At 36.3% G+C, this 116303-nt stretch overlaps 5 protein-coding genes and 1 non-coding gene across 8 annotated transcripts; 4 read left to right on the forward strand and 2 right to left on the reverse strand.

Annotated features, from left to right (window-relative positions):
* The first annotated feature begins 2124 nt into the window (after positions 1-2124).
* Positions 2125-8828, forward strand: LOC114352820 (peptidoglycan recognition protein-like). 2 transcript variants are annotated; one of them, XM_028304562.1, is made up of 5 exons: positions 2125-2769; positions 4551-4749; positions 5489-5607; positions 6062-6288; positions 8146-8828. In XM_028304562.1, exons 1-4 carry the CDS (start codon positions 2709-2711, stop codon positions 6259-6261), a joined length of 579 nt encoding a protein of 192 aa, XP_028160363.1. In that variant the 5' UTR covers positions 2125-2708; the 3' UTR covers positions 6262-6288; positions 8146-8828. The 2 variants fall into 2 exon arrangements, with proteins under 2 accessions (XP_028160363.1, XP_028160364.1); XM_028304563.1 differs by having other exon boundaries at positions 6062-6280; positions 8138-8828.
* On the reverse strand, positions 8232-17552 carry LOC114352817 (uncharacterized). The gene is made up of 4 exons (XM_028304560.1): positions 17381-17552; positions 15977-16763; positions 11200-11355; positions 8232-9134 (listed from the first exon to the last, which is right to left on the reverse strand). Exons 1-4 carry the CDS (start codon positions 17467-17469, stop codon positions 9021-9023), a joined length of 1146 nt encoding a protein of 381 aa, XP_028160361.1. The 5' UTR covers positions 17470-17552; the 3' UTR covers positions 8232-9020.
* Positions 17553-20690: 3138 nt separating this feature from the next.
* Positions 20691-20762, forward strand: TRNAL-CAA (transfer RNA leucine (anticodon CAA)). Its single transcript has one exon. It is a non-coding gene; the product is annotated as a tRNA-Leu (tRNA).
* A 21424-nt stretch (positions 20763-42186) lies between these two features.
* LOC114352842 (tachykinin-like peptides receptor 86C) lies at positions 42187-92008 on the forward strand. The gene is made up of 7 exons (XM_028304582.1): positions 42187-42426; positions 51396-51591; positions 63657-63768; positions 79093-79194; positions 87705-87839; positions 90782-90859; positions 91780-92008. Exons 1-7 carry the CDS (start codon positions 42337-42339, stop codon positions 92006-92008), a joined length of 942 nt encoding a protein of 313 aa, XP_028160383.1. The 5' UTR covers positions 42187-42336.
* Positions 92009-104025: 12017 nt separating this feature from the next.
* Positions 104026-106567, forward strand: LOC114352843 (glucose dehydrogenase [FAD, quinone]-like). Its single transcript, XM_028304583.1, has 4 exons — positions 104026-104134; positions 105194-105339; positions 106108-106380; positions 106427-106567. The coding sequence occupies exons 1-4, from the start codon at positions 104026-104028 to the stop codon at positions 106565-106567; spliced, it is 669 nt and encodes a 222-aa protein (XP_028160384.1).
* Positions 106568-106914: 347 nt separating this feature from the next.
* Cdk8 (cyclin-dependent kinase 8) lies at positions 106915-115674 on the reverse strand. Of its 2 annotated transcripts, none has more exons than XM_028304566.1 (8): positions 115277-115674; positions 114783-115034; positions 113550-113739; positions 112429-112642; positions 111447-111615; positions 110627-110743; positions 107666-107738; positions 106915-107177 (listed from the first exon to the last, which is right to left on the reverse strand). In XM_028304566.1, exons 1-8 carry the CDS (start codon positions 115667-115669, stop codon positions 107047-107049), a joined length of 1539 nt encoding a protein of 512 aa, XP_028160367.1. In that variant the 5' UTR covers positions 115670-115674; the 3' UTR covers positions 106915-107046. The 2 variants fall into 2 exon arrangements, with proteins under 2 accessions (XP_028160367.1, XP_028160366.1); XM_028304565.1 differs by having other exon boundaries at positions 106917-107177; positions 115274-115673.
* Between the last annotated feature and the right edge of the window lie 629 nt (positions 115675-116303).

The following is a 116303-nucleotide window of genomic DNA, read 5'->3' on the forward strand; positions in this document are numbered from 1 at the left end:
AGGAAAAACTAAAATATTTGGGGGCACGGTAGTGCAACCGCCAAGTCGAGTAAAATTTTTCAATTTCGGTCCAGTTTTATAAATATTTAACTACTTACCTAAATAAGTTTGTAATATCATATAAAATTAAATATAAAGGCACACGGTAGTGTCCCCGCCAAGTCGAGTAACATTTTTCAATTTCGGTCCAGTTTTCAGCTCAAGAAGTAGAACCGGAAAAGAGAAAACGGAAGGCTACCTACAAAAATAAGAAAATTTCATAGGTCAGAGAGAGGACTTTAAGAAAATTCGTTGCTGGTTAGATATACATACAATAAGTAGAAGGTACCGAAAAGGAAAAAAGTAGAACTGTTTACAAAATACAAAAAATAAATATATTGACTTGGCCATCGCATGAAAACACGTGTAAATTAAATTATTTAGTGCGATGGCCAAGTCAATAATTTATGTAAAACGTTAAAGATTTCCTGGCCTGGACTTGGTATTACATGGATCTCACAACTTTTTACCGTAGAACAACTGAGTTGCGAGACTTGGTTTTTTTGACAAGTATTGTTTTTGATGGGATTTAGTTTTATCAATGTAATATTGCAAATAGGGAACTTTTAAGATTTCAAGCTAGTTTTAGATTTGTTAAAACTCTCATTACGAATTATTGTAGCCTTTATACTTACTCCGAAACACACGAAAGATTTTGAGTATTAAAGTGAGATCGTTAAGATGCCGAAGTCGGTAAAATTACTCTGTACTAGTTAATTAATAAGATTATTTTACTAAACACCTTCTCTCTGTGTTAAAAGGAAAACGTTATATGGCGTTTAGGTGTGTAAACTGAAAGATAATGACTCATGGGATGTTTTTTTTTGTAATAAATAGGTACATAGTAAGCACGGGTCGTTGGCATTAGGTTTCAAACTGGATTATCTTCTATACTTATAATAAATCTGTAGAAGAGGTCAATTCTGTACATGAAATATATTTTCAAAATAACTATCAGGGGGTGATTAGTGATCGATACTGATGCCATAAATGCAATCAGTAAATTTTTTGTCTGTCTGTCTGTCTGTCTATCCGTCTGTATGTCCTTATAGAAACAAAAACTACTCGACGGATTTTAACGAAATTTGGCACAATTATTCTTCGTACTCCAGGGCAGGTTATAGGATACTTAGGAATTCCCACGAGAACGGGAATTAGCGGGAAAATCCTTTTGTATGAAAAATCTAAATCGCTTAAGTTAGATACTTGAAATTTAGCATGCAGGTACCTTAGTAAACTTAAAGCTTAGTTACAACAGGATATTGCATAATTCCTACGGGATCGGGAGTTAGCGGGAAAAAACATTTGTATGGAAAAATCTAAACTGCTTAAGTTAGACGCTTGAAATTTGGCATGCAGGTATCTTAGTAAACCTAAAGCTTAGTTACAACTGGATATTGCAAAATTCCCACGGGAACGAGAGTTAGCGGGAAAAAACATTTGTATGAAAAAATCTAAACCGCGTAAGATAGATGAAGGGGGTAAAACGGGATCCACGCGTACGAAGTCGCGGGCGGCCGCTAGTCTATACTAATATTATAAATGCGAAAGTAACTCTGTCTGTCTGTCTCGCTTTTACGAGTAAACCACTGAACCGATTTTGATGAAATTTAGTATAGAGATAGTTTAAGTCCCGGGAAAGGACATAGGATAGTTTTTATCCCGGTTTTTAAAACAGGGACGCGCGTGATAAAGTTTTTCTGTGACAAACAAAATTACACGCGGGCGAAGCCGCGGGCGGAAAGCTAAATATACGTAGTATTAGAACAGGGGATCTTTTAGAGCTAACGAGTCGTGTTGTTATGAGTCATCGCATGGAGTCATCTAATGGACACAAGTAACTAGTTTACTAAAATAACTATGATGACGCTTATTACTCGACATTTTGTATTAATTTCTTATTACAATAATATTATGATTTATGAGTATGAAGTGCGAAAATATCGCTGTCTGAATAAAATTGAATATCAGTGACTAAGCATAATCTAATTCAACTTTACTTAGCAGAACAGAGTTAACTCATCGTTCTATAAAACATATTATGTAGCACTATGCTATTTCGGAGAGGCTTATGTTCAGCAGTGGACGTCCTGTGGGTGAAATGACGATGACGATGATGATGAGTAATATGTTAATATACAGACAACACATCAAGCTTGACACTGATGCATTTTATTGCAAGAAAGTCTGATGTGCCGTTGACTCTACCTTTACTAGGTTTCAAGCTGTAACTCCTGACTACAAAGGAGTTCTGGCTCCGGGGCATAAGGCAACACTGTATCAATATCCTGATTAAGGGGGTGGCATGAGCAAGATGTAACAGTACTATCAGAAGCACAAAATTGTAACGATTATAGCTTCAAGGCGACTGTACACAGTTTGGTTTCTTAATTTGGTTTAGTTTGTATCAGGAAAATAATTATTTTTCTTTCCGGGCCTTTCTTGTTGTGACGTGATACGTAACCGTTTTATTGTTTCGCCGTATAAAGCATAAGGTTTGCAAACTTACATCTGTCTTTGTTCCGCCGTAGGTGAGTGAGTAAGACAGGCGACTGGGCCCAGATTATTCCCGCTCGGTGCAGTCTTATCTTTAACTTGTAAACTTGTAAGCGTCATCGTCAGTGTTGGGATAACTTTGCATACAAGTTGTCGTTTAGTGTAAGCTAACAATGTTCCGAAAGTTGAATATTTTTGCCGTTTTTATCTGCTTCTGCGAGCTAGTGAGAGGAGGTAAGTTCTTTTGTTAGTTTTTAAATTAAATTTACGCACATTTGAAATAATACAAATCTTATTAATAGAAATTATCTCCATTAATGCAAGCACTAAAACTTTGCATATATTAGTCTAATTGGTATTAATTTGATAAATCAATCATTTATTATTATTACGCTTGTTAGTGAGAAAATAATATTATAGATTTTACTTTAGACAATATCAGCCAATATGATTTTAATTTAATTAGTAATTTGCGTAGATTCAGATCAGATATTAAATTTTAGGCATGAGCATAACGTAGTTGTATTACTTTCATCACATATTACTTATGTGATGAATTCCAATTTATTGAACGAATGCTAGTACCTAGTCAGTCATGGAAGTTAAATTATATGTATTGCCTGATATACATACTCAATGATGTAACATAATTAAGACACATACCTACATTGTAACAATTGAGGTGAAGGTTAAGCTTGTTAAACTTTAAGGTAAATATTTTATNGGGCTATTGAGTTTTGCAAATTATGAGTGTTAGGTATTGCTATGTCTATTATGTATGCGGTGTGTTTATCTTTATCATGGACGGTGATATCTGGCCTGTTAAAATGTGTTGTCTTGTCTGTAAGTATTGCACGGTCAGAATAGATTCTGTATTTGTTATTTTCAAGAACTGGTTCAGGTGTATATTTATATGGAGTGAGTTTCTGAGGTATGAGCTTAAACTGCTGAGCTAATTTTTGGTGGATAATATTTGCAACTTGGTCATGACGGTGTTTGTAGTCTGTCTGCACAATTGATTTGCATGCGCCTGTTATGTGCTGTATGGTTTCAGAGTTGCTATTACATTTTCTGCAGCGGTCTGTTGGTAGGTTACGGATCTTCATAATGTATTTCTGGTAATTGCGAGTTTCAATTACTTGGTCTTGTATGGCAATCATGAACCCTTCGGTTTCAGGGAAGAGTTCGCCACGACTCAGCCACGCGTTCGACGCCTCTTTGTCGACATTTGGTTGGCATAAGTCATGGCGATGTCTTCCATGTAGAGACTTCCGGGACCAATCTTGTATCTTAGTTCGCATATCATTTAGGGTTTCTTATTATTATTATTATTACTTATGTGATGAATTCCAATTTATTGAACGAATGCTAGTACCTAGTCAGTTATGGAAGTTAAATTATGTGTATTGCCTGATATACTCAATGATGTAACATAATTAAGACACATATACCTACATTGTAACAATTGAGGTGAAGGTTAAGCTAGTTAAACTTTAAGGTAACTATTTTATCAGGTAGTTCTGGAACTCTAGGGGACTAGGCTAATTGCAAGTTATCGTACTCAGTATGTAATAAGTTTCAGTCAGCCAACTCTTATCCATTTAATCATAAAATATAGGTATCATCATCATCATCATCACAATCCACTTCAGGAACACTTCCCTCTCTAATTTATCAGAAGAAAATGGAGAGTTTTCACGGTGGTCAGACAGGTTAGGAAGGCTATGGCTTGCTCGCATAATATGTCTCCTAACCAGTAGGGCTTATGCCATCTATGAGCAAGAGAAGGGGGTGATTCCGGCAGAGTAGACAGGACCATTGTTCTATATTCATAAAGCTTCAACCAACCAACGCGTGTAGATCTCCACCGCTGGCACGACTAGGCCAATGACTGGTCGCACGACCCATGACAGTCCGCGCGATCTGTCATTGACCTATTATGGCGATTTGCACGCGTCGGTGTGGTTGAAGCTTTAGCAATATGATAACACGAAAAACGATATTTTACGATTCAGAATGCGACGTTGTAACCAAGAAGCAATGGGGGGGCCTGGAACCGACCCATGTTCAGTACCTGCCGAGGCCAGTCGACCTGGTCATTATCCAGCACACAGCGACTCCCATGTGCACCACCGATACAGCCTGTAAGAATGAGGTGAAGAGCATACAGGATTATCTCATGGACTTCATGGATTGGTGGGACATTGGTTCTTCGTGAGTATTTCTTTTAATTCATAATTTATTGGTCTATTCCACTATCACCCAGGTGATCAAAGTGAACTCCAGGCGACACTTTGGAGTTCTTTAATCACTCATGGATAAGAAGTCCACTTTGATCACCTAGGTGATCTTATCCATAGGTGATCAAAAAACACCGAAGTGTCGCCTGGAATCTAGGAATAGACCAATTTATGTCTGTCATTAGCTGTTTATGTATTTTTATCGGGGGAAATTATAGATTTTGTAATGTTGCATTGTGTAAACCATTTATTATGTTGTTAATAGAATCTGTTTGTTTCCTTATAATATTATTAAGGCGATAATGCAAAGTGTAGTTCATTTCCAAGGTTATCTCTAGAGTCAATATTAATAGGGTCAACACTGACAAGAATGCACTTCTGGTGATCGAAAAGTAATAAATAGATAAATTATTTAAACAAGAAATAGTAGGGATTTTCTAAAAATCCATCTAATAATCTCCAACATTTTGTCACAAACTGTTTAATCTGTGGTTATTTTTTATGGACAGTTAAGTTATTTCGTCAATGTTAATGAAACCGTTGTGGCTAAACGCAAACCGCGAAAGCCAAGAAAAAAAAAAGTTAATGAAACAAAACAATAGAACAACGCCAATTGGAAAAGCATGATGATGTGTTTGAATTTAAAATTTAAATTCTTTTTTTTCTTTTATGGCTTTTTCAAATAAGGAGGTTGCATACTTTGTGACTTTCAGCTTCTACGTCGGCGGCAACGGCAAGGTCTACGAAGGGGCCGGCTGGCTGCACGTGGGGGCGCACACTTACGGCTACAACAAACGCTCTATTGGCATCTCCTTCATCGGGAACTATGAAAGTAAAGATTGTTTTACCTAATACGATAATAGACCTAGTGTGCCCGCGGCTTGAAAAACCCTCATCACTTAGGGGTATGAATAAACTTCCTATTCTCAGACCTGAATAAAGGAACAAGAATCGGTCAAGTCGTTTCGGGCGTCTTTGATACAAACATTGTGGAACGAGAATTTTATGTATTAGATGTTTCTTTCAATTAGGTACACATTGAATTTAGAGATGTAGAATATGGCTGTGGTGTGATAATTACATAATTACAGCTTCGCCGTTTGAAACTAAATACAGGACCACTACAAGCGAGCTAGTAATTAGTCTTTCCTGCTAAAAAAAACAAAGGAAAACTGGTTCATAAAACTTTAGCGCAAACCCATAAGATTCACTTTCATTTTACTTGCAGACTTTCGTAACCTACGGTTACAGTAGCATTATTAAATTTTTCCAATTTTCATTTCCAGCTGACGTGCCAACGGCTCAGCAATTGAACGCAGTGAAGGCCCTTCTTAGGTGTGGAGTGGAGAACGGTCACCTAACCTCAAACTATCACGTGATCGGTGCCAAGCAAGTACTCGCCACTTTGAGTCCTGGCAGGAACTTGTGGGCAGAAATCAGGACTTGGCCCGAATGGATGGACGACGTCAGCTCTATCAAAAATTAAAAGAGATCCGTGCTAATATTATTGTCTAATGTCTGTCTGTTACCTATTCACGCTTAAAACTGAACCGAAGTGAAATTTGGAATAGAGATAGTTTTAGACCCTGGAAAAAATAGTTACAGTTTTTGTGCCAGTTTTTGAAACACGTACAGTACAAGGTAAATTGTCTTGCTTTGTAACAATACGAGGGCGGCACTGAAAATTTCGGGATCAAGGAAGTGCAACAACATTACTATTTAAAAATGTATTTATTGCTTTTTAAAGTATTCTCCGCGAAATTTGACACATTTTTTCCATACACGAAACCAATTATTGAAGCAACCATTGCATTCGGAAGTTTGGGTCTCCAAAATGACCGTTTTGTAGGCGTCCACAGCTTCTTCAGGTGATGAAAATCTCTGACCACGCAATTTATTCTTTATTTTAGGGAAAGTATAGAAATCATTAGGGCTTAGGTCGGGGCTGTACGGCGGATGGACTAATAATTCTATGTTTTCTTGCTCTAAAAACTCTTTTGTTCAGTGCGCGGTGTGAGAACTCGCATTGTCGTGATGGAGGATGATGCGGCGGTTGCAGTTCTCTTTACGGAGTTCAGAAACGACCTGTGGCAAACAAATGCTAGCATACTAATCTGCATTAACCGTTCTTTGTCGGCGCGTGCGCTTCGGAACCTGTTCTGACCGCGTCATCAGAGTGAGCGACGTATGGATGGTTTTATTCAATACGTTGCGTATGAGCAGGCAGGTATAATACATAAATAATTTTTTAATGTTCATAATTTGTGTTTCGCTATAAATCTTGGAAGTGGATGTGAGGTACGGATAATGAAATAATAATTTAATGATTTTATTTTGTAAGACTTGGAGTTCGGATATTTTTGTTTTTGAAGCACTACCCCAGATTTCAACAAGGTATATTAGGTGGGATTTTACAAGTGAGTTGTATATATTGTATCTTGATTTGCGGGGTATGCATCGTACTATGGGGCGTAAAGAAGCCATTAATGCGGAAATTTTTTTCTTAATATGGTCAATATGAACGTTCCATGTTAAGTGGCTATCTAAATAAAGACCTAAATATTTTTCGTGTTTTTTTTCTTGTAATGATGTAGTGAAGATTGTCAATGGGTTGAATGGAGGTATGTGCTTATTCTTCGCTTTAAAAATAATGTATGAAGTTTTAGATGCATTAATTGTTAATAGATTTTGTTGCAACCAGGTTGTGAGAGTGTCAAGATCATGTTGGGCATGTGAGATTAGATTATTCATGGATGGCCCAAAATAGAACAAACAGGTGTCATCAGCGTATAAGGTAATATGACCGTGTAGTCCAATTTTATCTATACTATTTATGTAGATTAAAAATAGCAGGGGGCCTAGTACGGATCCCTGTGGAACCCCGTAATGAATTGGAAGAGTTCTGCTCTGGCTATCGCCGATTTTAACAATTTGTAGCCGGTCATTCAGGTAGGAGGTGAACATTTTGAGTGCGTTGCCACCGATCCCTATCACTGCAAGCTTTCTAAGTAGAAGTTCATGGCTCACGGTATCGAACGCCTTTTGAAGATCTATAAATATACCCAGAACGATATTCTTACGATCAATATTTTGCCTGATTTTAGTAATAAGATCAAGTGTTGCAGCCAAGGTGTTACTTTTAGGTCGAAAGCCAAATTGGCGATCACTAATGAATTCTATGGACTGTAGATATGACTCTAAGCGTTCGTATAAAATCTTTTCTAGAATNACATGATGCTAACTTTCAGAAAGTGTTTTTATTGCACTGTGGTAATAATATAACTTAAACTAAGTAGGTATGATAAATAGTTCCTTACAATAGAATCAGATAAAGTGAATGATATAAATAAATAAATAAAAAATATTGTCTGTCTGTTACCTATTCATGCTTAAAACTGAACCGATGTAGATAAGTGAAATTTGGAATAGAGATAGTTTTAGACCCTGGAAAAAATAGTTACAGTTTTTGAAAAAAGTCCCTCACACGTACAAGGTAAATTGTCTTGCTTTGTAACCGTATAGCAATACATGATGCTAACTTTCAGAAAGTGTTTTTATTGCACTGTGGTAATAATATATCTTAAACTAAGTAGGTATGATAAATAGTTCCTTACAATAGAATCAGATAAAGTGAATGATATAAATAAATAAATAAAAAATATTGGCTATCTTTTCGGAACAGAAGAACAGTCTTTGAAAATCACGAAAACAAGAAATTCAAATGGCCTACCTTAAGTTCAGTGTTTATCTTGGAATTCCTTCAATACAAAACTTAGTTTCGAGTCTTTTGGCGCAGCGCGACTTTAAATTACGCCTCAACTAAAAGAAGGAAGAAAAGAATTTAATATTGCCTTCTGAAAATTTTCTTGCTCAGAGACTTTATAGCAGTAAAAACATATCGAATAAACTAGCACTAATTAAATAAAACAAATATTTTTTAAAACGAGGCGTTTATTGTGGAGATCTTAGCACAAGTTCTACATTTTGTTGAAAACAAACTCAGAATGTAACCACCAGTTACTAATTTGAAATTAATAAAATATTTTACCGTTGTTTTTGACTTTTGACACCGTATTAAAAAATCCTTTCAATATTATGTTTACAATCGTCCTGCAATCAAATGTACTTATAAATAAATAAATTAGAAATCTTAAAACTTAAAAAAGCTTTATGTTTACTAAAATGTCCGTTATAAAAAGTTGATTAAAATATTTCTTTCTGGTTCAGGATTTCGTGATTTTAATTTTACTCTTCGCTCTCTTGGAACTGCAATCTGACTTCATATTGTGATCGATACCAGATCCACCAGCCGAGGGCGTGTCGCGTCGCTGCTGATACGATCCAGCAGTAGTAGCACACCTGGAAAGGTACAACTTGAAGGCTCAAGGCTTGAAGGATCCGTGAAGTAAAGCTTCAACCACACCAACGCGTGCAGATCGCCATCGCCGGCGCGATCAAAGGCCAATGACATTTCACACGACCTGTCATTTCCCAATGATCGCGTCGTGATCGCACCGGGCGATAGCGGTCTGCACGCATTGGTGTGGTTGAAGCATAACTAAAGTCGCTGACATAGCCTAACGGATTGTTTTTAATTGCTCAATTACAACGGTCGGAATACCGTGCCAGTTACTGTTTCTGTCACGAAATCGAGTATTTTTAAATCGGATCCGCATTGAATTTGTCGGAATTCCCCGAGGCGGAGGAATCGGAGCGGGATGCCGATCGCTCTGCGGTGCCGCTGCGGTGTTTGATGGCGAAATCGGTCACGGATAAACCCTTTTTGGCAATCGCCGGTTGAAACGTTTCTTTTTTTTTTTATTCAATTAATGGCTTCGTGCGGTTTGCACATAGCCAGTTCGTTCGTTCATTCGTTCGTTTCAGCCGAAAGACGTCCACTGCTGGACAAAGGCCTCCCCCAAGGTTTTCCACAAAGACGGTCCTGCGCCGCCCGCCACATAGCTAGTGTCAAGTATATAAACTTTTCAAGTTTCTATTGATAAAATAATGAATGGTAATGATAGATGTTAATAGATAGTTGGGGCAGAAAAGTTCGCGTGGGCAGGCCTCTACTAGATGGACCGGCGATCTGGTAAAGGTCGCGGGAAGAGCCTGGATGCGGGCAGCGCAGGACCTTGCATTATGGAAAACCTTGGAGGAGGCCTTTGTCCAGCAGTGGACGTAATTTGGCTGAAACGAACGAACGAATGATAGATGAGATGATATTCCCCTTTCCCTTGAGTTTCAGTAAAGACGTAAAGATGTAGCACTGTTTCGTTTCATTTGCCTACTATTATCCACGTTTACGAACTTAAAGGTTAATAATCCTCCCTTATCACATTTAATTTTATAGTCGGCTAAACAAGCACTTTAGAAAAAAAAAACAATGACGCTTCACTTTCCTGCCGAGAAGTCTGGATGAAACATTCAATTATAGGTTTTACCGAACCGGAATAAGGCAAAGGTTTTTGTTATTGCACAAATGAGTACAATTTAGTGTATTGTTATCTGAACATCAGGCAATTTCCACCTATCCGTCATCCGCGAAACACAGCACGACAATATTTTTGTGACAGGTTACTTTATGTAAGATGTTTGTTTTCTTTCGTCTATCGGTACATAACCGTGTTTACATCTTGTCATTCGAATATGACACATGTCTTTTTCAGTTACAACGACGTAAATTCATACGTAATTATTTACAACGGGACTATTTTTAACTCTCGTTATTCTGACATCTCGTTCTTACCGTTGCAACTCCTGTGTAGCCAGGATCTACAGCTTGACCGCCAATAAAAATCCAACCAGTGAAGGTCAAGTTTCTCCCTAAGAAAAGAACACAACCGCAACGAAACCACTTCAATAAGTAATTACTTACAAGTAGGGATGTTCCGATACCACCTAAGTATCGATACCTACTCATTTCGATAATACTCAAATCTTTTTTCGATACTACTTAAATAAGTACTCCTAAAGTATCGATAGTTACTGATATCGATACTTTTTGGAACTTTTATTTTGTTTTATTATTTTGAGGGTGCTATCAATGAACGTTGAAGGACAATAATATAAACAAAATTGAGAAAAAAACATCTCTTTCATCTCAATCAGCTTTCGGCTCGGGCTCGGCTGAAGCCAGCGCGAGACAACGCGTCACTCACGCCGCCACGCGACGAATACCGGTAACTCGGTAACCGATTAAAGCTGATTAGCTGACTGTTTTTGCTCTCTCAGTTCTGTATGATGCGTTCTCGGTTTTTTTATTGTTTTCGGTTGTTTTGCTGATTCGATTCGATACCAAGTATTTTTGTTTCGATACCGATTATGTATCGCAAAATTGATTCGATACAATAAATACTTGGTATCGAATCAATAGTATCGAGTACCTACTCGTATTTATTAGTATCGGAATATCCGTACTTACAAGGGTCATACAAGCCAGTACGAAGGTGGATGCGAGTGGCCAGGGCGTGGCGTGGCTATCCTGGGTCATCAGGCCAGCGAGCGTCCGACCAGACAACCAGGCGGCCAGGACTGCCAGCGGAGACATCAGCATGATGCCCAAGCTGTCAACCATCAACTGAAAAAAAAAATCGTTCGTTCTTTACAGCCAAATGACGTCCACTGCTGGACAAAGGCCTCCTCCAAGGATTTCCATAACGACCGGTCCTGCGATGCCCGGATCCAGTTTCTTCCAGTGAAATCACCTTCACAAGACTAAAATTGAAATGATGCCTATCCTTGTTATCAAAATTTAATAAAAAAAGTGGATGTGAGCAACGAAAATGCCGTCGGTACTTTTCTATTACTAAGGAAAAAAGGTTAATGGGGCAAAGCACATCGTAATGAAAAGATAAGAGACCTAATAACAAAATAAAGTAAGGAGCTGGCTCTGATAAATATTGAATTAAACTGGGTATAACTTGATAATAATTCTTATTTAATTTTGGTCTATCTACAGTTAATAAATTTTATTACTTTTTGCGAATACCTGTTAATAGCTCAACAAAAATGTTACTATTTGTGCCAAAAGTATCCACTACGATCTACGATAATAAATAGGTTAGTAAGCAAAAATATGTAAACATAGAACGATACGTCTTTGTTTAGCAGCTAAAGAGTTTCAAATAGTTTGTATGTATTCTCCTAAAAGCTATCAAATTGGCAAAAGCAAAGGAGCCTTTCCTTTGTAAAATGGACTATTCGCCCTGAAAACTTCGACAACAAATAGGAGATAATCTGTAGAATGGGAAATAGTTTCCCACCGTCCCGTGTCAATTTACCCTCACGTCAAGTTATGAGCTAGTTTTCAGCTCTGTGAATACTTGAGTAGTTGAAGTTATTGTTATGTGAAGTTATCTATTAGCTTCCGTGTTCAGGCCGTAAGTTACGATGGTTTGCCTCACTTTGAAACAGATATTGTATATTTTTACACATCGTTGCCCTCAAGTAAAATAATGACCGAACCTAAAGCGTATACAATAATTCACTAGAGATAAGGAAAGCTCTACGAAGAATTTTACTTTGTGCTCTTATTTCATGGACGACATATTAATAAAATCGTTTCAGTTGAGCTGACTTATCGATTTTTTCATTAATTAAGTGATAAGTACTTGATTTAAAAATAAACCCAAAATAATTATTTGCTGAATTAGGTAATGAAATTTGAATAATTTCAATAGTTATGCGTATACAATTTCATTATAAACTTTACTATTACTAAAGTGTCAAGTTAGTCGGTCTATCTGTAACAAACTGAATTGCACGCGGGCGACGCCGCGGGCAAAAGCTGTTTAAAATAAATGAGCAAACCATTAACAAGGAGAATATCTCAAGGCACAGCGTAACAATTTCCAATGGGTGGAAAAACTTTGTGTGCCGCGATAGTGTCGTGGGCGGTAGTTTGTAAAACTTCCCCGTCCTATTTCGTGCCGTCTCCAATACCAGTTTTCCTTTTTGTTCAGCAACAAATACTTCGGATTCTACTGAAAAAATCCCGGAGAATCTTCAGGCATGAATTTTATTAAGGTTGCTTCGTATTTAACTTAAACAGCTTTGAGAAGAAACTAATGAAATTTGCGGATTTTCCTTGGAAACCGTTGGGAGTAAGTGTTTGTTTATTTACTTTAGAAATTTTAAGAACACTGCTTAGGGCAAGTGACCCGGTTGTGGCCACCGACCCCTTTGTGGCCATTTAGAACTTCAAATCGTTATAACTAAGGCAAAGACTAATATATTACTCTATGGTTTACGGGAATAAAAATATCTAATATTAGCAACACTGATAGCGTTAACAGCTTTGATGTGTCAAGCTTCACTTCAATCCAACAAGTCATTATTTTTTGAGAAGCGTTAATTGTTTCAAGTCTTAGCAAAAAGGCTAAGGCGAGCGGGTGAGTAAACAATCATTATTTTCTAAATCCTTCTTATTTTTTTAAATGTTTATGTTAAACCTTAATAAAGAATACACTGTCTAAGTGGTACTAATGATATTTTATCGCTATTTGTTTATTAAGGGGTTTATGAGAGGTGGCCACTAATGGAGCCAGAATGAATGAATTTTCCCATCTTTGGCCACATGAATGGCCAAAAGTGGTGCACGAAGAACCCCACTTTTGGCCATTTAGTTTTTATCGTGATTTTTCAATTTAATTACTTAGCTATTTTGATATAAGTAATCGATTCATTTTCAGAGTTACGATTATAATGCCTCCATCGAAACCAAATTAATACTAAAAAAATCGGTGTTGTGAAAAGAAAATTGTTCCAGTATTAGTACTGTTAGTATTAGTTCCCGTTCCCGTGGGAATTTCGGGAATTCCCGTTCCCGTGGGAATTTCGGGAATTCCTTGTTGTAACTAAGCTTTAAGTTTACTAAGGTACCTACATACCAAATTTCAAGCGTCTAACTTAAGCAGTTTAGATTTTTCATACAAAAGGTTTTTCCCGCTAATTCCCGTTCCCGTGGGAATTTCGGGAATTCCCGTACCCGTGGGAAATTCGGGAATTCCTTGTTGTAACTAAGCTTTAAGTTTACTAAGGTACCTACATACCAAATTTCAAGCGTCTAACTTAAGCAGTTTAGATTTTTCATACAAAAGGATTTTCCCGTTAATTCCCGTTCCTGTGGGAATTTCGGGAATTCCTTGTTGTAACTAAGCTTTAAGTTTACTAAGGTACCTACATGCCAAATTTCAAGCGTCTAACTTAAGCAGTTTAGATTTTTCATACAAAAGGATTTTCCCGCTAATTCCTGTTCCCGTGGGAATCCCTAAGTATACTATAACCTGCCCAGGAGTATGAAAAATAATTGTACCAAGTTTCGTTAAAATCCGTCGAGTAGTTTTTGTTTTTTTTTTGATGAATTTTGATGGCCAAAACTGGCACATGACTGTGGCCAGAAATGGGGTAAAGCTGGCCAAAAATGGCACAAATTCCCATTTCTTTTTCTTTTCTACAGGATTATTTTTCCATTGAATCATTATGAAAAAAAATGTATCCTTAGGCTAGATCTAAATATATTTAATCACTCTTTACAAGAAATAAGTCCGTGATAACAAAAACTGTAAAATGATATAGCCTCAAAGTCTAAAAAATTCTTAAAATGGCCAAAACCGGGTCACCTGCCCTAAGTTGGATGATAGATAATGCAGCACATTACGGGTTTAGTGTATTAATTACGTTCAACATTATTTTTATTATTTGATTGTACCTACTTATGAATTGCATTTAGGTAGTTCATGAGATAAAAAGTTTTGTCTCAATCAACGCTCTATTCTCTCTATTTTTTTTCTCTTAAAAAATCAACCAATTGAATCTTTAGTTTGAATTGAGTTTAGATTATAACTTCGTAGCAGACCTAAATATTTATTAAAGGGACCCGAATTACAACCCGCACGGAGCACCATTCAGTACACCCTTTAATTGAATGATATTGTATGACAAATTGACAATATCTCCAAGCATTCCTAAAGTCACAAATCACAATTAGTAACCTTGACTAAGGTAAAGTTTACTGGTTAAACAGGTCTTATTTAATCCTAAAGACATATTTACTCAATCTATTCGACGTATGTAATTAATTTAGCTCTTATTTTCACGCTCGTTAGCAAAACAATTTATACAAACAGAATACAATTAATTACTCGCGTTTTCTCTTTAAAGTTCTTTGATTTTCAGCGAGATCACTTAGTTTTGTGATTGAAATAGAAATGAAGTGTTTTCACAAAGACGTCTCTATAGGATATTACCATTCCTCGTGCTTGGAAACCTTTGTTTTGGGTAATTAATAATTATAATTACCTTTTACACTTTTTCAAGTTGTTTCTTAAGTTTCAAATAATATAACTAAGTAAGAAGAAAATGTACAAGCTGTTCGCGATCGCGAGTGATATAAAACCTATTTGGATATTGTGACAGTGAAAAATCATACGGCATTCTTTTGTTTTACGCTCGGTCGGTTGGATTCGATCAGTACACACGTCTGTTGAAATTATTTCGCATTTTTACTTTAAAATATACCTGATCCCTTCATGGTCCTGGATCGAGCCGGATAACTATTGTAATCGAGGAAGTTACGGAAAGCGCAGTTATTGGCACTGGGGATTGCGCGTCGTCAAAGAGTGGTCGAGGTTCAAAGTTCAAGTTCAACGGTTTGAATGTGTGAGCGAAATGGTATAAAAAGTGATTAATTTTAGGACCCAGCACTCTACTAAGGTATATTTTATGTGTAATTGTAAGGATATATAAGGTTAGTAAGCATTAATGTTTATTTTATGCAAAATTTGTGAAATAATGACTGTGTAACTGTTTTACCTACCCGTTGCAATTTAGCAGTGTAGATACATTTGGCATTCTGTTNGGCGGTTTCTGACAATGTCCTTTAATACTTTAATATTATTGTGTTGTTTATGGAACGCAATTATTTTAGCGAGCCGTCGCCTCAACTTTTAGTTCTTTGAAAAATTGGAAACCACTTTTGCTTTGATGGGAGCACGTAGGTATTATGTTAATATCTCAATCTCAATCGTCTACACATTTATCTTGCCTCGTTTTTGATTAACGAAAATTATAGTAACCCAAAATGTATTTGATACCTGATATAATAAACATATTTTTGAGAAACATTAAATTTCGCTTATGACGTTAGTGTCTCGCAGTTTGAGACGTGAGTGCTGTAAATCAAACATAGGGTATCGTACCTGTTTAGCATTCTGGCTGAGCACCCACATGAGTAACGCTCGAGGCACGCCGTAGCGATGCACTCTTCTTGTCGCATACCTCGTCCCGCACAGCTCGCATCTCGACTTGCCCGACTCCGTCAACCATCGCTCCAAGCACTTCACGTGAACTCTCCCCACTGTCCCGCGGCAGGAACAAGCAGAAATCAATTGCCCCAGTTCACTCGACAACGATTCCCCTCCGTGGCAAATACGGCACATATCATCCAGAGAATGATTGCTCACTCTCTGTTGCTCTTCGATTGTCTCCGACAAGTTGGTGGCCGGCTCCATACACACTTCCACCTCTTGCTCCCAGTCTATTGCCCCGGTCGCGATAGATCTGTGGAAGCTGTCATTGGCTTTCTGATCCATAACCGGCAGTCGACGCCTCGGACTCCGAACCTTGATTCGATGCTGCCGGGGATATTTTTCACGTCTCAGAGGAGTTTTATCTCTGTTTACAGATCTCGCATCTCTCTCTTTAACTTGAGATGCTTTTTGACTTATAGTTTCCACTGGTTGGTCTGTTGGTGCATCATCCACGTTTAGAATATTAAATAGATCAATACTACTGGAGCTTGCTGTGACATCTTTGTCTACGGTTGACTTAATCTTGCCAGCTGATGTACAACTTTCACATTCAGCAACTATTTCGAGACTGCTCGTGTTCTTTGAGGAATTCGGGAACATTTTGTTTTTGGATTTTGATGACCTCATAGAAACCAGATTATTTACTATAGTTTTTGTATCATCTGTTTCTTGATGGCTACAGACAAAAAATGAATAAAATATACATTACAATTTAGTTACTACAAAGGATGAAAAGATTTCAGGGCAATGCATTTGAAAACTTGTTTGTCTAGACCACAAGCAGATTTAAATAAAAATGACATATCCAGTTAACAAACAGGCTCTCTGTCTGGTGGTCTTGCCCTCTCTTATTAAAGTGAGCAAATTAGCAACATTGGTACATCTATTTGCTTGGACAAAAACTTCACGCGCAATTTGCTGTGTTCTAAGCTGGCTAATTAATATCTACACAAGTTCTAGAAACAAAATTAATTTTCCAGAGCTAAACTATCCAGTCTAGCTCACTATAAAGCTAGCCACATTAAGTCTTGATGAGGGCAATATTTCCACGAGCAATTTGTTAAATCTAATACATGTTTTTGATTAAGCCCAGAAAGATGCTATCCTGATGAGCTGCCGTTTATTCAATCCACTACAATAAAATTAACTGGTCCAAGAAAAAAGCGCTCAGTGGGAGCCTAATTTTCGAATAACTTCAGAACGTTATCTGATAATAATTTATGATAAATATACAAATTAGTATTCATAGCTGGGACCTGGGACTTAGCTGGAATCACTTATTCGCTCGCTTACCTGGCTTGGAGCCCATTTTGCATTTTAGACGAGTCTCGACCGCCGATGTCATTTTGTACTGAAAATCTCCGACGCCTCGTATTGGGCATTTCACAAGAATTTAAACGATTTTTGTGGGATTTCTAAATTTTTTATACAAAATAAATTCATTTAAAAAAATCACTTGGTCATGTTTGTGTCATTTACAGATCTGTCAAACATATTTTTTACTTTCAAAGGAGGTTTGTGTTAATTTTTTAATGATAAAACTTTTTAATGTTCTATGGGTTTCATCCTTAGGTTTCATCAATATTTTAGGCCCAGAACAGACGGTGAAACGCAACTGCAACGAAACTGCAACTGCTAGTTACTTTTGAGTTGCATCTAAGTTTCTGCCATAGCGTCCGTTGTGTGGTCTACACATGACGCGACCTGTTTGAAACTTTCAGTTTCAGTTTCATTTATAAGAATCGTCAGAAAGTTGCAATTTCGTTGCAGTTGCGTTTTATCGTCTGTTCTGGGCCTTAATGCTAATCCTTTGCTAACTTTCTCTATGCTAACTTTTGCTAATCTCATCATGATGAAGCTAAAAAGTATGCTTTGGAAATTAGTTAATAAATTAAATGACTAGACAAAATGAGTACTTTAGGGCTTCTTCCGTTCTAAAAAGCGACAAAATTGATTCGTATATTCTGAAGGACTGAACTAGAATAAAAATAATACTGACTTATTTTATTGAAAATAATAAATATTATGTTATGAGATCCAGATTGTCTATCAGATTGGGATCAGTCTACCATGTTATTACAAATCTTGACGAGTGCTTTAGTGCGAGTATTCCACTTTTTGTATTAAAAAATATTAATAAAAAAAGGTTTCGCTTCGCTGTAATATCTATTGATGGAGTTAAGTTTAGTAGCACTATCACATACACTAATAAATATTCTGATCACGAAGTGGTAAATAGAATAGCAGTCGGCTGCCCTTAATATTTGCCCCATAACGATGGCTCCTACGTACACTGGCGTAAGTGAAAAAAATAGATTTTACAGGAGAGCCATTTAAGTGGCCATATTTTTGGGTCATATCTTCTGACCTACTGAAACAAATTTAATGAAATTTAACATTTAGCCTTAACATGTAATGCTTTTGCTACTGCTGTTATCAGTTTTTATATTTTTCTTATATATTTTGAGATTTTACGCATTGCCCTTTTACGTCGTCATATTTATATAATTTCATGTATATTGTTCAACGTAAAGAGACTTAAATGACAACGTAAATATAATATTTTAAGCGATTACTCTCTTAATTTATGCATGTAATTATTTTAATTGTTATCATTTGCTATATCAATAATAAATCAGTTAGAAAAAGTTGTTTAATGTATCGTTATTACGTTTAACGCAAATACGCCCATATACTGTGCTCAAGATTTAGTTAGGCCTTTTAACATAATGTGTCATATTTTTAAAAATTATAAATAACTTGAAAAAATCGAACTGCCTAAGGCGGGAATTGAACCCACGATGCTTTAGGCAGTTCGACTTTTTCAAGTTATTTATAATTTTCAAATTAGTTTGAGATGCGACTCTTAACGCTAAAAATTAAATAACTATATAATGTGTCATAATTTATAAATAAAACAATTTGCTAAATATTTTGATTATAAAATATATATATTTATGTAAGCAACTACTCGTATAGATTGACGAATCGTATGATTGGGCTTTATACGTGGCGTAGTTTTGCATATACGCCTATTTGCCTAAAATTTTATTTTGTATCTAATGGAAAAAATTTTTTTTTTCTTACTGACGTTATAGATTAGAGCAAAATGAAATCATTGCTTAAATAATTGGAAAAAAGCGTAAGCGGCAGTTTCGCCTTTATACGTAGGAGCCATCGATAATGCCCTTGGATAAAGGTCTTCCTTTCAAAGCCAGCACGATGGTATTTCATCTATACTCCGCGGCAATAGTAACTTGCAATTTTTGTAACATAAGACTAAATAATACTGTCTATGTAACAGTGATTTGAATAAAGTTACCTTTGATTACTAAGGCCTAATTTCACCAGCACACGAATTCAATAAACATAGGTTCAGAGCTGCAATTGACATAGCAACGGATTGTTTATGGTGAAATCAGGCCCAAAAGATAGTAACACCGTCAGGTTTTAGTGAGTAGGCCTTGTCCATCCGGCAGGGAGAGCCTCACATAATCCACTGGTTCCCCGGGCGGGTCAGTGGGTATGCAATTTCATGCATTTCCTGACGAAAAAAAAGGCCCAAGGGAAGTAATGTTAATGGTAGAGTTGGAGGATACGGGACTATTCCCACCTCTCGTTCCCACCACTGCAACTCCTGTGTAGCCAGGATCTACAGCTTGATCGCTCCAAAAACCCAACCAATGAAGGTCAAGTTTGTCCCGGCGGAAAGTTAAACAACAGAATAATAATAAGTACTGTTAAACTGTCATTGGACCCGCAACGAAATTAATCAGAAGAAATGGTAGAGGATAGCAAAATCTCTGGTAGAGTCAATATTTGTCAATAATATAAGTAGGTATTAACAAAATTGGCAGATTATATTAACGCTGACTATATCTGACTGGATAAAATAGTTTCCTTATTGCTCAATCGGGTAAAAAGCAACTGTGGTGTGTGACTCTTATATACAGGGTGTATTCCACATACTTAATCCCTTCAGCTTTACTAAATTAGTTAGATTGCTTGTGTTAGCAGTGGTTAAAATATAGTAAGGATAAGTTATCTGAAAACCAAAATACTTTTCGTAAATAAAGGATAACTTTTCGACTTTGCGATGATACAATTTTATCTCAAAAACAGAAAGTTAAAAAGATACTTAAATGGAATTTGATAAAGTAATCTGTGATTATTCTTGTAAGATACCAGGAAAGTTGGCAAGTCAAAAGTTTGATAAAATAAAAAGAACCGGGTAAAAAAACTGAAGTTTGAAGATATTTGAATAATCCCGAATTGTAAATACTTAAAAATGATTCAGAACCTTGTGGATTTTATCTTAAGGGATAATTAAACATTTTTTGCCTGATTTGCTATGAAATTGTAGCGACAACACATGACAATAGCACATAATACAACTACATCACTAAAGTATTTAGCTTGTCATGATGACATTCGTAGGCCTATTTATCAAACCATTGCTTTGCGTAAAAAAACGCCGTCTGCCAAGTAGGCTAAGGCAATTATTTCTCAATTGCCTAATTATACAAAACACCTTTAACTATAAAAAAGTAGAGTATTCATAATTTGTGGTAGGTACGTCATATAAGGTAAAATAGTTTTAACCGCCTCTGTGGTCTAGTGGTAAGATCACCTGCTTCAAACGCAGAGGTCCCGGGTTCGATTCCCAGTGGGGGCAGATTTTTCTGTTCAGTTTGGTTGGTGGTAGGGCTTGTTCTAAGTCCGCCTGGCTAGCTACCACCATCTACCTAAGTCTGTCGCCATAATAAAAATGTTAACAGTATTGTTGTGTTCCGGCAGTTTAGATACATATAAGATAGCCAGGTCCTGTGTGGTTGAGGATTCCGGGTGAAGTTCGCTTCCACCTTCGGCCTGTAGGCCTAAGATGCGCGCCGCGATAAGCGGTTATCACGCCATTTTATCGATATTGCCCATACATTTTGACGTCGATAAAAGTTATCAGGGCGCGCATCTTAGGCCTACTGATCATCACTTACCATCAGGTGAGATATAGGCCAAGAGATTTCTCGTTGTGGATAAAAAAAAATAGTACATAATTCCGCTAACTCCACCTGCTATGCCAAATAAATACCTACCCACGCACGAGTATGTGCTTGTGTTAAGAATAAGTTCAACACAGTCTAGCAAAGTTGGAACCGGTGACTTTTCAAATCAGTTCTTCGATGCCTAAAATATTTGAGCTATGTCTAAAGACACACCAAACACCGGTAATTCAAGTCAAAATACGTGTAAGTACATAAGGTAAGGCAAAAGTTTCTCTCACAGAACGGCAGTAGGTACCTACTTCAGACTAAACATGTTTGTTGAAAATTCGCCTGTATACGCCTTCGTCTGTAAATATCATCCTACCTTTACCTTTCTAGTGCTTGGAGCCGTGTAAATAAACACGTGGAAATAACTATTCAAATGTTACCCTATTTTAGGGAGAGAATAAAAGCCAACTTTAAACCAACAAAGTTGGTGTAAAATTTATAATGAACACGAAATTTTGGATCAAAAGCATATACCTACCTACCTACCTACCTATTTTGAAATAAATTTTAGTTATAACTTAGTTGTAATTTTCAGTACTTTATAAAATAATGTTCTCGATATACAGGAGTGAGATAAATAGTGAGAAAAATCGATACATTGACTTCTTTATCCACACGATGGCCCAAATATCCTGCAATATTTATTCATTTATTTGGTCAATTTGAAATAACATTTTAATCTTGTATTGAGCTTACTTGCGGTACTATATAGTCTCAACAGAGGTTTTGTAAACATCGGAACTTCAGACGAAACTTCCAAGAATTACTACTAAAAAAACAACTGAAAAACTTTTTGTTCTTCTAACGAGCGCTCTTAACTGCCCATGAGTTTATTTCGTCAGTCCTTACTTCGTAGAAAATGACATCCGTTTTCTAGGATATTTCAGTCTACTTAATCAGGTTTATATTAAGAAGCCACTTACCTCGCAATCGTCTATTTGCCTCTGGTAAATTAGAGACGGTCGTACTCTTGCAGTAGAGTGGCTCAAATTGTTAAAATGTATCAAAGCCGTACTTATATGAAGTAAAAATTAGTACCTACGTAAAAGTCAGAATTGTTCGGTATTCTCTAAACTTTAGTAAGATTCAGATACGAGTATATATGAAATTGATTTCAACGTCAATATTCGCCCTATCAACATGGGTACTTTGTTGAAATGAAAAATTGATCGCACAAACTAATTACTGAACTAAATGTCACTTGTTCACGGAGTGGGTATTTAAAAAGGTCGATGAAATTAATTAATTTCTAGAACTGTAAGTTAAAGAACTGTAATTATGTTCGTTCGTCCAATGACGTCCACTGCTAGACAAAGGCCTTTCGGCCTTTCCTAAGGATTTCCATAACTACCGGTTCTGCGTATCCAGGTGCTTCCCACGACCTTCACCAGATTATTAGTACATTTATCGGGAGAGCTGTTAGCTTATTTATCATAAATAAATTTTGGTGTACTACCTTCATACAGATAATTATGTATAATAATGCTTAAGTACCTACTTCTATACTCAAATGTTACCTTCTTTGCGCAGAATTTCGCGAAGGTAATTACTTTTTGAAGCGCTTTCAATATCAATGCCATAAATTATCCAAAATGTACTGGAATTTTAACACGCAGGTCTAAAGTGAGCTTTAAATATTGTAGGACTTTCGCGAATAACTTGGCATTTGTGGGGTCGAGACTTTAATTAGGTTCGCCGCGTAGAATTTAGTAATTGCGCACTCGAAGTATGTTGCGGTGCAAGATCGGTTTTTGATATAAAATTCAATACTTAATATAAAATACTTCACTAGATGTGACCGTGACTTCGTACGCGTGAAAATAGTTTCAATAATATTTCCCGTTTTTTCATACTTTTCCTTCACCGCTCCGCCCCTATTGGCTGTATGGTGATGTTAGCTTAAAATTTTCCTCGATAAATGAGCTATCCAAGACAGTAAGAATTTTTCAAATCGGACCAGTAGTTCCGGAGATTAACGCATTCAAACAAACTCTTCAGCTTTATAATATTAGTATAGATTTATCCCATATCTAAAATGTAAATTGTATCTCATTGTAAAGCAACAGCACACCAGATAATATATATTTGTTTCAAAATATCCTGTATTACATTTGTCACTGTTTTTAGCTTGATGTGCTAAAATAAAAATGTATCCGTGCTTCGAAGGATATGTCAGACTTTTCCGTCCAATTGAGCCATGTCAGACACATATGGCAGCTTATTAGGTCTGACATTAGGTTCGATCTTGTTGCGTTCACACTATCGAATAACATTTTCCTTGATTGGCAGATTTACTGTCATGTAGCAGTCTCAGCAAGTCGTCAAAATCGCTTCTTTCCTTGGAAAATCCTACTAATATTATAAATGCGAATGTTTGTATGGATGTTGCGATGTTAACATGTTTGTTACTCCTTCACGCAAAAACTACTGAACGGATTTTGATGAAACTATACAGTATTATTGATAGCCCAGAATAACATTATAGGTTATAATTTATGACGATCTGTGACAAACTTCATGCGGGTAAAGCCGCGGGCAAAAGCTATTGGTTCCATAAAGTGAATTGTCAGTCCTCCTCAGACAGGGTAAACAACTTATCAATTTCTAGCACTCCCGGACCCAGGGTAGATCGATTGCTTACTGGACCCCATTGAAACTGAAACTGGACCCCATCGATACCTCTGTCGTCCATTTAATACTTACTTATATTCTGTATTCAAGACAGACAGAAACAGGATTTCAAGAAATCACAATGTTACTGTAACAGAAAAAACCCACTATTTATTTATTTAAAAACTTTATTGCTCAAATTAATAACGTACAAAAGTTGGACTTAATGCCAAAATCATTCTCCGGCTGTCAACCTTTAGATCATGCAGAGAGCTGGGAGTGCGGTTCATGTTAAGTACAAAATGTCTCAAAAGAAATCAATAGGAGAAAGAGAAAAAAAAAACACTATATCTTGAAAAATAAAAAGTTATCAGAAAAATTAAGGGCATTAAAAGATACTTTAATGGAAAATTTGGTTGCACTAATATTTATAACTTGTAACGAGTTAAAGCCTACGCTCTCAGAGAATCAGTAGTTGAATAAGCTTATGAAACTTTCCCATTTAATTATTTTGTAAACTGAAAATAATTATTAGTTATTACTCTATTAATTTCTGCAATAAACTAACTTCAGTTTATTCAGAACTCTGTAATTAAATTAGCAAAACATTTTGTATAAAGTTTGATTGTAACAAGGTAATCTCACTACTAACACGGTTATACTATCTATACAGTATTCCAACTCGGCCATATTTTTTAAATAAATGTCAACAGCCGCGCGGTACGTCACCGTATGACAATATGTGATAGGGCTGCCCACCTGCAGACCCTATTTTCATTACATCTGCCTACTTAGAATTTCTATCTAGTTTTGTGAATGTATTTTGTGATGGTAATTTTTTACAAAATACTATGTGAATGAAATAGGATAAAAATGCATGTTGTCTTGTCATTAGTACATTTAATTAAAACAATATATTTGTGTTAAGATTTAGTAAAAAAGTAGCGACTGTAAAATGTATGCGCCTCGACTGAGGCGTACAATATGCTTGATTATTATACAGGGTGTTAGGTAAATGGGTTTATGAGCGGACACTAGCCCATATTAACATGTGCATATAAATGGTATGGTGAAGTCAGAAAATTGTTATCATCATTTTAATAATTTTAATTTTCGTACAAATCAGATTTTATAAATTTTATTTTGTATGAAAATTAAAAATAAATAAAATGATATCACTGACTAATTCAGCATACCATTTACATGCATAAATGTTAACATGGGCTAGTGTTGGCTTATAAACCCATTTACCTAACACCCTGTATAAATAGGTACTTATAATTATTTTTATAAAAAAACACTTACTGTTTAAAAAACAACACATCGTCCGTTTATTACTGTGGCACAATCGCGACACCCCCGACTTTTGCATGTCGAGCGCATACCGAGATTTGAATTTCGAAGGAAAGCTCGCGTTTCGTCCGTTTATATGAAGTTACAATACTGTATGATATTATTACCGTGCTACTAAAGTTCATGGAGCAAAATTGTACCTTTATGTAAATGAAGAGTTATAAACGTTTATAGAACTACTTCTTTGATTAGGTTGTGTAATGGAAAACATGTAAGTTTTTGATGCGGATTATAATCTTATATTGCATTCATCAAGTAGATAATATTGGCTTCTATACAGGGTGGACTTTTGTAATGCCACCTGGAGGGAAAGTACTCTTAATACTGCAGATAGAAAATTTTACTAAAAGAAAACATTCCTTTATTTTTGAAAAGAAAGAAAACTGCAATTATAGATTTTCGAATTTTTATCGAAAATTCACTACCATACCATACAGTTTTCTGTCCATGATTAAAATAATTTAAGATTTTATGGATTTCCTTTCATTTGATGAATCAAGTTTGTTAAAGAGATTTTATCCTTATACTTGACCCTAACGATCGATGCAATAAAAATACAGAGTGTAACTTTTAGTTGGTTCAATTCCCGGGTGTGGCAAGCAAATTTTCGGAAATCTTTGAATGCAGTTCTATTTCTTATCAAAAATAAAGGAATGTTTTCTCTGAGAAAATTTTTCTATCTACAATATTAAGAGTACTTTCCTTCCAGGTGGCATTACAAAATTCCATCCTGTATTTTGTCGATGTCAAAATGTAGGTACCTTTTTACATAGAGGTTTAATTCTCCAAGCCTAATTACTTATAGGTACACAAAAGTCAAAGTGAAAGTCAAAATTTCACCTAAAAACCTTTTTCTAGTAATAAGAAAGTCGATTTATAAAATCCAATATTTGGGTTATTGTTTACTGGAACAAATATTAAAATTGTTGGATGTGTTTATAAAATTAATGTTTCAATCATATTCAAATAAATTCGGCAGGTTAATAATATTTCTGTCTGTAAAGTTCTGTGTAAATAGTTTTTGGAGGTTTGTACTGTTTCTACGCACAATAATTTTCTACAGATATTCTCAGTATTTAATGTATGGTCGTAGTAAGCAATTAAAGTGATCTCTTTCAAAATGACTATAGCTGTCTGTGGTACAATATTTAGAACGTGGCCAGTAATTCCAGTAAAAGAAATATCTTCACAGAGAACAGATAAAACGTACTTACTTATTTAAATTGATAATTTGAAAATATAATACTAACTGCATTACTAGCAACTGCCCACGGCTTCACTGGTGTGAATTCTAGTCTGTCCAGATTAGATCAAAATAAATAGGTACATTATAATTAAAATCTTCGAAATTAAGTCACTTTTGCATTTATAATTATTAGTATAAAGGGTGACGTTATTAAACTAACGTTTAATACAATATACAATTTCGTAATCTGAATTTAAGCCACGCTCCAATTTGCGCGACAGATATCAAGTTTCCATTCAAATTGCTTTCAATGTGTCTAGTTAGTTTGATTGGACCGAATATTATAATCAGACCTTATCAGTCCGTACCCATTCATATAGACAAGACTGCTAATCTGAACATAGCGCTGAGCCTAATCGCAATAATTCATACCAATCAAGAAGGGATAGATAGATAGATATTATTCTTTATTGTCTAAGAACTAACGAATGAAAAAAATCCATTGCCAAATTCATTTTGCCTTCGAAATTAACTGAGGGATTAAGTTCATAGTGATGATAAAAACATATAACAGTTATTTTGAGATAGTACCACAGAATAATAATAATTACTCGTAATACATTTATCTAATGGCCAGTGCGCAAGACAGTGTATTTGACCTGTGTCGTACCAAAGACGTGGAACATGACATTAAAGGTGATCCACTGACGTCATTCAGCGAGCTTTGAGATGGTTGAAGTTAGAAATACCTTTGGACAAGGAAGAAAATTTGGAACAAGATATTTGTTTGTTGTACTTGGAAGATGTGTGTACAAAGTTTATATTTACACATGATGAACAATAATTGCAAAGCCAAGATACTCGTATGTTTGTAGTATAAAGTTATCATGAAAATTGAAACATGATCATTGAAACTTAGTTCAATCTCTGTTAAAGAGATTATAATCAATTATGTTATTGCAAGATTGCTAGACTCTATCATAGAGTCACCTAACCCAAAACTTATCAGCGTTTGCACTAAGTAAACACTAGAAAACTGGTGAATATACAGTTACCCAGCTTGAAAAATTCCAAGCGCTTTATTTATTTATCTGTGAGTTGCGGACTAAGGGTCGCTCGGGGCTGTCAGCTGAAGAATGACAGATGTTGATCCTTGACGAGGCGTCAGATACAGCCGCGCCCACGCCGTTTCCGTAATACTGCTGTGATTGTACATACAAAAAATAAAATGTTGTTCACTAACGAACTCATTTTTTAAATTGCGTTCGATTGAGTTAGAAGAGAGCACATTTTTGGAGATGTTTCCTGGGTAAAAAAGCAAGAGTTTTAATTAGTCCGTCAGTTAGCCTATCAAAAACTACTCGACACATATTTTTCACTTTTTAATACTAATGAAAATGTAAAGAGATAAAGCGTGCCAAAGTTCTAAAGAAAAGGCCCGTGACGTCAGTGAGTGCGTAAAAGTGCTGCACTTTGTGACGTCGCGTGGAACTTCAACGCACTAAACTTTGTAATTATTTGTTTGATTGACAATTCAAAATATGCGTATCCAATATTTTTTTATATGAAAATTGACGGACTAAAAAAATTTTTTTAGGAAACTAGCCTAAGCTTTTTTATACCACCTGAGTCAAAATCTCAGAAAAGATTTATATTTAGATTTATATACAGTTATTATTAGTATTTTGTCATTCGAAACTTTGAATTTGAATCCCTAAATAAAAAAGCAAGTTATTGGGGGAAAAAATATATTCAAACACTTTTTAAGGAAGCGTAACACTGTACTCGCTTCACACTGCCTTTCCCCTTTCGCATTAAGGTTTGACTGGAAATTAATGATTTATGGCATTCACATCACTTTCCACTAATTTATTATGCAAGGGAAAAAATAAATTTTGCTGCCAAATACCCGACGTTATCCTCGTGTTCACAGCTAATGTGGTTGGATATTTTATTTATGATAAAAATAATTATGTTTGCATTACAAAAGCCGCATTTTGTTGCCACGGTAACAGAAATATACGCTTGCACATCCCTTGAGAGAGCCAGGTAGAGTCGACTCCTATATAATATCCAGGAAATATGTTTAGATCAATAATCTGTAAAATATCTGGAAAATGTATTGAAATGTTGATTTTAAAATTATTTAACGTTTAGTTTTGTTACCTGTAGATGTGATGTAGACGAGCAAATTGTAGATGCACTAAGCCACAGAGAACGGAATTGCCGCGCGCCGCCCCAGCGCGGCGATTCCATGCTTTGTGCACTAAGCATATTTTATGTACTTATATAATAGAGGTTATTTGACGTTCTTCAGTACTAAGAAGAACTACGCAGTGATTATTTGCTAAGTGTCTAGCTCTAGAACTAATAAGACCACCAATCCGCTTGTGTGGTAACATTTGATAACGTTCTAGAACTTAAACGCAATTATTATTTGCTAAAGTGTCTAGAACTATATGAGACCGCCAATCGCGCTTGTGTGGTATAACGTGTAACATTCCGTGACGTTTTGTAGCTCCCATGAGGGCAGTGGGCTTTACCAAACGTAGATCGAAATAGCAACACTACAACCATCGTACAAACAAATGTTATGAATTATAGCGTCTTAAAATAACATTACACTAGGTATTGAATTATCGATCCAAGTAGCTTTAGGTAGTAGCTTCTTCGTGAATGTTTAATGCAGCTAATGTAGCAGTACTAGGTAACACCTACCGCCGAATGACACAACTAAGGTAATGCAGGCCACAACTGAAGGCAGAGAATACTGCCATAGAGCTTGAGGAGTGTCCAACTTGAATCCAGCAATGCTGTGTTTTGACCTCATGGTTGCGGACTCTAGCTTGAGACACTGATAACTACACCCCTTGCGGAATGAGCAGGCTGGGTCCAATATAACATTCGCATCTCGTTGGCAGGTCCCAAATTATCCCTATACTAATATTGTGTCTGTTACGCTTTCAGGCCTAAGCCACCGAACCGATTTTGATGAACTTTGGTATAGATATACTTAATTTGCGTCTCGAAAAAGAACGTTAATAGTTTATATCCTGGCTTTTGAAAGACGGATGCGAGTGATACATTTTTTCTGTGACTAACAAAATTTCATGCGGGTGAAGCCGCGGTTATAAGCTAGTATTAAATAAAAAAGAATGAAAGTATCGTTTGCACGGAGAACTCGATAAATCAAAACAAATATGGTATCTGATAGCTTCTGAATTGCTGGAATTATGAAAGAAAACGTCAACGATTTCTTAGGTAAGCACTTACATAATCCATCTTTAGCCGTGATTGATGGTAAACGTTCGTAATAACCCTCATAAATAATGAAAAGGTTTGGTTTCACTTTCTAGGGACAGAATTTTACTTCATTTGACCATATTTTTAAAGTTCAAAGCATTGTTTTTAAATTCCATCAATTGAATTTTTTTTTCGAAATAGGTACAACCTCATCGTTAAGTTAATTGAAATAAGTGAATTTAACAACAAAAAAAGCAAAAACAAATTTTCATTCCGCTGAGTGCGGCTTAATTATTTTCGTCCGCTAAGTAGCGATATTTTTATGAATTTTGCGTGCATACCAGCTAGGCTTTTTGCGTGGCACTAGCCGTGTAAATTGATATGATATTAGCAGTGTAAATTGCCCGGGCTTGAATCTGGCCATGAAAAATCCGGTCTCAAATAAAATCCGGCTCTTAGAATCCGGTCAAGAACTGTATTAAGCCACCTAGCTCGCAGCCCAACTTAACTGCCAAGTAAAGCTCCAGATTAAATGGCTAGAGCGAGAGGAAAATTTACGAAAATTGTCAAATAAACTCTACACGAATTTTGGTGAGTGCTCGTTTTTGTCTATTTCTTTTGGCAATTGATTAGGCGAAATAATCCATCAATTGGTCGTCCGTACACAGGATAATCGTAAATGTTTTATAAAGAGTATCTTTTAAGTCGATCACCATTTTAAGTAAAAGCAAATACGTGTTTGAAAATCATGTAAATGGAGCTTTTATACCACCTTGAACGGATAATCTGCAAACAGTTCGGAATAAGTAATTTAAGTGACACATGTAAGCGATAAAGAGATCAGGACGAACTCAGAAAAAAGAGATAAAATGATAGTGAATAAACTTTTAATTTCATACTTGCAGCAAGATTTGATGAGTCCAGCAAGAACTTTATGGTGCTATCAAACAAATTAATAAAATCGTATTGTTTATTTTGTAAGAACACGATGTGAATTTCCATCCTCGGTTTTAAGGGTCACCTGTAAAAGTAACCACAAAAGCGTAAGTACAATTGAAACAGCCAAGGAGAGCTCCCTATGGTCCCCATGGAAAACTTTTCTAATTAGCTCGAGTTTGAGTTTTCATGTTTACAACCCGGAAAATGGCGTCGTTTGGAACCATAAGAATTTAATTTCACTTATTTACCACGAGAGTAACTAACAAGGTGCATGTGTGTGTATACACGCATTTTCCTAATATTTTCTTTTCAAAGCCGTTATCTTTCAAAATCATCATGATGTGACTTAACTGTATTTGCCTTGAGGTAAAGATAGTTAGAATCATAGTTTGACTTGAGATTAACTTAGCCTCTACAGGTTAAGTTTCTACAGCATGACCGCCTATGAAACTTAACCTGTGAAACCCAAGTTAGTCAAAGTTTCATTCTCACTGAGCCAAATTGGTAACGAGGTCCATCAGAAGAAAAACAAAAAAGAATTTTAATAAAACATTCGAACCTGAAACTTAAGCACAATACGTCTTGATATAGAAGAACAGTTGAACGACGCGGGAAGGCGCAAATCCTGTCAAAGTCACCCAACACTTCGCAGCACCAGTCCCATTATCACGTCAGTTCGGTTCATGACATCGGGTCGCGCAGACGTGGCCGGCTCTCGGCAAGTTGCTCGCGCACTCGAAAACTCTTTGTGCTTCGAACTTAAAAAACAAGTTTGTAAGTTGCCAGTGATTTTGATTCTTTTTTGTGAATTTGTTGATTGTGAATGTGTTTTTGAAAGATATTTGTGTTTTTGAAACTTTAAGAGTTGTGTGAAAGTTTGAAAAGTTTTTTAATATGTGAAGGTGAGTTAAAGAAGTTTTTATTAATTATTTGCTGAGATAAATGGGTTTATTGTTTTATTATAATACCGTTATTATTGAATTATGTCTCAAAATTGGCTTCACAGTTTAAAAAAACTACTAATTACTATAAGCACCAGCTTGAACCTACATTTTATATTCTGACAGTATTTTTAGAATTGTTTGATGATTTTTTGTTAATATTGATTGATGAATTTATAAATGTTTGTAACTTTTTAAATCTTGGTAACAGAAAAGGTCATGAAAAAATATGTTTATGATTCCTTCTTTTTAAATTCAAGGAAACTTTAAAACAAGTATTTTGCTACAAAAAAAGTACTTCATAATATTTTAAAATCATGGAAGAAAGTTAATTAATAAATAATTAGATTGTCATCCTAGTGTTACTCAATGAACACCTAAAAGTAAAAGTTTCAGAATAGTTTTCCTCCACATTTCAATGTTACGCATAAAAATGTTGGGCTAAAAGACCAACACTAGATCCTGGGACTGGTCAAGGAGTGTTTTTTTTGGTCGAAAATTTACTTTTATCTCGCCAAGGGTGGGTTCTATCTTTGCTGAGATATGGGTGTTAAATTGTAATTTATATGCGGGTGAGGTCGAAAGATTCATTCATGAAAGAAAGTAATTTGAAGTACTAAAAAATACTTCGCGACCTTGTTCAGGATTGCTACGCAAGATGCCCGCAAAAGATGGGCGTTTCTGTTTCCGTAAATTGATATTAATCTTGCTGTGTCAGCGATGTTCTATTGTTTCTATATCCATTGAATCATTGTTGTCTCTGTGGTAGGCTTAATTAGCAAAGAAATGAGTTTGTTGTTTTCTCAGACAAAAATGACTCACTGCTTTCTCAGATCAAAAGCAAGTACAAGTAGGTATTACGAAACTTTGGTCAAAATTAGATTCAATCTCAAGAATGGAAAGTCCTTATAACTACAACATTAAAGCAAAGTCGCTTTCCGCTGTATGTCCCTATGTACGCATAGATCTTTAAAACTACGCAATGAAGTTCGATGCGGTTTTTTTTAATAGGTAGAGTAATTCAAGAGGAAGGTTTATATGTATGCCTACTTAGCACCCGTGCGAAGCCGGGGCGGGTCACTAGTATTTATATAATTAGGCCAAAGACTTGAATCTAAGCTTGAGGCTGTACCGAGTATTGTGGGGTTTTCGTAACAGTTCGGACAAGAACGATATTGTATTCATTGATTAAGATAGTAATTTATTGTCTCGTATAATACTTAGATGATTTTATTATTCAACGACAAGTTAAAGGTTGCGTACTTATTCTTTATTGAATGATCAAACGANTACTACATGGTAAAATAAATCTCGGAGGCGAAAGCAGGATAATTAAAGATAAAGATACATTTATTTGTTCAAACATGTGTACATAAGGTGTTAAGTTAGCATTTAAAATGGTATCAACATGTCGTACCTTTGCGGTGTACAAATTAAATTAAAAAAAAAAATGTTATGTTAGCTAGATTTTTATTTTTTTAACTGTTGTGACCTGTCTTTGTTTTTACAAATTGATAATTTGTTATATCAGTGAATTAATTAGAAGTCGCGAAGCCTTATGTGGTAAATTACGCTTTAGTTACTTTCGGTAACTTGATTGAAATATTCTAGTGGGTCTTCAAAAATACGTGACTATTTATTAACTATAAAAATATGAACACCATTAGGTCCCTTAGGGGACCCGACGATCTGGTGAAGGTCGCGGGAAGAACCTGGATGCGGGCAGCGTAGGACCGGTCGTTATGGAAAGCCTTGGGGGAGGTCTTTGTCCAGCAGTGGACGTCATTTGGCTGAAGGAACGAATGTCATTAGGAAATCTTTGTCTTTGCTCTCTAGTATAGTCTTCTGGAATTGGGAGCCTGTGGACTGTGTGTCCAGCAGTGGGCGTTCTGTAAATGAAATGATGATGTTGATGTTGATGATAATGATAGTCTTCAATCCCCTCATATGAATAATTAAATCGCCTTAACATAGAAGTTAAGTACATATTTTTGCCATCGGTTCATATTTTAATAAGTCAACAACTTTTCATCAAAATTGGCTAAACCATTTCAGGCGGGTTTAAACTTTCCCAATCAATTTAGTTAATTTTTCTTAAACTTTTTAATACCAGTACTTATTCGTTAAATGTTCCTTGATGTAATATTTTGAAAGCTTTTGGGAAGTTTTCCGTCATTTTATTTCGGATATTGCAGCCATTTTGGATTTCTTAATTATAATTGCCAAAAGTGCTTTTTGAACGAATGTGATACGTTTAAAATCTGAAAGGTATATTATATTCGGGGATGCCTTTATTTTATATGGATACATAACAGATACATGTTATAAGAAGGTACCTACAGTTTGGCAGAGACTAAAAGGTTGCTAAATCCTTTTCTTCTGGGTTTTTAGTAGAGGTTAGGGTTTGGTAGACATCACTTCCTAGTAAAGGGTAATTGATCGGGCATTCTTTATGCTAATGAAAACAACGAAAATGTTAAGTAAACTCTGATTGTTCGACATTTAGGCTCCAATAGGGATTGATCCCCGAAGAGTAAGTTACATGCATTCCCCCGGAAAAAACTTGACTTTCATTGGTTGGGTTTTTATAGCGGTCAAGCTGTAGATCCTGGCTACACAGGAGTTGCAGCGGTGAGAACGAGAGGTGGGAATAGTCCCGTTAACAGTAAGTTAGTTGCTATCCGCCTCATGTATCTGATGTTCTTATGTAAACTGTTTGTTTTGGACCCATGTTAACAGTCAACACGATTTAAACTTTAATCCGTGTCCTGAGTAATCAAATCAGATTGTGTTTGTCTTTGATTTCAACATTCTCATTCTACACTAATATTATTATACACGCGAAAGTAACTTTTGCGATTCCTTGTTTATTACGTTATCACACCTAAAACGTTAAACTAATTTTGATAGGGATATCACTTTACTATGCAAATACAGTCGTACAGTCAGCGTCAAATAGTTCGTGACACCCAAAGTTTTTATTCTTCTCTTATATCCGTGGTCCCAGCGGCAATCTGTAGGGAACTACAATAATCCACTCTTGTGTCCGTTTGCACTGTTCTTTGTCATGGGCAGGGTGGAGTCCAGTGACTCAGTTGCCCTCAGTGGTGATGGTTTCTCAACAGTTCTGGAATCTACTAAGGAGACCCCTGACAGTAGCTCTTTGCAGTCTGTTGAATAGGAAGCCTTCAATGGTCATGAGTTGTTGGACTGATGTGTTTGGATGATTTGAAAGTCTATCCTTGTAGCGGAGTATGTGGTTTTTTATTTCTTCTCTAACTGTGGGCGCGTGTGTGCCCATGTCGTGCGGTTGGTAGCGTTCTGCATCCAGCGCCTTCCTGCTACCTTTATTTGTTTGCACTGATTTATCGTAACGGATCTATCGTATTCCTGAGACCAACACAACTATAAAATTGGTATAATGGGTTTTATTTTTAGTAGAGGCCTGAGTAGGTTGCGTAACAAATTCATCTGATGCAGTGTACCAAAAGAACTACGCAACTCTTACCTACTTTAAATTTTAATCCGAATTTCAGATTTATTCAGAAAGTTTTCAAGTAAAAAGCTTTTAGTGCGGTTCCACATTATTTACTTTTTATGTTATCTACCTTCAAGTAGTACTATGTCTGTATATCTACTTCTATTACAAGCGATGTAAGTTCTTTCTAACATCTTTTTGCTGAGTTGTAAACCCTTTTGTCTGGAAAACATGATATGTTCAAGTTTTTTCGTTTCTCCGAGTATGTGGGTATTGTGTCTATAGGGCAAATAAAGGTTTTTTAATATGCTGGATTCACAAAATATGAAAGACGGCTATTATACGGTCCGTTTTATTTGACTGATCCTATTATGTTCTACTATTATAATATGGAGAGTATTTTTTATAATCTAAGAGCGCTTTCACATAATATAGGCGTTTTTGTCGCGCGACTGTAGCGCTTCTTGTGAAAGTCATACTATACATTATATTCATTACAAGATGATCCATAGCGCAAAATAGCACAAATAATGTACCCACCCACCTACTTATTCTCCTTTCTTTATTTTTAATATGTTGTGAGTTGTAACATTCGCTGTGGGCCAAGTGCCCCTCTCTCATGGTTTCTGCAGAATACCAGTGGCCGTAACGTGCTCCCGAGTACGTTATGGCCTCATACTGAGCAGAGACCAATTTGGTATAACAATTGTATTATTTTTACTTTGTAATGTCAATGTGTATCATTTAGTACCAAATAAATATTTTTTCTTTCTTTTTTTTTTCTTTCTTTCTTGAAAGCGCTCTTAGCCTAGGCGCAGACCACCGACTTTTAGTTGGCCGATAGTTGGGTCAGGCTGATAATCAGTAAGGAGATGTATGAATGTGCGCACAATAAGTACAGCGATTTGGTATCGGTCGATTCATCATACAAATTAAAATCGGGTTCAATTATCGGCCAACTAAAAGTCGGTGGTCGCGCCTAGGCTTAATCATACGATTATGTATAGTTAAACTAGGTTTTCGAAGTTTACGGCCTACGTACGTCGTACTACATTATTGCTTTAAGAAGTATCAAACAACATAGGTACACTCTTGTATCGTCCGTTTTCTGTAAGCCATATTTTATTATAAAACTTTTGAGCCTAATATTGACCTAACTTAAAGTTCTGAATTTCTTTCAAAAGGACGGGGACATTTTCGCCTTAAAATTTCAGAACCTGGCCTATTTATGAGCATAAAAAATTAGTTCGTAAATCATAAATTCCGAAGGTACATTAAAAAGGTCACTGAGAAATTCTGTAGAAGAAAAATTTGAAAACTACGTTTCAGGTCAATTGTCGGACTCAATTGCCAATTCATTGTTCATCATAATTATCGCCAATTTTCTTCTGACTCTTATAATAAACGATGTCCCTTTAATTATTGTCCTTGACTTTATTTCGGTGCTAAATAAAGCCTAGCCATTAAAGAAATTAGGTCGAATGTGCTATAAAAACCCTAATGCAACGCCCACATAAAAAGCTGTAATCCGGGTTTCAATAACAACGTCTGGTTAATGGGTTATGCAAATGCTTCCGTTATTGAATTCGGGGTTGACTGCTTCTTATAGGCAATCTTACCTTAGTCACATCTGTGGGCCCTTTATACACCGGCCAAGGGCGAGCCCTTTTTGTTTATCAAGGTCGCCCAGAAATCAGACCCTAGTCGTGGTATTAGTTAGACAAATAACACGACAGGCTAACCTAGTTTGATTTATTTGCACTTCAAACGGATTAGTAAAGGAGGTCCGAAATACTTTAGATAGTCTGTTTAAAATTAGATTGTTGTGCCAGATTATTGTTTAGCTTAGTCAGCGTTGAGGGGCATTAATCTGACAGTAGAGCGGGTCGTTTACTTAGCATTCCTTAAATAGAATGAAATCGCCATTGGTACAGTTTTGCATTTTTGAGATAAGCATTGGTTCTTGAAGGCGGCCAATTTAAGTGAAAGAAAAGCAATAAGCCATATAATCGTCATGTGAGTGAATTTATGAAGTAAACATCTTAATTATGTATGTAATTAAAAATTATACATACATTTCGTCGTTCAACCTGTGATCAATTAGCTTGGGATAGGGAAGAATGTTTTATTAAAAAAATAATGTATGTAACTAGAACTGCCTAAATATTAACCAGAACTAGGAAGATACATACGAATAAGATTTTTTTTTAGAATCAGTTTTGTACAAACCTCTTGGACAGAGAAATAGATTAACTTTCTATTTGGAGATGTCAGATCAGAGTTGATGCCAAATTAGGTTACTGGTGAGGCGCCCGCGGCTTGCGCGGTGCAATTCGCTCCCAAAATGGGAAAGCATTTTCAGTTTTAAACCAATAAGCAATTTGCCGACAAAATTTGAAGATTCTTAAGGCTTAAAACTTATAACTTTATAACAGCAACTGACAAAACAATATTTTTATGACAAGATTTTAACGCCTCGGTTTGCTTCGAGTAACTTTTATTGTTATACATACATATACATACACTTAATTATATGAAGAAATAAATAATTGAGTATTGAGTTTAATAGCCAAGCCAGCCATGGCATTGCTAGGTGATGCATTTTTTAAAGCAGAAGTTTTTTAGTTTTCCGCTCAAACGTGTCCAAATCACATAACTGCTGAATGTCTAATGCCTTATGAACCTTTGATTAGTTTAATTAGTTTTACAGCTGGTGGTACACGTACCGGAAGCGTATTAATTAACTTGCCAACATCCGTTCTGTTTGACACGTACTTTAGTGTAATAAAAAGTCTAGTTTCGGCTCTTTTTATGTTTCAAACTCCCCTCAATCCATTTATAATAAAACGTACGTTTTCCCGTAGCGATACGTTATTTAACCCTCAAAGTTAGTATCAACTTTGATTGAACAAAAGTAAATGGGTCGGCTCTCTAACTAGCTCAAGCTAATTGACGAAGTTAGTGAGCATAAAAACAACACATTGGCTGAACAACGGTGGTCGCGGTTGTATAGTCGACGGCACATCTAACTGTACATTTTTGTTACACAATATTATAGCACCTATTTCAATCTATACTATTACTATCGGCCGCCCGCGACTTTGTATGCGTGGATCCCGCTTAACCCCCTTAGGGGTGGAGTTTTGGAAAATCAGTCTTTGTGTGCACTTACGTTCTAAAAGGAAAATTTGAGCACTTGTAGTTTCTGAGATTTCGTGATGAGTGAGTGACTCAGTCAGTCAGTCAGTGACTTTGCTTGAGTGAGTTTACTTGAACGCGCTAATCTCAGGAACTACTGATCCGATTTGAAAAATTCGTTTTGTATTGGATAGTTCAATTATGGAGGTAGGCTTCAGGCTTTAATATCACCCTACAGCTAATAGGGGCGGAGCAGAAAAGAAAAATGTTTCAAAAATGGGAAATAGTATTTAATATTATGCTACAGTCTTTAGCTTGATATGCTGTTTTCTGTAGATGGAGTCTGTCGTAGTCACTGTATAGCTTGTTGTCTATACAAATTGAGCTAAGTAAAAGCTCTGCGTGCTATGTCTTTGGGAGTTTTGCCTTTATTAAAAGCCGTTATTGAAAACGGTTACTTAAGCTCAAGTAATAGGTTTCAAGATATTTCTCTCCGACTATACATTCCAAAAGCACTCAGAAATGTAATGTGTTGACAGCTTTTCTACACAATAATTTATGCATAAAGATTCCCCTGTATACAAACAACATGAGTGGTATACAGTCATATATTGATTTGATTCATCGCAGTAACTTGTCCCGCTCCTAAGTTTTTTCAATATTCGTAAGTGATGCAAGTTTGCAAAAAGTTTCTGAACTCGATGATCAGAGGCAAAAGTATTTATTTATTGAAAAACTTCATTTATTTTCTGCACGTAGCCTTCTAAAAGGCACACCAATAAAATAACTGAGCCGGCCACTGATCCGGGGCAATATTTGGGCTGGTTTTCAGAAGCTGACCGAATAATCGAGATAGCACAATATTAGCCTTTTTACAAAGCTCATTGGCCGCTTCTTATTGAAATCCGCTCAATCCGCCGGACTGCTTTGAATAAAAATATTTGTGTGCTAAAGAGATCTTGATCCGAGCGTAGGCGTCGGATAAGGCTATTTTAAGGACTCTACACACTAAAGATGGCGACAGCCCGGCGCCTTGGTGTCGGCAGCTTAATATCAAAAGAACGACTTGAACGACTGCTCATTTGCCCGCCAACACCCGAGAAATTCAACACTGACAATACACGTCACTTTTCTAAACGTGGTTGTCACAGTAACAGTCGCGTTGTGAGTATAATACCTCATCATTATCATCATCATCATCATCATCATCATCATCATCATCATCATCATCATCACACCAAGCCCGCTGACAGTTTATTTCAAAAGAATCATATCGACGACTTGAACTTTCTATTACTTTTGCAAACATGTCAAAAGTCGACGTCTTATGTCGGCGGGTTTGGTGTGTAGACTACCTACATCACGTTTACAGTAAGCACCCTTTAGTAAATTGCGGAGCCGTTTGAAGATTCTTGAATCCATTGATCGTTATAAGACCTCCGTTATGTTAAGTTGAGGTTAATGTTTATTGTTGCGTGGTATGCTATGCAAATTTTGGTTTACAGTTGCGGATGGCACGCAGACAGAATTTGGTTCTGTTTAATGTCTATCGTATACTTAATCTAAATATGTATTACTCAAAGGTGACTGACTGACTGACAGTGATCTATCAACGCACAGCCAAAACCACTGGACGGATCGGGCTGAAATTTGGCATGCAGGTAGAGGTTATGACGTCGGCATCCGGATTTTACGAAACTCCACTCCTAAGGGGGTAAAACGGGATCCACGCGTTCGAAGTCGCGGGCGGCCGTTAGTTAATTATAATGTAATTTCTGTTTTGCACACGGCAGCACTTAATATGGACTGAATAAATATTCCTTTCACGACTTTACTGTTTTTGGATTTTTTTATGCAGAATCTGTCTGAAGGTAAGAAAGAATCAATAATGTCAGACTTTGAAGATCTAGGCCTGCCATCTCTAGAAACTTCAAAGTAAGTTATTTGTTGACTCCTGTAACTTTTATCTCTACGAAATGGGCAAAACTCTGCCGAAAAGGAGTTTTCGTCTTAAAATATACCCACCTATTTTTGGTAGTTTTTGTCTTGAGCGCCGGCGAACTTTCAGATATTGGTATTACCTAATCCTGTCCTGTCTTTAAGAGTTGATTTTAGTTTTAAAACTCAACTTTTTTAGTGAGAAAGCTGATTAAAAGTATTATTATTTCTGTACTAAGTGCTGTATAGTGGTTGGATATACGTGATCGGGTAGGTATAGTTTCATTGATTTTTAAATGAAATCAAAGTTAAATTCTAAGGCTGAGTTGCACCACTTTTACCGTAACTTTGACGATGACCGGTGTTTTTTGTATGGAGTTTGACAGATTTTTGACGTTTGTCAAAGTTAAAGTAAGATGGTGCAACTCGGCCTAATTCTTTATTAGTACACCTTTTTCATGGCACTTATATACGTCCCAAAAATCTCTTGCCTTGCCACCTCTTCAGGACAGAATATTGCGTAGATATCTATTTGCTAACCTCGATCGTTAGGCTCAGAAATTGAGTTGTAGTACCTGATCATTACGTTAGCTCCGAGGGTAATATAGTTAACTTGGATTTAGGAAAATGTCGCGTAAAAGCTGTTTTAAGAACTTTATAGCAGTTTTTATAAGTTATATACTTTTATAGTAGTTTTTAGCAAATTTGTGCATGAATTCGTCGATATTAATAAGTATAAAACAAATCCTACTAACATACATTATTTAAAGCTATGTAGTACATACCTATATGTACATAAATATACTTACCCAAACTTTAAAACCTACTTAACGGTATGTCTGTTAACTCAATAACTCAATGAAGAATCTGGTAAATTAGTAAATACTTCAATATTTAAGCTATTTCTATTTCCCTACCTTCTTCTTCTTCTGCCTCGCCTTATCCCGTTACGAAGGGTCGGCTTTCCCAATCATGCGCTGCCATTTGATTCCATCTTGAACGTCTTGTATTACCCTTATAATACCTACCTTACCCCTAACTAAAGTTAATTTCATAAAATTATGTGAGGAAATATTAGGTAAAATGAATAGGCCTTTAAAGTGCGGATTTCAGATTACAAAGGAACTTAATTTAGTATTTATGGATAATAAAGCCTCTAAAATTGCAATTCTTTCAAAGATTAACTGCGCGAAATATTTTGGCAGATGAACTCTTAAAATTAAGGAGCAGAGTTGAAATTCGTTTGGCAAGAACTTTTAGGGTTTAACAGAGGAAAAAGTCATTTAACACCTGCCGGAATGTTTAATTTTCATGGTGAAAATCACACGTATTTACGTTGGTAGCTTGGGATTGTAAAATGCTATAAAGAACTGAAAAATGTTACGAAAATATAAATAATGAATACCTAACTACTTCTGTGCATAGTTGTGTAAATAATTAACGCATGCAAATAGATTAATAGAGTCGCGGGAGAAGATAATTTATTTTGAAGTTACTAGGGTAGTTACCATCAGTAAACATGGGCATGGGCATTGGTAGATAAAATTTAGAACGGTTACAAATAAAATGATAAGCTTAGCATAATCAATTCAAATTATATCCCAATACTGAAGATGCCAACTCTTCAAGACCAGAATGGATAAGATCGCTGAAATTGGGCTTAAACTTATTGTAACATATTTCTTGTAATTGTCAAGTGTGGCCTACAATAAAGTCGATTACTGTCAGATATCCTATCTTAAATCTGTACCGTCATCTGTTTTATATCTGCCTACTTGATCATATTGGTTCCTCCCCATTATTTCTTAAGTGAAAAGGCGATATCGTAATTCTCAACCTGTAGCGGGGTCTAGCCAGATTAAAATTGACAAACTAAGACAAAAAACATGCAATGCAATGTTTGAGACTAGAGGCGCAGTGTAAAAAATGTCCAAAGAATTAAAAGTTCCCGAAATAAGTTTGAATTAATAGGTAAACTTGAACGAATCATATTGTTAGATAAAAGTTCAAGTAGTTACTATAGTTACAGTTATTTATTTCAAGAATAACAAAACCATTAATCCAAGTATTAAAAAGGTCTACAAAGACACTTCCGTACCCCATGCTTAACTTTACGGTAACAAAAATTACTGAAGCATTTACAGGTTAAAAGCGAGCCAAATCCCTTAAAGCACTTCTTATTGTTTCAGATTAGGCGAGAATTCACGAGTTGGCATCTCATTAATACTAAATGAACGCCCTCATCTTCCAAGTGTCAAACCCACGGCGTAAAGTTATTGCGTTAAAAACATTACACACAGAAATGGGGTTGGGAACTGACTGCTGGGATTGAGTTGGACTCGTCATTATGGGAGCGCACAGTCGCGCGCAAAATGGATATCATGCATAACATCACGCTGGAGCGAGAGAAGTTCTACGCGTCGCAAAATTTCAAGAACCCGTCGAACTCTAATGACGTTGAGGTGAGTACAGTCGTGTTCGTTCGTTCGTTCGTTTCAGCCAAATGACGTCCACTGCTGGACAAAGGACAGTCGTGTACAGTGATTTATTATTGATAGCTTCGCATGAAATTCAGTTTGTAACGGAAAGATCAACTTACATGACACAGATGTCGCTATAATTTGGCCAATTAACTCAATATTGTTTATTTATAATACATAATTAGTTCTATTTCGTACATAAATTATATCAGCGACAAATTCAAGTAATCGTGAGGAATCGACATCACATATTACCTTCATTATTAACGGCAGCCACGAAAACCATCAGTAGTGATTAAAGTAACATATATTTCAAATTACGGTTTATTTATATATGGCACACTTATGGATAGAGTTCAATGACTGTTCCCTTATTCTGTAAAGGTATTGCTGACGCGTTTTCCTTGCGAGTCTTCAACCGCGAAGTAAAGGGAGACTATGCAATCTTAATCTTACGGTGTTAAGTGATATGCAGTCTGGGATGACTAGGTTTTTACGACTTTTAACAGTCTCAACCATGTAGTTTATAGATCAAGATTGAAAAGTGTTATTCCTACCTATACGGAGATAAACTAGATGACAATTTATGCAGTTGTACTAATTGCTATTTTGCAGCAACAAAATTAGTCACACTATTATTATGTACTCAGAATAGTGAAAACATCAAAATATAAGCAACATCGAGAAGTGAATACTTAACAGAAATGAATAAAAACGCGCGGATTTGATTTCCGGGAAAAGGGTACTGATATTGAATTCAGGGTAGTGATTTGGGTTCACCATTATCGTTTTTGTTAACATGTCCCTAAAACTCCTTATTTTTTATAAAAACTGTACAAATACATGTACTTAATAATAAAAGGATAGATAACATGATTTATGTCAGACTTTATTGAGGAACACCATAACCTATATAGAAATATAGGCTTCCATCGTTATTATTTTATGGTAATTTCATACATAAACATTATTTAATCTAGTCAGTTCTACGTAGAAAAAAAGCGATTACCTATAATAAAACCGAACTATATCATCTGAATATTTAAATATACTTTTGCTGGCACGCTGTGTTATTACAACTGAAACTTGGATTATAATATTAAAGGAATGGCATCAGTAAAGGACTTATTTTATTATACCTACGAGAAGTTATGCCTCGCATCACGCACCCTGTATTTACCTACAGTGGCATCAAAGACTGTAATATTATTGTTAGCTTTTATGGCTTTTGTAAATTATACGGTGGAATAAGTCTCATTTTAAATGCAATATAAGCCTCATTCTGGATTTGAAAGCTTTTTATTGCTAATGCGAGTATTACGGCGTAGAAAATTATCCTTTCGCAAGTCTTTTATTATTTTTCTATGACATATTCTTACGAAAATATAATTATAATAATGACTGCTGAATTTAAAAAAAAGTAGCTATGATTAAAGTTCTTTGGTTATAAATTTTTGCATCACCTGACATTTTGTGTTGTTAGTTAGTTATATTTTTCAAAAGTTTTATTGTGAGAATTATCGCAGTTTTCCCAATATGGTCCATTACGATATTATTATTAAGCTGAAACGCGGCCCCGTTACGAGAAAATGTAATGTTCTACTGTAAATTTTATACAGTTTTCCTGTGAATTTTTTACTGTTCCGCTTAAAGGATCACTAAGTAATAGTACCGCTTATGAGATAGAAGAACTTTTTCTTGAACCACCACTTTCAGATATTAGAGACAGAGTAAAAATGTAAAAGCCAGAAAATACTTATTTAATTTGACAGAAACAAGGATGGTTTGAATTTTTGCCAAAATATGAGACAGTTTCAGATTTTTTAAATATTTACGATCTCGTAAAGGTCGCTGAAGCAACTGGATGCGGGTTGTAAAAATCCTTGGGAGTTTCTGAAACGAATAAACGATGTGATGTAAAATTTGGCGAAGACAAAAAATAAATGTTCTTTTTCACAATAAATAATGTGAAAACTAACTTTTTTTTTACAATAAACTGCGGTATTAACTATAAGACCGAGTAGAACTTCAGTAGAGTAAAGTAAAAATAAACATCACTGAATAATATTTAACACCATTGTTTGTGGGTCAAGTTGCAGAGTAAGCAATTCCTACAAAATGGTCTGACCTTTCATACTCGGCTATCAGCAAAGGTCGTGTCAATGCCCTTATTTGTTTTGGACTGTTGGGTCCTGTGATGGATCCAGTACTTAATGGTAATACTTTCGTCGTCTCATGAGTTATGTGCACGTGACGGGAATCGAATTCCGTTTGATGACATGTTTTTCTTTTAGGTTATTGATGTAAGCACATATTGTTTGTTTTGTTGTTTTGTGCCCTAAAATAGCTTGGCTGTACCAGAAAAAGAAATACATTTGTATCATCAAGACAGATGTTGAACAAATTGACAACAATAACGACACTTGTTTTCAAAGATTACTTGAAACTTACTATTTTTATTCTTGGATTAGATAAGTTACATTGAGTAAGTTGTACACGCTTGTAATTGTACATGCGAACAGCTAGGGACTGGTATTCGCTGCTTGCTGCTGTATTTCCCGAACACTTTAATCCGGGCCTTTCAAAACGAGAGTTAACACCTTTGCTGCGGCAGTAACTTTCTAATACTTTCCATTCCTTCCGTACAAGGTCAGTAAACCTGGTATTAAAACTTACATTGTGGCGGCACAAGGCTTAAAGACCTTGTAATATTTAAGATATATTAATTTTATTTTTGGCTTCATGTTAATAGATATTGACATACACCTGAAGGCGTTCGTGAATAACTTGTTTAGTATAAAAATTATAGCTATATTCAAAATACAAGGCTTATGCACCCTGTGCCGCACTGAATTAGGGAAGTCTGGTGGGTATTCTAGGGATGTGAAATACAAATATCGATAGTTTAAATTAAGTTTTAATAAAAATTTAAAAAAGTAACAAACAAAGATGTTTTAATAATTTAGTCTAAATATTTTACAAATAAGACATACGTGCATAAATACTTAAATAAGCTATATTTAAAGAAAACATATTATTTAATAACATTTAGTTACAACTTCAAATGTTTGTCACGAAAAACATTATTTAAATTAGCAATAAATCGTGTAGCAAATTAAATTATAATCAATTTGCAGTTTTGATTTTGTTTGTTTCTCTTGACGCCATGTCGACATGTGCGTTTCTTACGAATGCGAGGCAACACTGGCTGCACGAAGCTAGCGTGGGGTGCGGTACCAGGTGCGCAGGGTACAAGGTGCTTCGACCTGGTTTCGCATTGTGAAGACATTTTATTACTTCCGTGCGGTACCAGGTCTAAAAACCTGGTATTAAGGTAGGTACATCATTGGATTCTATTTTAAGAATACATCATAGATATATATTCATCACTTTCCTACACCGGACCCAATTGAAGTTATGCCTTTCGCACGACAAGGAAGACTATAATTTTCTTAGCCGCACGGTAAGCGAGACGTACACAAGGTCTATAGACCTGGTTTCGCACTCAACGTGTTAATAGGCACTTTCAGGGCAGATTGTAAACCATCCTAGACTGCATTTTACTTAAAACCAAGCGAGATTGCGGTTAAATACCTGCCTTGTTATGTATAAAATAAACCACACTTAATAATAAGTGTCGCAGCAACGCAAAACGGAATCAGCTCAGTAATTGGTTTACTTAAAAAAGCAAACCACCGATTTTCAGCTATAGCCCATAGATACATAAAAACAAGTTTTTCAAAGGTAGGCAAGCTTTCAAGAAGAGATCGTATCTTCACCTTAAAGGCCGGCAACGCACCTGTAACGCCCCTGGGACTGCGGGTGTCTATGGGCGACGGTAATCACTTACCATCAGGTGATCCTTATGCTCGTTTGCCTCCTGTCACATATAAAAAAAAAGGTTAAGTCAACTGACCTTTAAAAAGAGGATAATCGCAAGATCGTCGCTAACGACGTACTAATGACTAAAAGTGCCCTCAGCGTAAGCTGCAATAGCTTACATAATAAGCTGTTACCGGCCTTGTTATGCCACAGATTGCCTGTGGGACCCTAAAGGTTTGTTAAGCAACTTCTGTCATGTAGTATCCGACCTGGATAATTAACTTTGTTATGAAACTAGCTACCAAGCTGAATTGTACCATTCCAACTTGTTAAGTTTCGCAATTCGCAATTTTTAGTTTTGTGTGCTTTGCAATTACGTTTACCCCAATAAATGAAAAGGACTCTACATCCGTATTCATTTTTTATGCATAACAAGGCAGGTATTTGACTGCAATCGCACCTGGCATTAAATGAGATGCAGTCTAGGATGGTACATAAATCTACATCTTATTTATTACATTAACTTACTCTCTTTTAGGCCCGATTCGACCAAACTTTTATCCGAGAATAGCTCATGGTATACTTGCACATTGACAGTTTTAGGTTGAGTTGCACTACCTAACTTTAACGGAAACTATGACGATAACCGGTGCTTTTTGTATGTAGTTTGACAGATTTTTGACGTTTGTCAAAGTTAAAGTAAGATGGTGCAACCCAGCCTTAGTATGGGAAATATGTCAAAATGTCGAATAACTGACGATTTATTCTGAGATTAATATTTACTCTTGTTTGGTCGAATCCACCCTTAGTAGTTTGGATAAAAAACTATGAAGCATTTCAAATGTAAAAATATAGATGACTAGGGAGCTATAAAACAGGTTTATATCTGTAAAAATATTCCACAATCTGACCCATGAGATTACCCCGTACGAAAACACGAACTTTTTGCCTCTTCTCAAAATAGAAACATCCCAATAAAGTTGTTAAGAACCCTACACATTATTGGGATGTGGGTTGTGCAATAAAATTGACAAGTCCTAACGTAATGACGTCACGAAATCCAAAGTAAATTGACTAGAATTTGTTAGAGTCCATCAGTGTCGCGAAAATAAACTCCGGTGAAGTTTGTAAGATGTAAATGGAATATTACGCAGTTAGTTGTTTTTCAGAAGACAGGTGTTTTGTACGACGTAAATGAATTACCTACTTGCTTTTAGGATTCACATGTTTATCTCTTGTTGAGGAGTTAACCTGAGTAAGTGATATTAATATGACCAGTTCAATCATAACTCATGTGATCATAGTGACTTACTTAAACGACGATAGGTCCTCAATTCGTTGAATTGTAAAAATTGTAATATAATATTTTTTGTAAGCATTTACTCCCATATGATAAAAACTTACACCTAGAATGAATACTAGATTAAAATGACATTTCCATACTAAATGAAAATTTAAGCCAGAGTTCAGTTTCAGACTGTCTCTCTCAACAGTTTATTACACTACAGATAAAAGAAAAATTCAAGTCTCATTTCCACGAGGAAATTGATACGGAGCTGAAAAATGGCTGAAGTGGCAATCGGCAGGCTAACGGCCTAGAGTAGTCGCCCTTAGAAGTGGTGACTGCTAATTGGCTAGACTTTGCTGAAGGGTCACCAAGAGTTCAGACTTGGGGAAGGCTTTATGCATAGTAATGTTGGCGTATAAAATTGATGAAAATTTTCTCTCGTATATTTAATCAGTCTATTGGGATACGATCTCTTCACAATTCACTTGCCTACATAATTTTCTCTGCTACATGTGAGAAACTGACATTTTTTGTAGGTCTATATTTTTTGAGGTTCATAATAAGACTTCTGAATTTTGGAGTTAATTGAAGTTCCTTATTCTGCTACAGACTAATTACCTTTGTACTGTGGTAAACCAAACCCAATGTATAATTTTAAATCGACCAATTTGTTCTAGCATATAAAGTGTATTCTAGAACAATTTGGTCGATTATGATTCAGAAACTAGAAACTTTCAATAGTAGCATAAAGAAATGTATAGAATTTATTGATTGCAAGTCGATTCTAAAGTTCAATACCCGAAGCTCGCATTTGTACCTCCGCCTGCAATCTATTGAAGTAGTTGTTTTATTCTGTTTGGTGTTGGGATTTATTTGCAAACGACTGCTTGATTTCCCAGATCAAAGCCTACCTAACCTATTAGAGTCTACTGAATGCGTCAGTTTACTCGTACAAAGGTGTCGTTGAGTTTGCTAAAGATAAATTCCTTTTGACCTTTGAATTCCTGCCAAAATTACGGGTTGATTAAGGATTTGAACCGGGAATATACCCATTAGATACTGTTTATCAGGAAATGTTGGGAAAGGTCCCTTTTACGTACAAGCATTTGGTAGTAAAATCGCGCCTATTACAACTAGGTACCTATATAGATGCTAGACGTGCCACAGGTCTGAACATGAATTATTTCATACGACTGGAAGAATGGTTGTTATAGACCCATATTAAAAAGAGGGCTGCCAAATGACCTTTAGTGTCAGAGAATGTTTAAATGAGAAAGAAAAGATAAATTATTTGTCTTTCATTTTTATAAGCTCGAGAAACCTTAAGACTAATTTACAAAGGGGCGGCATAAACCCAGTGTTTATTATCACAGCAGTTAGAAATAAGCACCTAATCTGCTAACAACACAATTTTCTTACAAATAATTTTTTTTTGTATTACAAATAACATCTCAGCAGTCTTTTGAGATTTTTTGTTTGTTTTTTAAGGTGAAAGTTTGGTTCTAATTTGAATTTTGCTGCAAACTAATTTGAGGGAATGTATGTACGAGTAAATTATTTAAAATTGGTCACTAAGTTCCTTTTAAGTGGACTTTAGGTACCTACTCGTTATTAGTAGTTAAGGTAAGAAAACTTTATAGCAAACATAATAAGAACTCCCCCAATAAAGTTTCTCTTAACTTTTAAAGACCAGGTTTTAGGTTTTAATTTATAGAACACGAATAAGAAGAGCTCAAGTATTTGTATGGATTTAGTGGCGGCTTCATTGAATGGTAGACATTAAATACTCCGTGATAATAATTAAAGTTACAATGTAATTTATAACAGTGGTCTCAATCAATAAGGTTCTTCCCTATGAAGTGTGCATTCATCACCTAATAATCTTACATTATACTCGTAATCTCATTTTAAACATTTCTACGAAAGAAAAAAAGGTAGGTACATACATTACTCGCTTATCGGATTACTAAACTAGAATTTAGACTATAGAAACACAGATAAAGGCTAGAGCTATTTTATGTATTGAATGTTTAAGGCGAGAGTGATAGCAGAGTAAATACAAATGAGTAGGTCATCTTCATAGAAACGTACCGAGCGCGGTTTGTACAATTCGGCGCAACACTAATCACTAATCACTTCAGCGCTAATCCACGCTAAATTTTGTCAATGAGTGCGTGCGCGCCGCATACGTATTGGCGCTCTCACATACAAACCGCGCTCGGTGCGTTTCTATGAAGATCACCTACTTATTTGTATTTACTCTGGTGATAGGCATTTATGTACAGTCAGCGTCAAATAGTTCTTGACACCAAAAGTGGTCAAAAAATTGTGTACACAAACATATTCCAATATTATAACAACGACGTGTTGCGAACTTTTTGGCTACTTTCCGTGTCACGAACTATTTGACGTTGCCTGTAGCACCCTAGACTGCATCTCACTTAACATTAGTGTGCTTACCATGAGTTTACGTTAGGTGTGTTCGCTAGCGAGTACTACGTCTAAAAAATTCTATGAAGATTCTATTTATTGAAAGTAGCCGCCCAGAGGCGCTGCACAATATGTCATACATTTAAATGTCATTTTACGCAGTCGCTAGCGAGCACACGTAACGTAAACTCATGGTAAGCACACAGGTGCGAATGAAAAACAGAAATTACGAAAAGTGCACCTACTTTTGTTACTTTTATTGTGTCATAAAGGTTATTTTGTGACCTAGTGTAATTAATTTCGGCAGTGGCAGTAACATTTAACTTAATTGCGACGTAAAGGGAATAGTAACAATCCCAAGCTATTAACGTCTAGTTTATTTCATCTCACACATAAATCAAAGTTATTTAACCATGTTTTATTTATAGGCTCAATTGCTGTACTTACTTCTATAATTTATAACGTGATTGTTTTGCAGAAGTAGAAGTAATTGATGTTATCAACAAACAAAATACTTTTCTCAGGACAGATATTTCATAGCATGTAGTAATAGGCCTGCTTATTAAATCATATTCTTTCCGTTTATTACGTCTATTTTTAATTATAGTGTCACTAATAATTGCTTATTGTTCCTAACAACGACTAGGAAGGGTTTACCTAACAGTTCACGAAACCAACACATTAGTAAAACAATGTTAGTCACTAATAAGTATTATGTTTTGTATAAAAGCTGGAATATTTACCTAGTATAGTACGTACATGGAAAATTAACACGTATACAAATATTATACCTAATTGTGATAACAGATATCGTTGAATTCATTTTGTACACGTGCTACGATGTTTACGCTACGAGTTTGCTACGAAGAAATAAATACACAATTTCAATTTTCCATGTTAACTGACATGCTTTTAGAGCTTTTCTGTGTCAACAAATATTTTATGAAATGAAGGAAATTCCAAGTAGGTATAACAATTTCCTTAGGTTTAATTCAGAAGTTACATTCTCTTACCCTCCACAAAAAGACAAACATTTCTGAATCTGTTAGTGCTTTATGTTTTGTTATCTATTTAGTAACAATATTAAAACTCATCAAATCCTATATTTATAGTTATTAAATTTTTAGCGTTTAGAGTCGCATCTCAAACTTCCCGCCTTAGGCAGTTCGATTTTTTCAAGTTATTTATAATTTCCTATATTTATTTTTGAAAGTAGGCTTTAAGAATCACTTTTACACGTCCCAGTATTAACCCTACCACTGCTTCGGGAAAATAAATGGGCCAGTGCTGAGGAAAAAGCACCGCAAGAAACTCAGTCAGTATTGTCAGCCTCCTTTTCAAGGGTTTACAGTCTTTAAATTATACAAATGTTATAAATATTGATGCGATATTTATCGTGTTTCCTCTCCAGGTGGTGTACACATGGAAGATGGACTTCAACCGCAGTCTCCTCAGCGCTGCCACGCTTCTCGTGCCAAAGAGTCCCACTTCTGCGCCCGCGTCGATGACCATGCCGCTTTGGGCGCACAACTCCTGGGTGTGCCTTTTTGCTGCCATGTTGGCTGTTGCTATTGGCGGGAACGCGATCGTCATTTGGATTGTCACAGGTGTGTATACCTCCTTGTCAGGCGATTGAAGGACATAGGCACTTTTGTCACAAAAAGAAAAGACCTTTTTGCCCGTAACTTAGCGTTTCTTCTAAAGATAACTAAGTGTATTTTTTAGTCGTTAGGTGAGACAGGAGTTAAGAGTGTTGCTTAAACTTTCAGTAGTGGCGAGTATGCAGAATCTTGTTCTGGCTCACTTAACAATATGTCCTCACAACTTCAGCTTTTCTTTAGGATACCATAGCTTTGATACTTTTCTTTATAAAATACAAAACCCCGGTTTTTAGCTTTAGCGTGCTTATTTTCTACGTAAGACCGTAACGTGAACTACATATTAATATTATGTTTAGTATCCTAATAAATCTCATATAACTTATTCACACTCAAGCTTAAAATCTCAATTCAGAAATAGAGGGAAAAGAACAAAAATTGTTTATCGTAATCAGTAGGCAACTAAGTCCTTAATAGTCAGTTTACCACGCTTTTTCTCTTGATCCATAATTTATCTGAAATAAAAGTTACGGGATTTATTCAGCGTTATAAAACAGGTACTGGGTCGGCCATGAATTAAATAAAATGAATTACTAACGTATCGGATGAGGACCAGACTGGATTAACCCTGACTGAACCGCCACTCTTACTTCAATTATTTAGTGGGTTTTTGCGTCAATCCAAATCGATTTCTTTATCCAAACACGAAACGAAAGGGTATAGTTGGTATTAAACGAAAGATCGTAACAACGTTTGTCACTGTCCTATAGGCTCATGATCTAGAAATCAAACCTAGGATCAAGAACGTATTCTTTTTATGTCACCGCACGTGCTCACTCACAATGTATCTCCAAATAAAAATAACTCATTCCTCGAAAACTAGGCCACAGCAATCAAATTATCGACCCTGCAGTGCTAGGTTGGTGTGTTATTATGTCAGTCACATGATTTATTTACCTTTATTCCCAGTATTTCGTTAAAGGAAATGCCATCGGAATATTAACTACTCGTGCTACAGTTACAGTGACTTTTATAGTCTATATTGGTTGAGTAATTCATAAATTATACCGAAAATTGGAACCAGAGAATGGATTAGCAGACTAAAATGGATACGCATTTTTTTGAAAAAATACCTAGGTATTAGGGTGGTCCTTATTTTTCGACTTTTGAATTATCCCCGGGGCACTTTCTCATTCGATTATATACCTCTAAATATGAAATTAGCTTTTTTTGTTTTTTTTTTTGGTTAAGATTTAGAGGTCGCTACCAGCTGTCAAAATATTTACAAAAGCTTTGAAGATCTTAAATCATGGTTTCATAAATGTTTTATTTAAGTGTTTATATCACATTTTACGTGCAAATAAACATCGCATAGATAGAATAGACAATCGCTTCTTGTCCCCTTCTCCCCTCAACCCCTATTCTATACCGAGTTACCGACCATGGTACCGACGCGTCGAGATACTAACAAGTAAACTCTTATATCTTAAAAAATAATTGATTCAAATATGTACATTGTACATAATATCTTAGTTCATAGCAACAACAATAATTTTGTAATATTTTAATTTGGCTTTGGCTTTAAAAATAAACGAATCTAACAAATACAGATTTTGTTTTTACTTAAAATTCAAACCTTGGTAGCGACCCCTAAATGTCTTTTAAAAATTAAAAAAAAAATAATGAAAGACTTTCATATGGTATATATTCAAATTACGTGGTGCCCCGCAAAATATAAGAAAAAAATTTTTTTTTCGTAGGAATAAGGACCACCCTACTAGGTATGCTATAAATTATTAAAATGTGACACCAGCGGAATACTAACCGGGATGCTAGATAATTTTGGAAGTTTGGGATGATTTAATACATTCAAAATGTTGTTATAAAAACAATATAATGTTATTGGCAACTAGCGGCCGCCCGCGACTTCATACGCGTGGATCCCGTTTTACCCCCTTCATGTTCTTATCTTACACGGTTAAGATTTTTTCATACAAATGTTTTTTCCCGCTAACTCCCGTTCCCGTGGGAATTTTGCAATATCTTGTTGTAACTAAGCTTTAAGTTTACTAAGGTACCTGCATGCCAAATTTCAAGCGTCTAACTTAAGCAGTTTAGATTTTTCATACAAAAATGTGGGAATTCCTAAGTATCCTATAACCTGCCTAGGAGTATGAAGAATAATTGTACCAAGTTTCGTTAAAATCCGTCGAGTAGTTTTTGTTTCTATAAGGAACATACAGACAGACAGACAGACAGACAAAAATTTTACTGATTGCATTTTTGGCATCAGTATCGATTACTAATCACCTCCTGATAGTTATTTTGAAAATATATTTCATGTACAGAATTGACCTCTCTACAGATTTATTATAAGTATAGATTATAAATTGAAGGATATATTTTCATTTAGAATTAAATATCCATTCATTCATGGAAAAAAATAGCTGATAATAATTTCATAAGTTTAAATAATAATCTTAAATCTAAAATGGAAGTATCATGCATTTTATATCAAACAAAAAGCTTAGCACAAGAAATCATCCGTGCGTCGATTAAACTGCTTAGGTTGTATGGTTTTGGAATATTAAGAGAAAGAGAAAATTCCATTTCTTGACTGCATGTACTAAGTGGGAATAAAAAAGTTAGCTGTAAGTGGTTCCAACAATTTGCATTTAACTTTGTTTTCTAGTTTTATTTTCAGTTTAACTTTTAACCCAATGAAGCATTATAAGAAAATGCAGCAGTACACTTGCAATATTAGAGCTAAAACTATAAAAATATTTTACTTAAGTGAAAATATTTTATCATAATTAATTTGGGTTAAATAGAGAAAATAAAGCAGCATATGCGCAAATTTCCAATGCAGCTCTAAATGTCTAAACTCTATAATGCAGTCTCATACAACTCTATTCATACTAAAATGAATTGTAGGAATTCGTTGCATTTTCTCTCTTCACGCCTGCACCTGAAAACATTTCACCGCGAATGTAGATTCGTATTTGCCGTTTTCTCTTTATGAAGCACTTCTGTCTCAATTTGGAGAGGACTCTTTGGAAAATCATTTTGAATCATATTGTTATTTCGGCTGAATTTAATTAAATGATGTATTTAAGCCCCTCACAACAACAAAAGAGAGGTGTTATTAAATTTTGGATTAGGCCATTAATTGAAGCGAAGTTATTAAATTAAATCTGTAAAATTATTAATTTTATAGAACGTATTCATTTTATAGTACACTAGCGGCCGCCCGCGACTTCGTACGCGTGGATCCTGTTTTACCCCCTTTTCCCGAATTTTCTTTGCTATAAACCTCACGGAGCCCGAGACCTTTCCAACGAATGCAAAACCGTGGAAATCGGTTGGTGCGTTCTGGAGTTATAGCGTCAGGGAGGAAAACCCGACTTATTTTTATATAGTAGATAAATTATTATTACAATTATTAATTAAGAAACGAAATACACACATACATTTCCCTCTATGTGCGTGACGTACTCGTATTTGATGTGGAGGAAATGATTGCCAAAATAAAGGGTAATAATTCACACAACAATATTATTTTCTTACCTACATGTAATTTTCGATTTTGCGGTGAACTGAACTGTGATCATTTTCAATTGACTGGAGATGTTATTGCGCGTTGGCCCTGAAGGTTGCATACCTATGGATAAATGTTATGGTATTTTGTTAATACTTGCACATGAATAAGCAATTTTAATTCGTGTTTATTTGGTCTAAATTGTATTTGTGAGTAACTTAATTTTACTGAATGATATAATTTGATCGATGTAGATACTTATTTCGATTGAAAATTGATCACAATAGTGATTTAATGCCCGTTTTCACCATCAATCCGTAATTTTTAAGTGACCCCTATGAAAACAAAATTCCTGTTATTTGTTACTATAGGGATCACTTAAAAATTAGGGATTGATGGTGAAAACAGGCATAAGTCTAAGAAAAGTTTTTGCTTTAGACTTTAGATATTATTGAGTAGGTATAAACGTCTATTTGGATAATATTATAATTATGTAAGACTTTTCATACTCACCTTTGCTCCCACTGGCATTCGAACTACCGATTGTTACTGCAGCTGGCATGTAGCCGATCCACAAGACCTTTGCAAGCATTTGTTTAGATCAAATGTATTTCAGTTTAGTTCAGTTGTTCAAAATTTTAAACAAGGTCACCTGGGTTCATTATTCGATGTTTTTAAACGAGAAAATTGTTTGCATTGTTGTTTCCCATGAATTCGAAAATAATTCCCTATTACACTAAATTGGCAAAAATAATGATGGATATGCGGAAAGGGTTATTAATCACCGGGGAAGCCGGTTCGTGGCACCAGATAATGAAGCTGAGGATATATTACATAATCAATCAAGTAATATAACAGCTTACATGAATATTAAGGTTATTATGAACATAAACAAGTGGTGAGAAATAAAAAAAACGGCCAAGTGCGAGTCGGGCTCGCACACCGAGGGTTCCGCCGTACAAACGTAGCGGTTTACAATTTATGACGTATTAAATCAAATTACTTACTTGATTCCGTTGCGAGTAGTGGCGAATTTCAAAATATGCGGTATGATTATTTTTTATTTATTTATTTTTCCTATATTTGCATTATAGGTAGGTACCTACCTCAGCGTTTTGAATTTTTGCGTTGATTTAGAATTTCTCACAGTTTAGAGGCAATTAGATTTAAGAAGTGTTTGATATGAATTTCAACTTTAATATCTCTACGCGTTCATGTGAAAAAGGGTAGGTAGTAAGTTTATAATTATTAAAAAAATATTTTATGTCATGTAAGCAAAAATAATATTTTAAATTTTATATAACTTCAAGTTTATCATTTTCGCAATTTTTCCTTTATCTGTACTATATAACGTTGCTTCGTGCCGAATTTCAAGATTCTGAGTTCACAGGAAGTACCTTGTAGGTTTTGATTCCCTAGCGTGTGACGGAAATTCGTCTAAGGTGTCGGTATAAACTGCTGTATCTTTTGATCGCGTTAACTTAGAAGTTTNAATAGATCTAGGTATTTGGTATAAATTTCAATTTGATACCTTTATTCGTTCGTGAGAAATAAGGTAGTAAGTTTCATTTTATTAAAATATTTTTATTATATTATATAACTAAAAAAATGAAATTTTCGCAATTTTTCCTATATTTGCATTATATGACAATGCTTTATGCCAAATTTCAAGATTCTGAGTTTACGGGAAGTATCCTGTAGGTTTTGATTCCTTTGCGAGTGTCGAAAATTTGTTGAAAATATCGACATAATCGGCTGTATCTTTTGATTGGCTTGGCTTAGAAGTTTGATATTTTCACAGCTTAAAGGGACAATAGACCTGAGTATTTCATGTGAATTTCAGCTTGATACGTTCACGCGTTCTTGAGATAAAGGGTCTTGACAGAAGGACGGACGGACAACAAAGTGATCCTATAAGGGTTCCGTTTTTTCCTTATGAGGTACGGAACCCTAAAAACGTGGGGTTAACTCATTACAGCATCAAGGTAATGATTGACAATATTTTGGCATATTTTTTAGTTTTAGTCACCGGCCTGTGGTACAGCATATGTTTGTATTGTCTACACACCAAGCCCGCCGATCAGCCAGGCGGCTTGGTGTCGGTGGCTTTATTTCAAAAGAATCATGTCCACAACTTGTAATTTAGACAACGTGTAGACTTGTAATTTGACTATAGACAACGTGTCAAAAGTCCATGACGTTGGGTCAGCGGGTTCGGTGTGTAAACTGCATTAGGTTATTAATTATATTAATACTATGGAATTAAAAAAATCTGGAAAATTAAATCCTCATAATGACACTCTTGACATCGGAACCTTGACCCCGCAACAGATGCCTCAAATCCGCACTATGATTGACGCCATTAGGAAGAACATCAGTCAATTATCCTCATCGAATCGTGTTACCGTACCTTCGTTACTTTCCTTTTTACAGAATAGATCAGATTAGGACATCCTCGTGTCAGTTTTAATTGAGAAAGAACCGGCATCATTCTAATTTAAAAATGGCTGAGATAGAACAAAAGGTAGGCAATAACTACGAGTACTAATTGATTAAAACTCTGAAATTGCTGAAACTTGTGATTTGTTGAAAATTGTGCCTGAGTAACATTATTAACAATACACACCTATTAATTGATTTTAACTAGACGTAAATTAATCAAAGCAAGTACTCGGCATAATAAAAGTAGCTGTCTATTATCTCTACTTCATACTCGGAATTCAGGACTGTTTACCAGTCAGAACAAAACAACTTCCAATTTGTAACTACTAAAGTACTTTCATTGGAAACTTCAAGGTATTTAATCGAACCGTATAATTGGCTTCCAACTTCGAAAGTCCAGTAGCTGGACTCCTGTTCAGCAATAATTGTTGCGTGCAAAATCTTTGTAATCTCGCTTCAGCAAATTATCCGGCGAAGGTTTTCTGTGTTCTGGAATTTATGTACGATTACTATTAAAGAAATGTTAGTAATAACTTATTATTCCTTACCTAACCAAGGCGTTAATTCGTGCTTTTTATCATATTTCAATTCGTTCTTACTATAACATCGTAGGACCTCGAAACTGATCCAAGGCTATTCTTTTCATATGTTCCGCTATATAGTAAAGTTATAGTGGTAAAATGGTTAACCACTGTGCTTGTCAACGCGCTGCTCTATTACAAATTAAATTAGAGGACCATGCGAACTCTACCAATTTATAGAGTAGTTAGTCCTGACGTTGCAAATTAACTGCATACGATGGTATATTCGGATGGGTATTGGGCATTGCGCCGCGCAATTAGCACTAACTGTCTACCTACATAATTACAACTATTATTCCAATTAACTATGGGGCTAGTTAATTGGAATAATATTGAATATAACACTTCGAGCTTGTACTTGCGGACTAGATATTGGACCAACAGTAAATAAACCGAGATGCACTGAGAATACATCTAAATACCTATTATTATAACCTCCTCCATTTAATAGATTTCGGATCCATCACACTTCATTTGCCTTCTATAGGATCTCGAATAGGGTTTACAGTATGGGAAAAGTAACTAAGTATCTCGGTTATGAAAAGAGTAACTTTTGCCCTCGTCTGTTACAGAAAGATACCTAAATCTTCCTTACTAACCGGTCTATCTGGAAACCTACCTAAAGTAACCGGCCAATCCAGATTGTGATGCAGATGATGCAGATCCAGATGATATCCAGATATCATTGAGGGAGGCCACAGCTCAATGAGGGCTATCGTTTTAGCGCTCACCAGTTAGCGCCACTGTAGAGTAAGGTCCTGTCACTTGCTAGTAGCGAAGACAGTGGCACCAACTGGTGAGCGCTAAAGTGGTAGGAGGACTATCACATTTGCACTCATCAAGATGGCGCCACTGTAGAGTAAGGTCCTGTCAATCGCCAGGGGTGCCAACTGTTAAGTATAAAAACGATAGCCCTCATTCAGCAGTGGACGTCCTGTGGCAATAGATTTGCATAGCATTAGAAAATTGTAGGCACCCGCAGAAAATTATATCATTCATTTCCACGCACGATCGCTTTCACATACGCTAATTTGTCACAAGCGCCGCACGCGCATGAATGCGCGCAAGTTGTCAACATGTTCCGCTGCCTGTTTGTATATTTTATGACTATGAGAGTATTGAAAAAGTAGAAAGCTAAACGGATTAGCAATCAAAAGACGTAGCAATGGAGTAGGGTAAAGAACGTAGAATTGACGGCCGATGGGGCAGCAAGGTTCTGGAGAGGAGGCCACTTACTAGCAAGCGTACTTAGCGTAGGGCGTCCACCCGCAAGGTGAACACAGTCCACCTTCTCTGTAAATCATTGACGGAGGCCTATTTTCAGTAGTGGACCTCTTGTGGCTGAAATTATAATGAGAGCTAATTCTCTCTCCAATAATCTCGTTATTCGGATTTTCATTTCAATACGAAGCCGTAAACACCCGTGGAAAATTATCTCAAACATTTCCACGCACGTTTGATGGAGTCCGCTTCCCTAATTTGCGGCCACAAGCGCCGCGTGCTCATGAACGCGCGCAACTTGTCAACACGTTCAGCTGCCTGTTTGTTCGGGTATGAGAGTAATTGTGTATTCCGCGCGTGGAGACGATCCAGCCGCTATTTGTGGAACTGAGCCGTGATCTAGGTTTATTAACGCGCAATAGAGGCGTAACTCAGAAGACTTAGATATTATTGCTTTAAAATTATTCTTTGAGTCACGATAGCCGGTCAAAGGTGTCAGATTGATCGACTCTACATTCGAAGAACGCGAGTTCAAACGCCGCCGCTCGATTATTGTGGTGAGCCCACCCGAAACAAAAGCATATTTAGCTTAGTACGAGGGCTAACGGAACTATGGGTATTACAAATTAGTATATTAGTAATATTAGTACAAATTATTAATATTCTCTTAAAAAAAGTTGCCATACAATGAAGTGCAAAATATCTTCGATACAATGCAGATTTGATCCAAGAAACAGATAAATAGAGCTGCTTTCGAGGAATTTGAACTAAGATATTGAACGTGCTTGTAGTATTTGCCTATAATAATACTGTTTTGCATCCTAGCTCAGTGACAAAGGCCTGCATTGCAATTATTCAGTGTTTGCATTTGAGTTGGCTTTTGAACTGGCCTATAATAATGCCACATTGCACGATCCTCCCTCCGAGCTATGCCTTTAATTATTAAGGACCCTGTAGTATAATAACCGTGTAACGTCTTTGTTACCAAATTTGCTTAATTAGGTATTCATAACGACAGTAATTACTAGACATTTACCAATTAATAATTGAATTAAGCCGTAAAGTTTAATAATACTGATACACGTGTCATACCAATTTGAGTATATTTTGAGAGCAACAAACGTGTCTATTAACTTTTTAAGTGCATATCTTTACTGGTGGGCGCTTGAAATGATGTGATATTCTAAAAAGTCTGTGACATTTACAATGACCGTTCAGTGACTACGTAAACTTCTATCGAGTCACACTGGTCTTTTGAATGCGCTTATAAGTATTAAGACTACTAACTCCATTTGTGTTCGGTATATCCCACGGGTTTGTTAGCTCAGCCGATGACCGCAGCTGATTGCAACAAATGTCACGAGAGATTGCTTATATTGCATGATGTTTGATTCGATAAACAAACAAGTGCGAGTCGGGCTCGCGCACAAAGGGTTCCGTAGCAGCAACAGTTAAATCAACCTATCTCAAAAACTATAAGAGATACTTTGATCAAACCAAAAATCGTTGAAAGAGTTAATTAGCATGCATCACCTCTATTTTTTTTAGAATTTTATACCCCGTAGTTATAAAAATAGAGGGGGGGGGACATACTTTTTACGACTTTGAGAGCTGATATCTCAAAAACCGTTCACTTTAAGAAAAATGTTTTTTAGAAAACTTTATATCATTTTAAAAGACCTTTCCATTGATACCCCACACGGGTATGTACATCGAAAAAAAAATTTTCATCCCTCAGTTACATGTATGGGGGGCCCCACCCCCAATTCTTTTTTTTACTATTTAGTGTCATAATTTTGTAGCGGTTCATACAACACATATTCCCATCAAATTTCATCACTGTAGTACTTATAGTTTCCGAGTAAATCGGCTGTGACAGACGGACAGACGGACAGACGGACAGACGGACAGACGGACAGACGGACAGACGGACAGACGGACAGACGGACAGACGGACAGACGGACAGACGGACAGACGGACAGACGGACAGACGGACAGACGGACAGACGGACAGACGGACAGACGGACAGACGGACAGACGGACAGACGGACAGACGGACAGACGGACAGACGGACAGACGGACAGACGGACAGACGGACAGACGGACAGACGGACAGACGGACAGACGGACAGACGGACAGACGGACAGACGGACAGACGGACAGACGGACAGACGGACAGACGGACAGACGGACAGACGGACAGACGGACAGACGGACAGACGGACAGACGGACAGACGGACAGACGGACAGACGGACAGACGGACAGACGGACAGACGGACAGACGGACAGACGGACAGACGGACAGACGGACAGACGGACAGACGGACAGACGGACAGACGGACAGACGGACAGACGGACAGACGGACAGACGGACAGACGGACAGACGGACAGACGGACAGACGGACAGACGGACAGACGGACAGACGGACAGACGGACAGACGGACAGACGGACAGACGGACAGACGGACAGACGGACAGACGGACAGACGGACAGACGGACAGACGGACAGACGGACAGACGGACAGACGGACAGACGGACAGACGGACAGACGGACAGACGGACAGACGGACAGACGGACAGACGGACAGACGGACAGACGGACAGACGGACAGACGGACAGACGGACAGACGGACAGACGGACAGACGGACAGACGGACAGACGGACAGACGGACAGACGGACAGACGGACAGACGGACAGACGGACAGACGGACAGACGGACAGACGGACATGACGAAACTATAAGGGTTCCGTTTTTGCCATTTTGGCTACGGAACCCTAAAAATCACTGAAGTGTAAATAAAACGAAACACTTCACAAAAAAAAAACAACCGTTCGCGGCAGGGTATTTACCCGTCGCGACGGATTGAATACAAATTTCGGGGAACAGTATATAAAGTTCGCTTTTGTCGCGTAAAACCGCGGACCAGGGGAATAATTTTCAGCAGCTCATTGAGTGACAAATTCGATAATCATTTCGTTCATTAACACTTTTCAGGTAGACTGCCATTCAAAAGGACTTCCAGAAATACACTGGGAGTTAATAATTTTAACTGAAATTGATAAAACTTTAGATTCTATTTTTATTCTTTCTTTTAAGCCACGATAAATGGGTTTGAACACGAATAATTAATCGTATTTTAATTAAAAACTACGACTTACAGTTTTGACATTCTCTGAGAATAGGTATTGTTTTAACTTTAATGAAACTTCGAATTTAATCAAGAAGAAATCACATTGTTTGTAGGTACCTACAAAACGTATCATAAATTCAAAAGTTCTTTTCCAAGAACTTTTTGTAACTAGCATTTACATTCTTGTGGTTTTGGTGGCAATTTAATTAACAGAAACTGGCATTCCAGATCAAAATCTGATCTAATTAGTAACGGTCAGAATGTGATAGAGGTCGCATAGTTTGGGTTGGAGTCCACAAACTGATGGGCAGTGGCAGTATAAGTTTCTTAACTAAAAATACTTTAATTTTATCAGTAGTCAGTAAAACAATCTATATATACTTATAATAAATCTGTAGAGAGGTCAATTCTGTACATGAAATATATTTTCAAAATAACTATCAGGGGGTGATTAGTGATCGATACTGATGCCAAAAATGCAATCAGTAAAATTTTTGTCTGTCTGTCTGTCTGTCTGTCTGTCTGTCTGTCTGTCTGTCTGTATGTTCCTTATAGAAACAAAAACTGCTTGACGGATTTTAACGAAACTTGGTACAATTATTCTTCGTACTCCTGGGCAGGTTATAGGATACTTAGGAATTCCCACGGGCACGGGAATTAGCGGGAAAATCCTTTTGTATGAAAAATCTAAACTGCTTAAGTTAGACGCTTTAAATTTGGCATGCAGGTACCTTAGTAAACTTAAAGCTTAGTTACAACAGGATATTGCAAAATTCCCACGGGAACGGGAGTTAGCGGGAAAAAACAATTGCATGAAAAATCTAAACCGCTTAAGTTAGACGCTTGAAATTTGGCATGCAGGTACCTTAGTAATCTCTAAGCTTAGTTACAACAGGATATTGCAAAATTCCCACGGGAACGGGAGTTAGCGGGAAAAAACTTTTGTATGAAAAAAACTATACCGCGTAAGATAGATGAAGGGGTAAAACGGGATCCACGCGTACGAAGTCGCGGGCGGCCGCTAGTAAAAAAATAAAGTTTCAACATGGTTATCCACCTTTATCAACAAAGTAGCATAGGGTTCTATCATAATTTATCCTAAAGTATGACGATGACAGTAGATTTGTAATTTATTTTTTGTTCACAGCTCACAGAAGAATGCGGACCGTTACAAATTACTTCTTGGTGAACCTGTCGTTTGCAGACCTCATGATGGCTTCCCTCAACTGCCTTTTCAACTTCATTTACATGTTACACAGGTAAGACACTCATTTATGATGATTAAAATTATCGTTATCTAATTAATAATTTTATTTTATGAACATCTATTAAATGATAAGTCCAACTCAGACTATTGTATAACATTATCACTCTAAAGTGGATAACCGCTTATAATAGAATAGAATCAGTTTTCTTGGCACCCACAATATTTTGAATAAAGAGTGTTTCATACAAAAAATTCCCAAACTCAGCATTAGTTGTGACAAAGTGTGCCACGATAAGTAGATGACCTTTGAGGAACATGAGGCATCAACATTCAAAAAATATCTACAACAAAAGAAAATGATAACACCTAATATTCATCTGACATCATCCTATTATAACAAATGGCTTCGTTGCTATTTATTAACTGTCTTGATTGTATATTATTATGCTCTATTGATTGAGGTATTTCAATGTTGCATTTTTTATGAGATTCTCCGTTCAATATTGTAGAATCTACAATGTAGATGACTATTTATAATGCTCAAACTACTTGAGGGTTTGAGTTGTTAAGCCGCAAGTCTTTGGTATTTACTATTCAGTAACTGTAAACATATTATAACTTCAGAAGGTTTATCAAGTCAGAGTGTTCAATGGTTTTGTATAAATACCAAAATAAATGAATCTTTGATTGTCAAAAAAGTTTTATTGGTCTTATTCATTGAAACTTTTGCTTAATGTTACTAATTGGTACTACTTGTAATATTGAAATTCAGCCTTTTTTGACGACCGATATCGTTATTCTTTTGTTAATTTTTTATCTACTCGACTCTCGAATTTTGATTCATCATTATTAGCGGTGTGTGCTTGATAAAATATTTTATTCAGGCTTCGTAAGATAATTATTACCTAATTGATCTGCCCAACTTATTTAATTCCAGTAAAAGTAATAGTAACTAGATAAAATTACTATCCGCCATTTTTGAAAGACGTCGGAGATAAGAGATATTGGAATGTCTAAGATTTTAACTTTTTAACATTTTGTGGCCTAAAATTTCGGTGAACTCCAGATTCTAGAATGAAGATTAAGATCTTAATCATCAGAATTTCGTAGGCAATTACAATCACTGTCTTCAAATTCGTTGTCACTAAACCGTAAAATTGGCAAATTTTCATCTAGATTTTCTTGGAAGTATTAAATTTTCTTCGCTTATTAAATATTGTTCGGATTTCAGAATTTTATTAGATCTTTTTCGGTCAAAAATAGTAGCTTCGACAAAAAGACATAGATACTTTCACTCATGTCTACGGTGCCTGTTTAGTTCGTTGGTTTCAGTCAAAGATGTCCACTGCTGGACAAAGGCCTCCCTCAAGGATTTACATAATGACCGGTCCTGGTCTGCCCGCATCCAGGCTCTTCCTGCGACCTTCACCAGTGCCAGTGACGGTGCATGTAAACATTGTGAAATTCGTTTCCAAAATCGATCCTAATAAACCGTTCTATTTTGTACTTGAGATAAAACGAGAATCAATCGTTTGCCTAATGCGATACCTTTAATTTAGTCATAGGCCGGTACTTTGTTAGGGTAGAGAAAGGTATCCGTTTTTATTTTTAATAATTTCTGTGAATATAAATTGTAAACGGCGTCAGAGGCAAAGAACAGTTTTTTTGTTTCAATTTCACTCTAGCATCCTTTTGGGGAAAGTACTCTAATCTTGCGAAGCTTGATTCATATTGTACCCAGAGGGCTATTGGAGTGATTCAGAGCCTAAATCCTTGCTGCTGACTCAGCACATTTTTTGTCACACACGTCAGATAGAAATAGACTAGATTTTTTTTATCCACAACGAGAAAGTCTAGGCTTGTATCTCACCTGATGGTAAGTGATGATCAGGCCGAAGGTGGAAGTGAACTTCATCCGAAATCTTCAACCACAGAGATTGAAATATAGAGCTGAAAGGTTGTAATTTAGTTCAAAGGCCTTAAATTGTATAGAAACTTTTCGGAGCTCTAACATGTTACATGTCCAAAATATGTTTAAGCTATGCTTACCCTACCACCAAAACCAACTCGGGACAACATAATAGGCTTTAGTTATTGTCTTACAAGATTATTCACTTCTGAGAACCAAAACTACAAGTTGTTATCAGACTATTTCACTCAGACCGAAGGTGTAAAGTGATATATGCGCAATATCCTACACCTGAACGAGATCCCGCTAACTTTACGTGTTACGTCATAGGAAATTAGGCCTACTTGTCCATGCTTACCTTATCTATAGCGTATTATTATTATTAATGAATATAAAATACACTGTATAGACTGTATACGCCCTCAATGACTTAAACGCTCACAGAGTAACCGCTAATCGCAAGCATTTATCACTGTCACAGCTGTCTGAATAAATTATTTAAAAGTAAAGCTGTAGCGACGACCCGACGTAGACAATATTTTTTGTCTACGACTTTCCGTATTCTGGGACCTGTTGCTAGGTTGCTTCATTTTACGTAGTATAAATACAATGCTTTTTACAACCTTAGTACCAATATAACTAATACTTGTCTCAATCAGAGTAACTTCAGAAACGTCTACCGTCCTGAATAAATAATTATAGATTCAGACGAACGTAGATAATACATACTCGCATGTATATTTGAGTTCGTCATGGTAAAATTCCATTCCACGAAGATCGACGTGTAAAGAGATTTCAGTTTAATTACCTGCTATTACATTACAATGAAAATGGAGAACCAAAGCGCTTAAAATTATTTTTCACATTTTCGGTTCGTGAAAGTTTCACATAGGTATATTTTTCCTTTCAACAAAGATCAAAAGAATCACCGTGTAGAAGTTTTGGGGTCATTATTAAAGTCAAACATTTTAAACTCTCTAACGTAACTTGGCGTAAATCGTTCAAACATGACCCACTGTTTAGGCTTACAAAGAGCACCCTGCCGTTTGAACAAATACCCTTTTTATCCGTCGAAAGTGTCTGTTTGATCAATGAATAGTTTTAAAACAATGAAAGATCTAAAAGAACTCATAATTTTCATTCAAATAAACTTTGTAAATACTTCAATAAAACAATTTTAAGCAAAGTATTACTTCTGCCAAAAACAGATTATTTATTTAACTCTGATTCCAATTTAGTTACGAACTCGTGCTTCGATTATACTCGTGTCATACAATAAACTCGTGTCTTCTATAATACTCGTGTCACATACTGGGAATTTTGATTAATAGATTCTTGATTGGCCGCAAGGTGAATTGTAATTAAAGTAGATTGAACTATTAGAAACTAAGATTCTCTCCCAAAGACAAACATAATATTATTTAGGTTAAATCAATGGAAACTTAATTAAACAGCACTTGGAGTTGATATTTCATTTTCCTTTATGTCATGTTTCACTTGAATGGAAGTCCTTGAAATCTCTAGAGTCAGGCAATTCTTTTAATTTCACCACCCTAGTATTAAAACCACAATGTAAAACATATGGAAGCTTTGTAACTTAAGTTCTTAGTTTTATCCTTTGTTCATCATCATCATTATCATCATTTCAGCCATAGGACGTCCACTGCTGAACATAGGCCTCCCCTAATGCTTTCCACGTTGATCGATTGGTAGCGGCCTGCATCCAGCGCTTCCCTGCTACCCTTACGATGTCGTCGATCCACCTTGTAGGTGGACGTCCCACGCTTTGTTCATTACACAAAAAAATTATTGCATAAAATAAGAATAAAAATGTGTTCCAAATACCTACTAAGTAAGCAGCTGAAGTTTAATAATCATACGATTGATGGAGTGCTATATTATATTTTATAGGAAGGTATTTAAAATCGAGTAAAAGTATTTTCAACACGAAATGTGAATATATCGCAAGCAATTTCTCGCCTTTCTGAGCACCACACACGACCCATGTTAGTGTAGACGATATTTTGCTAAAAAGAAATTAAAGAACGACGTTTCGTTCCGCGTTGAAATGGAAAATGTTTCATAAAGATATAGGTAATACTATAAAAAGTGTTACTAATTAATTAATTTACACTTTTAATTTTCTGTAAACAATTTCCAAATATCAAAATCAGTTTCAGTAAATAAACATCGATAAATCTGTTCCAGTTTCAATACTATGAAAGTCAATAGTCCACTATTTAACGTCCATTTGCCTCCAGGCTATCAATTCGTGTAGGTACTAACATTATTATACTTCAAACAATGCACTCGTGTTCAAAACGAGATCTATTAAAACGATTAAATTTCGTAATAGACAAGTTAATTTTAATTTGCGTATGATTTCGTGAGCGCAGTCATATTTTCGTTAAATTTAATTCATTGTAGAGTTTCAAGATTTATTATCAAGATGTAATTCTATTAGATGTAGTGCTATTGATCTACAGTAAGAACGGTCCACGACGGTCTTAAATCTATTAAGTCCTTGGGCCCTTGCTTAATGTCCTCCAATGGTTTTCTATTGGACAAGAGAATTTACTGTTCAGTGTTACAGCCTTCACTAAAGAAATAAATATTTTTTTATGTTTTTGTTAGAACAAAAAATAGACTCGACCAACGACCGCATTAAAATTAATAAAACTTTGGTTTTACAAGAAGAGTCTAACCTTGAGAATAACAATTTGTTATTTGATAAACAAAGTTTCATTATAGAACTAGAGTGGTTACATTTTGTTTTTGACAAGCTTTGACATTTTCAACCGACTTCAAAAAAAGAGGAGGTTCTCAATTCGACCCGTATGTTTTTTTTTTTTCTATGTTTGTTACGCGATAACTCCGCCAATTATGAACCGATTTGAACAAATCTTTTTTCGGCGTATAGGTAATACCTCAAGGGTGGTCCCATTTAAATTTAATAATAGAAAAAACAACCCCCAAGGGTGGAAAATTGGGGATGAACTTTTTTATACGCAATATCTCCGCCGATTATAAATCAATTTGAACGATTATTTTTTTGTTGAATAGGTATTATCAAAAGGGTGGTTTCATGCGAATTTGAAGAAAATATTTCACCCCCAAGGGTGGAAAATTGGGGATGAACTTTTTTATACGCAATATTTTTAATTTTTTTTTTTTTTGTGTTCACGCTATTGAAGTCGGTTTTATTTTTTTTAAAAGTTAATCATTAATAGAAACAGAGAGTAACTTTTAATAAGCTGTGAGGTTTTTTATAGAAATAATAAAACAATGTATCGTTTAGGTTCGTAAATAAATCCTGTATTTACTTTGGAAAACGCTGCATTGTCATTTTCAACTAAAAAGTACTCAAAAAGTTGAGATACACGCGTAGGAGTTCATACAGCACTAAAGCATTAGAAATTGAAAGTTTGTATAGACGTCTTGATTTATTTAAGGTTGCCTTGCTTTGAGAGTAAAATGTCTTTCTCTCTATGTCACTTTAGCTCTAATACGTGCTAATTAACAAACAAATGTGGTGTCCACGTGTAATCGGATCATTTATCTTATAGAAAAACTAGTAAATTCAAGCCTGCCAAGTCTAAAAATAAACTGGAATTATTCTGGGTTACCCTTACCTAAAAGTCTACTCAAAGTTAAATATATTCGCAGAATAAGCGCATTTCTTTGTGCCAAAACCTTTTGGGACATAAAAACCTGGGACCCTTAGGAATCACACGGAATTTTCACGTTTGATTGGCCATTAAGGTCATTATGGGAAATGCGGGTCGTTTTGGAAGTTTTCTTTGGTTGCTATTTCCTAATGGAAGTGCTAGTGATACGACTAAATTATCATTTTATCGATATAAAATATCCAAAATTTTACCTATACGTCAAAGCTAATTCCGCACACAATCGATGGAAAAACATTTATCTTGTGTCTGGTTTTCTATGAGTTATGGTCGACATTCCTATTGACAATGTCGAATAGCAGTAAATCAAGCTGGAAATGGCAGGCAATAATATAAATCGAGGTTACCCACTTGCGATTCGTGGAGGACATCGTTATTCTAACGGAGATTGAAGAGCAACTCTCGACAGATGACGTCACTGTGTCTTTTTCACATCTCAGTCACCCTAAAACGAAGAGTAGAACTTAATAAGTGCTATAGTATCTTTATATGCTTTTTTTTTCTAAAATTGAGTAGAAAAACCCGTGGGATTCTTTTATAACCCTGACGTCAATGAATGCTACAGATGCCTGCTGATTAATTTGTAGCAACGAAATGTACCTCAATTTAAATTTGCCAACAAACGTTAATTTCCAATATTATATTTTAAAGAAATTTGATAAAGACTAAGTGGAAAAAGAAAAATATTTATTACTTGCCGTAAACACTGCAGTTAAATTTTATCGATAGCCATAAAGGTACGTCACTAAATAAAAACATTTACACAGAAAAGTGTGGATTTAACTACAGTAAAATATTGCCATAGCTCCCATGGGACTGTGAATGGGTTTTAACGACCGTTAAATCTCTTACGTACGATTTTATGGCGACAATCACGGGAGATAAATACTTCAAAGTCAAATTTAACAAAGAACTGTCATATTCAAAGTGACATTAGTATTATTATTATCATATTTAGGGCATTATAAAAGTCACACCTTTGACGATAAACTTGTAACATGATTGACGCTTTTAGTAATTTATATTTAAAGCTGCAATAAATTAAATAATCATAAAGGGTTCTCTAATAACTTGTTTTAATTTCGGTTTCTCATTAATTATTCAATACGTACACCCACATATTAATTATTTCGAGTTAAGAGCTTGTACAACATTCAAAATTATTTCGTTTTCATGTCTAACATCAATATAGTAATGATTCCATGTCTCAGGTGAATAATGTATCATGCTTAATAGTGATTAAAATCCAAGCTTTATTTTAATATTCATAACGAAAAACACTAAAGTTACTTGACATACGAAATGGATGTGTGACAGGATAGCTTACCTGAATAGTTTTTGCACTAAACTCACGTGTACACACGATATGAAGCGTATTAAAGTCACTTATTAGAGTTTTGCCGTAGGCATTGTTAATTTTGCCTTCATCATCATCATCATTTCAACCACAGGACGTCCACTGCTGAACATAGACCTCCCCCAATGACTTCCACGTTACAATCTTGCTTTAGCCAGATTTTGAAAACTATGACAAACTTGTATAAAAACACAACAGTTTCATTTCTATTTCAAGCTCCGCTCCAAGCGCCATCTGCGAATGTAATAAAACGATATGAAAGTCACAATGTGTGCTTTATTTTATGACTTTCATATCTTTTAAATTATTATTACAACCCTGATTGATGGTAAAGATATTGCACTTGTACTAAAGCCTTCTATGGCACAAGAAAATTCCCTAGCTAGGTCATTGTCCATTAAAACACATTTTCTTTATAAAGGCTAATAAATTGATTCTTTTTAATTAAAAATACGGCAATACGAGTATAACTTCTGAATAAAGTAATTGCACGAGTTGCTCTTGCCTTCACTACGGGTAAAATTAAAGCCACATTCAGTGAGAAATTTCTCAAGGAAAGAATTCAATACCTTTTCTTCCCTTTGACCGATTGTATATTTTTTCCTGGTGGATTATATTGAAACCGGATAACGGACCTTTATTGGATTAGACAGAGGCATGTTTTGCGTCCACACCTCCTGTTCTTATGTGTGTCTACTTACCCGGAAACCGAGGAATAATATTGAGGAATATTAGGTACTTACTACTTTTGTATTAGGGTATTTCTTCGGAGGCAAAATTTTCGATGTCTTTGGGTATAGTTCTGTAACCAACTAGCAAAATGGCATGCAATATTTTTTTTCGTATAGCTTAACTATAGCCCTATCTGGCGCAAATTACATTTTTGGCATAATTGCTGTCTTTATACAAAATAAAAATATTTGAAGTGTGATTCTCTGATTCATATGGTGTGTCCGTTAGCCATTTTCCGGAACAAAATGGTTGATGTAGCATTTTCCTTTTGATATATCAATATAAATTAAAATTATTTCGAAAGCCAATGAGTTGTCCTTCTCCAAAAAAAATGCGTCATAATTTTAATTAAGTTAGTTTGTTTGCAAAAAATAAATAAGCAGTGTCCGGCATAAAATACTGATTCATATGGCGTGAGCTGTTCTTGACCATAACTGGTCAGGTTTTAATCATGAGAGTCTGGTTACTGGCGTGGAGGCAAGCCCATCTTGCAACGGATGAGCTAGAACGCAGACGTGGAGCTAGTTGGCTTAGAACCCGGTGTAACGAAGGCAAATACTTGATTCATCTGTGCTTGGTTCAGGTGGCATGCTGATTACAATGCCTACTTTATAAAATTATATTATTGCATTAAAAATCTAATCTGTCTTTCATGTGATGCTTTTGGGTTATAGATTCATGTAGAAAAATGACAACACTGTAGTCTGTATGTATGACGAGTTTTGATCGATTTTAGGCAAAAGACTGATTCATCTATGCGTGATTCATATGGTCAGGGCCCAATATGAATCATAAAATAAATTAGTTTTTGATCTATCAAGCACCAAAAAAGTGTTTATTAGCTAAAAATGATATCCCAGACTGCATCTCACTTAAGACCAGGTGAGATTGCGGTCTTGTTATGAATAAAAAAAACATCATCATTTTTATGCTATGAATAATGTATGTGTTTAAACAGTAAATAAGTAGTATATCCGTTTAGCTAGCAACCATAACACAAGTGTTACTTCGATAGTGAGTGTAGTGGAAGTTAATTAAATGAAAGAGTGGACTGTATACAATTAATTGTCTATTCGGTATAAATTTACAATGATATTGAGACCGTTTAGTGCAAAGTCGTTGAAGAGAGTGCGTCAGGATCGTCTTCTTCGATGTTCGCTCGCGAACCGAACATTGCTCGTTCGTTCGCCGAACGCTCGCCGCTCCCTCCGGTCACGCCGCCCGCGGGCAATGTCCGTGAGTAGACACAAGCATATTTGTTGCTTATTTTGTGGCTAAATGGCGCTGTATGAAATTGCCCAACGATTATTTATTTTTATTATAATTTCAGCTACACTTATGGAGTCCATAGCACATAAGAATATACTGCTGAGCATAGGCCTCCAATGATTTCGAGATTAACTGATTGCCATTGCCACAACCTCTATAAGCTTATGTCACCTTCTTCACCTTGTGGGTGGACATCTTAACAACGATGGCTTGGATAAGTGATACAGCTGAGTAGAGTCATCTAAAATACTTTAGTGCCATAAGATGAAAGTCTACATCCAGTGTGTGTTATTAGTGATGACATATTGTACTGAAAAGCGGCCTCTCACTGCTATGCAGTGGACTATGCTTGGTTTTTTTTATGCAATCGAATCTGAAATGAGAAGATCCATAAACTATCTAAAGTCGCATGGTGGCATAGCCCGATGTTTTAGCAAGCTGAAGTGTTAATGGGCAGGACACAGTATGCAGAAGTTCTGCAGCAGAACTGATGGCCGATGGGATAGCAAGTTTCTGGAGTGGAAGCCACGTGCCGGAAAGCTCAGTGCAGAACGTTCATTCACAGGAAGGCGCTGGATGCAGGCCGCTACCAACCGGTCATTATGGAAATTATTGCGGGAGGCTTATGTTCAGTAGTGGATCCTATGGTTGAAATGATTATGATGATGACAAAATATTATGGATGTATACTANCTTCGTGAGAGGACTCAGTGTGTCTGCATTGATGGTGTGCGGAGTGATAATTTGACTGTTGACTATGGCGTACCTCAAGGTTCAGTACTTGGTCCTACGCTATTTTTGATATATTTGAATGATCTTAGTCAAACAGTCCTAAAAAACTCGAACATAGTATCTTTTGCTGATGACACTGTGCTTCTGTTCCACGGATCAACGTGGGATGAGGTTAGGGAATCGAGTGAGAGCGGCTTTGAGATGGTCTTGAAATGGCTTGAAAACAATATTCTAACTTTGAATTTAGACAAGACAAAATATATGACTTTTAGTATCTATGCCAATACTCAACCAACGAATCTCTCTATAACTGCACATAGTTGTACCGACCGCACTTCATGTCACTGTGGGAAACTTTCTCCGGTGTCATCAATAAAATACCTGGGCATAACTATAGACAGTAATCTCAATTGGAAAAGCCATATTGACACGCTCGGGAAAAGAATTCGAAAATTAATCTGTATCTTTAAAAAAATTAGACATATAAAAGACCCAAACACTATCAAAACCGTATATTACTCATTGTGCCAATCACTGTTAACCTATGGTATAGTGGCATGGGGCGGAGCCAAAAAATCTAATCTCATCAACATAGAGCGTGCACAGAGGGCCGTTATTAAAGTTCTACATTTTAAACCTTTCCGTTATCCTACGGCTAAACTTTATCAGGAATTCGAGGTACTTACGGTAAGGCAGTTGTTCATAAAGGCTGCGATCCTACACCAACATCGTTTACCACAACCTACAATTATATCAAGGAGACGTGTGCCTCCTGTTTTTAAGGTACCGGAATTCAAAACTTTGTTCGCACGCGATTTTTTACCCTATAGGGTATTTCTTCGGAGGCAAAATTTTCGATGTCTTTGGGTATAGTTCTGTAACCAACTAGCAAAATGGCATGCAATATTTTTTTTCGTATAGCTTAACTATAGCCCTATCTGGCGCAAATTACATTTTTGGCATAATTGCTGTCTTTATACAAAATAAAAATATTTGAAGTGTGATTCTCTGATTCATATGGTGTGTCCGTTAGCCATTTTCCGGAACAAAATGGTTGATGTAGCATTTTCCTTTTGATATATCAATATAAATTAAAATTATTTCGAAAGCCAATGAGTTGTCCTTCTCCAAAAAAAATGCGTCATAATTTTAATTAAGTTAGTTTGTTTGCAAAAAATAAATAAGCAGTGTCCGGCATAAAATACTGATTCATATGGCGTGAGCTGTTCTTGACCATAACTGGTCAGGTTTTAATCATGAGAGTCTGGTTACTGGCGTGGAGGCAAGCCCATCTTGCAACGGATGAGCTAGAACGCAGACGTGGAGCTAGTTGGCTTAGAACCCGGTGTAACGAAGGCAAATACTTGATTCATCTGTGCTTGGTTCAGGTGGCATGCTGATTACAATGCCTACTTTATAAAATTATATTATTGCATTAAAAATCTAATCTGTCTTTCATGTGATGCTTTTGGGTTATAGATTCATGTAGAAAAATGACAACACTGTAGTCTGTATGTATGACGAGTTTTGATCGATTTTAGGCAAAAGACTGATTCATCTATGCGTGATTCATATGGTCAGGGCCCAATATGAATCATAAAATAAATTAGTTTTTGATCTATCAAGCACCAAAAAAGTGTTTATTAGCTAAAAATGATATCCCAGACTGCATCTCACTTAAGACCAGGTGAGATTGCGGTCTTGTTATGAATAAAAAAAACATCATCATTTTTATGCTATGAATAATGTATGTGTTTAAACAGTAAATAAGTAGTATATCCGTTTAGCTAGCAACCATAACACAAGTGTTACTTCGATAGTGAGTGTAGTGGAAGTTAATTAAATGAAAGAGTGGACTGTATACAATTAATTGTCTATTCGGTATAAATTTACAATGATATTGAGACCGTTTAGTGCAAAGTCGTTGAAGAGAGTGCGTCAGGATCGTCTTCTTCGATGTTCGCTCGCGAACCGAACATTGCTCGTTCGTTCGCCGAACGCTCGCCGCTCCCTCCGGTCACGCCGCCCGCGGGCAATGTCCGTGAGTAGACACAAGCATATTTGTTGCTTATTTTGTGGCTAAATGGCGCTGTATGAAATTGCCCAACGATTATTTATTTTTATTATAATTTCAGCTACACTTATGGAGTCCATAGCACATAAGAATATACTGCTGAGCATAGGCCTCCAATGATTTCGAGATTAACTGATTGCCATTGCCACAACCTCTATAAGCTTATGTCACCTTCTTCACCTTGTGGGTGGACATCTTAACAACGATGGCTTGGATAAGTGATACAGCTGAGTAGAGTCATCTAAAATACTTTAGTGCCATAAGATGAAAGTCTACATCCAGTGTGTGTTATTAGTGATGACATATTGTACTGAAAAGCGGCCTCTCACTGCTATGCAGTGGACTATGCTTGGTTTTTTTTATGCAATCGAATCTGAAATGAGAAGATCCATAAACTATCTAAAGTCGCATGGTGGCATAGCCCGATGTTTTAGCAAGCTGAAGTGTTAATGGGCAGGACACAGTATGCAGAAGTTCTGCAGCAGAACTGATGGCCGATGGGATAGCAAGTTTCTGGAGTGGAAGCCACGTGCCGGAAAGCTCAGTGCAGAACGTTCATTCACAGGAAGGCGCTGGATGCAGGCCGCTACCAACCGGTCATTATGGAAATTATTGCGGGAGGCTTATGTTCAGTAGTGGATCCTATGGTTGAAATGATTATGATGATGACAAAATATTATGGATGTATACTAGTTTCAAAAAATGTTTTTCATGAATTTTGTGGAATTCGTTGCATTTTTTTCTCGTAATATTTTGATAACTGATATTTTTTTCATAACAACAGATCATTGTTTTTGTTATAATATGATTATTTTCTTAATATAGAGCCAATTGTACATAAAGATTTTAAATTTTATTTCTATTTTTGATTAATATGTAACAAATTCTGATTCATATGGGCACAAAATATTTGAACGTCGATATCTTGAAAACTACTTTACAAAAACGAGTCCCTCATCCAAATATATGTTATTGGGTGTATCTATTTTCATACGAGTCTATGTTACAGACCCAAAATTTAATTTGAAATTTGTCCATATGAATCAGCCGAAGAATGCAATTTCGAAGAAGTGCCCATTAATGGCTGGAAATAATAAAGGATTAGGTATCCAAACTAGTTTCTTATTTCTTCTACCCCAAACAACGAATTAAGCTACATATTTATCGTTTCGGACTAAACAGTTTAGAACTTTGAGTTTAAATAACGCTTAGTTTGGATGAGGCAATAAATAACAGAGCTTAAATCGTCTACGACGAACAAGTTTGAAATAGCTTACATAGGTAAATTAAGTATACGCTTTACTATTTTTATTTGAAGAGGTGATTAACTACACTCGCGAGCAAAAGTATGGAATCACTTACATGAAGTTGTTTCCACGCGATCTTGTGTACTAACGAATTTGTTAGTAAAAAAAAAGTAGCACCATTTTAAAGATTAAACTTTTAACTTTAAATTGATACCAAATTCATTTAAATCACACCAGTATTTAAAAAGATATCCCGGCTGATGAGAAGAAGTAAGAAAAAAGACATGTACCAACTGTTTGATACGTCGCGAGTTGCGGCCTATTTACCCCCTATAAAAGCACGTGTATTTGGATTTTTGCGTTCACCCGTTGATCCATACACATCTCGGCTTCTTTTGACACTTTACCTGGGATTCTACACCTACAGAAGCAGCACAAATCGTTACACTGTTGCAAGAAGGGCTCAGCCACCGGGCTGTCGCACGTCAGCTCCACATAAGCCAGTCCTGGGTTTCGAAAGTTTTAAGACGCTTTTGGGAGACTGGTGGCTTTATCCCAAGACCAAGTTCTCAACAGCGCCGGTGCACATCGCAGAGGGATGACCGTTTTTTCATGTCAACCTCTCTATCGTCATTTGACTGGTATCGACGTCCAGCAAGAGCTCAGAATTGTTCGTAGGATAGCTGTTAGCGAGTGGACAGTTCGTCTAAGATATGAGCAATAAAATTTGACTCCGAAAAGGCCTGTCACAGGCTGGAAACTGACGGCAGGTCACCGACAAGCACGCTTTCAATTAGGTCGCACTCGGAAGGCGAGTAATGGAGGCGAGTTTTGTTCTCCGATGAATGCAGACTGTTTTTGCAGTGCAGCAGTCGAAGAGGTCGGGTCTATAGACGGCCTGGGGAGCGATTTGTGCAGTGCTGGTTCGCTAAAACATTGGCTTATGGGGGTGGCTTGCTCGACTTCCCATCGAGATGTGTAGGAGCAAATTGAAAGCTTGCTTATCGGTGACCTGCCGTCAGTTTCAAGCCTGTGGCAGGCCTTTTTGGAGTCAAATTCTTTTGTTTATATCTTAGACAAACTGTCCACTTGCTAACAGCTATCCTACGAACATTTCTGAGCTCTTGCTGGACGTCGATACCAGTCAAATGACGATTTCGTAGAGAAGTTGACATGAAAAAACGGTTTTCCCTCTGCGATGTGCACCGGCAATGTTCAGAACTTGGTCTCGGGATAAAGCCACCAGTCTCCCGAAAGCGTCTTAAAACTTTCGAAACCCAGGACTGGCTTATGTGGAGCTGACGTGCGACAGCCCGCTGGCTGAGCCCTTCTTGCAATAGTGCAACGATTTGTGCTGCTTCTGAAGGTGTAGAATCCCAGGTAAAGTGTCAAAAGAAGCGGAGATGTGTATGGATCAACGTGTGAAAGCAAAAATCCGAAAACACTTACTTTTATGGGGGGTAAATAGGCCGCAACTCGCGACGTATCAAACAGTTGATACATGTCCTTTTCCTTACTTCATCACATCAGCCGGGATATCTTTTTAAATACTGGTGTGATTTAAATGAATTTGGTATCAATTTAAAGTTAAAAGTTTAATCTTTAAAATGGTGCTACTTTTTTTGTTACTAACAAATTGGTTAGTAGTAAGTGATTCCATACTTTTGCTCGCAAGTGTATAATAGTGTTGTCATTACTTTTACAGAACAGTATGAAAATGTAATCACAACTTCAACATATTGATTGATAGAGAGAGAGAGAGACAACTAGATTGACAATTACATTGGTAATCAGTTTTTAGAATGTAAAATTTTAATATGGGTAGTTCATGAATTTAAAATTAATTACTAAAGCGAATTATCAGATTATTCGAACTTCTGAACAATTTTCAGTGTTGTTGTGCGGTTGTTATTCCGTGATAATTCACAAGCTTAAATTCAGATCTTAAGTCTAAAGAAACCCTTGAATTACAACATCAGAGTTCAAGTTCGAAACTTTGGTTAACGCTCGCAAAGAGGCAACGAAAGTAACGAGAACTTTAACAATCAATTTGATTTTAACGCCGTTGAAAGTTTTGTAGAGTGGCATTCCTGGTGTAATAAAGCGCTATAATAAATGTGTCTAGCAATAACGAGTGTTTCGCCATTAGCGCCACCGCAAACATGGGAGAAAAATGTATGAAATATGATCATCTTCGCGGCTATATTGTCGTCTAGCTTCTGATATATCGCGCACGTTGAACTCGACAAGGTATTCACAACACAATTTTAAAATGAAAATAAAGATTAATATTAGATTGTCGACTATAACATTAAGGCTTTATTTTCCAGTGTTTTTTGCGGCAATATTAATGGATTTTCTTTGTTCTAGCGACTGGGTGTTCGGCGTCCGGTACTGCCAGCTCAGCAATTTTATCGCCAACGTGACGGTGGCAGCGAGCGTGTTTACACTCACCGGCATCTCTTTTGACAGGTAACATTAGAGTCTGCATAAAATATAGTCTGTGTTAAGTGCGGGTAGGCCAGGGCAGCACTGAATTCTAGTTATATCAAGCGGACAAGGTTCGTCGATAAACTACCTACATGAAGTGGTAATTTATGTCAGCTGGGTTGACTTTCGCTATTCTACATAGAGTCGTCTGCCTGGTTTGGTTTGACTATCTATACTTCTATACTAATATTTATAAATGCTAAAGTAACTCTGTCTGTCTTACTTTCATGCTTAAACCACTGAACTGATTTTGATGAAATTTGAAAGTTTTTCTGTGACAGACAAAATTCCACGCGGGCGAAGCCGCGGGCGAAAAGCTAGTATTTAATTAATAAGGTATACATGCTCATTTCATTAAATCATGCCAATATTGAGGAATTGCTACTTAGTAACATGTGTGTCGAAACATATCTAATAATGAGCATGCTCATTTTTAATTGTTCGAGCACGCTTGTTTTAAGCATGATATTATAAGAGCATGTAACTGTACCTTTAGAAGTAAGCAAAACAAACAGAAAATACTGATCGCACATTTCTAAATGGTTATTGACGTTGATATCTCTTGAGAACACGTTAAAATACCCCAAATGGTTGGACAAAGGAAATAAGAATTCGCTTATTGGAATATACTGAAATGACAGATATTGATACACAAAAGTTTTCTGGAAAAGCGTTATACGTTTCTAGACGAAAACAAGTTATCAAGGAACCGGCACGTTCCTTTAGACTTTAAGATAAGGTTTTACATAATTTACTTGAGTAAACTGGTAAATTTTCACCAGCCAACTTAGTAAATAGAGTAATTTTGGCAAGATTGTTAGGTAGGAAGCATGAAAAGTTGTATTGGATTCCATTTTTATGTTCCGTCAGACCTACATAAAATATCTGTAGGCTAGATATATGGAAACAAAATTCAAAGACTGGCGCAGCTCTCAATAAATTGCGTAGGTAAGCAGGAAAAATCCTATTTCCCGTTCACACTGGTGCAACTTATTTTACGAATAATATTTTATTGGCGCTCCAAAGTAAATAAGGGGATTGCAATCCAATAGGAATATGTATTTTATTTTTAGTAGGTATGTACTTTATGTTTGTTTTGAAAATTGATTTCCGGCTGTATTTATTTTCTATTAATAAGTGTGATGTTCTACACACTGTGACTGTACCTGAAATAAATAAATAATTTACATGCCATAATACGTAAAAACCACTATGATTTATGGAAAAGCGTGTTAATTGTGGATAAACTATTAAATTTTCTACTCAGTAACTACATATAATTATACTATGCGGTCAACATTTCAGTCCTTTCCTTTTCTGAACGCCAGTCTTTGGTTAATCCCTTATTGCAGGGTCTTGACCACTTGACCCTCCTGACAAATTAGCCTCCATTTGTTACGCTCCATAGTTCATACCCATATTCTGGGTAGAGACACTTTTATGGGGTTACCGAAGTGAGTTGTTACAAAGGATAGTTGTGACAAGTCTCGAGCTAACAAATGCGCACTGTTACGAGCTCGCTAATAGTTAATAGGTTTCCAAAAATCGACAATGTCACAACTTTCCTCTGTTACTACTCACCTTGGTCTCCCCTACTGATTTTCTGAAATGCTTATAATGGATTCTTAGTATGTACTTTACATATCCAAGTCTTATGAAGACGTCACGAAGAAAGTAAAGTGAAATTGTAGGAGACAAAGTTTAGGCACACGTTCTAATTCTCAGTTTAATGAGTAATTTGACTAATTAACTAAATGTTAAAGACTTACAAATTACACGTAACACCGTAAAATTATTCTTAAATGTAATTCAACTTAATTCAATGGATTAAGCCATTATAAAACTTCTTAGAAATAGACCACGTACATTTCCATGAGTTCATTTGTTTGCACATACTTACTGTTAAATGACACAACAAATTGGTATTTGCTGGTGGTGCTATGATAAAATGGTTTACTGGCTCTTACTGACACACTGTCATCTATATCTATACTTATAATAAATCTGTAGAGAGGTCAATTCTGTACATGAAATATATTTTCAAAATAACTATCAGGTGGTGATTAGTGATCGATACTGATGCCAAAAATGCAATTAGTAAAATTTTTGTCTGTCTGTCTTTCTGTCTGTCTGTCTGTCTGTCTGTATGTTCCTTATAGAAACAAAAACTACTCGACGGATTTTGACGAAACTTGGTACAATTATTTTTCATACTCCTGGGCAGGTTATAGGATACTTAAGAATTCCCACGGGAACGGGAATTAGCGGGAAAATCCTTTTGTATGAAAAATCTAAACCGCTTAAGTTAGACGCTTGAAATTTGGCATGCAGGTACCTTAGTAAGCTTAGAGCTTAGTTACAACAGGATATTGCTAAATTCCCACGGGAACGAAAGTTAGCGGGAAAAAACATTTGTATGAAAAATCTAAACCGCTTAAGTTAGACGCTTGAAATTTGGCATGCAGGTACCTTAGTAAACTTAAAGCTTAGATACAACAGGATATTGCAATATTCCCACGGGAACGGGAGTTAGTGGGAAAAAATATTTGAATGAAAAAATCTAAACAGCGTAAGATAGATGAAGGGGGTAAAACGGGATCCACGCGTACGAAGTCGCGGGCGGCCGCTAGTAGAGCATAAATATTGCCATTGACGGATATAGTTCTTAAATTCCTTAGCACGCACAGCATCACGGAGCAGTCAAAATGTTTTAAGGCACACGCGTTGTCCCGAGAGCACATAAACCTTGTTATGGCGAAACAAGTGTCGGTTGTCAACTCGTAAACTGTATCTGGCACAAAATATTATTATTTATTATTACTTGACTTGAATGACAGCCGAGATCTGGGTCCCTTTCTTGTACTTTTTACGGCGTTACTTTGAGAGCCTGTATTCATTAAAGTACGTGAGCGTACGTGCGAACAGTTTACTGTCTTTTTATCACACTCTGCTAAAATTGAACAAAGACTAGCCAAGACACGGTTACGGTAACACTTTGTGTTACTTAATAGTCATAAAACAATACTCAAAGACACCCTTTCTAAGAGAGATTAATGCCCGTTTTCACCATCAATCCCTAATTTTTAAGTGACCCCTATGGTAACACATAACAGGAATTTTGTTTTCAAGGGGGTCACTTAAAATCAGGGATTGATGGTGAAAACGGGTATAAGCCTCCTCTAAACCGTCACACACTAATTAATTACCTAGTATAACATTACACGAATCCTTGTCTTAAGGCACAATTAAGGTTTCTTACATAGTGCTTATACCTAACAAGTGGTATTTTTCCATTCAGCTAGTTTTTCTCTACTCAATCGAAAACAATAGACAACCTACGATCTTCTAATAAACAACTACTACAATCAATCATAACAGCAATCAGTTTAAGTGAGTATGTTTCATTATCAAAGGGTGTTGTTTATTTCCATGTTTTGCTAGTAAATAAAACTAATGATAGCTACAGGCATTATAACAAAGGCAATTACGAGCGAATACCACATACAGGCCAATTGAAACTCGATAAAATGAACACATTCTCAGGATCTCTACAGTCCGTATTCGGCCTCGTCCACTGTTCTGGGCAAATGCTCTGAGATTTTCAAATTCATTTGCTCATGGAATTTTACAAACGAATTCAAATTCTCATCTGTTTCGTTTATTTGAGATTTCTTTGTAATATGTATTAACTGGTATAACCAAAACGCTTTGTGAAGCTTAGTACATAAAATCGCGTAGCGTAAGCGTAAACAAAATTTCAACGAATAAAATAAATAAATATCACACAATACATAGGTGTTAGGCATATCACCTAAGTAAATGCCAGTCTTAATATTGATAGGTATCAGGAATTTTCTATCCAAGCACTGCAAAACATAAACCTCACTACACAGAGTGGAAACGATAAGTGATCTCACTCGATTATTTCTAAACTATACAAGATATCGTAAAACTGGTAAGTATGAAGGAAATATTGAATTTTTGGATAGATCCAGTTTCTTCAATAACCCAAGTATTACACCATTTGATAGAGCTCATGAAGCACTTTCAGGATACTTATATATGTCACCGTAATATTGTGAATTCCGTCAGATTATAATCTGACGTAGTTACATTACAATCTAACCTAACCTAACCCACTGTTAGTTTACAATATCACGCGTTATTAAACTGACGGAGTTCACAATTTCGCGTTGACATATAGTACACTCTCTTGTATAGTTTAGAAATAATCGAGTGAGATCACTTATCGTTTCCACCCTGTATACATGCCGCTAAACTCAATCCTCCGCTATTATTTTTCAACCGCTGCCTGACACGTTTGATATATTGTTATCGTGGCACCATGATTTATCAGAAAATTTACTTCTTTATGAAAAGGTCTTACAAAACCAAACTCAATTTAAATTTTCACCAAAATATAAACCGGTATTTAAAAAAAACATTAACGAAACTCGTAATCCTGATATCAAAGCAATCCTTTTAACAGTGTGTCTAACTTTTCCCATGTTCACATGATCCCATTTCCTCTGATTAATGGGGGATAAGCTTATTTTTAATACCCCATAAAGCGATCAAAGCAAATCTAATCATTTATTAACTACTTTTTTTAAAATTCATTGTATTTTTTCAAGTAGGCTTTTTAAAATAATTTTTACACTTTGATTTATATTTATATTTCATACCTTTTCCTGTGTTATTTTATTGACATTTAATTGCAATGGCTCAAAACATTACTGCAAGCTGTCATTAGTGCCATCGTGTAACATGTCCCAGCGATTCACATTTATTTTAGTTTATGGTATGAGTTTTAGAAGTTACTATAGATGGCATACACGACTTAACATAAGGGACGCCGTTAAGGCTAACTACGCTATTAAATCGTTAACTGGGTATGTATTATCCCGGCTATTTATTGAAATTAAAGGGGTGCCCTAGAATAAATTAACTAGCTTAAGCACTCCATTAGGTTGATAACTATTTTTAATAAATGACCTTTTTAAAAGTGGTGTTGTGGATGTGTATCACTATTGTTATGTACAACATGGAATGCAATAAAGATATTGACTATTGACTATTTACCATTATGATTTCCCACTAGATGAAAATATCGTAATAAAAAGCGGAAGGGTAAGATATTACATAAAACCTACTCGTGTAAAGGGGGATTGGATACAAAAACCCTTCTGTACATCAATCGAAGAGCGAAAGTTCCTGTAACAATACAAAAATATGACAAACTGTTTATTCCAAAATCGCTCGTGAAAATTACTTTACTCTAACTTATTTGAGCTTATAAATTGCTGGGCTTGAAAAGAAGTTTCCTTACTCTATGAGAAAACTCAGCCCTTGAAAATTCGAGAAAGCGATTTATTGTTAGTTTGAAAATAATATTAATATTAAGTATCACATTAATCTTATCTAATTAACTTTATGAAATCTCCTTGACCAAATTCCAAGTCGTCCTAAAAATATCTTTATCCTCTATACTGTAGGCACATCAAACTTATTACTAACGAAATTGTTTTCTATTTTAAGCTCATAATTATATCCCTTAGCTTTTCATAGCCCCACCGGGTGTTCCTTGGCTGTAAAAAAACAAACGTTAAGTTTATTTCAGGTAAAACGATACTAAAAGTAAACTCTTGGTAGATGCAATTTATTTTTAGTCCATAAAACTGATTTACGACCGCACATGTAAAAGCATGAACAGAATCTATATTGGGAGGTTTCAATACCATAAGGCAATCAAACTCAATGAATGATGAAATCGACTGTAAGCGACCGTAGTTTGCTGCTCTTTCGTAGATGCTAACAGTCAAGTATGATGCTACAATGCTACGAGCCTCTACTACGTAGCTACGACGTATTTTTAGTACGATGGACACGAGAAACTCTTGGATCTGTACGGCTAGCACGAAAAACTTTCGAGTTCAAATCGTTTGCGTACTCGAATCGCCATCAAAAGATTAAGTAAGAAAACTACAACAGCGCCCTTGTGAACGTGTCGTAAAGTGAACTTAGTATGAGATGTGGTTGCACGAAACTTATTTTGAGAATCAAAATTGTCACGTTATCGTTTAATTCGAAGATTGAGTATCGAATTTTATCGAGTACACAAACGATTCGAAGACGAAAGTTGTTCATACTAGAGGTACTGATAGTATGTATAAACAGATGCTTACAAAATTCCTTAAATTCAGCAACTGACAAAACTTTACGTGTGAATTGAGCCTAAACCTACCAGTGTACATCCAATGCCTGGGGCAAACAGGTTACTTTTTATTTGATAGAAAAAGATAAAGCTGTCCGTTTGAGGTTGGAAACTCATGGAATTAAAAACCTGTTATGCCAACATACATAGTCGATACATAGTTAGTTGTATTTGATATTTGTGCCTTATCAGATATTAATTTACAATATTTGACAAACAGTCTTAATAATGAATTACAGAGCAAATAAAACGTGAGCAAAGGAACTAGGAACAAAAATAGTACCTATTTCAACATCTCAAAGTTTTATTGAAACGCTGCGTAATATTTTGTTCTTGTATCCCTTTGACTGTCATTTTGATGAGGTCTAGATCTAGACAAATAAAAAATGTCTATGCGTGTTTCCAAAGGAGTCTGGAATGTCTTTAAGTTTCATTTAGGCAGCTCTAATAAATCATTTCTCATGTTACTTTTAACGCAAAATCATACGATCGTTTGATGTTTTTCAAATGTGGAAAACAATTTAGAAGTAAGACCAAGACGCCATTATGTTTTATGATCGTCAGTTTGAAGTCTATTCCAAATGGGGTATTTATTTCTTCATTTAAAGTCACTTTATCCATATTCTCATGGACCGATAAAATTATCGAGAATGCGTTTGGCAATTTTAACTTTCGTAGCAAATGTTAGCAGGATGAGCATTAGCTAGAGTTGAATTTTTTTATTTACTTTAAATTCAACCTCTACTTTAACCGATTAAATAACATTTTCCTTTACTTGATCACCATAGTTTGGGGCTAGGTAAATAAGAGTGTTACCGGTCTCAGTAATTTTTAATACCACAGTCATTTGTCACGTTTCAACACGTTTATGAGTAATTTATTATTATTCTTACATAATACGAGGAAAAAATTCCTACCACGTGTTCATTTAGACGTATTATTAGATTATTTCTGTCGTGACTATTACCGCATGATTTGGCAAGTAATTAATATTGGCGGAAATAGGTAACATTGTAGGTATTTATGATGATTTATCGTATTTCACTGTCACGATTATTTTATAGTTACGATATACTTTAGATAATGTGTTGTATGAATAACTTATCGATAACGACATAAATCTGCCTAAAAGAAGCGTAAGTGTACACTTGAGGTTTGTAGGCCATAAAATAAATAGGTACGAGTTCGAAATGTATCCCTTCCCCTTCGTACAGCAATTTGTTTGAGAAATGACAGGGAAATTAATTTTCGAAAAACCCTTCTTCAAATTGACAATATTGAACGTGAAAACAGATTCTAAATTGAATTAGATTTTTTTTTCAATAAAAAATGTGCGTGCCTTTTACGGTAAGATGAGAAAAACAAAGATGTTTTCAATAATTTGTTTACAAATAAAATTTTTTTTTTCGAGACGATTGATCAGGTTACAAATCTAAAGTTTGGTTGATTTGGTAAAAAAAATGTTTAAGCTAATAGTGTGAAATGAAACTAAGTAAATAAAAGTTAAAGTTTTTAAGTAAATCAAGTTAGACGAAGTGAAAGGTTAGTTAAGAACTTAAGACTAATTAATTGACATCGTGACTGTGACAAAGTTTGAAAAGATTCAGACTGAAGTAGGGACTAATTGAAGGATAAAAATTATTTACCTTAGACACCTTGGAGTCTTGCTTGAGTAAATTATCAAATCAACATCAAAAAGAAAGAACCGCCTCTACTATTGCCTTCTTATGCCGGTTGCAGACCAAGAGAAAAGCTAAGTTGGTTTAGCTTAGCTTAAGCAGTTTTGCAGTTTGCACACAACTATAATAAACTGCGTCAGCTATGCGTGCTAACGTAGTTTAGCTCTTGGTGTACAACCGGCATCAAACAAATCAAGGCTTAAAGAAAGTAAATTAAAATAAGCTACTGAATGGTGCTTCTAATCTTCTATATAAATAAAAATGAATTGTTGTTCGTTAGTCTGATTGAAACTCCAGAACGGCAGGGCCGATTGAGCTGATTTTGGTTTTAAAATGTTTGTCGTAGTCCAGGGTAGGTCTAAACGGTGAGCAAATACGCGCGCGATAGGTATTGTTTTTCTGTGACAGATAAAATTCCACGCGGGCGAAGCCGCGGGGGGAAAGCTAGTTTGAAATAAACTTCAGTAGAAAATTATGTTACATATTAAGGCGATTAGAGTCCAGCAGTAAAAGAGGAGAAGGCTTTTACAAAATGCCCATTTGACGCGGATTGAGGATTCTTATCGCCTTAAGGTGCTAATTTGATGTCATTTGTCTAGGTATCAAGCCATCGTCAGGCCGATGCGGCCGCGCATGTCCAAAACCTGCTCCCTCATCATGATTGCTGGGATCTGGGTCAGCGGGATGCTGCTAGCTATACCCTGTCTACTCTACTCTACTACTAAGGAATACAGGTAATGTACATAAAATGTCTACCTTAAAATCATAGATACAGGTTGATGTCGTACCCTGAGTGCCCGAGCAACTGCACGCAACCAGGAGGATTTAATGAATGCTGCTGACAACGCCACTCTTGTGGCGGAGTTTTGGTCTGACACTGTGTAGATTTGTTGTCGACACGATAAAAAGAAGAAGAAGATAGACACAGGAACAATTTTCTAAAGCTCAGACCTATAAGAAACTTAATAAAATTGTAACTGTTGGTATAATGAAAGTATTTTTTACACGTCACGGTAAATAAGTGCGTGATATAAAACAAGACAAATAAAAAATATGCTTAGAACGTGACATAAATATGCCGTGCTATGTCTGACTTTATGGTAATAAACTTACTGAAGAGCCTAATTGTCAATTACCCTACTCCGCTAGCCTCTCGCTAGCAAAATCATTTAAAACCAAGCGATTTTAAAATAAAAAGCATAATTTACTTTTACACGCCCACCAGCACTAGTTGATAGAGTAAGCCTCATTTAGAGCTGGGAAATACAATAAAATTAAATACTAACAAAGAAAACAACCTTTTAATTTAGTTCCAACATTTTTTTCTTCATGATCTACTGACTGTAAATATTATAGGACAACGCTCTTTAATTATTTATAATCTCAGTGAGTAAAAAGGGGAACACAGAGATTTGTGCAAAAAAAAATAACAATAGGTACATGTAAAACATCGTAGCTGCTACCCACACATATTATTTTATTAAAGAAAACTTGGGTTTTCGAAGAAAATACTCAGCTGTTTGCTGGAGAAAAATAACCCAAAAACTTACTTAAATATTTTCTTCTTAATCTAATTCAAATTATCTTTACTCCCACTCAAAATCTGGCCCACGTAGGCTAGCCATCTGGTTTTACTGACGGAAAAACATTAACACAATAAGTATTTTAGTTTAGCAGAAGAAATAAAAATATGTTGAGTGCTTCCACGAAGATGTTTTTTCTATAAATATGTAGGAGTAATGTTTTTTTAACAAATTAGTAACATTTCTCTTATGTATCTATTCCTAGAAACCGACTAATACGGGGTGTCAAAGTCTCAGCTTTATAATAATTAGTTTCCCTAAAATAATCACCTTAAAATCCCGTTACTAATACTCCAAAACAATATAATGTTTTAGTAAAACGAAAACTCACTGAATAAAGATTCACAGAATTACAAAAGACGCGTATTAAAAGGTTACATGATCAAAGATGTCAAAAACATCACAACAGTAAAAAAACGTTTACCGAGACCTTGTGGAGTATCGTTTAATCTATTACACTGTCAGTATGTATCATACTTACTCGTAGTTAAATTATATCGTGTGTAATATATAGACACCAAAATATTATTATTTAAAAAACTTCTTACTTTTAGCATAACACCAAACTCACTCAGTCATCCCAGATTTTTATGTATTACTGATACGCTTAAATCAGAACTTAATATAATTCAAGGTTTCAATAAAATTAAATACATCTCGAGCGGGTTATGATACTTAAACATAGATTTATGAGTAGGTACCAAAGTAAAAATCTAGACCTTAAAGCTTATTTTATGAATAATGATGAATGATTTTTCTGAGTAGTGTGGCATTTGAGTGATAAATTCTAAACGAGAAACTTTATTTTACCGTCATAATAGAAATTCTGCCATAAAAATGCAATCTTGCTCGTATAATTTCTTACCCAATTCATTCAGTCAATCCATTTCCTGTCACTTTTTATATTATTTTCATCGGAACAAAGGACTTAAGAAGCTTGCAAGTTGGATCTCGCATTTCAATGTAAAAAGAACCTTCAGCTATCGAGAAATATTCGAGCCGTTTTTCTAGGAAGCCCTGGATTAGGTTGAATAAATATTAGATTCTTTATTGAAAAGGAAAATACGTTTTTAAGGGACTAGATTTTGCGAGTCACGACTCTTCCACTTTTTATAAGATATCGTTTTATGATTTCCACACGACCTCATCACTTACAAAAGACTTTGAGCATTAAGGAATAACGATTTTATGGCTTGGAATTAACTTGTATATAGTTTAGATAACAGATAGGCCATAAAATACTTTTACTTTAGTAATGTTAATATAATATTACTTGAAATTAACTTTGTTTTCCGATTAAAAAATTCGAGTCATAATCATCTAATCCTTCAACACCATGCTGACACGTAAATTCTCATATTGGCGTAATATTCGAACTATCAGTGAGACCTACACGCTATCTCGTTGGTATCTTATCTAAAACTATTTACGAATATAAAATAACTACCCATAAAATACCTTAAATACCTAACTAATTATTTATCCAATCTAAAATTTCTTATAAAAAGTTGACTCTTGGAATCGAAGGTAAATTATATTAACATCCCAATCTGAAAAATTGAAATTCATAGAGGCAAAAAAAGCTATTCCTAGGAAAACATTTATGGAACGGAATATTTTGAAAGCCTGTTTTTTTGACATTTCTAAACTAATTTACCGACGGAACTTTAATCCTTGATTGATTTAGAGCCTGGAAAATACCAGTAATTGGGTGAAAAGTAAAAAAAAAACGTTAAGCTTCTTAGTTCGGGATTGGAAAAAAATTGCCAAGACCACATTTTGGAACACGCATGTCGCATACTGTAATATTTTTTAAATCTTTTTACACGACACTTTGTTGACACGACAGGTTTAGTAGAAACGATTTACTAGTATTTTCTGATAAATCAAACTTTAATAACTTTCTTAGTAACTTCCAAGTTTAACTACAATAATATTATACTTGAGTTAGGCCAAGGTCTGCTGAAGTGGTAGGCAAAGTTTGTTTTCCTCCGACAATAGGCCTCTTACCTCCTCGAGTTGTGTGCTAGTGAAGTAGTAACTATGTATGCAAGTACATTGCAATTTAATTAACTGATCAAACCTTGTTTCAGATCGAAGGGCACCCTCAAAACTGCGTGCCTATTATCGTGGCCTGATGGATTGCCCGATGTCTCATATATGGATTTCGTGTAAGTAACACTTAGATTGAATGATATGGAGGTTTTTTAAAAACACATTAAAACGCAATTTGTCAATTTAAGTTTGAAATCGAAACAATTTCATAAAATGGCACGTGCTACAGGACTTTCAAATAAAATAACCTTTTCGTTAATGTCAGCGTTCCTAACTAACCAAATTAAAAAATCCCTTTCACTCAATTTATTAGTCGTGACTCCTAACTACAGCCCGTCATTCGAACCCCTTGCAAAGGCGAATCACCTAACTTTGTATAAAGGCAGCGAGCGCCGTTTTGTGGAACAAGCCCGTGACAAAATGATCCTTTGAAGGCCACGCCAAAGGTAATTTTCGGACCTGAGTAGAGCCACTAAAGTACTACGTCGCGTTGAAAGAGTTTTCTAATAACGTCTATCTGACCTAGTAACAGAACGGGATGTCAAATACAACCTTCCCCGAAGTCGTTTTCATCAAAATTACTAAAACCTTTTTATTATAATACTATAGGTATTAATATCTTTCTAGGAAATTGATATGAGATTGATATTGATATTGCCTACAGAACTGTAAGTAAATATGATAGTTTTTATTTCGTTGTCTTTCCAAACTTTGCAACATCATGCGACAAAGCAATTTGGTTTGCTATTTTGTTTTTAATCAAAATCAGGCTATAGCGTGCGGGCCCATAGATGATATCTGACGGATGGCACAAACAGATTTGGGGTCGGATAATGCAATAATAATGCCACTAAAGCCCATTGTTGCTCGTAAATTATAAAGCTTATTGGGGAGAGTCGTAAAAACTAGCAATTTATATTTACTATATAAATTGCTAGTTTTTACGACTATAATAAGACTATAATAAGAACTATAATAAGACCTTTAATAATAAAAATAAAGATAATAAACTGAATACCAACCACCTGGGTCTCAGCACATTGAGAGTGCCAATCTATGTCTCTGAAATGCTAACACCAAGAACAAAAATTCTACTAAGCTCGGCTAAGAAACTCGTCAAGGATGGTTTGTTCAAGTTCTGCTGGATCTCTAAAGGGGTTGTGCTCTTAAGAAAATCAGAAGGTGAACCTGCAATTGTGGTAACTAGACAGGAAGACCTGGAAGAAGCCAAGCTGCAAGCTGCAGGCAAAGGCAAACAGGACTGACTATGCCCGGTGGCAAGTGAAGGACTTATTCTACTTAATTATTGTGTTTTGTTATTTGGTTTTTATGTATCGTTAAGTTTTGCTACGCTGAAAATTGTGTCAACTAATGCTGTAAATGCATGTGCAGTAAGTATTATCAATAATATAATATTTATCCTATTTTATCATTCATATTATATATCATATTATTATTTGCTATTTAATTTATCTCTGTATATTGCCTCTTATGAACCTCGAAATCTTAGTGCTGATAACTATTGCCTCTTTTGCTTAATCAGTGGTTTTGGTTTCTTATGTGCTCATTTATTAATGTCATATTATCATGGATTGTCAGACCGGGTCGCTTTACGCATACCACACAAAGTTACCGTTTATTTAGTATCTCGCAGGAACAATGGCAAATGATATAAATTTTATCAGCACTGACATTGATACCAATGTCGGTGTTGGTCGAGCGATTCCTGTCGACAATCCTGATATGTGTAGAAACCTGCTAGACCCGAACTCTGGAGCGCTTAACGTAGTGGTTCAAAATATTCGTAGCATAGCATGTAATTTTGATGGCTTCATAACTTATATAACAAGACTTAATATAAAATTCGATATTATCGTTCTGACGGAGTGCTGGCTACCTCATGCGCCTAACTTGCCTAGTCTTCCGCACTATACTCGTTTTGCATCATCTAAATACATAAACCAAAATAGTGGAGTTGTAATATATATAAGCGAAACTATACAGGCGTCTGTATATGAACCTAAATTAGCTGATGCCGATGGACTTGTTGTGAGGATTGGTGACATTTGCGCATTGGTAGCTATTTACAGATCCCCATCTGTACATAATGTTGATAATTTTGTACAGTCATTACATGAGACACTATATGAACTTAAAAATGTCAAAACGCTGGCTGTGACCGGCGATCTTAATGTGGACATAAAAGATGGAAGTGATGATCCAAGATCTTCTAATTTCCTCACTGAGATGTCTATACATGGTCTTTTACCGNTCCTGGTGACGTCACTTAAGCATTTTTCTTATACTGCGTGCGGTCGTTGCGCGTGCGCACAAAGGAATGAGACCGCTCGGACACCGAGCCCACAGCGTGGTAGGGGTGGGGTTGCCCGCGCTTTTGTTTTTTTAATACTACTACGCTGAATATTGTGTGCGGATTGGGTTGTCGTACAGGGGTACTACATGGTAAAATAAATCTCGGAGGCGAAAGCAGGATAATTAGTTTTAAAATGTTTAAAATCAATTTTAACTTATTTAGCTGCATTAAAATAATCTGTTCCGTTAGGGAGCCGGTTAAATGAACCGTTAACTTTTAATCCGGCCATCGTATTTACCGGTCGCCGTTTAATCTCCGGGCCGGATTACAAATTAAAACCGATTGGTCTGAATTGTCGCGTTTACAATGTTTGCCAGCGAATGTGCGATTTAAATGAGTTTATTAAGTGGACAGTAGAAATACGATGGTAATTAGCACACCGACCATTATACGCGTTTTTACCTTCCGTATTTTGTTGGGTTTGCCTTTGTTATTGTTTTCTTTTGTTTACCTATGGAAGAAAATTATGGGTAAAATATTAACTCGTAAATATGAAGATTCAAGAAGAAGCAGAAGAAAAGAAGAAGAAGAAGAAGAAGAAAGATAAGGAGACATGTAAAGTGCCCCATAAGGGCTACCTTTTCTTTTTTTATTATTTTCTATTGACGTTCATAAGTTCCACTTGTGGTCTAAACTGAATAAATATTTTTTTGATTTTGATTTTGATTTTGATTCCTTTTAACGAAAAGTTTGACCAAAGTAGTGAATTCGGCCAAGTGACAAATTATTTATTTTTATAATTCGTAGCGAGGAATGAGGAAAACAAAATTAAGTATGTAGAAGAAATGATTACTATTTTATTACATAATATTATATTTATTATTTAAATTTTAAAGTTTAGTTAAGTTAATTTTCTTGTTGAAGCTTTCGTTATTTACTTACTTATCTATCACCATCAGCTCATGTAAGTGTAAGCAAGTAAAAATAAAATCGCAAAAGTAGAGGCACTTCTTTCTACTGAAAACTTTGATTGGTTCCATCAATAAAGTTGAAAATGATCAAGTTTATAAAGGTGCACATCGGCCCATCCGTTCGCTGGCCATTACACGGGCGGGCGCGCAGCAGCGCCCCCACAACCGACGGCAGACACCGTCACTAATTTACGCAGGGAACACCGAAGTATTTTGGTCAGATTTTATTTTTTTAGTTTCCTTACGTTTGGTTTTACCTTTAACCGTATTGGTAATGTTCCAGTCTAAGAGGCTCTCGATTTATAATAATAACTAGCTTTCCGCCCGCGGCTTCGCCCGCGTGGAATTTTGTCTGTCACAGAAAAACTTTATCGCGCACGTCCCTGTTTCAAAAACCGGGATAAAAACTATCCTATGTTCTTTCCCGGGACTCAAACTATCTCTATGCCAAATTTCATCAAAATCGGTTGCGAGGTTTAAGCGGGAAAGCGTAACAGACAGACAGACAGACAGACAGACAGACAGACAGACAGACAGACAGACAGAGTTACTTTCGCATTTATAATATTAGTTGGGATAATAATATCGTTTAGTTCTTATATTATCTACATTTGAAAATCCCCCTTTTTCATGAGTCCCAAGAGCACGATTCTAGGCAAGTTTGCTCCATCACATCACAGATCGCTTCCTATGGATGAAATTATGATAAACAGAAAGCTCATTCCTTGGATACAAACATTTTAAATATTTTTCACACACATTTAATAAATGCGTCTGCCAAGTCGCTCAAAGTTTTCGTTTTAAGTTAGTGGTTGAGGGTTAAAATCGAGCTCCGTACAAATCCAATCAGGACCAATCAACCTTGATTACGCCTTTCAAGAGCAGTATCACGCATTGGCTTATTTTAATTAGCTAATAACGAGAGCAAACGTATGGGCGTGAGGTGAAAGGGAGCCGCCCTTTGATCTGCCGCTCATTTCGCCATTACCCACCTTTTTAATTAAGAAATGACCAGCGGTCAAAGAGATGAATGCAGGCTGCAATTAGGCGGTAAAGTACGGGAAATCCAGACGCCATATTTGCGAGTGCATTCCGCATTTTCCGATGCATTAAGTTTTCTTTGTGTGGTTATCGCGAAATAATTAGGATAGGTCCTTTTAATCCTGCTAGCATTATTAGGATAATGCTAGCAGGATTAAAAGTAACCAACTTACTTAGGCTAAGTTGTACCACACTACCACCTAACTTTGACCGTAACTTTGACGATAACCGGTGCTTTTTGTATGGATTTTGACAGATTTTTGACGTTTGTCAAAGTTAAAGTAAGATGGTGCAACCCAGCCTTAGTATTTTTGTGAGGAAAGGTTATAGTTACCGTTGAAGTTAGGTGGTGCAACCAGTCTTAGTATAGAATATGAGCTCAATATTCGCTATTCTTTACCGCCAAGTTGATTTTATATGAGATGCCATGAGAGTTTCTGTTTAAACAGTAAGATCGCCTACCTTTGGATAGTTAAAAAATATTTACAAAGAATAGACGCAGAGGCGTATCTGCACTTTAGTGGATAATTTGGGGAAGATGCTTGTATTAATACGAAAGAGATACGCGGATATGCACGATAACGAGGTATTTGCCAATAAGTACTCAACCAACGAATCTCTCTATAACTGCACATAGTTGTACCGACCGCACTTCATGTCACTGTGGGAAACTTTCTCCGGTGTCATCAATAAAATACCTGGGCATAACTATAGACAGTAATCTCAATTGGAAAAGCCATATTGACACGCTCGGGAAAAGAATTCGAAAAATAATCTGTATCTTTAAAAAAATTAGACATATAAAAGACCCAAACACTATCAAAACCGTATATTACTCATTGTGCCAATCACTGTTAACCTATGGTATAGTGGCATGGGGCGGAGCCAAAAAATCTAATCTCATCAACATAGAGCGTGCACAGAGGGCCGTTATTAAAGTTCTACATTTTAAACCTTTCCGTTATCCTACGGCTAAACTTTATCAGGAATTCGAGGTACTTACGGTAAGGCAGTTGTTCATAAAGGCTGCGATCCTACACCAACATCGTTTACCACAACCTACAATTATATCAAGGAGACGTGTGCCTCCTGTTTTTAAGGTACCGGAATTCAAAACTTTGTTCGCACGCGATTTTTTACCCTATCTGGGCCCTTGGCTGTTTAACAAAATTAATTCTGCTTTTACTTCTATTCGAGATGTAACGTACATAACATGCAAAAAAATTATAAAAACCCTACTATTAAAACTAGATTATGAAGCTACAGAGAAATTATTGAAAATATGAGGCATATTACTGACTATATATTTTATATTATCTACATTATATAAAACTTTATTAATTATTCTATGTACGCTATGATATAAAATGGCGATTTTGTAGGTAGGTAGGGTAAACCGTATAGCTATTGCCCACTTAAAGATTTCAAACACATTGAGACGAAAAATTAAAGAAAGTATTTTAATTATCGACCATTTATGACTTTTTTCGTATAACTCAATAAACTGTTAAACAGAATATTAATAGTTTTTAGTTAAAACTTACGTAGTTTAAAAAATATTGAAATAAATTTAAAATCCTCCAAAAAGTACAGTCATTGCCCATTACTTACACTAATTGCCCACATCAAAGCACAGTAATTGCCCAGTATCTTAAAACAAAATAATCAATTTTAAAATGACAAAATAGGCTTTAAATAAACAAAACAAAACATTAAATTTAAATAAAATTGTAGTAGTACAGTCTTCAAAATCCCAACTAATATTATAAATGCGAAAGTAACTCTGTCTGTCTGTCTGNAAAGTTATCGGACTGCAAAAAAATATCAGGAATTCTTCTATAAGCCGGCCAAATTATAAAGGTCACAAAAAAGCGATCACTCCATACATACAGGTATACTTTGCAAATTAGTAGCTTAGCTGTCAATGTTTTGTACAGTTATGTGGAATATTGTAATTCGTACAAACGATTTTTAAATATTAAATTTCTAATCAGTCTCCATCGTCCTTCCACCTTCCATGTATTTGGTTCCGGGATAGAACGACTTTCAAAAAAAAATTTTGCTGGGGTAACGTTTCAAATATTACCCCAGCAAAATCTGTTTTTTCTTAATAACTTTAAAACTATAATTTGAACGAATTTTGCTATTAGTGGACAAATCTCTGCTCACGATGGACTAATTATCTGCTATACTCTCGACTCTCTGAAGCACAACATTTATAAAAATTTTGCTGCAGTAATGCACTCAAACTTCATTAGTTTAACATAAATTTCCTGACACTAACAATATTAGTTAAATTCAAATAGATGAATACACAATTAATTGATTGATGAATGATTCTCAATACATATTTAAAATGGTACAAGAAATAAAGACGGGAAACTTCTTTCATATGTATATTTTAATAATAATATAATTAATTATTTACATCTAATTCGACAGTCTTATTAAATTATATTTACATTCACATTATCATAATCAGTTGAAGTCTAACAATGTTTTTGCATGTTCAGATCAAAATACATACAAATTAATGATGTCATACGTTTTGTACTTCCGTTCTGCGTCCTAAGTGCTTGTAGTGTATTTCAAGAGGTAGGTACTTATTTATGTATTTTATTAATATTGAAATCATATTTATCTGAATTACTGCGATACAGAGTGTTAGGTACATGGGCATATAAATGGTATGGTGAAGTCAGAAAATTGATATCTTCATTTTAATTTTCAAACAAATCGGATTTTATAAAATTTATTTTGTTTAAAAATTACTACCATACCATTTATATGCCCTTGTTAACATAGGCTAGTGTCGGCTCATATACTCATTTACCTAACACCCTGTAGAGAACATACGTCATGTGTTTTCATAACATAAATATTAACATTTAATTTTCATAGCATGTAAGGGAGGGGTTCACCACATTATCACAGCGGTCGAAGTGAAACCAGTCACACTGATACTAATCACAAACATTAAATATCAAAATAATAAAGTAATCTTAAGCTTACAGTAAGAAAATAGTGTGACTGTATGGGATTTATTTCCAACGAGTAACGGTTTGTGTGACTCATTGGGAACAAGCAAATTGAAATTGCGTAAGCGATAAATACTACCTTATTTTTCTTAACATCTGCTCGCAACTGAACTCTCAAGCATATAAACTGCATGTTAAATAAATCATAATATTTTTCAAATTAAACAAATAAAAATTCGAAGCAATGGATTAATTACGTCTGAAAAATTTTAAACAACAGCAAATCAGTGTTTCAAAGCAATTAATTATCCCTAAAATATGCGAAGTAACTTAACGTTTTAATTATCATAAACAAATATTTATTTATTGTACAGGTACTGTTCATTGTTTCTAATAAATGAGGGCTATCGTTTTTATACTTAACAGTTGGCACCCCTGGCGATTGACAGGACCTTACTCTACAGTGGCGCCATCTTGATGAGTGCAAATGCGATAGTCCTCCTACCACTTTAGCGCTCACAAGCTGGCGCCACTGTCTTCGCGACTAGCAAGTGACAGGACCTTACTCTACAGTGGCGCCAAGTGGTGAGCGCTAAAACGATAGCCCTCATTGTGGAAGGAGTGTCAAGTGGCATTAGCGGTCGAAACTTATTCATGATTCCAAATAAAGCGAAAAAAGATTTCTATTTATTAAGCACTTTTGATTGGAATATGCTTTGGAAAAATTATAGGCAATTAGGACTTCTTTTAATAATAATAGAAAAAACAACTCTCGCATTTGGTATGTCAATACTTTTGTCACTAATCAACTGACATCACTAATGAGCTTCAAAATGTTTCTAAATTAGTTTTTACATAAAAATCGTGTACAGTGCACCCTTCTTCACATTGCCATTGAAAAATAACACTTATTTCAACTATAACATGTCACAGTGTTCAAATCGCTGTCCATAATAAGAAGTCACTTTTAATTGCTGCATTTTGAAGTCAGTTAATTAGTGAATGTAACATTTTGACACGAATAAAAAATTGTTAAAACAAAATTGAATTTTATGTCAAGGTTCTTTAAAGTTTTCGAACTAAATACACGTAAATAAATTTTAAAATACAGTAGTGAAGCATCCTGTATCTTTCTTGAGGTAGTCCATATTGATTTTCGGCCTAAACACAAGTGTTTAAGGTTCAAAATACGATGGCAACCATCTCTTTGTTAGATAAGAGATATAGATGTAAAGCTCGGTTTCCATCAATACGGAGCGGAGAAATAATTTAAGCAACCAACCAGATTTCATTCTGTCAATTTCATTTACCATGAGTGGCTCGCTAGCGAGTGCGTCAAAAAATGAAGACTTTACTTTTTGAAAGTAGCCGCTAAGGGCGCTGCACAATCTGTCATACATTCTAATGTCATTTTTTTACAGTCACTAGCGAACACACTTAACGTAAACTCATGGTAAGCACACTAAGCGACAGCGCATATTGGGCGACAAAATGCGGCGACGGACGCGGCCACAAAACGCATGCGCGCGTCATTTCATATTAGCTGTCGTTGCGACTCCGCGACATGTCGTCTGCCGCCGCGTTTTGTCGCCCAATATGCGCAGTCGCCAGAGTAAATACAAATGAGTAGGTCATCTTCATAGAAACGCACCGAACGCGGTTTGTATGTGAGCGCGCCAATACGTATGCGGCGCGCACGCACACACTGACAAAATTCGGCGCAACTCCCGATAATCACGTTAAATTCGGCGCAACTCTCCGATAATCCACGTTAAATTCGGCGCAACTCCCCGATAATCCACGTTAAATTCGGCGCAACTCCCCGATAATCCACGTTAAATTCGGCGCAACTCCCCGATAATCCACGTTAAATTTTGTCAGTGTGTGCGTACGCGCCGCATACGTATTGGCGCGCTCACATACAAACCGCGCTCGATGCGTTTCTACGAAGATAACCTACTCGTTTGTATTTACGCTGCAGTCGCTTATGTACGGTGGAAACCAGGCCTAATGGTTTGTCGTTGAAATACGTTCTACAAGCACATATAATACCCGTTCGCTGCCGTCTAAAACCTCTGCTGGAAGTTGGGCTGCTGCTGCGACTGGCTGCCCTGCTGTTGCCCTCCGAACATCATCTGCTGTTGCTGGTGGAACTCTTGCTGGCCGCCGCCTGTCGTGTTGTTGCCTTGGTTCGGACCTTGAATTTGAGTGTTAGGATTATGAGTCTTTTTAACAAGACTTTAAAGTTCAATATGAAACGATTTTTTTTATATTCTCTGACGAAGAAGGTGCACTTCCCAAAATACGTACTTTTCTGAGTAAAAACTGAAGTTTTCTTCTTTATTATTACTCCATACTAAATTGCTATTATTTCGAACTTTATGAGTGAGATAAGCTTGTGGCATTGGAAAGAAAGAAAGTTTTTTGTCATAAACGACGATATTTACTGTCAAACTCATAAAAACTGATTTTGATTATGATAAAATAATACATAAATCTTAATTTAATCTTACCTGCCATCCTCATTCTTTTGGCGTTGTTGGCACCGTGGTCATGGCTGTTTGCTTGTACTTGATTTTGTTGAGTCTGGAAAGCAAATGTTCAAAATTAATAATGTTTCTTACATCATTACCGTTTTCACTTCACTCTCACGTCTCAGACCTAAGAAATTAACTGAATAAGAATTTAAAAACTAAGACCAATAATATCAGTTTAAGCAGGCCTGTTCATCTCCGCGAGTTTACATCGAAAACAAAACACGCACGATGGCCCACCTACAGGATACTATTCGACAAGGCCTCACATACGAGCGAACATTGACTCACGCACGCGTATTCTTGTGTATGATGGAAAAAATAAAAAAATGGTGTACTAAATACTGTGCAGTATTTAACTACCTAAATAATAATAAAACACAGAATGTACTTTTTTAAGTTGNGCAGTGATGTCACTGCCGCTGTCACAGCTAACTACTGCCCCGCAATGTGACGTCACTGCCGCTGTCGCAGCTACCTACTGCCCCGCAATGTGACGTCACTGCCGCAGCAGTTAAGACCCTGTAGGCCTAGGATGCGCGCCGCGATAAGCGGTTATCACGCCATTTTATCGATTTTTCCCATACATTTTGACGTCGATAAAGTATATCACGGCGCGCATCCTAGCCGGGCAGGTCCGTGATGTTACAACATCAAAACGCCTTAGGGCTCTTTTGCAGATAAGACACCAACATGTAAAAATACATGAAAACGTTTGAAGCCACGCGGCTCACCGGTGAGCCTCGAACAATAAAATACTTAACATTTAGTTAATTTTGATCTATTAAATTAGATTTATGTCATTACGTTGCAGCTACGAAATGCTACGAAACCATTTGGTACAAAAGACATCAACAAGTCAGTAGCTCGATAATTTTAATTACCCTACGTTATTTTGTCTTAAACATTATTAAAGGCTTGATTTTTATACATTTAAAGACATTATCAATTATTATGACACTGTTGTGTTGTTTTCTTTTTAGGCATAATTCGATACCATGATTATTTCCATCATGCCCCAACAAATTACACTCGATTGCATGAAAACCGCAAAACTTCTGCAAACTGCCATATCTTCAAAAACTTGAAACTCAATCGTGGTCCATGATCACAACTTCGTCCCATTCCATTTCAGACCTTATTCTTTTCGAAGTACGATCTAGTTTTAATATTTCCAATGTCAACTATAATTAGGCTAAAATATGAGGTTGACTCTTAAATCAATGTAGAAAGGTTGGGAATGCCTTGCATAAGTAAGATTATAATCTAATAGTCATAACCACGACCGAGCAGTTACAGTTCATTAGCAATTGAATGTAGATCCGAACCTCTAGCATGAACAACTTTCGTCTTCGAATCGTTTGCGTATTCGACAAAATTCGATACTCAACCTTTGAACCCAACGATAACGTGACAATTTTGATTCTCAAAATAAGTTTCGTGCAACCATTTCTCATACTAAGTTCACTTTACGAAACGTTCACAAGGGCGCTGTTGTAGTTTTCGTACTAAATCTTTTGATGCACTTGCCAAATGTTTGTCTCAGAGCGCTGGAAGGGCAAAAAAAGAATGAGACATGTATAGGCTCCTTACGAGCATTAAAATTTGACGATTTGTAAGTACTAATTTAATTAGTCTATACAAATAAAGATAATTTTGACTTTGATTTTGATGGCGATTCGAACTCGAATGTTTTTCGTGCTAGCCGTACCGAGCGCTGCGCCGGCGCACGACGCGCTCATTTGCCGATAACGAGAGCAATCAGCAATGGGTATTTTGTTTATATTTACAACGGAAGGGTGAGAGTTCAAATCCTAGATACTATCTGTAACTTAACTTTCTTCATAACACAAGATACAAACTGCTTTCATAGAGATAATAGGTTTTATTACAAAAAGTTAAACGCACGTTTAAATTGAAATTTGGTATTCCATACCATTTCCCATGTAATTTTTAACAAGCATTGAACGTGTGTTTCACTTTTTGTAATAACGCCGAATATGCTCTCTTACCTCATGGTCCCTATTTTAGTGTTTAGTTGAGGAAAAGTTAAAGTGTAAATAAAGCTATTAAGTATTGGTTGTTTCACACTACTGTACAGCAAAAAGCTCTTCAAAGTGCAAAAGTAAAGCTAGATCATCTATCTTGCCAAATCTTTTAGGATTGAACTTTCAAAAGTCAAAAGCTCATTGTGACTGAGCACTGATCATGAAATTTAAAAGAGCTATTTGCTTTGTTCTAAACACTGAATAACCGTACGTAGTACATTATAACTCAATGGAATAACCTGAAAGATTAATAGCGTCTTGCAAGATGTGGATTTGCATTACAACATCATAAAACACAATTAACGTAGATGTCAGTCAATTTTTATAGCTAAACTTGAAAATAAAATACAAGACAAAAGTTTCTTATGTTGGACCATAACATTTAACAAAATAACTCGTCGAGTCGATAATAATTAATCTCTCTCTCTCTCAAAAATAAAATAACACACGTAAACTACTTATTGAAAAATATATTTTTTTCCGAATCAAATTAACCGTAGTAGTTGTTATTCATATTAACTTGTCACGTAGCTGCGTAGGGGTTAACGATTTTCCGCAAGATTTTCAATAAAGATGTATTGATTAAAAACATGCAAGTCTACGGGTATTAAGGTCGTTCACACTGAGCCTGTGAATCTCAAGAGTTAAGACATAAGTAGTATGACAGCATATAAGACTATACAATTTATTGAAAAATCGACCTTAATACAACTAAATAAGATTGTTGTTTTTATCTTGATATGCTGTCGCCTGTACGTGCCTGCGGATGACAGCCAGATGGTAATCGCGCATTGTTTCCGCGGGGAAATTGTAAAAACGCATAATTACCGCACATCCATTCGTTTGGAAGGAAGTTAATGTAATGATTATACTTAAAAGGTACGTTTATGTGTCAAACACGTATTTCCTTTGGTGTGGAGATGCATCAAAATTATAAAAATAGTTATTAGTTAGGTACTTAGTTAATGTCTGGCTACTTTTTGTATGATAATTGTAGGTAATACCACAGATAAGTACTTTGTAATACTCCAGTGGAGATTAAAATAAATGATCTAATGATGATGCCTATCGTAATCGGTTTTGTGTATTCCATCATAATAAATGCAATAGACAAAACCCCGAATATGTCATTTTTTCAAAAGGGTGGAATTAATTGCTCATGGAAAGCCTGACTATTTTTAAAGCATTTTTTTAAACCCCTTGTACTAGCTAAGTCTTGTATGTTTATGTTACGATTGGATATACCAGTCGTAACACAAGCGTTTCAAACCAGCGTTCCTCGGACCGTCCGACACCTTCACCGTTCGACTATTGTCGCTGCAAATATTGCGATTGATTTTATTCGTCAATAAATAAGTAACTAACTATGTATGATTTTCCTTAGTTCCGAACGCACATGGACTCGGTGTACGACTTCATCGTGGTGGGCGGCGGGTCGGCGGGCTCGGCGCTGGCGGCGCGGCTCTCCGAGGTGCCCGAGTGGCGCGTGCTGCTGCTCGAAGCTGGTATGTACACAGTATACAGGGTGGAAACGATAAGTGATTTCACTCGATTATTTCTAAACAATACAAGATATCGAAAAACTGGTTACTGATCCTAAAAGTGCTTCACGAGCTCTTTCAAACGGTACCAATAATAGATTACAGAATTAACTTCATCTATCCAAAAATTCAATGTTTTCAGCTTCCATACTAAATGCCACACAATATTAAAAGTGTTAATTTTTTTTATTATAATAAGCACTTAAAATGAACTCGTAAATTGCATTATTATTTAAATTTATTAATGGAAAACATTGGTTTTAGGCTTTACTTGCTATAATATTATCAAAATATGAGTGTCATGACTGTGGCAGTACTAAATTTATGGAAGCTGGAAACATTGAATTTTCGGATAGATCCAGTTTATTTTGTAACTTATTATTGGTACCGTTGGATAGAGCTCGTGAAGCACTTTCAGGATCAGTAACCAGTTTTTGAATATCTTGTATAGTTTAGAAATAATCGAGTGAGATCACTTATCGTTTCCACCCTGTATAGACCTTAAGATATCAGACTAACTATACTTCCATTTTTGTATGCAGAACAAAGCAGGTTTGACGGCAATCACGCCTGATGTTACTAAATGATGTAGTCTAGGATGACACATACCTGCCCTGTATAGTGGCCCGGATTATAGTGTTTGGAAAAGACAGCAGCAGGCAGCAAATTTGTATAAAACATTGTACCAATTGTAGGCTTAGAGAGAAGAAAATTATAGAAGCAATATTACGTTTAGTAGCAAGTATAACTAGCATAGTAGCAAGTATAGGTAGCGGGAAGGCGCTGGATGCAGGCCGCTACCAACCGTGCGATGTGGAAGTCATTGGGGGAGGCCTATGTTCAGCAGTGGACGTCCTGTGGCTGAAATGATGATGATGAATGATGATAACTAGCATTATTCTTATCTTCTTTGCGAAAGATGTTATAGGTATTAAGGTTTCATGCTTTAGGAAAGAAAAGAAATACATTTGGGTCGAAGCTGAAGGCAGAACTAAGTGCGAATCTCGTATATTTCATTCACAGGTTTCGACGAGCCCACGGGAGCTCAGGTGCCGTCTATGTTCCTGAACTTCATCGGCTCCAGCATCGACTGGGGCTACCAGACCGAGCCCGAGCCCGCCGCCTGCCTCGGCGAGAAGGACCGCAAGTGCTACTGGCCTAGGGGAAAGGTATTACCAGTATTACCGAATGTCACATTCTATGACATGATCGTTAAACCAAATGACGTCTGCTACTGGACAATAATATTTACAACATGAAAGCATTTACCTACTTCTTTTGAGTGTGCTTATGAATAAGATAAGAAAAACTTGAAAGGTGTTTGAAACAAAATGAGACTCTACCTTTCTACACACCAAAATCGAACCGATGTGCGCTGGTCCAGTAACATATTATTTGAATGAAAGTCTCAATCCAAAACCTCAATTTAAATCACTTAAATACCTATCTATTCTTCCATCCAATTTGTGTAAAGAGCGGGTTCCCCATAAAGATCCAGTGGTTAACAAGTTCGACCTAGCATAATTTTGAGTTCAAATTAAGATTGATGCCAACCGTCGGACTATCATTGTTCAAGTTTTTTAGGAAAGATTATTTTCCTAAGCCTAGACACAGACCACCGATTTTTTGTTGGCCGATAGTTTAGTCGGACAGTTACTTTATCAGTATAATCAGTATTGGCATGTATGTATATATTTTTAAACCGGCAGACAGTGGTGCAAGAACTAATTTAATTAGTCTAAACAAATAAAGAAAATTTTGATTTTGATTTTATGGAACTGCGCACATTACACCGATTTGGTATCGGCCAATTCTTCATACAAATTAAAATCAGGCCCAATTATCGGCCAATTCGGTCGGTGGTCTTCGCCTAGGCTTATTGAAATAAAAATCTTTCCAAAATGCTATATCTGTTTCACACATGTAATTTTGTCCAGGTGCTCGGCGGAACCTCGGTGATGAACGGCATGATGTACATGCGCGGTTCTCGCAAGGACTACGACGCGTGGGCGGCGGCCGGCGTCGAAGGCTGGGCCTACGACGACGTGCTGCCCTACTTCCTGCGCTCCGAGGACAACAAGCAGCTGGACCAGATGGACCAGGGCTACCACGCGACGGGCGGCCCGTTAACTGTCTCGCAGTTCCCGTACCATCCCCCACTGAGTTATAGTCTGGTGAAGGCTGGAGAGGAGTTGGGTAAGAGATGCTTTGTTCTAGCACTAAGTGTCCTCTGTATCCTATGTCTATCGTTTCGAGGACAACAAGCAGCTGGACCAGATGGACCAGGGCTACCACGCGACTGGTGGCCCGTTAACGGTGTCGCAGTTCCCGTACCATCCCCCGCTGAGTTACAGCTTGGTGAAGGCTGGAGAGGAGTTGGGTAAGCTGGCTGTTTAAGGAGCTTAGAAACAAGCAGCTGGACCAGATGGACCAGGGCTACCACGCGACGGGCGGCCCGTTAACTGTCTCGCAGTTCCCGTACCATCCCCCGCTGAGTTAATTTTGTCAGTGTGTGTGTGCGCGCCGCATACGTATTGGCGCGCTCACATACAAACCGCGCTCGGTGCGTTTCTATGAAGATAACCTACTCATTTGTATTTACTCTGGCGACTGCGCATATTGGGCGACGGCGCGCACACACACACTGACAAAATTTAACGATTATCGGGGAGTTCCGCCGCATTTTGTCAGTGTGTGCGTGCGCGCCGCATACGTATTGGCGCGCTCACATACAAACCGCGCTCGGTGCGTTTCTACGAAGATAACCTACTCATTTGTATTTACTCTGCAGTCACTTATGTACGGTGGAAACCAGGCCTAATGGTTTGTCGTTGAAATACGTTCTACAAGCACATATAATACCCGTTCGCTGCCGTCTAAAACCTCTGCTGGAAGTTGGGCTGCTGCTGCGACTGGCTGCCCTGCTGTTGCCCTCCGAACATCATCTGCTGTTGCTGGTGGAACTCTTGCTGGCCGCCGCCTGTCGTGTTGTTGCCTTGGTTCGGACCTGGAATTTGAGTGTTAGGATTATGACCCCATTACTAATAAACAGCATCGCAACCGAAACGTCAAGCCGTGAGTACATAATGTAACTCATTAATAAACGTCGCGTTAAGACAAGTCTTTTAGTTAAAAGTTATTCACTAGTTGAACTTGTTTAAAGTGACGTTTAGTATGGAAATGTGTGTGGAGTTTAAGGTTGAATATGGAGTAGAATAATTTTAATGTAGCGTAGAATAATTTAAAGTTGTATTTTTTTTTAAATTGCTAACATAATTTGAACTTTATTTAGATAAATTAACTTGATTTGAATTGATCAAGGAACATCGTAACGGAAATCGCAACGTGGGATATCCATCCACAAGATCGACGACCTCATAAAGGTAGCAGGAAGGCGGAAATCATTGGGGGAGACCTATGTTCAGTAGTGGACGCCCTAGTGGATGTCCTATGGATGATATGATGATGATGATGAAATATAATTTTGATTTTTACCTGCCATCCTCATTCTTTTGGCGTTGTTGGCACCGTGGTCATGGCTGTTTGCTTGTACTTGATTTTGTTGAGTCTGGAAAGCAAATGTTCAAAATTAATAATGTTTCTTACATCATTACCGTTTTCACTTCACTCTCACGTCTCAGACCTAAGAAATTAACTGAATAAGAATTTAAAAACTAAGACCAATAATATCAGTTTAAGCAGGCCTGTTCATCTCCGCGAGTTTACATCGAAAACAAAACACGCACGATGGCCCACCTACAGGATACTATTCGACAAGGCCTCACATACGAGCGAACATTGACTCACGCACGCGTATTCTTGTGTATGATGGAAAAAATAAAGAAAATGGTGTACTAAATACTGTGCAGTATTTAACTACCTAAATAATAATAAAACACAGAATGTACTTTTTTAAGTTGCCTCAAGACACTGAGAGGTAAATAAGTAGTTAATATTATTCATGACAATTCATGCTATAGTCTATCCAATATAGCTTGATTAGAATGACAGCTGTCAAACGAATGTGACTAGTGCTGGGATACGGTTCACATAGATGTATCGATAAGTTTTCGAAAAAATGATATAAAAAATGCACCCAATTTTTCTTCATATAAAAATGACAATTATGATTTAAATTTAAAGACAGTAAAATTTAAAATTCATGTCAAGGGTGTACTACCTAAGTCGTAGTCATTATCATCAGTGTTCTTTAGTGGTTTTTTCCTCTCGCTAGAGGGCGGTGGGCATCTCTTCTAGAGCAACGGTGCTATGAATACCGAAAAAATTGCCGGTGATTGATTTCCGATGTTTGATTATTTAAGAATGAAATGTTTTTTGGTTTTTAATAGTGAACATTTAGAAAAACGTATAACTTGACTTAAATATGTTAAAAAATTAGTAAGAAAAAAAATTTGGTAAATATGTTAAAAAATTAGTTTTAATTTAATATGACATTTGTCGATATGTCCCAACACTAACATTTTTGTATAGCCTGACCAGGAACATAAAAACCCTCGCCATGTTGCGGAAAACTAATGGTACTAATTTCTTTTAATGGCAACAGTAACTGAAAACTTCATTGACATGTCACCTTGCATGTCAGTCTATTGCTGTCAAAGTGTAAACAAACTTTATTTTAAATGTGCGCAATTGATTTTGTGAATTAAAATGCTAAAATCTTTTTATAGTCTTGAAAGAAAAGTGGTTCACAATGTGTTAAAATATTTGTCGAAGAGAAAAGGGTTCGGACAATATTTATATTGAATAATGTTTCCGACAAAGGTTGTCAAATTGACTGACATGTTTATCGTATAGTACAGTCCACTATGAAAATTAGCTGTGGTTTGTTTCAAATACCTATTTTAAAGTTTTTGTCACTTTCTAAGTGTTGAATTTTATGGAATTGGGAAAGAAGTACCGAGTTTGAAGCGTTCATGAGCAGACATTGCAGTTGAACATTCAAGTTCTGAATTTGATTATTGATGAATAATAAAATAAATCCTACTAACTCGATTGATGGTTTCATTTAATTTATTTAAACCAGGTTACCTATAATAATATTTTTTCGTTAATTTGTGAAAATATCAAATTAGCCCCTAATCCTGAATCCTGATACATAAAGTTAGCCTATTAATTTAACACAGGTACGACTGTACTCTGTACTCTGCACTATCAAATGCAATTGACGCGCCTCTATGCCAGGGTTTTTATGTTCCTGGTCAGGCTATAACTCGAGATAACCTTGTAGAGACGTCGTTAATACTCTAGTTTGATTTTTATAATTTCGAATTACTACAAATTGGTGTAATTTAACGCTGCATTTACACGAAATTAACATTTTTATTGGAAGCACTGTCGTCGAAAATATTGTTTGTAGGTCAGACGTGAATTATTTCGTCTGCCAATATTTAGCTCTCATTGATCGCTACTACAAAGTTATGTCGTTACTTTTGATGGCAGCTGTCATTCTAATCAAGCTATATTGGATAGACTATAAATCATGTATTTCCTGCGCCATTTTCCGCAGTTTGGCACCTCACGTCACATCATTTTACCGAAGTCAGCCCTATAGCTTCGGCGCAGTGCCGATCACTGACCTTTGTCAACAAAATGGTGCTTGACTCTTGAGACAGGCTAAATTACACCATATTGTTAATGACATTGAGCATACATTTTTTTAAATACCTTCGCGAAGTAAAACTTCTGTACGTTAGTACTTATTATTATTCTGTGGTTTAAGTAACAAAAAAATAATTGTAATGAAGGCTTGCGTAATGATGGCTATCTTTTTAGCGCTCACCAGGATGGCGCCACTGTAGAGTCATTTCCATCGGCAGTGGTACCAACTGTTAAATATAAAACCGATAGCCCTCACTGCAAGCAAGTGATATGAATAACTAATGAGTGTGCGCCACTGGCGAGTGACGGGACTTCATGCAAAATGACTAAAAAACATTTTGGTAATGATGTTACTAAGCCCGCAAGATGTAAAACATATCGCCCCCCAAAAGATACCGCACTACCAGCAGTAGAATTAGATTTTAAATCGGAAATAATTCCTACAAAAGATTCTATTGCTTTAATGTCTTTATTGGTTGCCCATTAAGATTCTCCTAGGTTTTCGACTTCGACGGAGTTGTGCTTAAGTGGTGGGGGCCCCCGAAAGGGTCGTATTTTCGGTTTTCCGGTTATACCGCGTAAAGGACTTACCCTATGGAAAAGTGGTCTTCATTATTGTTGAAGGGCATTTAATCCTGCATTGAATAAAACCAAATTCATATGTTTGTAATGGTAATCAATGTTTGTGTTTAATTCTACTGGTCTACTAATGGATGCAGGACTCGGAAGCGAACTATAAGGAAAAAAGCGACGATCACAATAGATCGGTATCGCTCGTAGTGATACTGGGACTTCATAGAACCAGAATAGCCGCTCAAGAAAAAACAAGTTACTTACATTGGGTTGTTGCTGCTGCTGATTCTGTCTCGCCTTCGAGTCGCTTTTATCCTCTTGGTCGTCGTCAGTCAAAAACTCTCGCTTAGGATAAGGTATGGGACATCCCGCGAATACATCCTATGAAAAATATTATTTTTAAAACTTTCTAGGTGGTTTGTTGATAGTTGTAATAATATAATTTATCATCAATTTAACAGCCCGACACTTTACGGTTAATTATAGTACCTCTATAAAATTAAGTGGTCAAAAAATTCACCACAACATGTTATAGGTATCTACTACTATGTGTTCGCGATAAGTTTGCCGCTGGCGATATGACGTCACTCGAAGAAAAGCGTCTATAACAATAGCAAACTATAATAAAAATATTTTTTATTTATTTATATTGATAAAAATTGTGTATTTGCGTAAAATAAGACACTTAATTGCGTTTAATCACTAACTAATTGCGTTTAAAACTTAGCGCGAACGGGTAGTACAAGGATTTTGATAACAGGAACCATGTTTACACCCGTATGCACAAACATTACTATGAGGTCTCACAGTGCGCGTGGACGCACAGGGTGACACAAGAACCAATCACAGAGCTCTATTCAACACTGTGCGTTCGATTTGCTGCTTCACCTAAGCAAGCATTGTTTGTGAATACGGGGGTAAGTGTCTTGCCTTTGATTGTCATAGAACTTCACATTTTTAGATAATAAGTTATTACTAATATTAACAATTACCAAACATTATTATGTACTTAAACCTTGGGGGGAGGCCTTTGTCCAGCAGTGGACGTCATTTGGCTGAAACGAACGAACGAATATGTACTTACAGGTGTTGTAGGCGGATCTTCTGTGAAGTAGGGATCCTGCATGGCCTGTTCGGATGTTATTCGCCTATTGGGGTCCATAAGAAGCAGCCTTTGGAGTAAACTAAATGCCTTGCTGTCTGGCTTGATTTTGTGCCTATCCATGTATTTGCTAAGTGAGCAGTTTTGGTAGCTGTAACAGAAATAATGGAAAGCATGTAATTAATATGCAATCAAACATTTATAACTAGCCGTGGGTTTGTGAATGACAAAATGGCGAGACCCCAACTTTTATAGTTAGTTGGTTTTGCAGAGAAATCGAATACCGCACTTAGCCTCATGATTGGGCCATTGTGTGCGGTTTGAGGTTAATCTTCCAACTCCAACCACCCCAGATCCCCCAGAAAGCAAGCAACCTGTCTAGGACGCTACAGGTAGAGTAAATACAAATGAGTAGGTCATCTTCATAGAAACGCACCGAGCGCGGTTTGTATGTGAGCACGCCAATACGTATGCGGCGCACACGCACACACTGACAAAACACGCTCGGTTTTTATGAAGATGACCTACTCATTTGTATTTACTGTGCTATAGGCCTTCTGCTGTGACGCTGGTGATGGTGATCCCAACTTGTGTATCAAGTATTCTGTGTTCATTATAATAGTGCTTGTTATGGATTTTCGTTTGGTGTCCACTATTATTGATATTGAGATTCACTATAATATGCATACTTGCAGAGTAAATACAAATGAGTAGGTCATCTTCATAGAAACGCATGGGCGCGGTTTGTATGTGAGCGCGCCAACACGTATGCGGCGCGCACGCACACACTGACAAAATTTAGCGGGGATTAGCGGGGAGCCAGTCGTGGTTGCGCGGAATTTTGTCAGTGTGTGCGTGCGCGCCGCATACGTATATTGGCGCGCTCACATACAAACCGCGCTCGGTGCGTTTCTGTGAAGATGACCTACTCGTTTGTATTTACTCTGATACTTCTAGAACTTACTTAGACCGTTTAAAATCCTTAACTAAAGTGGCATGCTCAGGCATTTTCTTTATGTCCTCCCAATCCTTTTCTTGGGGGAATCCCATTACATTGAATATCCTGTCCAGTTGGTCATGGTGGTATGGATTACTTGTCTTGATGTCTTCTTGACGACAGTGGAATATGGGCTCGGATGTGAGCAGTTCAGCAAATATACACCCAATGGCCCAAATATCTGAAATACATACATATTATAAAAAATAAAAATAAAATAAACAAAAACAGTTTGGTTAATGATGAATTCATTAAAAATATCTGTTTTGCTAATTCTTGTGGCACCCTGTGTAGGCAAAAGCCTCCTCCATCTTGCTCTACTTGCCTGTCCTGGATTAGATCAAGCCTTTGAATTTATTTTAATTATGTATTACTAAAATGAGACAACTTTATTTTACATAGATTTCATTCTTAGTGATGCCATCTTTTATTTTTATTCATTATGAATGTGTTAATATCTTAATAATATTGTTAGAAAGTTTGTATGGATGTCTGGATGTCAATATGTTTGTTACTTTTTCATGCAAAAACTGCTGAACGGATTTTGATGAAACTTTACAGTATTACTGTTTATAACCCAGAATAATATATAGGCTATAATTAATGACGATCTGTGACAAACTAAATTTCACGCGGGTGAAGCCGCGGGCAAAAGCTAGTGTGTTAATAAAAAACTTGTTTCAATTTTAATATGCAAATCAATGTTTATCGAAGCTATTATCACTAAGTCTACATACATAAAATACCACTATATAAAATGCCATTACGTAAAATACCACTAACTACACACACCGGCAGATTTAGNCATAAAATACCATCTTCTTCTTATTTTCGTGTCGACAACAAACCTACACAGTGTCAGCCCAAAACTCCGCCACAAGAGTGGCGTTGTCAGTAGCACTCATCAAATCCTCCTGAGTGCAGTTGCTTGGGCACTCAGGGCATGACATCAGGTGCTTCATCGACTGGGGAACAAAACCGCACCTGCACTCCATGTTCAAGCCATCCAAGAATCCCCACCTGGCCAGATTGTCCTTACTACGGCCAACCTGCGTCCGAAGTCGAAGATAAAATACCATGATACTTACCGATAGCTTTGGTGTAATGTCTGGCTCCTAGCAGCAGCTCAGGAGCCCTGTACCAGAAGGTCACAACAACAGGGTCCAAGTCAGCGAGTGGCTTTAGTGGTGCATTGAAGAGTCTCGCAAAACCCATGTCAGCTATCTTCACCCTGCCTCGTTCCGGACCTTCACCCATTACTAGGATGTTCGCTGGTTTCTGAAATAAATTACACATTAGGGGCCATCCATAAAGTACGTCACACTTAAAGAGGGCGGAAGGGGGTCGACAAAGTGTGACATGGTGTGACAAGGGGTGGGAGGGGTCTTAAGTTTCGTGACAATTGTTTTCCCTTCCGCCCTCTTTAAGTGTGACGTACTTTATGGATGACCACTTACATACATTATTNCGACAAAGTGTGACATGGTGTGACAAGGGGTGGGAGGGGTCTTAAGTTTCGTGACATCACATTTCAATTGTTTCACATTTCAATTGTTTTCCCTTCCGCCCTCTTTAAGTGTGACGTACTTTATGGATGACCAAGGGGTCATCCATAAAGTACGTCACACTTATTATCGTGATAATTAATAATTTAATTCAATATGTATGTAAGGACATAACATATTGAATTAAATTATTAATTATCACACCACACAACAGAATGCCTAGATGCAAGTGGCACAGGACCGGTCTTTGCGGAAATCCTTGGGGGAGGCCTTTGTCCAGCAGTGGACGTCTTTCGGCTGAAAAGAATGAATGAACGAACAACAGTAATTAGTTTATCTCTAAAATCTAGCTGCTACTATGCTATTTTTATGACTTTTAGTACAATGCTGAATAGCTGAGACCAAAAATCAATATTCAAACAACCAACTTTCTGAGAAAAGTTCTATCTTCATAAAGATATTATTGTTACCCATTTCATGATCATCATGACAGCTTGGAAGAAAGCCAATAGACAGTTTGACACCATACCCCAATAATTCGAAACCACAACTGTTTTAAAAAGACCCTTCATTCTGGTCTTAAAAACTTAATTTATTTTAAATTACCAGTAAATTACGATTTTTGTTCGCATTGTAATTGAAAAAAGTTGTTTAATTGAGTTGACAAAATAGTGACGTCACTTGCTTGTAGTGCTATACAAAATCTATGGGAGAGTTTTGTATTGACAGATTTAAAAAGTATGTCAATTGACTGTGGTGTCAACATGTCTATTATTTACTTTTTATTTTAGTACCTATTATTAATTCTGAACTTACCAAATCTCTATGCAGTACCCAGTTGGAATGTAAGTAGTGAATGCCATCCAAAATTTGGTAGAGCAGGCTCTTGACCATTCCCTTTGGGACCATCACCGACTTCTTATTTGCTTTAGCGGCTCTATGAAACTTTATAATGTGCCACAAGTCATGCTCAGCATAGTCAAAAAGTAGCCAGACCTTCCGATCTGTGTGCGAAAGAAATACCCTGATGAGGTTGATCACATTTGGATGTTTCAACTCACGGAGAAGCTGTAAATGGAAAAAGGCAAGTTGTTCAATCGTTTTTAAATGGGTTATCACAACAAATATAGAATATTTCTCGACTACTTCATTTGCAGCTTAAGCATCACTTTAACAAACCAAAAAGTGCAGTAATGATCAGGCACAATTACAAATTCTTTAGTATAAGCACTACCAACTGTCTATTAAATTGCACGTCTATTGTGTAAATAAAGTTGACTACAAAATAAATGGAAAACGTCGCTTACTGCGATTTCCCTACACGCCGACATGGACAAACCAGTCCCTTCGATTTGCTTCAAAGCATAGTCCTTTGTGTCGGACCCATCTTTTCTCCTTGCTTTGTAAACATGTCCGTAAGTTCCTCGCCCCACCTTACAACCCTCGAAATCAAACAAATCCTCCACTTTCGAACGCTCGTTCTGAGTCTTCACTTTGAAGTCATAATCCATCATAACAGGCGCCATTGTTTTGTTGTTTTGGAAATTGTCGCCCATTGTGATTGATTTTAAGCACAAGGTTAATTCATAGTTTAATTTATTAGAACTTGTTACGAGCACTGCAAGTTTTTGAATCCGTTTTACAAAATTAATAAAATTTCTATAAAAAATGGAGCGTAGACGCTTGGTTAGCAAATTTGACATTAAAATGACATTTTCAAAATAGCATGGCATTCATTCACCCAGTCACTCATCGTTCACTATTTTAACGATTGATTGACTCAAGGTTGGTGCATTCCATGAAGCTAAATCATGGTGCATTCTTACCCATTCTACATCCCACAACAGAGGTATAGATGACCCACGCTGAACTGTCCCGCCAAACTCAATGACAGGGGGGCGCTACCATCGTTCAACTATATGGTTTCCAACATGGCAAAAATCTGAACCAGCGATCCGGTATTGACGGTGGCGCCCCACTGTCAATGTCATCGACAGGACAGTCCAGTATTTTTGAACTATATAAGGTGTTATTTTTTGTACTGATCATACTTTACCAACGCATCTAATAAAATCATACAAATACAACCCAAGTGTTTATAAAAAAAAATTCAGGCTAGTTTTCGAGTAAAACGACAAAGAATGTTTCGAAAAAAATAAAAAATAAATCATCCTTTGAGCGCGGTGAGTATTCGTTTACGCACTATCGTAGTAGCCGGCCGAGGGCAACGACCGCTGCCACGTGCCGCGCCGCGTGAGTCGGCCATATTGATATCGCTGCCAGTCGCTCCGCGCCCACAGCCCGCGCCGAGCCGCCGATCGGCATGCGGGAGCGCAA

Source organism: Ostrinia furnacalis, unplaced genomic scaffold (assembly GCF_004193835.3).
Source record: "Ostrinia furnacalis isolate ACB-3 unplaced genomic scaffold, ASM419383v2 OfSCF1456, whole genome shotgun sequence".
Taxonomy (NCBI): domain Eukaryota; kingdom Metazoa; phylum Arthropoda; class Insecta; order Lepidoptera; family Crambidae; genus Ostrinia; species Ostrinia furnacalis.

What these genes read in the sequence shown, in the direction of transcription:
- LOC114352820 (XM_028304562.1), top strand. Translation starts at nt 2,709, where the DNA reads ATGTTCCGAAAGTTGAATATTTTTGCCGTTTTTATCTGCTTCTGCGAG. An exon ending in TGGTGGGACATTGGTTCTTC is followed by an intron (nt 4,750 to 5,488) that starts GTGAGTATTTCT and finishes TGTGACTTTCAG; the next exon opens with CTTCTACGTCGGCGGCAACG. An exon ending in CTTCATCGGGAACTATGAAA is followed by an intron (nt 5,608 to 6,061) that starts GTAAAGATTGTT and finishes TTTCATTTCCAG; the next exon opens with CTGACGTGCCAACGGCTCAG.
- LOC114352817 (XM_028304560.1), bottom strand. Translation starts at nt 17,469, where the DNA reads ATGCCCAATACGAGGCGTCGGAGATTTTCAGTACAAAATGACATCGGC. An exon ending in CAAAATGGGCTCCAAGCCAG is followed by an intron (nt 16,764 to 17,380) that starts GTAAGCGAGCGA and finishes TTTTGTCTGTAG; the next exon opens with CCATCAAGAAACAGATGATA. An exon ending in TCAGCCAGAATGCTAAACAG is followed by an intron (nt 11,356 to 15,976) that starts GTACGATACCCT and finishes TTTTTTTTTCAG; the next exon opens with TTGATGGTTGACAGCTTGGG.
- LOC114352842 (XM_028304582.1), top strand. Translation starts at nt 42,337, where the DNA reads ATGGATATCATGCATAACATCACGCTGGAGCGAGAGAAGTTCTACGCG. An exon ending in ACCGGCATCTCTTTTGACAG is followed by an intron (nt 79,195 to 87,704) that starts GTAACATTAGAG and finishes TCATTTGTCTAG; the next exon opens with GTATCAAGCCATCGTCAGGC. An exon ending in TCTACTACTAAGGAATACAG is followed by an intron (nt 87,840 to 90,781) that starts GTAATGTACATA and finishes ACCTTGTTTCAG; the next exon opens with ATCGAAGGGCACCCTCAAAA.
- LOC114352843 (XM_028304583.1), top strand. Translation starts at nt 104,026, where the DNA reads ATGGACTCGGTGTACGACTTCATCGTGGTGGGCGGCGGGTCGGCGGGC. An exon ending in CGTGCTGCTGCTCGAAGCTG is followed by an intron (nt 104,135 to 105,193) that starts GTATGTACACAG and finishes TTTCATTCACAG; the next exon opens with GTTTCGACGAGCCCACGGGA. An exon ending in AGTTGGGTAAGAGATGCTTT is followed by an intron (nt 106,381 to 106,426) that starts GTTCTAGCACTA and finishes TATCGTTTCGAG; the next exon opens with GACAACAAGCAGCTGGACCA.
- Cdk8 (XM_028304565.1), bottom strand. Translation starts at nt 115,669, where the DNA reads ATGTCAAATTTGCTAACCAAGCGTCTACGCTCCATTTTTTATAGAAAT. An exon ending in CGGCGTGTAGGGAAATCGCA is followed by an intron (nt 115,035 to 115,273) that starts GTAAGCGACGTT and finishes TTCCATTTACAG; the next exon opens with CTTCTCCGTGAGTTGAAACA. An exon ending in CAAAAGAATGAGGATGGCAG is followed by an intron (nt 107,178 to 107,665) that starts GTAAAAATCAAA and finishes CTCAAATTCCAG; the next exon opens with GTCCGAACCAAGGCAACAAC.